Raw genomic sequence first — 144,179 nt, 5'->3', positions numbered from 1 at the left:
CGCGTTTTGAGCTTCTCAAGGCGTATTTTGTGTGCCCTAACAATACCAAAGACACAGGACACGCCCCTAAATCAATCTGTGCAAAGCACAAATGACTGGTGTGCAATAGATTGCTAAAATTGGGCCCTTAAATGCTTAACTTTATCTGTTGGATTTATATTTCTCAGTTGCAACCATGACAATACAGTTTATAAGATATGGGTGGGCATCTTACAACACAATATTATCACAATACATTGCCCATAGTATTGAGGATATTATGATACTGTAATTCTGTGATACTCACAATATATCACATTACTATTCTCTACAATACTTCACAGAATTACTGAAGATGTTACTGAAGATGATAACATACTCCTGAATAAGCAAATACCAGGAAGTATGGATTTATTGGTGTCAGTTTCACAGAATTTGACAACCAGTATTTGCCAGGTTTATCTTATCTATTCATTTGATCAGGGCAACCATGTGAAGTAATGAAGCAGTAACTTCTCAAGTGAGTCAAGTTGGGGAGCGAGTCTTAGTAATAAAATCCTTGTATTTGTCCCCATGTATCTATAAAAGATGAAAAAAGAAAATGATTTGATAAATTGGAATATCTATATTTTATCCCACATTTAATATGTGAGAGAGAGCAAGGTTAAAAGACGTGTATTGTTGAAAGTACAGTGTATTGTGTAATGCATGGGAGCTCGTTCCTGGCCATCTAAAACAAAATTAGGTCTGGACTCTGTGGTGGTCTGTTTATTGTTCTATGAACACAAGCACCTTCTATTCGTCTTTGTTGTCTTTTGTATTTCCTTTTCTCAGTAAGAGCTTCTTGATCAGCTTCACATGCTTTCAGACCGGAAATCCCTGGAACACCTTCTCACAGTGGGTGGAAGGACAGAAGGAGATGTGATTTTTTTTGTCCTTTAGAGATGAAAGCTTTAAGTGCTGTTCATTTTAAATGAAGGAAGTTGTTGTGGTGTATGATGCCCTGTTGAGTTGTTTTTAAGCTATGTAGGATTTTTCTATATAATATTATCTAAGTGTACATCTATTCTCCTCAGAAATAGCTCCTGAGAACTTGCAGTAAATAAATGAATGTTTTGGATGAAATTTAAATCAATAAATTGTGAATGGTCTGTCTTTATCATAGTATTACTGCAAAATAATACTAGTAAATTGAAACTTGCTTATATTGCTTATATTAAAGGAGAACTCCGGTGTAAAAGTGACTTGAAGTGGAATCACACATAACACAGAGTAAGAACTTTTGTTGAAAAACTCAGCATTTAGAAATACAGTGCTTCTAGCCGATGCTCCCATTAGGCTTACAATGCTAGCGATAGGGGCATAGCATTACCCAGGCAAAGAAATCACAAAAGTGAGTACACCCCTCTTATTTCTGCAGCTTTTTAAGTATATCTTTTCATGGAGTGACACTGACAAAATGACACTTTGACACAATAAGAAGTAGTCTGTGTGCAGCTTATATAACAGTGTAAATGTATTCTTTATTCTAACTCAATATACAGCCAATAATGTCTAAACCACCGGTAAAAAAAGTGAGTACACCTCCAAAATGTCATGTGACTCGTTAGTGTTACTAGGTCTCAGGTGTGCATAGTGAGCATGTGTGTTCAATTTTGTAGTACAGCTCTCACACTCTCTTATTTTGGTCACTTTTCAAAGATCGAAGTTCCAACATGGCACCTCATGGCAAAGAACTCTCTGAGGTTCTACATCAGGGTTTCTCAACCGGGGGGCCGCGGGCCACCAGGGGGCCGCGAAGCACCCTCTAGGAGTCCGCAGTCTCATCCTCAGCGGGAGACAGTACTCTGTAGTAAGCACTTTAAATCAGGGGTCTCAAACTCGGGGCCCGCAGAACGATATTTTGTTGCCCGCGATTTTAGTGTTAGTGCGGTGCGCCCGCAAGAAAAACGCACCCTCTCCCCGTCCACCAGCACAGCGCATCTATTCATTTAAATAGAGAAAACCTCACACACACAGAACAGCTGCCGTTCAACCACGGAGGAGAAGCTGAAAACGGATTTATAGAACTATAGATCACAGTGAGGTTGATTTAAAAATCTTAAACTTATGATTAACTACACCTGTTGCTTCATTTGAATAAAAAAAAAGTCACGGATACGCACACACAGCGAGCCAATCATTAGGTGTTCTGTCGAGTTGTGCTACCCTGTCAAACCGTGCTACTCTTATGTGTATATTTAAAGGTAAAAATACAAAAGAAGCACAATATTAGAGCATGTTTCCAGTAAGAAGTTCATGTACTATATTTGGAAAGCCTAAATCACCGTTTCAGGGTAAAGTTATGATAGCTAGAATTTATTATACTCTTTTATTTATTTATTTATTATTATTATTATTATTATTATTATTATTATTATTATTATTACACAGTGGCCAAGATCAACCAGCATTTTAAAAGAGCAGGGTCCAGAGAATTAAGGCAGTTCTGGAAAATAATTTGTGGCCACACAAAATATTAACACTTTGGGAACTTTCACAAAGGGGTGTATTCAGTTTTTCACTGGTGGTTTAGACATTAATGGCTGTATATTGAGTTATTTTAAGGGAAGAATAAATTTACACTGTTATATAAGCAGCACACCAACTTATTTTCATTGTGTCAAAGTGTCATTTTGTCATTGTTGTCCTATGAAAAGATATACTTAAATACCTGCAGAAACGTGAGGGGTGTACTCACTTTTGTGATACACTGTACGTGCCCAGTAAAGTTTGAAGAAACTCAACATAATATGAAGCTTCAAGACCAATCAATGGCTCCCAGAACCATTAATTGCACATTCAAGCCAATAATCTTTCAGGAACCCCTTTTTTTTATATCCTGCATTTGCAGAAGTGAGATTCGCTCAGCAAAGCTCAATTTGACTTTAAAAAAATGTGCACCAATCTGCGGGCGAGTTGTCCCATTAAAAATGGTAATCTCTGAATGAAGTTTAATTAAAGCAGTAATGGTCCACAGCTTAAAGAAAGGCAAATTGGCTAATCTGTTTTAATTACTTAACTTGCAGATTAATAATTAATTGAATATTATACAATTCAGCCATTCACTAAATTATTCAGCAGAGAGACTGACAATTTTTTCAGTGGCGAGTGAGCGAAGGAAAGACGTCGCCCGACTGCTGGGAAAGAGAGAGGAGGGGAAAAAAAGCTAATTTAATTTTTCACCCTTGAATTCACAATCTACCTGAATATACAAACAAAACACACACGGTGTCTCCTGCTCCAGCGAAGCCTCGTCTCTGCGTTTATCACATGGCTGATTCTGGCCATTCAATTTACGCTACATCCTATTTAAAACGCATTACCGTTCACGTGTGTGTGGTCGCGGCAGTGGCGCGGTGAGCCGGTGATTGATTTGATTTAAGGCTGGAGTGAGGAGAGGGGAGGGGAGGGGAACGCAGGATAAGCACGTGTTTTGCTTCACGGATGAAGCTCCGGGTGGCTCCGCCGGCCAAGTCTTCTTTGATTTGGGTGGAAGGGGAGACCCTGGGAGATGACATTTGGAGCGCACCACTGATCTCAGTGAACACAATAGGTCACTTGATCCAGCACAAACTGCTTCCATCATGCTGTCTTACTCTTAGTCTCAGTTTGAATAAAGTGCAGGAGTTGGGGTTCCAACTGAAAATGGACTGTCTCTGCAAAATAGACAGTCACTTGTTTGGATTGTGGAAACTTTATGCTAGGCCTCAAGCAGTTTAGACTGTGTGTCTCTCCACTCTTCCTCCAGACTCTGCTCTCTTGATTTCCAAATAAAAATGTAAAATTTACTGATGGTCAGTGATGGTTTGCTTGGAGAGACATGTCATCTGCTGGTGTTGATCCACTGTGTTCAATTTCAGCAGGATTTGGATTTCCACACTGCACAAACCGCTAAAAGTACCAATTGGTCTAGAATATATTGTAACGTAGAAGGATGCAAATGCAAGTGTTCTTTATTTTCCATTTAACAAAATTGAATTAATGAAATAATTATGAAATAATATAAAGAAAAGGTAACTAAAACAAAACACTATGAAACAAAGGATAAACTAAACAACTGAAACAAACAAGCAAAAATAACAAATAAAGAAACAAACTACATAAAGCAACCCTGGAACACTGAAGACAAAAAACACAGCAGGTCTGAGGCTAAGCAAAACACAGATAAACAAAATCCGGACAGAGTAACAGGACACGGTCAAACAAAAAGCACGACAGAGAACAAAGGAGCACATGGGGTATTTATACACAGGCACACACAAGGGACACCTGTGGAATTAACAAGGGGGCGGGGTTACAACTGAGACAGGAGGTGACAACACTAATGGCTAGGGCAGAGCTAGGGCGGAGACAGGGACCAAAACACAACAGTAGCACATGGCTGGGAACACATGACAGGAGCACAAGGGCCAAATGAGGGGAAAAACACAAGACAGACATGGGCTAAGGTGTGACATATATAATATTAAAATTTTCTGAGATGCTGACTTCTGAGTTTTGGCTGTAAGTCAAACAATAAAAGAAATAAACACTTACAATAGATCACTCTGTGTGCACTGCAAACAATCCATTGGCAAAAACTAGACAAAATATATGCAAATCAAGACAAATGTATGTATATTAAGCAAAAAAAAATCTGCCAATGGGGTAAGCAAAATTTTCTTAGTAAGATTTCTTACAAAAAGCAATGGCAAAGTCTCAAACAAGCAGAAAAGTCACTATTTTTGGACACAAGAATCAGAACAACTTGATTGCAGCTTAATTGTGCTTATTTTGAGTTAAAATAACTTAAAATAAAGTACAAATTCTAGGTAAGAATGATTAAGATGATTATCCCTAAAATAAGCAAAATAATCTAACACTCCAGCTGATCTTTAGCCTGATGTTCCCCAATTGTATGTACACTTGCAATTCCACATTCAGTTACTTGTTCTAGGATTCCAAAAGAAACAGCTCACCTAGCAATGCTAGAATATTCTGTTATAAATGCTCCAAAAAGAGCCACGCTGCATGTTTTTTGTACCTCAGCTGTGGTTCAATATGAGACATTAAGTTAAATCTAGACATAAACCTATCAAGATATTCCTTTGTTGCCTGCTGTCAAGCAATATGGCAGTCCTAATTACCGGCATTCGATTGCACCAGAGGAAGATCATAAAAAGGAGATAAAAACGGCAATAGAAATGCAGCAGTTCTGCTCTTATTACCCTTTTGTGTTTATAGACAACTGGGATTTAGTAGCCTAGGCAATCCATTTAGTTCTGACGTTGGTATGTGAATAGCAAATATCTCCTCAGGAAGTGCATACGTTTCCACAAACCAGCTCTAATGACACATAAACAGGGCTGAATAATTCCCCGGGCAAGAAAATAAGAACTTAATTATGATTAAAAGCCATGATTACGTGTTCATACTTACTCAGAGGTGATTCGTTTCACCATGGCATTTTCCTTTCACATAAAATATATCTTTAATGAATGTTTTTATTGGTTTATAAGCAGGAGGATCACATTTAAAATAATTCAGTGTCCTTCTTGTACATTCAGTATGAGTTAAATATAAATATTTTAAAGCAAAGTCAAATTTTTTATGCAAAGATGCAAAACAGCCACAATTATTCTGACAGTAAATAAATAACATTTGGATTAGTATTACATATTTCGGAAGATGTTATTTTCTATATTATTTTTTAGTCCTATAAAAACCTTTTTTTTCTGATTGGACAGTTGGCTGAACTGGTTTAAATCAGTTAGATGTGAACCAGATGTAAACTCACGGTCATCTTCTGCAACACAGAATAAATGTAACTTGCTGTTACAGCTTAAACTTTGAGATATTGTAGCTACCTAATATACAAAATACAAATGCACACCCTAGAGAATATAGCTTCAGGGAAAATTCAACACACTGACGGTACGTACAGTGGGAGGACACACCCCATATGTTTGTATGGGCTTATAAACACAATGACTTCCCAATGAATATGAGATTATTGTAAATATATTAAAGTGAATTAAAATATAATTATAATTTTTTTGCAACAGGCGTGGCATAAAGTTTTCCAAAAGCAGTGTGTGAGACGTGGTGAAAGGTGCAAGGTGCAAAGGTGCAGGCAGGGAGACGTGGAGGAGGACGTATGTGCAGGTAAGGGAAACAATTCATTAAAAAAATAAACAAATAAATAAACAAAGAACTAAGCTTAACTAACGAGGGGTAACGGTAAACAACAATCAATAAACAAGAAATAAACAAGGAGCAATAAACTAAGAAATAAACAAGGAACAAACGAGAGATAACACTAACATAAACGAACCGGGAGTGATAAACAAAGAAACAAACAAGGAACAGAAATAAAACAAAACTAAACAGGGCAGGGATATATACAAGGAATAAACTAAGAAATAAACAAGGAAATAGACTAAGTATATACAAGGTAAAACACAGAGCAAGGAACTAGGGAACGAGGAAAATAAACTAGAGAAAACGAGGAGCGACAAACAACAGAGGAAGGTGCAAAGACTGACAAATAAAAACAGACAAAAGGGGACTATTTATACACACACCTGGGGAGACAGGTAACGAGGGGCAGAGCCACAAATTACAGACATGTGACGGAAAATTACTGGAGAAAAAAACTGGGAAACGGAGAAACACAGGGAAACAGAGCAAGGGCGTGACAGACTGGTGGAGGAGAACATGCCAAGATGCAACAAAACTGTGATTAAAAACCAGCGTTATTGAACCGAATATTAATTTCTTAATTCTTAAAACTATGCATTTGCATTATTGGAGATCTGAAAGCTCTGCATTTTTTTTTTTTTTGTTATTTCAGCCATTTCTCTTTTTCTGCAAACAAATGCTCTAAATGACAATGTTTTTATTTGGAATTTGGGAAAAACGTAAAAACCAGAGCTGTATACCTTTTTAATTTGCATTATATATTTTGTAGGATGTTGTGTATTTTTGTTTTTTTTTGCGTCTTTCGAATAAGACTCTTCTGACCCTAATTTCTGATTAGATATTTCTACTGAACTAGTTAGATTTGAACTTTGCAGAACTGCAAACATGTATACTTACTTTTAGCCTCTGTTCTTTTAGCCTTTATCATTTTACTTTGGCCTTAAAAAAGCAGAGGCTCAATGAGGCTCTTTGAAAGAATGCTAAGCAGTTTTGGAGCGTAACTGGAATATATTTGAACGAAAATAGCAATCTGACTCCAGTGGCCCAGGGCTTATGAAGGGCACTGTATTTGTCCATGTTTTATATGCAGTTTTGCTGTAAGATAATGGATAATCTCCTGTTAACAGCTGTAGTCTATGGCTCAGAAATGCGTGTGTTAAATAACACTGGACCAGGAGTTCATTTCCAGCAGGAGGTGCAGCAGGAGATTCCTGAGGAGCTGTGAATTGAGTCGGCTGCAGTGCAGAGTTGTCATTCAAAAAGAAGAAACGGTGCGAGAAGCTGCGAGACAAATGCCCATGGCATCAGACATCACAGCTGCTTTATTTGACCAAAGGCTACCAAGAGTGCGTATCTGAACTGAGTGCAAACCAATTTAATTATGAAGGTCTCCCATTGTGCACATCCTTATTGAGGACCATTGAGTTTTCCACAAAGGCTGACCTCCCAGCAGTATCGAGGGATTACAGCGAATGAGAGAGATGATGGAATGAGTTTATTGTGCTTTTTTATAGCGTTTTATGCTAAATTATAAGGGGGAGAAATCACAACAATGCTTGATGTACTATTGTATGTAAAACTGAACTATTTATAATACCACCCAAAAACAAGTTTATTTATCTTAAAGTGGCAGTCCGTATTATTTTGTTGCTAAACTGAAAGCAGAAGCATTTCTAAGTGAAGAAGAGAAAGAAAATATTGTGTTTAATGGTACCAGTGTGCTGAAACGACCCTCCCTTCTAAGCCTAATATAATAATTCTAAAAACTGGGGTGTCGGGTCGCTTTTCGCTGGAGTTCTTCTGGCCATGTTACAAGTCTTTACGTACTTACGCCCCATGTACAGCCTCTTAAACAGGAACCGGCCCAGTTTTACTGAACGCGAGCAGCTGGTGGAGCAACGGAGACTTCAGAAGGGGAAACTTAGAGCTCTCTGACTGAACATAACCTGGAATCGGATTCATCCGCTCTGAAAGGAGACCGCATCACACCCGCCCAGTTTAAAATGATTCTTCCACATGCTCGGTGCAGTTATCCATTCTCACCAGAGAGAGCCCTAAATCCCAAAACTTACAGACATCAGCTTTAACTAAACTTTGCTCACACAACGTTCTTTTCATTTATGCTAAAGTGGAAGAACTATGCACTAAGTCCGCTTAAGACATTAATGCATTTCTCAATTTATTTAGTAAATACAGGCTTAATTACAGATATTATTTAAACTATATTTTTCTTTATTTTTAATCTGTCAAAACTGACAGTATATTGTGTTACCACAAGAGAACACTGTCGCACCAGACCCACACACAGCCACACATAGCTTACGACACTAAGGCTGTACAGCTACCTAATATACAAAATACAAATACACACCCTAGAGAAGATATCTTCACGTAAAAGACAACACACTGCTGGTAAGTTAGGTAGGAGAATACACCCAATATGCAAACATAAGTGGATACAAGCCAATAGGAAAATTTTATTTTTTATGAACCAATACTGATGAGCCTTAGCACATGCGTAGAGTACTAAAAGATAATTGAAAATCTTTTTTTTTTTTTTTTTTTTTTTTTTTTAGCACAACAAACCTTTTAAAATGTTCTGGCTGGTATATAATAAGGCTCACTTAAAATCCTTTACTTTTTCCAAAACGATCAGTGCATTTTATAATCTCATGCCAGTCAGGTTGGAAGTAGCAGTAAAGCCACGCCGCTGAAGTAAAGCATTATACAGGAGTTTCACTTTAGCCCAAGGTACCGATGCTGGAGCAGTATTAGCATTAGCCGCTAACCACGCTAAGCACCAGCTCTTTTGCTGTTCAAAAGTGAGTATTATCAGCTTGTAATCTGCTTCTAAAAACAGCTAGCACTGCTGGAGCAGTATTAGCATTAGCTGTTAACCGCACTAAGTGCTAGCTCTTTCACTGTACCGAGGTGAATATTACCGTGTTTACCATGGTAATACTAAAAAAGCTACGTAGGATAAACTGCCTTAGTGGTTATTTGGAAATCTAAGCTTACTGTTAATAAACAGAAGTGTTTTACTCACCCAAATAAACATTTTCCAGGAAAGAAATCTGTGTAGATTAACATTTATATATAACATATATATATATATATATATATATATATATATATATATATATATATATATATATATATATATATAATTTATTTATTTTTTAAGAATTACAGTTTTGTTTACTCAACTTAGCTTAGCTTTACAGGTCTCATCACAAAGTGGTAAGACCTGCTGAATTACAAAGAAAACATGGCTACACCCCTGTTCCTTACTAGTGTTGCATAATGCGCCTTATAATCCGGTGCGCTTTATTATGCGAAAAGTACGGTAATTTGACTAAAGCACAAAATCACTTTTTAGAGAGCATGAGATTTGATGCCTTTGCATATACTGAATAAACTCTATGGAACAGAGGTGATTTAGATACGTTATAAGGAAATAGTAACAAAACCCATGTTTACAAAATGGTCATTTTCACAAATAACAACTATTTTCAGATCAAATGTACTGTATCTAGCACTGTAATCAAAATTGGCTTAACATTCTTTACACTTTCTACAACAGGAATGTCCTTTCATGGACTGCATTCATACGCTGACCTGCCATAAGTTACGGGATACCAGTATGTAACTTGAAGTGTTACCATAAATGATGGTTTGGGACCATCCACACCTGTATAAGTTGTGAGGTGTCATCGTGTGAGTGAGGTTGATCACTGCCCTGTGTGTTCATGATCATGGCAAGGCAACAGTTAGAGAATTAGAGAAGTACTTTTACCTTACTTTATTTTACTTTGTGTAAGCTCTAACACAGTTTACAGCTTATTACATTTTAAACAATTTTACCTCTTTTAACATATAATGTAATAATGTAGCACTAACACTAACCTGGTTTCACCAGGAAAAATAAAACTGGGGTATAGTGCACTTCTGCAAATTGTTGCATTTATTTGATTGCCTGAAATGAATTCTCTTCTTTACAGTTACGTCTGGCTTTGAACTTAGCTTGAGTCGGGGGCCTTATCACCTTAAAGCCAGAAGTGTGACACCCCTGTGTACGCGCACACAATGCCCCAAAGCAGTGTCCTCAGCTGCCAAAAACAAGATTACCATGCCAACCATTACATTACCATGACTGCAAAATAAATGAGTGTCCACTGTGGGGAATAGCCAACTAGCAATTTAAATAGGAAAACACTCATATGGAACCGGCCCTTTCCAGTCTTTCTAATGGATGGATCAAGTGCTGCTGTGCGGGAGAAGCTAAGCAAATAAGTTCTGTTAAACAAAAGAGATAATGTTTCTCATATTCTCATATTCTGTCCCCTATGAAGAGATTTTATTGACACTGGCATTGAGATGGGGAAGATTTAATTAGGAGATTTTACACTTGAACTATACATCATTACGAAACTCGCACTGCGCTGTATGAATGTCACTGTCAGAATGAGTTTGGAATACCGAATGCTGATGAAAAGTGATCCGTAGGAAAATGCATTATTTGGTTCAGGGGAGGGCTTTGGGTAAACGTGAGTAGAGGATAACCTCTACAGATCTGAGAGACAAAAAAAGGTTGGCAATTCCTCCAAAAAAAACTGCAGAAAACAAACAATTACATTCATGGCTGCCTTTATTTGCTCCATGATTGAGCAGTGCAAGCAGACAGGAGAAGGCAGATTAATTAACTTGCGCCTGAAAACCTTTATTCTTAGAACGCTGTCAGATTGATGGATGGCTGATTAAAGTCAATGAGATGGCTATCGGTACATAACAGCAAAGCAGTGAAAAGAAGGAGCTGGAAATGTACAGCACTGTACGAACAGCACACCGTCCTAATGTGGACAGCATCACCACGGCCCATCTACGCGCTCTGGACAGAGCACACGCTGGTGAACTGAAGAAACATGATGAATTTGACGTGTAGTGAAAGGAGGAGAAGAGCCACAGCTCAAAATTGCCTGTTTCTGCCATCTTTTGATGAGATTTCTCATTAGAGGCCTATACAGAACAGGCTTTGGAAATATTACAGGATTAATTAAAATGATAGGAATGGGGAGATTCAGCTGCCAGTGGAGAGAGAGAGAAACAGAGAGAGAGAGCTGGGCCAGGGTAATCATTGTTCTGATCAGAGGGCCATTGTATTCTTATGAAAGCAAGTATCGTCAGCGGGGCCAGTGGCTTGCATGTGTTTATCTCCCATCCCGAGCCTGTTGCGTGTTTTTTTTTCCTCTACACCCTCCGTTGATTAAGCATTCAGCCTGTTCGCACTAGAGAGGTTCAAAGGCTCCATTTACTTGCCAGCACTTTGAGCGCTCATCAGAGCATGTTTTCAGACATCACTCTATTCCCCCAGTCTTTTCATGGCTCCATCTACAGATTGGTAAGATTCTATTTCTGCAACACACATGTTGGCCTGCTCTCCTAAGATAGTAAGTGTTAATACATGCGGGGTTCTGCTGACAAAGACTGAGCCGACTGTGCTCCAAAGTGTGTGGAAAGATGGAAAGATGGAGAAAATCACAAAAAATAATGCTTTAACTATGACTTGAAAAATACAATTTGAGGTGAAAGTGTAAAACAAAAGGTAAAACAATTAAACAGTGAAAAGCATTGTTCACCAGGCTCCTTTTGTGTGCTGGAAAATCTTATCTAAATCTTGAAAAATGCTTGAAAAAATCTGGAAATATCAGTAAAGCCCCCAGGTGTTTAGTTAATTAATAAGGTTTACCTGGGGAAGCGGGGTAATGTAATTATTATCAGAGTATCTTAGTGATTCAGTTCTGTCTAAATGCACCAGGTCATTATTGCAAACTTTGCACTTCTGCTTCAGCTTTCCAGAGCTATATAAATAACAGCGTGTCTATTTAAATCATGTGACTATAGCACACCAACCTCTGGTGTCATCTTTAATATCTGTGGCCATATTTTAGCGATCAATAGTGCACCATTTAATTGCGGATCACGCAGCTGCATTTAGGGCGTGTCGTTATGTCTTTGGTATCGTGAGGATGCAAAAAAAAAAAATACATTCTGTGTGTGTTTTGGGCGTAACACGGCCTTCATAGGGTGTTTGATAGGGCCCCTGGTGTCAGAATTTCCCCTCTCATACTGAAAGCTACTATTTAGCTGGCAGGATTGGTCAAGTCATATAAAGAAACCACTAGCTTTAAGCTAAGTTAGAAGCTAACTTAGAAGAGCATGCTAAAAGTTACCCCAAAACAGTCAAAGAGACAGCATTGGTAGCTGACTAGCTATATTTAATAATAATAATTAAAAAATCTGTACAATTTGTTATTTATTTATTGTTTGGTTATCAGCTACAACTGAAGAGAAAGGGGCATTATTATGAATTACATACTAATGGCCCAATGCATTTTTAGTATACAAACTACATATATATATATATATATATATATATATATATATATATATATATATATATATATATATATATATATATATATATATATATATATATACACTTTGCGTATATGGCATCTATAAGAATTTTGTGACTCACACTTATTGTAAATAGCAATGTGATACTAGAAACACTTCAGTGTAAATAGCATGGAGTCAATAGCTACACTTAGTGTAAATGGTTTGATGTTACTATATAAATCTACTGTAATTATAATGTACTATAATTATTATATTTTACATTTAGTACAAATAGTACATGCAGGTAGTATTCACACTAAGTATAAATAGTGTCATATATTAGAAAAATGTATATGTAGTTACTATACTCTATGTAGTACATAAAGTATAAGTAATATATAGTAATAACACTATTAACAGGTTATATTAATCCTGAGCCAAACAACATGTGGAAAATTATTTCCAAATATCATGTGGAAAACCTCAAATATTTGTGCCATACATTTTACAGAAAACCTGTAGTAAAATTGCATTTATTCACATTCCTATATACAATTAATCCTGTTCAAAAGTGCTTAAAATAAACCTATGATTTAAATGATGAGGATGAGGATATTGTATTTTAATCTACTGTCAATTAAGCGTTAGATAAAAAAATATATATATGAATAGAAATCAGAGTAAATGTCTTGAAAAAATCCTGGAAAATATTTTTTTGTAAAAAGCGTAGGACTCTGCATGATCTCATCCTACAGCTATAAACGGAACATCTTTTTATTTCGGTCAGGAAAGCAAAGGCCTCCCTCCATCTGTTCAATTACAAGAGAGATTTAGCAGATTATAATTGCATTATCAGTGCCTGCTGCTCTCCGTCACAGGTCCACTCCAGAGACTGGTGTTAATCCTTAATACTGACTCATAAACACATGTCAAATGTGATGACTCCATGTGCAGTGCCCCCATTCTGAATCATAACCATTCATTTCATATAGAGAGATATACACACAACATTTCTATGCAGATATCATCGCAGCAGTGACAGCAACATGATGGTAACCAGTGATGGACAAAGGACACTAATCAAGCTATTTAAAAAAGGTGCTCTATTCATATTATTTGTTGTAAATAAGTTAAAGTACACAAACACTTGCTTTTAAATATTATGTCTATTCTAGACATCATAACAACTGTGAGATTATATTGGATTTATACTACCTGTATGGTTTTACTGTAATGTAATGCATTATCATAAATACAAGCACGTCATAATTGTAAAAGTTATATCAAGTTGAAATGACTTATCATTTAAACAGAATCAAAGCAATTTCATGCAGCACAATCTGCTATGCATTCATCAAAATTTTTTGTTCACTTAGTGTCATGTGGAAGTTATTTTTAGTTTCTGACAAAAAGCCTAAAACATAATTTGTAGTGTTTCCCTTAATCATGCACTTATTTTTTAGGCTTTTTCAGATTTTAACATATACCCCATTTACCCTATTTTTCACACTATAAGGTGCATCATATTATAAGGTGCATTGTCAATGAACGTCTATTTTCTGGTCTGTTCATACATAAGGCGCACTGGATTATAAGGTGCATTTTAAGAGACATTATAAGGAACATCTAATTCAGCAGGTCTCGCCTCTGGGTGGTGTTGGGGGGTAGTTAACTAAGTAAAGTAAAGCTAAGCTAAGTAAACAAAACTGTAATAAAAATAAAATTACTTTCTTTCAGAGAAAGTAATTCAAACGAGTGATGGATGTCAATCTACAGAGATTTCTCTCCTGAAAACTGTTTATTTGGGTGAATAAAGCGCTTCTATTAATTTACAGTAAGCTTAGATTCACAAATGTCTTCAGCACTAGGCTGGAGCATTAGCATTAGCGGCTAACCTGCTCCAGCAGTGCCAGCCAGGGTTAGGAGCAGCTACAGGTCGATAATAATTCCCACTGAATGGGAAAATAGTGAGCATGGTTAGCAGCTAATGTTAATGCAACTCCAGCAGTGTTAGCTTCAGTTAGGAGCAGGCTACAGGCTGTTAATACTCCCCTCTGAACAGGGAAATTGCAAGCAGGGTTAGCGGGTAATGCTAATGCTACTCCAGCAGTGCTAGCCGGCGTTAGGAGCAGGCTACAGGCCAATAATACTCCCTTCTGAACGGGAAAATAGCAATTAATGCTAATGCTACTCCAGCCTGGAGAACTAAACTGAAACTCTTGAATAACACTGCAATTTGGCGAAGTGGCTTTACTGCTCCTTACAACCTGACCGCTAAAATTCATACATAAGACGCACTGGATTATAAGATGCACTGATGATTTTTGGGAAAATTAAAGGATTTTAAGTGTGCGTTATAGTGCGGAAAATATGGTAATTCGAAATAAAGTTTCCCCACTAGTGCCACAATACCACTCCACTCTTAGCATAACTAGCAACTTTATACTCCTGCATGGCTAAAATAGGAATGGGCGGCTGACTGTTGACTGTTGTCAGGGTTTAAATCAGTCAGTGGAGCACCTGTATTTTCCACAGCCATGAAAGAAACACACCAGAAATGTACCTGAATAAGCCTGACTTCCAGGCCACCACGCCCATCAGTGTAGATATATTCATAATTTCTGACAATATTTCAATGGCAAGGGCACAAGGTGTGAAAATAGACTGTTGACTTTAACCCTGCAAAATGTCTGTGCACATCTCTGACTGCCCATAATATTAGCATATTAGCTAATGTGGTGTATTAGAATGTAGTATAACTGGCTCCTGTCAGGTCATGTGATTCTAACCCTGAACCATCCACATGCCAAGGTGAGAGTTTGCTCTACAACTGAGGAAACTGTCCCATAAGACCCAAAGCTGCATGTGCATTCTCCCATGACTCAGCACAGATTCTCCTGAGCCCAGAGGACTTCTCCTTAATCCTCTTGCACTCTGCTGCTCATTCAAATACAGAAGGAGGGAGAGAGAGAGAGAGAGAGAGAGAGAGAGAGAGAGAGAGAGAGAGAGAAGGGGAAGAGTGAGAAAGGGTGAGGAAAGAGAGCGAGAGATTGTTGTGGAAGCTGAAGTAGACCCTGGGGGAAAGCCAAGACTTGCAGAAATCTCTCCCTGTGGGTTTCTCAGCAAGGGTTCTAAACACACAACTAAATGACTTACAGGAAAGTTCAGCGTATCTTTGAGTTTGCTGAACTGTTTATATAACTGCATTTCATTCTTTTATTATACGCGCCAGTCCTGAAAGCCTAAAAGTGCTACATGCAGACTATGGGAAATAGTCATGATCTCAACTGTATTTGGCAAAAGGTTTTCCATTCTATAATTTAGATTTATGCCAACCAATAAAGCTACCGGAGCTATACATGCTCTGGAGATATCAGCGATACCAGTTTCTAGCTTTAGAGAACATTTTAATTAAATCTCACTCAACTGAATGACACAATTTTTGTACATTAGCTAAGATCAGATAAATTTATTGTCATTTTCTATCTTCTTCATGGACTTTAAGACAGTTCATGACTGGGTTGAATCATTATGCATACATATGTTCTTAACCCTTGTATGGTGTTCCTATTTTTGTTACTCAGTCCATGTTCAAGGGTCTGGTGGACCCTCTGCATTTTAATGTGTTAAATTCAGCAAAAGTAAGCAATTCTACATTTAACTACTTAACAGATTTAAAGATTTGAGATTCAAAGAGTTTATTGTCATGTGCACAGTAAGAAACAAGTTTCCTTGTACAATGAAATTTTTTCTTTGCTCCTCGCCAAGTATGCTGCATAAAGATAAAAGTAGAAAATGTACAATAAAGAAAGGAATACAGTAACTAAATATAAATATTAAATTGGTGATAAATTTACATCCAGGATGGAAATATATTCATTTAAACAGTAATGTGTTATGGATATTATTTACAAGTAAGTACATGTTACCTACAGCAGTGGAATATGAAAAAAGTGCAAAAAGTTCAGTAGTGCAATTAAAACATTTTTTCAGTAAAATGAGCATGTGCCTCTGAGAAATGTCCTTGACATGTAAACGTGTAGAGAGTAAAGTGCAGGTTATTTCTGAGGTAGGTTCAAGAGTCTGGTAGCAGTGGGGAAGAAGGAGTTCTTTAGCCTGGTGGTTTTGCATTTCACACTTCTGTACCTCCGGCCTGAAAGCAGAAGAGTGAACAGTCCATGCTGGGGGTGGGTAGAGTCTTTGAGGATGGAGGCAGCTCTCCTGAGGACTCTTTGGTAGTAGATACTCTGCAGAGAGGGCGGTGGATGCTTGCTTCACCTAAATTACAAGACAAATAAACAGCCTTATATTGTTAATATATGCCCTTTACCTTTCCTATGTTTCATTTATTTTAAACAGTGCTACTTTGTGCTAAAGTGCTAATTTTTGTTAGTTTTTTTTATAAAATGTAAAAGAAAACGAATTAAACTAAATATATGAGTTGAAAAGTTGTTAATTTTCAAATTTACAAATTAAGCAATGTTTTTCTTAACAACTAATTTTAATTTATTTGAGCTTCATTAGAAATTTTACCCAAGCTAAATATAAAGTAACCATGTCAGTCTACACAACACACCATACCCACTGAACACATTGCCTTTTCATACCAGACAACACAACACATTAGGAGCAGAGTTTTACTGTGTGTGTGTTGGTTCATTCAGCAAAAGCGATGTGTGAGTGTAAAGAACATTTTTACGAAATGGCCTCTCGTAAGGTTCTACACACTTACACAAGTACCTCTTTTACAAACATTGGTCTTTATTGAACCCTAATTGGCTTTCCTTTGACCCAGGTCTTCAAATTATCTGGACCATGAATCCAGTTTGCAGTGCTGGCTTTTCTTTTGGCTGGAACTGTTGATGGAACCGGGGTCACACGATTTACTGCACAGGTTCATATTTGTTCACAAATTTAGTAACAATACAAATGTGCTCTTAAAGATCCAACTGTGTACCTTAAAAATGGGAGAAAACACTGTACAGAAGTATAATACAAGTATGTACCCTAACTAAAGGTGCTGAAAACATACAAAAACCTTCGATGGTAGCACCTCAGTGACAAGAGGGGTTCTACCCTAGTGACAGTTATGTACCATTTTTTGTGAGTGTAAGCAAAGTGTAATACATTGTGTGCTGTTGGCATGTTTGCCTGTGTTTGTGTGTGTGTGTGTGTGTGTGTGTGTGTGTGTGCATGTGTGTGTGTGTGTGTGTGAAGTGGAAATACTCACTATAGAACAGACAGAGAGTGGCTGTGAGTAATTGTTTTGCTCAGTTGTGGAGGCACATCCTGGCCCTTTGGAGATAAGGTGGAGTAAATCTGCTTGGATGTCCTGGGAGAGGCAGAGGCTGGAGGAGTGTAAACACCAGGCCACTGCAGGCGGCTGTTTGAACTGCCTCTTCAAGATGAGCAAACTTAAAAAGGCCTTCCTTTTTATTAAAGGGGAGAGAGAACCCTATTATCTTGCTCTTGGCTGTGCCATTGGCCTTAACACAGAGCTGTGGCACACATTCATCAGCACTGAAAAGCATGTGTGTAAGAGGGAGAGAGAGAGAGATGGAGAGAGAGAGAGAGAGAGAGAGAGAGAGAGAGAGAGAGAGAGAGAGAGACAGTGATGTTACTGTATTTTTGTGTTATATCAGTAAATCAGCATATCTGTACAGTTCAACCAGTGTTTTAATACAGATATACAGTTATGACAGTATTTCATTACATATGACAGTACAGTATATCAGTACAATAAAATCAGTATATCAGTACAGTTATAACAGAATATCACTACAGTTATATCAGTACAGATATTTTAGTATATCAGTACAGTTATAAGAGTATATCAGTACAGTTATATCAGTATATCCGTACAGTTATATCAGTATATCAGTACAGTTATAACAGAATATCAGTACAGTTATATCAGTATATCAGTACAGATATTTTAGTATATCAGTACAGTTATAAGAGTATATCCGTACAGTTATATCAGTATATCAGTACAGCTATAACAGTATATCAGTACAGTTATAAGAGTATATCCGTACAGTTATATCAGTATATCAGTACAGCTATAACAGTATATCAGTACAGTTATATCAGTATATCCGTACAGTTATATCAGTATATCAGTACAGCTATAACAGTATATCAGTACAGTTATATCAGTATATCAGTACAGCTATAACAGTATATCAGTACAGTTATATCAGTATATCAGTACAGCTATAACAGTATATCAGTACAGTTACATCAGTATATCAGTACAGCTATAACAGTATATCAGTACAGTTATATCAGTATATCCGTACAGTTATATCAGTATATCAGTACAGCTATAACAGTATATCAGTACAGTTATATCAGTATATCAGTACAGTTATATCAGTATATCAGTACAGTTATATCAGTATATCAGTACAGTTATATCAGTATATCAGTACAGCTATAACAGTATATCAGTACAGTTATATCAGTATATCAGTACAGCTATAACAGTATATCAGTACAGTTACATCAGTATATCAGTACAGCTATAACAGTATATCAGTACAGTTACATCAGTATATCAGTACAGCTATAACAGTATATCAGTACAGTTACATCAGTATATCAGTACAGCTATAACAGTATATCAGTACAGTTATAACAGTATATCAGTACAGTTATAAGAGTATATCCGTACAGTTATATCAGTATATCAGTACAGCTATAACAGTATATCAGTACAGTTATATCAGTATATCCGTACAGTTATATCAGTATATCAGTACAGCTATAACAGTATATCAGTACAGTTATATCAGTATATCAGTACAGCTATAACAGTATATCAGTACAGTTATATCAGTATATCAGTACAGTTATATCAGTATATCAGTACAGTTATATCAGTATATCAGTACAGTTACATCAGTATATCAGTACAGTTATATCAGTATATCAGTACAGCTATAACAGTATATCAGTACAGTTACATCAGTATATCAGTACAGCTATAACAGTATATCAGTACAGTTATATCAGTATATCAGTACAGCTATAACAGTATATCAGTACAGTTATAAGAGTATATCAGTACAGTTATATCAGTATATCAGTACAGCTATAACAGTATATCCGTACAGTTATATCAGTATATCAGTACAGCTATAACAGTATATCAGTACAGTTACATCAGTATATCAGTACAGCTATAACAGTATATCAGTACAGTTACATCAGTATATCCGTACAGTTATATCAGTATATCAGTACAGTTACATCAGTATATCCGTACAGTTATATCAGTATATCAGTACAGCTATAACAGTATATCAGTACAGGTATATCAGTACAGCTATAACAGTATATCAGTACAGTTACATCAGTATATCAATAGTTATAACAGAATATTAGTACAGTTATATCAGTATATCAGTACAGTTTTTTAGTATATCAGTACAGGTGTTTCAGTACATCAGTAAAGATGTTTCAGTATATCAGTACAGATATTTAAATAAATCATTACAGTTATTTCAGTATATGAGAACAAATGTTTCTTTTTATCAGTACAGGTATGTCAGTACAGTTGTATTAGTATATTAGTACTGTTGTATTGTAGTGATGTGTTTAAACACTAGTTTATTATCTAGGACACCTATACAGATTTCACCTATATGTACCACAGATTCCAGCCTATAACCTCTATTGCACCAATTACTGCTAGCACACTCAGAACATCACAGTATAGCAGTTTTAAAAGATATACTTTTGGAAATGTTTAGTAGTGAACAACAGAATATATGCTATCATACTCTTCTCTCAGTACAAAAAACAATTGGGAGTAATAGAAAGTGTGTGTGTGTGTGTGTGTGTGTGTGTGTGAGAGAGAGAGAGAGAGAGCGAGAGAGAGAGAGAGAGAGAGAACGAGAACCAGAGAAAGGATGAAAGAAAGAAATAGAAAGAGAGAGCCATGATGAATTATTTCATTTTTCTCCATCGTATCAGACTCTTCTCAACTGCTTGACCCACAGTAAAGATCAGGACCAGCAATGTGGAACAATCTGCTATATGCTATATAGATGCAGACATCCCAGTCTCTATAGGGTTAATATGAATTCATTATTTTTATTACATTATTAGATATTATTACTAATACACAAACTGTAGCACTACCACCATGCGTGTGTCACTGCAGTGCTAAGAATGACCCACCACCCAAATAATTCCTGCTCTGTGGTGGTTCTCTCTGGAGTCCTGACCAATGAAAAACAGGGTAAAAAGAGGATAATAATTTATGCAGAGAAATATTACAGTCTTTAATTAGAAAAAAAAGTGCTCCAGTGCCTACAGCTATGTTTACAGCTTATACAGGCTATTACTTTTTTGAAAAATCATACAATTTTTGCCTTTTTTGTCTCTTTTCAGTGGATCTGAAACAGCAGTGCTGCTGGAGGTTTTAAACAGCATGTCTGCTCACTTTTCATTAAACACAACTGCCTAGCTGATTAAGCTTGTTGGTCATTCCATAGTCCTGCTTCAATGCCCTGTTGGGACAAGAACTCTATCTGACATTCATCAACCACAATCTACAAACAACTGCAAAGCAATGCTACACAAAATATTATTTACACCACAAACAATGCATTACCACATAAAAAACTCAACAACATTCTAAATGTAGTACTGAGAGACAGTCATAACTCTGCAGCCACTGAAACCTCTCACTGCTTTAATGTTCCTGTATCTTCAGATATTGCAGGCCATAATCCGACAAAGGTGAAGAAGAAGAAGAAGGCCAGAGAAGGGTCAGGGAGAGGCATAGAGGTGTCCAGCCCATAAAGCTCCATGGTGTAGACGTGCTTTATGGCCTGGGCCTGGTGCTTGCAGCTGCGCACACCCAGAGAGAACGAGCAGCCCCTGATGGCTGTGAACCATTTTCTCTCGCACTTGCTCATAGCGATACACTTATTTACTGCCCAGCATGAACTGCCTGCAAGACAGGAGGTATCTGCCACCAGCCTGCTGCAAGTGGATGAAAAACGAAGGCTCTGGGAGAGGTCAGACACTGCTGTAGACATGGTCAAGCCCTGCAGTACACATTGTGTGTTTATGTACTGTCCAATAAGGTAATATTTTTCTTAGAAGAACACAGAAGAATGCACTGACCATCAAACTTCATTATTCTGCCAGTATCAAACACTAGACTACTGTATGATGCAATATGATGTATTATATCACCTTTTAAAGCCTGGAAAGTATACAGTGCTGGGAAAAAAATTAACCACTTAAAATGATGATTTTCTTTGATTTTACCAAATTGAAAACCTCTGTAATATAAGAAAGAGAAAGATAGATGATCACAAGCCATCAAACCAAGCTGAACTGCTTGAATATTTGCACCAGGAGTGGCATAAAGTTATCCAAAAGCAGTGTGTAAGACTGGTGGAGGAGAACATGCCAAGATGCATGGAAACTGTGATTAAAAAACAGGGTTATTCTACCAAATATTGATTTCTGAACTCTTAAAACTTTATGAATATGAACTTGTTTTCTTTGCATTATTTGAGGTATGAAAGCTCTGTATCTTTTTTATTATTTTAGCCATTTCTAATTTTCTGCAAATAAATGCTATAAATTAGAATATTTTTATTGAATTTGGGATAAATGTTGTCCGTAGTTTATAGAATAATACCACAATATTTATTTTACTCAAACATATACCTATAAATAGCAAAATCAGAGAAACTGATTCAGAAACTGAAGTGGTCTCTTAATTTTTTCCAGAACTGTATTCACAATCTTGGCTAAATTTGTATAATCAAGTAAGGATGTAAGCAATCTGGGCACGTACTGGGTGCAAATGGAGCACCTATAGGAATGAACTCTTGAAATAAATTGACTGTTGTCTAGGTTAATTTTAGTCAGTGGAGCATGTGTGTTTTCCACTGCTAAAACAGCAACGTGCCAGAAATGTACCTGAACACAAATCATCTTCCAGACCACCACACCATCAATGTAGATTAAAAACTACATATTGTTCACCAATTACTGAAGAGTATTTCGCCAGTAAGAGATCAGAATGGCTCAGCACAATGATCCACAGATCGAGAGATTGAATTCCTGATTGTGTTGCTTCATCATCATCAGCAGCAGCAGCCGGAGTCCGAGAGAGCACAATTGGCCAATCTCCCCTTTTCACTCACATTGTGATGCTGGAGAGCACAAGTGTCTGTCCCCAGCTGAGGTATCAGAGCTGGGGATCCAGTGCTTTCCTCTGAAGTTGCATTGGTGGCAGGTTGAAAAGAGGTAGTGAGTGGCTTTACATGTCTAGAGCTTCACAAACACCTATCCGTCAATCCCATATGGTGCTATGACGTCTTGAATTGCTTGAATTTTTTTTTTTGGCATAATTAGAAAGACGGGGTCAATCCGTGCATTTGCTATGATTATCAATTCATGACTTTGCATACATCTGAGCTGTTTTTTTTTTTTTTATTTCTTCATGACTACCAGTGTATTTCTTTTGACCAAACACAGTAGATCTTGTTCAGCATAAGGAAACAATGACTATAAAAAAAATGACAATGACGGGATAAAATTCTCTCCAGAAATATGAATCACACTGCTCCCACTTAGCAGAGGAGACAGCGCTTCAAGTTTCGTAGGTGAGAGTGGTCGACTGTTGCCAGATATGTTAATACAAGATCATTATTTTTAATTGGCTGTTCTGTTAAACAACTATTATGTTTTATGTTTCATTGTAGTCTTGGGGTCTCGCTCGCAAGCTCCGCCATGGGATCACTCAAGCCTTCTGCCAATTCTCCTGACCTCAGCGTGAACCTGCCCACAGGACACCACAGACACAGTCTTGTGTTTCTAAGAGAAATGCGGTATTTTTTAAAAGCTAAGTGCAACAAATGAAGACAAACCTGGCAGCATATGCAGGCGAGAGGCTGACAAAAGAGCCGCGTGGCTGAATCACTGAATGATCAAGCCTATTTGGCAGCAGGCCTTTTATCCACAATGTGAAAACCTAATCAGCTGGCCTGATTGTCGCGAGTGGCCTTTTGTAATGTCTTTAATCCAGCAAGTGTTTTAAGAAGTACATAATTGAAATTCTGTCCAGGACAGACGCAATTTACAGCTGTGGGGATAATGAGGAGTCATCTGGCCTGCGCGCGGGAGCGTCTTGTGCGTAACATGATGAGTCCTTGATTGGCACAGCACAAAGCGCACTATTTTGACAATATGAGCCTCAGTGAGAGGCGAAGCGCTTTCTTTATTTAGACTCAGCCCTCATTTCCTCGGGCCCTAATTAAACAATCAGCTGGACTGAGTGCCCGTTAATGATGTCATTGTCATGCTAATTGGCCGGCATAAGAGAGACTTATGAAGTACTGTAGGTGCTCTATTTTCTGATCAGCCTCGGCAGCTAATCTTGCCCTGCTCATGCTAGGCCTTTCAATATTTCCACCAGAAGCTGTGATGCTGTGCAGGAGCATAAAATAAAATATCAAAGGCTGAATTAAAAAAAAGGAATAAACTACACAGTGAATCACATAATAAAGTATTTTAACATGTTAAAAAATGCACTTGAACCCTTGGCCAGGGTTAGGTCATATCTATTTTTTTTTTATATACTTATACTTTCTCAAAATATAATGTCTCAACACAGTATACTGTATTACTGGGAGTGGATGTAGCAAGCTGCCCAAAAAGAGCACATGCTTCTAGAGTGCAGGCCTAAAGTTTGGACACACCTTCTCTTTTTCAATGCGTTTTCTTTATTTTCATGATTATTTACATTGTAGATTCTCACTGAAGGCATCAAAACTATGATAGAACACATGTGGAGTTATATACAGTACTTAACAAAAAAAAGTGAAATAATTAAAAAATAAATGTTATATTCTAGTTTCTTCAAAATAGCCACCCTTTGCTCTGATTACTGCTTTGCACTCTCTTGGCATCATTCTCTCAATGAGCTTCAAGAGGTAGAGTCACCTGAAATTATTTTCCAACAGTCTTGAAGGAAGGAGTTCCCAGAGGTGTTTAGCACTTGTTGCCCCTTTGCCTTCTTCACTCTGTGGTCTAGCTCACTCCAAACCATCTGGATTGGGTTCAGGACCGGTGGTGGCTGTGGAGGCCAGCTCATTTTTTGTTAAGTACATAAAACTCCACATGTGTTCATTCATAGTTTTGATTTCTTCAGTGAGAATCTACAATGTAAATAGTCATAAAAATAAAGAAAACGCATTAAATGAGAAGGTGTGTCCAAACTTTTGGCCTGTACTGTACAGTTACAGAGCTTCCATTTTATTGTATCTTGTGTTTTTATGAAACCATAAAAGTATCTCTTATATGATGTGGTGGGCTCGTTCATCTCCCAGCGCTGGGGTCTTTGGTTCAAGTCCTACCTGGGTGGATTTTTCTTCCACAGCACAAAAACATTACATGAGATCAGGTAAATTGGATAGTCTGAATTGCCTATGTAAGTATGACTTCATTCAATAATGAAACACAAAGTTTTTTTCTATTCAGTTTGCTTACAGGGTCACAGATTAAGTAATCACCATGCACACACTAAATTAATAATTTGATAAAGGTTAGAGAAAAAAAACACTTTAAAATAAGACTACCTTTATGAAGAGTTTATGAATGGTTTATAAAGGAGTTTATTAATGGTTATTAATTAGGTTGCAAATACTTTAAAACCCATTAATAAGCAGTTAATATATAACATAAATAGAAATGGCAACATTCCACATGAGTTTGGCACTCATTTCTACTGTCAAACCTCAGATCTTTCTAGATACTAATTTTATTTTGTGTTTTCCATCAATCAGCATTAAACCTGCCATTTAAGCAATAGAACACGAGAGGGAGTGTGTTATCGTGAAATAACATCACGGCTGTGATTTGGTCGCAGGCACGAGCCGAAGGCGAGTACTGTACATCATCACAGCCGTGATGTTATTCGCGATAACACACGACCTCGAGTGGTCTATTGCTTTTATACAACAGTTTCTTTTTTACTAAATAAATAAAGAAAATAAATCAAAGAACTTTAAGAAATTCAGTTTGAATATGCTTTAATATGGACAGTGCCTTCCGCCAAAAAGTAGTTCCACCACAACTTAACTACATACAGTGTATGGTTCAGGCAGACTAACACCATGAAAGTTAGCTTGAAAGCAAAATTAGGAATAGTGAAGATGGTAACATTAGGAGCGTGAAATAATGCTAATACTCTCCTCTCCTGCTCTGTGGAGTCGTCTTCAGGTGAAAGCCACGAATTTTAGCATTTCTGCTTATTTTGCTGGGTGGTGTTGGTTTTAGCTAGCCGGTTGGACTGTGGTTAGGTTAGCGTAGCTTGCTTTAGCTCAGCATTAACTTAGCTTAGCCTAGCCTGGCTGGTTAGCGTTCTGGCTGTAAGACGGCATTAACCGAGCGATTTTCGTTCCCTTTTTTCCACGAAAGACGAGCCAGCGCTGCGGGCGAGCGTGCCGCGGCTGAGCGCTAGTCTGTGCTAAGCTAACGCTGCTGCGGGTGTCCTGTGTATATACGCCGTTACTCTGCAACGCGTCGGCGGAGAGATACAAGTTTAGTGTGAGAAGGCCGTGATGTTATCACGAAATATCATCACGGCTAGATCAAAAAACTGTGAAAAATGTTAATTTTAATTGTTTTAACATGTGAAATATATGGTGAAAAGCTGAAATGGTGACAGCATTGGACAGTCATATTAAAAATAGCACATTACTGTATTATTCACAGTGTACAAACCTTAAATAAAAAACATGCCGTCAATTATATTTTTTACCATTTTAAGATGTGAAATATACACTGTAAAAAAAAAATCTTGTCAAATTTACTGTGAAAAACTGGCAGCTGTGGTTGCCATTTTTTCACCGTAAAAAATACAGTGATCTTGTAAATGGCTTCACGGTAAGGTATATTAACACTTGTAAAAACAACAGTTTGAAAATGATGCCAGTATTTCACAGTAAAATAAACAGTTGCAAATGTATAAGATATTACAGTTTAATTCTTGTCAACAGTAAATTTCATATTGATAAACTGTTTTGTTTACAGTATATTCTTGTGAAAAAAGTATATTACATTGTGAAAAGCAGGGCCTGAATGGGATGTAACACAGCTGTCTATGGGGCGTGGCTATGTTAATTAGATGTTTAGTTCAGAGACATCACCATGATGTAGTTTCATAGCGGTTTTATCCACCTGCCTGGGTTTTACATTATGTGTATATAAGTGATTTCACTCTCCGAGCACATCTCTGTGCTGTAAGTGAGCAGTAGTCCAGTTAATGAAGTGCTTTTGAAAAAGATAATGCTGTTTAAAACTGTATGTTGTTTACAGCGTGACTCAAAGTTATTGGACAACCACAAAAATTTGCCATAAAATTGGACAATAAATGCTGTGGAATGGATCATTTTTCACTTAAAAAGCAACAGGGTTACATTGTGAATTATACAGCTATACCATGAGCCTATATACACTTTCACCATTATTTTAACAGTAACTCCTCTTTATTAGTACATTTTCAAACTGTTGTTTTACAAGTGTTAATATACCTTACCGTGAAGCCATATACAAGATCACTGTATTTTTTACGGTGAAAAAATGGCAACCACAGCTGCCAGTTTTTCACCGTAAATTTGACAAGATTTTTTTTTACAGTGTAATTTACAAACCATTTATAAATCCTTTTTAAAGGTAGTCTTATTTTAAAGTGGTACCAGTTAAAGTATTAGTCAGACAGTTACGCTTGTTTAACTGCTGTGAATCAGGAGAGAGAAGCTGTTCCCATTAGCATAGTTAGCAGGGTAACATACTGTTCAACAAAGAACATGCTCAAAGTCAGATTGAGCAGCTGCAGTTGGAAAAGTAGAAAGCTAAAAAAACATTATTTTTCTGTGCCATGGTTCTGTGACCCAGTTGTTAAATTAGACTTTATTTCTCATCTACTTCTCATCTACAGATCCAGATACAGAGTATCAAACATCTTAGCTACTGATGACTAACTGACAGAAGTATTGACAATAAAAACGTGTGTTTAAGAGGCTCACTTGGAGATATCATATGTTGTTTTATTTTTATTTTTTTTATTTGTAAGACATCCAATTCAGTTACTCCAATGGTGAATAAATATGATGGATTTGAACATTTCCAGGATATTCTTGAATAAACATGAGAATTTGAAGCTTGTAAAATATGTACATGACAGGTGTTTTAATTAAAGCTTGAAATCGATGCTGTAACCTATATTTCTGTATAGCATTTTGAGACAAAGTTCCTGCTACTGTTTTCTATCTCTGACAATTGATTGATTCTTATTTAAATTACTAATTGTATTGATAACCGTTGACATATCTAGAGCTAGATATATGTAATTTCTCTATAACTTTCTCTGCTTCAGTCCCGCTCCTGAAGGCCTAACCAATGTGAATGCTTCATCAGCTGTATCCAAAGTCCAACCTTAATTTTATGTGTATATAATAAATATAATAATATCTTTTTAACATATAAAAATGTACTTACTAACCATATTATGTCAAGATTCTGCATTGGTGCATGAATGTCACTGTAGCATTCAACCAGTAAAGAAAAAGGGTTCTTTACTCACAAACATTAGGCATGTAACTTTGTCACAAAACCATCAGTGGTCAATAAAACTAGTTGTGGGTGTGGTCATGCCAGCTCGTACCTTGGACCCTATTTCAGCAATCCATAGGCGAGCCATCAACCCAGCACTGCAGAGCTTGATTTTGGGGCGTGTCCGTGTGTCTTTGCTATTCGAACAAAGGGAAAAGAACACATTGTGCTGCTAAAAATAAAAGACATGTACCAATTATCTTAATTAATCGTGGCTGTGTTTCGGCCATCCTGTGCAATAAACTAATCAGCAAGTCACTTGCCATTCCCTTTAAGAGCCAGATGCGCTATGACTTTTTCAGGGGTGCAACTACCTGGACGTGTCCAGCAGAGAAAACTGAGCAGCTTGTAAGATAGCAATGAACGTCTAAGTGTTTACTTCTGTCTAGGTTTGTTTTAGTCAGTGGCGTGCCTGAACCCACATCATTTTAAAATTTCGCTATTGAAACGATGCAGGCGGAGGGTGTGAAAATAGACTGTTGAGGGGAGTAAGATGGCAATAAGCATCACAACGTGCCTTGCACAGGGTAAGATAGGGCCCCTTGCGTGCATACATTTAAATGCAAATTAATTATATTGTATCCACTAGAACTAATGAATTATCTTGAAAAAAACTTACTTGTTTGAGGCAAAGTTACACTATGCATTTATGTTTAAACACAAAACATAATTGACCTGTGTCATACCAGCATATTCTCTTTATCTAAAGCAAATAAAGTGTATGAATAACTTGGTAATTGTTTTAATGAAACAAGTAAATAAAGTATGTTCTGTTCTTACAATAAAAACTGACTGCTGGCTTGATGGGTCTATTGTAGCTATGTAAAAACAGCTTATGTCAGTTTTATTAATGCCCCGTAATAGTGCTTAGCAGGCCACACACTTTGTAATGTGAATTACTATATACTGCACTCTATTTCCATCATATGATAACTACCTTGGTGGCAGTTTTTTCTCTTCTATGGAGCGGGATATTCATCTCAGAGTCTGTACGGCTGAGTGTTACTGTGTGGAATGAGAATAGAGCAGACTTAATAGAGTAGACAGGAGTCACCTGTAAGTGAACCTGCACTCGCAGCGAGAAGGTGCTGACTCTGCAGAAGTTTAATCAGGAAAATAGAAGCCTCTTGTGCCAGACACACTGGGACACACTGTAAAGGTGGCTAAGAATGGATTGTGACAGCAATGGGTTACACTGGCGAAGACTGCAGCTTCATATAATGCACTGTACTACATACACTCCTCTATCTTTCAAAATGTTAGGAGAGAAAAATGAAGCTATCTGTCTATATTTCTGTATTTCCACAGCTCTGGAAAAAGAATAAGAATAAGAGACCACTTCCAATGATCAGTTTCTCTGATTTTACTATTCACCGGTATATGTTTGAGTAAAATAAACATTGTTATTTTATTCTATAAACTATAGACAACGTTTCTACCACATTTTAAATAAACATATTATCATTTAAAGCATTTATTTCCAGAAAATGAGAAACAGTCAAAATAGCAAATAATATGCAGAACTTTCAGACCTCAAATAATGCAAAAAAAAAGGTAATTTAAAACATTTTTTTTTTTTTTTAAGTCTGGTATTTGGTAAAATAGCATATTAAAACATTTTTAATGGCAGCTTTCAGGCATTTTGCCTTACACACTGCTTTTGGATGACCTTATTTAATTCCTGGCACAAACATTTAAGCAGTGTTTGATGGCTTGAGACCATCTTTCTTACAGTACAGAGGTTTTCAAAGAATAGCATTGTTGTTTCTAAATGAATATGTATTTGTTATTTTTCCATTATTTGGGGTCTGAAAGCTCAGATTATTTTTTTTTATTTAGACCATTTCTCATTTTATGCAAATAAAATAATTGCTCCAAATGACAATATTTGTATTTGGAATTTTTTTTTTAAATGTACAAATATTGTCAGTACTTTATTAAATAAAACAACGATGTTCATTTTAGTCAAACATATATCAATAAATAGTAATATCAGAAAACAGGTAATTTCTGTATTCATCTATATCAATATCTCTATCTACTGTATATATACCCATATATACAGCTCTGGAAAAAAAAATAGGAGACCACTTCAGTTTCTGAATCAGTTTTATTTAAAGCATTTATTTGCAGAAAATGAGAAATGGCTGAAATAACAAAAAAAGATGCAGAGCTTTCAGTCCTCAAATAATGCAAAGAAACAAGTTCATATTTATAAAGTTTTAAGAGTTCAGAAATAAATATTTGGTGGAATAACCCTTATTTTCAATCACAGTTTTTATGCATCTTGGCATGTTCTCCTCCACCAGTCTTGGTGTGATGGCTTGTGATCATCCATCTTCCTCCTGATTATAATCCAGAGGTTTTCAATTTGATAAAATCAAGGAAACTCATAATTTTTAGGTGGTCTCTTATTTTTCTCCAGAGCTGTATATAGTCATAATATTTGCCATAGGTCCTAGTTTCTACACTCTTTGCCTATTATATCAGCTCCACTGACCATTTAGCATATTTTATTATCTCCCTTTTGCTCTTTTCTTCAATGATCAGGACCCCACAGGACCACCCCGAGCAGGTATAACTGACATGGTGGTGTTTGTGGGTGTTGCGTTGGACACAGGACATTGTTATCTGGATATTTTCAGTCCAGCAGTGACACTGAGGCATTTAAAAACTCCAGCAGCACTGCTGTAACTAATCCATTCATACCAGCACAACAAACACGAACACACTAACCACCATCATGTCAGTTTCACTGCAGAGCTGAGAATAACTCACCACCCAATAAAAACAGTATATGCTCTGGGGTGATCATGTGTGGGCCTGATCTCAGAAGAACATGGAAAAGAGAAAAAAAAAACAAAGAATGCAGAGAACCAGAAATAGTACAGTCCGTGATAAGAATAATTACAGCAGTATTACTAAAATCAACATTAAAATATACAATATAACTCATAACCAGTGGGTGAGCACACAGAACCTATTTCATTACTTTGGATTGCTTCCATTTAGTGGTATAAAGCAGTTGAACACGTTTGAGTATCAGCACAGACTGTTGGAATGCTTGATACCCAGCAAGTGTATGGATGATTTCACTCTTTTGTACCATTAACGGAGAGTGGCTCTGTGGATACTATTGATAGACCAATTTTGCACTGTTTTGCTGAACAGTGCAGTAGTAGAAGCATGCTTCATTTTGAATATGGGAGAAACTGAAAAGAGGTCCCATTAATTTGCAAAGTGATCTTCACTCTACAGACGGTTTCATCTTTAAAACATGTTATGCCATTGACCCAACAAAACCATGCCAAGCTTTAATCAGATTTATGCATTTAATGCTGTGAATAAGCCACAATATTTAAGTTAACAAGTACCATTCGCCTATGGTGCTTTTTCTAGGCACAAGGTTTCTTAGGACATCAGTGATTTTCAAATTCAAACATTGTTGTCAGTCCTGTCACTGTCTGTCTGCCTGCCATGGGCTTTAATGCTCCTAAAAAACAAACTCCATTTCCCATGATACACCTGCACTCAACTCTCCGGACATGACGGATCACGTGACTCATCGCTGTTCAGGTTCGCCCTACTATTAATTGCACACACCTGGAGTCCGTTCTATAAAGATCACTCTTGCTCCTACTCCTTGCGGGGTATTTAACTTAATTTACATAGCTCTTCTGCCTTGCGTTTCTTTTGTGTTTTGACCATTTTGTTGCCAACCCCTTTTACATGTTAGACTACTCTTTAGCTTAGCCTTTTGTTGTTGTTAGCTATTTTTTTTCTATTTACCATTGCCCTTTGGCTCTGTTTTGCATTTCCTGTGTATGATCTCTTTGCCTGCATGTTGTTTATTTACGCTGCAATTTTGTTTCTGACTCTGCCTGTCCCTGACCATTCTTATCTGCCTATCTGCCCTCATTTAATAAATTATCTATATTGTATCCGTTCTTGTCTGTCCCATGTTTGGTTCCTGTGACACCTGTCCTAAAATTTCTTTTTTTTTTGGAGACCAGACATTTGAGCTCACCCCAAAATAAAGTCAAACTCCCGCTCACTTTGAAAACTTTCAAAGAGGCAGCGTATTCTGAAGAAAATCACTCTTGGAAGCAGAAAAAGAGAGCTGGGGGTGTTAATTTCATGGGGTAAGTCTTAAATTGAGCTCTATAATTTTCTCCCCGACTAGATTACAGAAAGGTCTCACTATCCTCAGGTAAGACAGTCTATCCTCCCCCCATGGGTGGACCTATTCAGCCCGAGGACGATACCAATCACATCAGCGGAACACTTTGAAAAATTGGCTCAGTTACAGCTGAGGCTGTTGACCACTCGCCGCTAGAAGCACAAACTGAAGATGAGCCATCCATCCATTCCCCGGGGCAAGAATGCACTTTCTGACAAGCTGGGTGTCTCATATTTTATATCCCAGAGTAAAACTCTGAGATGAAATCTGAAATCTGCAAGGTAGTGGATTAAAACCAGAAAGAAAGCTAAAACCATTCTCTATAATGTAGATATGAATGTAAACACACATGCTATGTGTGAGAGTGGATTAAAACACAAAAGGAAATATATACAATTCTTCATTATTTAAATCCTTGTAAAAGCAAAAAAATGCATTAACTATATTTTGAAAAGTATGCTTAATTAATTAATATATTGTATAAGTATATTTAACATACAGCTCTGGAAAAAAATAAGACCACTTAAAAATTCAGACTTTCTTTGATTTTACCAAAATAAAAACCTATAAAATATAATCAAGAGGAAGATGGATGATCACAAGCCATCAAACCAAGCTGAACTGCTTGATTTTTGCACCAGTGGCCTAAAGTTATCCAAAAGCAGTGTGTAAGACTGGTGGAGGAGAACATGCCAAGATGCATGAAAACTGTGATTAAAAAACAGGAATATTCCACCAAATATTGATTTCTGAACTCTTAAAACTTTATGAATATGAACTTGTTTCCTTTGCATTATATGAGGTCTGAAAGCTCTGCATCTTTTTTGTTATGTCAGCCATTTCTCATTTTCTCCAAATAAATACTCTAAATGACAATATTTTATTTGAAAATTGGGAGAAATGTTTTTTGTAGTTTATAGAATAAAACAACAATGTTCATTTTACTCACATATATATGTATAAATAGCAAAATCAGAGAAACTGATTCAGAAACTAAAGTGGTCTCTTATTTTTTTCCAGAGCTGTACTCATACATACATAATAAAGTGACTATTCAAGCTAAAATAAACCATATTCAGCAGCGCAGCAGATAGTAACTTACTCTTACAACCTTCAACACTGAGGTTAGGCAAGTACATCACAATATGGATTATCAAATAATCACAGAGGCGAGGGTAGCCAGAGGGGAATAACTACACAATGATCATAAGCAAGGGTTAACCCTCCCCCCCCACATGAATTCAAATAGATGGTGCCAGGAACCAATACAAAAGGTGCGAGCTTTACTAATCAAGCTTGCATTGCTCAAACATTAAGCACTTTTTTTTTTATTTTTTTTTATTATTTGCACACATAGGTGAAAGAAGAAAGCAAACAGGGATGTGTATTACATAAGTGAGAAAAAAGAACATGTGCAGGGAAATATATACTGTATATAAGCCCCATGGGGGCTTATATACAGTACTTTCCCTCTAATTTACAAACAGAATCATAAGAAAGAATAATTACATACATACATACATACGCCTACACACACACTTGTTGGAGTGGTGTTGGAGGGCGGATGGTTTGCAGAAGGGGCACCCACTATATTCACTGCAGGCCACTGGAAACAGGTATATGATATATGAAGTACTGTACAGTATATGTATTGTGTTAGTGGAAAGTATGCATGCCTACTGCCAGCTTTAAACTCTACAGACAGTTTGGGTAGACTGCCAACACTTTTGCTCATATAGTGTATAAATGAACTGTGTACTCTGTGAGAATCCTTATTTGTCTTCACTCTATAATGTGTAGGTGTTTGAAATGACAATAAGCTTCATGAATGTTCAAACTCTGGATATCTTGCAGATACAAACAAACATTGCAGGCATCTCACAGGGGCAACAAAATGTGCAGCGAAGTCCTAAAAAAGTAAAGTTAAATAACATCCTCAAACTCTGCGGAGAAGTAAAGTGAAGAGTGGGCAATTTTAGTTGGCTGGAAGTTCCTCAAGGGTTATAATTTCTAATTAAATTTTCTCATCTAAACCTCATTTGAAAAGGTAGAGATGAGTTCTCTGCATTGTAATTGAGTCAGAAATTGCCAACAACATAGTTAGGTTGCCTGCCTCTAAAAAATAATGGTGTCGTTTGTTTCGCGTCCATTAGCACGAATGCTGTTTTTATTATTATTATTATTAATTCCTCATGTTGGTTTCCTGCATCCTAATTAATTTGATTTTGTTTTTCCCGCTACGGAAGCCTCTGGAAATTAATGATGTGGAACCACAATGTTGTGCAGCTGCTGATGGGGCTCGTCTTCATGGGGTGAAATTTCCGTCATTAGACAAAACGCCTGGTGACTTGAAAGTTGGAGCTGGCGGTGTAGGGGTCCGTGCCGGGGGCTGTGTTCTGTCTGCATAATTGATTAGACCACTAGAGAGTTGCAAAAAGTGATAATGATAACAATAAAATGATAACCTTTTATTTGCATTTTTATGATTCATATTGCAGCAGAAGTGTTTTCTGACTCTACCAACATCGTCGGCATCGCTGCAGACATGAAGACGTCTCTCGGAATAAATGTGCGCCGAGTCTGTGACACTCCCAGGAACAGAGTTCAGAGTCCTCAAGTCATCTTTCAGAAATGGTTTGGAGATCTATCTGTGTACTATCACAACTAGTTACTGTTTGTTATCCTTTGCTAATAAGGATGGCTGCACAGATGAGAGTGAATGTGTGTGTGGATATGTGTGTGTGTGTGTATGTGTACTCTACTCCATCACACTCTAGAAATGAGTCCATGAGAGTGTGTCATATATTTGCACTTTAATAAGACACTACAGTATAGTACCATAAGAGGCATTTGCAAGTTAATAAGGGGCTCCAGAGTCTTTTCACAGTCCAATCTCCAGCCCTTTATTCCGCACACAGACGAGGAAGGGATATTGGGAGATTTCCTCACCTCATAACGCGCTTCGCTTGTTTTATTTGATGTGACATCCACTCGTATCCTTCCGGTCACAATTCGATTCCCCCCACTTATATTTATGCATTCCATTTTATATTTCTGCACCGGCACAATATCTTTCTGCTTAATCAACAGCCAGATTTTTATCTCACTGTCTGCCAGGTATATTTTACTTACCAGATTTTGTCCTTCTGCAAATGATTATCTCTGACTGGATGTCGTACTAACGCTGTTAATATTTATGCTTTGTAATGGATTGCAATTCAGATCCCTGATTATCTGATTATCTGATTATCTGTTAAAGATGTGATCTGTATCCTTACTCACAAGTAGACGACTGTGTTAAAGTAATGCAATCTAACAACTTCCATTGTTTCAGTGTTACTGTTGCAGAAATTAAATAAAGTAATTTATTTGTAGACAATCACAAAATGCAATAATTTCACAAATAAATCTACACTAAAACACTGAAAAATAAATCGCCACCTGGATTTAAGTAAGTAAATGATGTGAGGTTGATGCTGCAGTTGTTCAGGTCTAGGTTCAGCAACAGTATGTGCTGAAAGAATGAGTTTAAGCTGACTACCTGAATATATATAGATATATAAATATAGACCAGATTATTCCATCAATGGATTTTTTCTTCCCTGATGACACGGCCATATTCCAAGATAAGAATGTCAGGATTCATTGGGCGAGCATGAGATCATCATTTTCACACATGGATTGTTCACCACAAAGTCCAGACCTTAACCTCATTGAGAATATTTGAGATGTGCTGAAAAAGGCTTTTTTACCATCATCAATGCTGCTGCAAGATCTTGGTAAAAAATTAATGCAACACTCAATTGAAATAAATCTTGCGACATTGCAGAAGCTTGTCAAAACAATTATCAAAACTAAAGGCGGTCCAGCGAAAACATTAGAGTTTTTGACCTTTTTTCTTGGTGGCAACTTTTTTTTCTTGGTCGGGCAGTGTATCATGTTGCTGATTCTCTTAGTTGTGACTGATAAATAAATGCTGACAATTTTACACCTTATAATTACTACATTCTACATTCAATAATTACTTTCCTACAGTATTTGCATCCGGTTTACATACTGCTGTTACGTGAATTCTGTTATTACTCAACCCTGTTATTAATACAGTATCAGCAACACATCAACAATATACCAGTCAATTAACAATAGTGATAAAACTGAATATATTGAGGTAAATATCTTGTGCTAAGATGTCCTATTAATGTTTTATTTATATTAAGTAGCTGTGCTGTTGACCTTAACAAAAACCCTATTCTTAGCTAAACTCTGTGAAGCATGTAGGTGAGCTCTTATCTGTGGAGCTGTAAACTCTGATGAACTTGAAACTGTGCAACAGAGGTAACTCTTGGTCTTCCTTTCCTTGAGAGGTCCTGATGAGTGCCAGTTTCATCATATTGTTTCTGATGGTCTTTTTTTAGCGACTGCGCTTGAGTTTTTTCTTTACTTAGTCAAGTATTTCTTGACATAATAAGGATTAGATCATTACTCAAATAGGACTATTCACTGTATACCTGTAACTCTACCTCTTCACAACTTTACAATGATGCTCTCAAGCACAAACATTAAGAGGCAAGAAATTGAAGTAATTATCTCTTGATAAAATATTGTATTGTACATTATTGTAAGTCGCTTTGGACAAAAGCGTCTGCCAAATGTAATGTAATAAATTCAGCACAGCTGTTAAGTGAAAGCTGAATATTCCAGATGACTCTACCTCATAAAGCTGACTGAGAAAATTAAGCCAAGATTTTCAAAACTGTCATCTAAGCAAGAGGTTCCTGCTGTGAAGAATCTAAAATATTCTAGTTTGTTTAACACTTTTTTGTTTAATAAATAATTCCATATATTTTCTTCATAGTTTGGATTAATTTAATATTATTAACAATACAGAAGCTTTTGTGTCTCTTTCCTCTCTATTTTACCTTTACACGGGTGCAGTGAAAGTAACATATAGGCATTGCTGAAAGTCATGGCCTTAACTTTCACTCCAATCTCCTCTCGCTCACATTCACTCTGCCTCTTCATGCATCAACATGCAGTGATTGACAGTGACTCAGGCGATGAGATGTGTATCGAATTATCCAGTGTGGAGTAAACACACATGGACACTATATTCCCACATGCACAAACACTCATAAACACACACTCCCTCTCACACACACACACATACAGGGACTCACTCTTCAAGAGGAGAGCGGACCACTTGGGTGCCAGTTCCGAACTCTAATAGCCAACAATGACGGATGGCCATCATTTAACAGGATGTATCAGCGTGCAGTCCACGCGGCCCAGCTGTCAGCCACTAAACCAATTAGAGGGGGGTAATTAATCTGGGCCAGGGAGCGCCCGCCACAGTGCAGTTTCATGAGGGAGGGCCCACTAGAAAACTCGATACAGGGCCTCCCACTGGGACCCTGAACTTATTAAGTTACACCAAACATATAGCGATAAGCAGAGGGATAGAGAGTGAAGGAGAGGAAGATGGAGTAAAAAACGTATTCTCGCTCACTTCTTCATTTGTATAGGTTATGTGTACATGCTTATTGTAGAAAATATAATAATGATTTAATTCCAAGAGTTCATAAATTAATATTTGGTGGAATAACCCTGTTTTTAATCACAGTTTTCATGTATCTTGGCATGTTCTCCTCCACCAGTCTTACACACTGCTTTTGAATAAATTTATGCCACTCCCAGTATTAAAATTCAAGCAGTTCAGCTTGGTTTGATGGCTTGTGATCATCCATCTTCCTCTTTATTATATTCCAAATGTTTCAATTTGGTAAAATCAAAGAAACTTTTTTTTCTGGAGCTGGATAAAAGTTATACTGTATGTTGAGATGTTTGTGGTCACACTTTCTAATAAATGCATTCAGATACTGTAAATGTACTACTTCTTATATACTCACTGGCCATCATTTTAAAGATGCTAAAAAATACACTGATTAAATATTTAAACTGTTCTTTGGTGTATAAATAGTAAGATTGCAGCTATAGTTGGGATAGGAAATGCCTAAATGCAGTTTAACATACCTAATTACAACTTTTTTTTTCTTTTTAATTCATATTAACTGGTTTACAGAAGTAACGACCACTTACCAAAGTAACTTATTATCTTTAAAATAACTTTTAGCATTTGCCTCCACAGATTTTGCTTTCAGCTTATCTGTAAATATTGTAGCCCATGTACTATTATTTATCCAGTGATCAGTTTATGTCTGAATGCAGCAGTGGCACTAACACAGTTCAAAGAATCTGGTTTCTGGAAATTGTTCTTTGATGATTTTCAAATCATTAGCTGTGGTCCAATCTGAAGGGAGCTGCCCAACTAGGCAGCATTTTCAGGCAGCATAGGCGCGCTCCCGAGAAAAGGACTGTCCCATTCGGAAGGTGGCATGTGCTGCCTACCTGGGCAGCTGCCTTATTTTACCCCGATTCTGAAGGCAGCGTGAGATGTATCCTTCATGGCGAAGGCAATCCCATGATGCATTTCACCAGCTCAGAGTTCCAGCGCTCAGATTTAAAAACATGGCGGACGGAGCCGGCACTGCGAGGGAGTTTCTGTACAAATGTAAGTCATTCCCTCCTGTATTTCCACTCACCGCTGCGTGGGTTTATCAAACTAGCATATTTTAGACTGTTTTAAGTTGTTTTCCATCGTTGGTTCCCCTGTACTTCATTTAATGTAAGACCTGACCGGCGGAAGCTACCGTTAGCTTATCGCGCTAATTTACCGGGTAAGCTAACACGCATCTAGCCGACTTACAGAGTACCAAACGTGGCTGCAGCGCTGAGGAAACCCCCGCTAGGAAACAAAGACACCCTGGCCGTCCAGTGTAAAAAGTTTTAACTGTTTTAAGTCACTGTTACGTATAACTAAGTGATTTACTGTGTAAATAGTGTAACACTGTAGAATAACCTGTAATTCAGTGATTTAATGTGTAAATAGTTTAATTGTTAGAGGGAATAACTAGAGTTACCTGTAACTGAGTGATTTACTGTGTAAATAGTGTAATTATGAGCGTGTTCTCCATAAACCGCTGTTACTAATTCAGATTTATTTTTTCCACAGGGATGGACGTGGGCCGGGGAAGGTGAACTCTGGTCAGACCGGCTGGAGGCAGCGTTAGCTCCCTTTATGAATATATATATTTTTTCTTTGAATGTAATAAAGTTTTCTCTCTTAACATTATTATTTTTGCTTGCTGTGTGTTTATTGTCACTATGCTTATTGTAGTATCACATCTCAACTAGTGGGTATGGGTAAATAAAAAAAAAATAAAGTTTATGAATCATGTGTTTTATGCAACTAAAAGATAAAGATATAATAAAAATTAGCTGACTGTGTATGAATGTACTATTGTGTGAAACGTAGCTTAGTTTGATAATTTAGCTCTGGCTCATACAAAATATTTATTATATTATGGTTTCATTACTCATGCATTTCTACAAAGCATCTAATCAAAAATAAAATAAATGCATACATAAAACTGACCATACTCTGAGAATGAAGTGAGGAAAAGTGTATAATTAAAGTAAATCATGAATATTTAAATATCTGTAATATTTGGATGAGTAAAAGAGAAATAGCTGCCGCTGCATTGAGATTTATCCCGAGGTAAGTGATCATTAACTTTAGTTATTTATAAACAGCTCACGAGCACAGCGCGCTAGACGTGATGACGTATGCTGACTCCAGAGCGTGTCCCGAACGCGCTGCCTTATAAGATCCCTTATGGGTGAAAATGCTGCCGAACGAGGGAGCTGCCTTTGAAGGCAATGACTACCTAGGCAGCTCCCTTCAGATTGGACCGCAGCTATTGTTTTTTTTTTTTTATTTTACTTACATTTATCAACATTTTATCATAACCTCTATGAAATTGGGGTTACACTTTCTGAACAGCTCATTTGTTTTATCAGGTAAAGGTTGGCTGGCAGTGGGTTACAGTAAAATCTGACCATGTGTGTGTTGTCAAACACTTATAATGACATGAGCTTCGATATTCTTTACAAACCCAGTCTGCTAGCTTCCTTTATTTAAATCCCTATAGATTTATAAATGACTATTAATTTTTGCAAACATTAACTAGTACAATATATCTGTAATAATTGTAAACATTAACTCATACAGTATCCCAATTTATTCATTTATTTACAACCCATAGCACCTACATTAGCACCTAGGAATGACTATATTAATATTTGTCAACATTAACTAGTAAACTATACCAATGTACTTCTTTATTTATGGCAAATAGCACCTACATTAGCATCTATAAATGACTAAATTAATATTTGCAAACATTAACTAGTGCATTATAATAAAATTGCTACTTTATTTATAGCATAGAGCACCTCGATTATTACTTATAAATGACTATATTATTATATGCAAACATTAACTAGTGTATTCCAATAAATTTGCTACTTTATTTATAGCATAGAGCGCCTAGATTATTATTATAAATGACTATATTAATATATATATTAACATTAACTCATGCAATAAACCAATTTATTCAACTATAGCATCTACATTAGTACATGACTATATAAAAATATGTACATAGTATTTAGTACAGTATACTAATTTATATATCAATTTTAGCCTATAACAGCTACATTAACACCAATAAATATAAACTATAATAATATTTGTAAACATTAACTCATAGAATATACCAATTTATTTGTATTTTTTATTTACAATATCACCAATGTATGATTATATTAATGTATGTAAATGTTAGTTAGTACAATTTATCAACTTACTGCTTTATCCATAGCATATAGCATCTGCATTATCACCAATAAATGACCATATTAATCTGTGTAATCATTTAGTAGCACAATTTACCAATTTACCAGCTGAAGCACACACCCTAATGAGACACATTATTAGAAAGGAACATCCAGGCTGTTTATCACAACAGTGTGTGTGTGAATGTGTGTGTGTGTGTGTGTGTGTGTGTGTGTATGGTGCAGCACACATGGGGATATTTGAGAAGGTGATCTTTGCGAGTGTAATATCATTAGTGTCAGAGAGGCACGGGCAGGGATCAGATGTATGGCATGAGTTGTGGTACTGCTGTTCTTTTCCACTGGGTACATTTGTCACTCCTACTACTCTGCAGCACAGTGGATTAGATGTTTGGCTTGGATCATTAAGTTTGGCTCAAATCCTGACAGGGCAGACAGGCGTTTCATCCTTGTCAAACCACACTAGCAGTGCACTGAGAAAGTGAAAGAGAGAGAGAGAGAGAGAGAGAGAGAGAGAGAGAGAGAGAGAGAGAAAGAGAGAGACAAAGCTTCTCTTTCTCACCGAGTTCACATTTCTCCGGCACGAAACGTAAGGAGACAAGGTCTGAGGAGAAGATTACAGAAGAGGAGGAACAGAAGGGAGGGAAGAAGTTACCCTCGGAGGACGTTCATGTTTCTGAGTACGCGGTGCAGGGGAGCATGGAGAGAGAGAGAGAGAGAGAGAGAGAGAGCAGGGGCATCAATGGCAATTAATGCAAGTGGTGTCTCAGACAAGGAGGCTAATGAGTTTTAATATACATGCAGGTGAGGGAGAGGCGAGGCGCTGAAGCCCTTAATGAACCCATGACAGCCTAATTAGCCACAATTTACAATTCCCGGATTCTAATCAGAGGCACTGAAACGCTGCCACAAATCTTTGTATGAATGAGACTTTTTAAACGCTCCAATCTGTTGCCTGATACTTGATTGATAATTGCCTGTTTTTTTTCTTTTTTTCTAACATAGCTGGTATTGTGCAGCCGATTGCCCAGAGCAGACCACATGACGACAGAAGAGAGGAGTCTGAGTTTCTCACATCTAAACCTGTTTGCTTTCTTTCAATGCTAACTAAGACAAGATGTTGTTCTTTTCAGAATATGTCAGCTCTGGTGACAGGTGATCATTACAGTGATGATGGTGATGCTGTATGTGAAGATACGGAATTGCAATTTGTTTTATAGAAGATATTCCTGAATCACAAACTGCACTATGTTTGTGAGTTCTGGAGACAATCTTTAACAATCAAAGAGAAATCTTTAATGATTTCGAGTTTCAATATTTTCTATTCCTTTATTTTTACTTTTCACTTAAATCCTGAAGCTGCGAGTGTTAAAATTCCATAATTTAAATGAGTATAAAGTATTGCAAAAAAAAAAAAAAAATTAGTAAACTTAAATGTAGTTAACAAAATATTAACACAGCAATATATTCTATCTTTCTTGTTTTAGAAGTCCCTTATTGATACATGGTTTAATACAATCAAATATTGCATTTCTTTTTTTTTTGCATTAAAGTGTTTTTGTTTAAGGTCTTTTTTTTCTGTAAGCTTCGAAAAAAGGTTTTAGTGTACCATGGTTTTGCTCTACCAAGACATTTTAACAACATTTTTACAACATTGAAATAATGCCACATTTGGAAGACTTGCACTCAGTGTATGTGTTAACCCTAGAACACTAACGTTAAAATTAGTCACACCATCACTAACGTAATTTTACAGCATACATCACATAAAATAAAAAAGGTACCATCGATGACCCTATAAAAAAAAAGCAGATAAATTATTGGAAAATCAGGTAATCCTTAACAGGTATCTTAACAGGTATCTTAACAGGTATATGTCCTAACATAAAAAAATAATGCTGCTGCGAACTTTGGGTCTTTGGTTCACCCATTCCTGAGACATGTGATCGCCTGATTTAAACACACAAACACACTCACATCAGATAAATTAAACCCAGAAAATATCTTACTTTCTATGTTACTATCACTAACATTGGATGAAATGCATGCCTCTTGAAAAAAACGTTAAAGGAAGGAGGGAATCAACAGTAACAATAATGACATCAATGAGCCCTGAAGCTCCCCAAAGTCCCATACAACTCAGACAGCAGCAACACAATGAAAATCACATGAAAAAATAGTTTGGGTGAAAATCACCCGGAGTTAAAGAGACACAGGCAAGCTAAGCTATTCACTTTGTTCAGCATTGTTATGTATTGGTTGTCAAAATCCAATAAATAGATCATTTCTGGTGTTTGCTTATTTAGGAGCGTTTTATCCTCTTCAGTAAGTGAAAAAAGGCAGAGAATTGTAATAATTTAAGATTTGCAAAATCACAGTAATAATAACAGCAATAATGATATAATATAAAGATAATATTGTATTGTGAAATGCCATGTGATTACCACCCCTAGTATGTACTGCTGTGGTTTTTATATTAAGAGATTGAGGCTTCATTATTCATTAAATTTTTAGACATTCCTTATGTCCTTTAAGGCATTTTTTTTTCATTTTGCTCTGTTTTATTTTAATAGAAAATATTATTATTGTTCATTATTGGCCTTTAAGCAAATAAACGGTAGATAATTAGTAGTTCATTATTAAGTACCCTAAAATATTTTTTTCTGTATAATGTATTTACTAATCATTAAGATTTATTCATTAAGATCCACAAGTTTCCACCCCGTTGTGTTATTTTAATGTGTCTCGAAGGAGTGAAGAGGGATGGACGTAAGTGCAGAATATTATTAATTATATTTATTAAACAAACAAGATAAATAAAAACAGTAAACAAAACACAGGTAACGTAAAAAAAACTTACAAAAAACAAGGCTAGGATAATATTAAACTTGAACAAAACTAAGAAACACAGACTAAGAAACAAAAACCAACCTGACACATACACAGCAAGGTAGCACACAAAATACAAAACTGGCATACCGGAGACAAGGATACAAAAGACTCGACACTGAACACTCAAACAGAGGGGCTTAAATACACGAGGAGAGTGAGGAACACCTGGGCTTGGATAACAAACGGGCAGGGTTACAAACAAGACACAGGTGAGAACACTAATTGCTAGGGCAGGGCTAGGGCGGAGCTAGGGCGGAGACAGGTACAAAAACACAACAGAAGCACATGGCTGGGAACACATGACAGGAAAACAGAGGGGCAGGAGCACAAGAGACCAAATGAGGGAGAAACACAAGACAGACATGGGCTAAGGTGTGACAACATGCTTCTAATTATGTGTGTTATTAGTATGTAGTTGGCAGCACTTTGAATCACGTGAGTTTGAAGTATTGTCATGTTTACCACTTTATTTAACTATATTAAGTAATACAGTATGAGTAAAATAATTCACATCGCTAAAAAAACTATAAATAAATATTAACTATATACAATTATCATTGAAATGTTTGTTAGGATAGTTGTTGTTTTATTTTGCAAAAACAATATCTCAAAAACAATAAAACAATATTGGTTCATCTGTTAAGCTTGTGCTGTGTATTGTGTGATGCAATACAGCATGTGCTATAGGTAATGTCCACCTCTGATTAGAGTCATTTATTAGAAACATTTGTTATTGTTCAGTATTGTTAAGTGTTCAGTATTGTTGATTCACTTTTTTAAAATAAACATCAATTCCAACATTGATTTAACCACAACATCAACATTGATTCAACGTGCCAGCTGGAAATGTTATTAATACATCCATCAGTACATACATAATACAATATAAATACAAACATAAAGAAAGAAAAAAACTAACAAAGAAAGCAAAAAAAGGAAGGAAAGAAAGAAAGAAGGACAGCACAAACGGTTGCAAAACAGCAATACAAAATCAGTCCTATGATAAGCTCAGCTCCTTCACATTCAAAGGCAGGGCATTATTCATGCATGCTGGCATTCAGAGGCAGACAGTGAGGTGTCCTGTGTTGACTCAAGAGTCTGAGAACCGATGTGACTCTGCCGAGGGGCTGAGACCCCCCTCCGCCTCACATACAGCCCAGCCTGAGCAAACCAGTGACCTTACACACTCGCACCACCCTGCCATTTTCCACAGGTACACACAACCCCCTGCAAGCCTGGCTAGCGTCTGCTAATACTGCCTTTAATCGGCATTAATCAGCATTACATTTCTAAACCATTTCCAAACCCAACTTCAAATAGATTTTTATTCTATACTAGTATTTAGAGATATCAAAACAAGAGGACAAAGACGATGCATTTAAATTGATAGTAGGCTTTAATGAATGTTTGCAAATGTGGACTTGCATGTGTATAACAGCCCCTGCCATATGACACTGTCATTTGGAATCTGGTGTGTAATTAATTACTGACAGTTGATTCACACAGTCTTTACACGCTGAAGATGTACCTCTGCTGCTCTCTCTATCTATCTGCTTCTCTCCGAGCGTGAAATTGCTCTTAAGCATGCTCTGTAACTTCCAAAGCAGGCCTGTTGTCCAGCCGGGCAGATTTATTGCTGGCCTCTTTGCCCAGGCCTCACATTCTGCAGGCTGTGGTACATTACATACATGAGTATGAACTCAATAAAGATGAGGAATCTGAGCAGAGCTCAGCCCAGTCCCTCCACTGTCACTCACTGCTTGTTCCTTTTCATATTCATATTAATTTACTGGTCTGTTTTCTTCAAGCTCAAATTGATGCACAGGTACAATTGATATTATTTGAGACTGGCCTTTGAAGAGACGGCAGCATGGCCCCTAACTAACAAGCTATGATCAAAGCCTAGGGGCTCGACTTGCATGAATGACGGCTGACTGGAATTAAAATGTAAGCTATTGGTTTTCACATTGCACTGCTAGAATTACACTCTAACACCACACACTGTAATTGGCCCAAAGCTTTGCAGGAAAATGCCAAAAACCACCAGGTATTTTTTTTTTTTACTGTGGATGTGAAAGGTAGATAATTATGAAAAGGAAGTCCTGGACTCTCAGATCTGTACTGATGTCTTATTACCTACCCAAATATCCAATGAAAGACATTCTTTGATACACTTCTCCATCCAGTGTATCAAACCAAGTGTCAATCAAACAATGATTCTGATATTGGTGCATGATATGAACATTTCAAGTTTTTTATATTGTATAGTTTTTGCTACAGGCCTTTTTAAATTAAGAGATCACTTCAGTTTCAGAATCAGTTTCTCTGTTTTACAATTAACATTGCTTTTTTATTCTATAAACTACGGACAACATTTCTCCCAAATTCCAAATAAAAATATGGTAATATCATTTTTTTCATATTTTTTCATATACAAGTTCATATTCATAAAGTTTTAAGAGTTCAGAATATATACAATTTTTGGTGTTTTTTAATCACAGTTTTTTTAATGCATCTTGGTATGTTCTCCTCCACCAGTCTTACACAATGATTTTGGATAACTTTACGCCACTCCTGGTGCAAAAATTCAAGCAGTTCAGCTTGTTTTGATGGCTTGTGATCGTCCATCTTCCTCTTGAATATATATTTCAGAGGTTTTCAATTTGGTAAAATCAAAGAAACTCATATTTTTAAGTGGTCTCTTATTTATTTCCAGAGCTGTATATATAAAAAAAAACATATTACAAAAAACTATATTTTTTGTGTGCTTTTTATTTCCATCCATAAGTTTTCTGTGAATCATTTGAAAGAGTTTGGTGTCAGGATTTATATGCTTGTTTCGATGAAAAGAACTACCCTGCCTGGCTGAATTTTTGCACCTGGAGTGGCATAAAGTGATCCAAAAGCAGTGTGTAAGACTGGTGGAGGAAAACATGCCAAGATGCGTGAAAACTGTAATTAAAAAACAGGGTTATTCCACCAAATATTGATTTCTGAACTCTTAAAACTCTTTATGAATATGAACTTGTTTTCTTTGCATTATGTGAGGTCTGAAAGCTCTGCATCTTTTTTATTCATTTGACCATTTCTCATTTTTTGCAAATAAATGCTGTAAATTACAATATTTCTATGTGGAATTTGGGAGAAATATTGTGTGTAATTTATAGAATAAAACAGCAATTTTCATTTTATTCAAACATATAATTATAAATAGTAAACCAGCGCATATGTTATGATGTTACCTTAGTGAACCTTTAGCCTTGCATCCTTTGTTCCCCCCATATTCAAACTCTACATAACTTTGAAGATTTCTTGTATCAACAGGTTGTGCAGGTGGTGCGTAGATCCTACTTTTTTTTTAGTCTGTATCTGAGTAAGCCGATTTAGATGAAAAGAATCATTTTTCCAAAAGCTAAAATTGTACTTCCATGTTCCCATCCACTAGATAATTGCTGAGAACTCCAATAGTACAGACATTTAACTTCATTTGATAGGTTTTCATCATTGACCTAGGCTGCCTAAAACCTAATCTCATCAAGGAGATTAAACACAGCTATTAAAATCAAATCCATTCATATATGCTTGAGGATGATCTCAAATTTCATCAAAGTTTATGGGGGTTCCATTGTGATCCAGGTCTCAATGGGATTTTAGATCCTTAATAAGGAGATGAGAGGCTCGCTCCACCTGGTTTAGAAGCGATGAGATTAATGTGAGTCTATTCCATTAGGGTTTTAATAAGTCAATCCTAGCCATATTTACACAAGGAATGAGAAATAAAGGTCAGGGATTAGTGCAGATACATTGTGAAGGTCAAAGCTGGAAGAGTGCCTACTGAAACATGTGAGTTAAACTAGTGCTGCATATCGGCCGCAAACCTGGATTTTCTTTTCCTACACAGTGAAAGTTATGAATAACAATAAAAACGATGCATTTTGTAAAGTAATATGTGTTGAAAAGAAACGCTTAGTTTCTGATATAGTGAGATTTGTACTCTTTTTTTTACATTTCATTTAATGCATCCAATGTGGCTGCCAGTGTTTAAATTAGAATAGTACCAGTCAAAAGTTTGGACACATCTTCTTATTAAATCTTTGTATTTTATTCTAAATTTTCCTTAAAAGTGCTTGAGGGTGCTTTCACACCTGAAAGTCCGGACCGTGGTCCGAACCAAGGTTCATGTGTTTGCTACATTGTATATGCTTGGTCCGCTTATGTTTGTTTTCACACTGCAGTTTAGGGAGCGCATCAAAAAAGACCTTTGTGTAATACTCCTACATCCTTTCATCATCACTTACGTATCGATGTGTTTTCCTTAACTTGGCGCTGATTGGTTTTAGAAGGACATGCGTCTGACGTTGGCGTGTTGACAGTTCAGCGGGTGCTTCATTCGCTGGAAAGCCTTTCCAGGATAAGGATAAGAACAGAATGAACAGATTCATTTTGTCTCCATAGTAGTGCTGCTGCTATTGTGGTTTTTATACCAGCAGTAGCAACTTCAGGCACAGTACTCTAGGTTAGTTTAAATTCACCAAACGAACGTGCTTGTCCTGAAGCAACTGTATCCACGGCTCATTTTTCCTGCTTTTCCGGTTATTTTGAGAGGGTACTGACTGCAGCCTGCAGGAAGGCGGAGTTAGACGTCCAGTGCGTCCAGCTCCGCCCACTTTTTTAGCGTCATGCCTTCCAATTCCGCCCACTTTGTCAGCATCATGTCTTAGCTCCGCCTCTGAACGGAAGTAAAAAATGTACAGGGCAGTTAGCGGACTTTAAATATAATGTGCCGCGTCGTCGGGTTTAAACACTGTGTATACACTACAAGCTTGCGAGACTGACGAGGCGTGGCGTGGACAAAGTGGGTGGGACTGCACGTGCTGGACGTCCAACTCTGCCTTCCCGCAGGAGGAACGCCTGCTCAGCTTCCTGTAATTGGTCTGAAAGTCCGGACCAAACGAGGCAGGTATAAAAGCACCCTAAAAGTGTTAAACAAACTAAAATGCTCTATGAAGCATTTAGAGGAGCTCTTATTTAAGGTGCTGTTAACTTGCAGTTTCTGAGGCTCTTGGCTCTGATGAACTTATCCTGTGCAACAGAGTAACTCTTGCTCTTCCTTTCCTGGAGAGGTCCTGATGAGAGCCTCATAAGTTTGATCATAACGTTTTTGATGGGCTTTGTGACTGTAATTTCACTGTCTTAAGGAGTTGGTATATTCACTGTATACCAACTCTACCTCTTCACAACACAACTAATGATTTTAAACACATTAAAAAGGCAAAAAATTCAAGTTATTAGCTCAACTTGACAAGTTCGGCACAGCTGCTAAATAAAAGCCATTCTAGGTGACTACCTAATGAAGCTGACTGAGAAAATCCAGCCAAGATGTGCAAAACTGTCATCTAAGCAAGAGATGCCTACTGTGAAGAATCTAAAATATAAAACATATTCTGGTCTGATTAACACTTTTTTGTTTACTAATTAATTCCATATGTTTTTTTTCTTCGAAGTTTGGTAGAATTTGATATTATTCTATTTTAAATAAAGAAAAAATACTGAATTTAAGGTGCGTCCAAACTTTTTGTCCATCAATATTGTATGGAATAAGTTCTGGGACTGCTGATAAATCATTGTTTCTTTGGGTTGGAACAACTGTGTCTACTGTCTACCAAATGTTGGAGCCTTGCTGTGAGATTTTGGCTCATTCGATTTTGTTCTGGAACGACCGTTTTTGAGGTCAGGATGTTGGATGATCATCACCCCAACTCATCCCAAACTCCCCTATCTCTCTCCAAAAGGATAAAGCTCCCTTATCCCAAAGAACACAGTTCCACTGCTGTTTGATGGTAAATTACCTATGTTTTATAAGACACCCCTCTGTTAAAACAGCTTCATCATGAGACGTATCCTTTTAGCCATATTAGTTAAGGCACAAACAGACAAAGAGTAAAAATGACAGGCAGAACTTTCATATTCATATTCACTCACTCTGTATGTAAAAAAAAAACAATTAACACAAAAGATCCTACCTGAATATCTTCCAGACAGTGACAGTATTGCTCTGTTTAAACAGAAAGTAGGGTGTAACAAAATGTAGACATTGCCATTTATTATAGTGTTTTTGTTTGCAATGCATCATAAATCTGTGGCATTAAGTATAGATATTTTTATTAAAATATTATTAAAATGATTTATTAATATCCCTTAGAACCATCCTATACTTTGTCACTTAATTTTTTTAATGAAGGCCTAAAACAATTTAACAACACATGAATAAACCTGAAATTCTTATTTTATTTTACAGTTTTCAGACCTCTCAAGTTCATCACCTGTTTTAAAGACCAAAGTGTGGAGCTGAATCTGGTTGCCATAGCAGCGATAACCAAGACAATCATTATTCCAGAATCACGAAACACTCAGAGGAAGTATGCTCAGAAGTGCATCACCACTGCTCTATTATTATTATTATTATTATTATTATTATTATTATTATTATTGTTGTTGTTACATGGTTTGATCACCTTTTCTCTGTATCTCAGTACTATTATCAGAAGAAGCAGTAAATACTGTCTATTACTTGGAGTGGCCCTGTGTAAATGTTTAATGAACCCTTTATTAATTTTAGTATTCATAACAGATCAACAACATATGAGTGCAGCTGTAAAGTAGCTGGAAAGAAAACACTGAGTTAAATATATTGTAGATGTTTCTGAAGATGTTGATGACTTCCTTTTATGAAGTAGATTAGACTTAATATTGATCACTGTCCAATGAATTATTTATTATTTTTTTTTATTTTTAGTAGTTTATAATAATCTTAACAAAACGGTCCCTTTCACTGTGCCAAAAATGCTTGATAAAATTTTTCTCCTAAAAAGTTTTGGAGATACATGTTTTTATTGGACAGCGACAAAATGGTACTTCTACTTAGGTTAGCCTTACCCAACATATAACCCTAACCCTGGCTCAAGTCTTAACCTTCATCAAAACCTAATACGGTCTAAATCGCTGCCACTATGAGCGGGAGTTCGCAGGTTCGAACCCCAGCTCATGCAGCTTTGCCATCAAGCTGCCGGAGCTCAGAGAGAGCACAATTGGCCCTGCTCCCTCCAGGTGGGTAGATGGCGCTCTCTCCCCACATCACTCCAAGGGTGATGTTCGCAGCACAGGACGTCTGTGAGCTGATGTATCAGAACCGAGCCACTGCGTTTTTTTCTCTGAGCGCGCTGGCTACTCGGCATTGCTGCCGAGTTTTTACTAATCTACTGAATCTACTTATTGTTCAGACGCTGCTACTGTATATCATCATGTTGTTGATAAGATACTAAGAGTCTGATAATTGTTTATTTAAAAAGGACCACTCAAAATAAAATATTGAATATTGAATATTATAGCTATAATTAGAAAACATAATCCTTTATTAGTCCCACAGACGGGGGATTTAAAGCATTACAGCAGCCATTTGCAAGCAATGCATACAGAAGCAGAGAAAAGTATTAACAATATAAAATATACACATTCCAGTCCGTGTACATGAACACTTTATATATAAAAAATAAAGTATATATATATATATATTCACACATTTTCTAATATTTGCCTTTTTTGCCATGTTATTTACTATAAACATGGATGCCAGCAGAATGTGCTTAATAAAATTCTGTGCTGCTGAATGATGAAATCTTGCAGAAATCAGCTACATTTGTGTTTTTTATTTAAAAAGCTTTTAATATGTAAAAACTTACGTTGCTGCTTTACTGAGTTTCAGCCTACCCATCAGATCCTTTAATTCTGGCCCTGCTTACAAAATAAAAGTCTAAGAGTTCTACATGTAGCCAACCATTTACTTATTTACTATCTACCATCCATCCCAGAGCATGTTCAGAACTTTTATCAGTGAGTCTGTAGAGGGAAGGCTTGTAAGCCCCAGATGTTGCTGTTATTGTATGTGACTGTGTGTATTGTGTATATCGTGTGTATTATGTGTTTGAGGGAGTGCATGTGTGTGTGTGTGTGTATGTGTGAGAGAGAGAGAAAGAGAGAGAGCAGCTGAATCTCAGGGCTGCCAGCATGTGATTAAGGAGATGAGGCCCAAATTGCCTTTGAACCTGTGCAGTTACCAGCCTGCTCTCCATGAAGGGCACACTGAACACCACGCGTACACACCGCCATGATGTCAGACTTGTAATGTAATTACAAACCCATCTGTCTCTCATCGCTTGACAAGCACAAAATGTCCAATTATGGTTTCATTTAAATTCTAATTAGTTCGGCCCAATTTCACAGGCTCTGGAGTGGGCGGGGGTTGGGAGGGGGTTGGGAGGGGGGGGGGGGGGGGGTGAAGCTAGTTGTGGGGAGACGCATACAATGCAGCGCCGGAGAACCGGCACAACTTCGCTGATGGATCATCTTTTGGGTTGGCTTGAAGTGATCAGACTTTGGAGTGATTAGATTAATCAAGAAACAAGTGTGACTGACAATGGAGAGAGGAGGTTCATCACACGCTTATAGGTGCAGCTGCTAAAAAACACAGTTTAGAGTTTGAGCTCCCGTCATTTACCCAAAAGTACGTATGGAACTTTCACCATACTTGGGAAAACATGGCAACACTTTTTTTTTTGAGAATGCTTGTAGATGCTGTCGTTTTTGATACTCAATTTGCCTTTATCTGACATTTTTACCACACTTTTCTATAATGCTAAGCTTGGCCCTCATGTAAACTCTCTAAACACTAAAAACCTGATTGTATTCTCAACTATAACCCTAATCTGAACCTGAGACCGAGATGAGCCCAATCTGTCTGTGTTAATCTGTAGGAGTGTTAATATTCTGTAATAGAAGGAGTCTGGAGGAGAAACCTGAAAATGAAAGAGGTATTAATTGTGTATTCACAGAAGGCCTGAAATTCATCTGATGTAAATTAGTCACTTTTTACCTTAATCGGGTAGCACACCTGTAGAAAAATTAAAATGGCATGTTCCATGTAAAAGGGGGGGGGGGGGGGGTGGGGGGTTCTAGGGGGGATCTCTGGGGACTCACCTTGTCACGCTTGCCGTTAAAAGCACACCCGTCGTTCTGTCTGCGATTCACGACCACAGGACTACACTACCCAGAGTACACCACTCTCTGACTCTGGCGATCATGTGAAGCCTTCAGGAAGTCATTCCCACAATTACTAACACCTGTTGGGTCGGGTATAAAAGCCGGTTTAGAACTTTGCCTCATTGCTAAGTATTGTTTGGTTCATTCTACTTTACAATGCGTTTTCTTGGTTTCTTGTTTGTTTTTCTGTGTATTACCATTTTTCCGTGTACTCCGACCCCGATTTTTGCACTTCCTGTATTACTGCTCTGCCTGTGCTCTGATCCTTAGACTGTGCACTCCACTCTGGTATGTGTTGCCCTGTATGCCCCAGTCTATCGGTATTGACTCTGCTTTGTTTGACTATCTATTGCCTCTTTATTTATTAAATAAATAGTTTTCTACGTCTGCATTTGTACACTATGTCACACCTGCAGTCTGGACTCTTAATGCTTAGCTGTTCTGCTGTTAGTCAGGCGGTATTCCTTTTAATGCATTTTATTTTCTTCATTCAGTCTTGTGTTTGTGTTTTTTTTTAACTGCATGTAAATGACTTTCAAGTGACTTTTCAGCATTAGCGTGGTATCTCCATCCACTGACACACCACACCCATACCTACCCGGTGACTCTGTGTCTCCCTGCACAGGGGTTCTGCCAAGTTTCAACACAGACACCCAACCCAATCGATGGCAACCTGTTCATTGTTTTCACTTATTCATACCTTTAATATAACCAGCACATTAGCTTAATCTAAAACTAACTCAAAACTAACCAGAACTATAAAACTCATTTTTACCTTTATCTTATAATTCCTGCATTATAATTTATGTCTGAATGTCTAGTTTAGTCCCTGTGGAGGAGTACTGCCAATTGAACTGGACTCTCTCAAGCAGATAAACATAAATGCTTAATGTCAGATATGTCAGATACACTGTGTTCCCTGGAATGTTGGTGCTTCATCCAGAACTTTGGGGATGAGCTAGGGAGCTGAGAATGATGTAGGAATATAGAGATTATCTAACACCCTCACTAAATGCTGTTACAGAATGCAGTGCACGTTCAGTAGAGATAAAAAAAAGCAAGATAAAATCTTTTTTCTAATATCTTTGACATTTATTCATATAGTGTTTTTGGATGTCTAATTTTATAGTGTCTAATTTTATAGTAATTACAGTATTTTGATTGGAATTTTGTGGCTTTTTGGGAGGATATTTTTTTTTCTGCACTGAACTCGTATTAAACTGCAAGGTTTAAACCATGGTGTGAATCGACCTTTGTCATCTGTGTCTCGTTACACCCCTATATTGTAAAGATTCTAAATGAATGAATCTTTGAGTGAGGATTCCTCCTTTTTGACATTTTTAGTTGTTAAACACCAGCGTGATTTTTATTTATTTATGTTTTTGTTTTTTTTGTGTCAGAAATGGGTCTACTAGGTGCTGGAGTAAATAAAGGTGCACGAGTAAAAGTGTACAGTATATTGGATATTCTTTTCATTAACTCAATAAAACAGTATCTGCTTGATTCTTTCCATGCAATAATACAACCTGTTCCCCTCTGGGCTTTTATTAATATGAATGAAAGTACTCTTTTTTGTTCTTTTGTTTTGTTTTTGTTTGTTTACCCTTGCTTTCCTGCACGTGTGCGTTCAAATGCAAATTAGAACTCATAATCGGGTAAATATTGTCACCCTTGGAACACCAGGGAAGCTTCTTAATAGATCATAGCTGTTGATTTCTCTCTCTCTCTCTTGCTGTATTTCTCTCTCTCTCTCTCTTTCTCCTTCTCTCACGTGATTTACCAGCTTCACAAAAGAGAGAGAGAGAGCGAGAGACACAGAAGTGGAAGTGCTGAGTGTATGCAGGAGGTGGTGGGAGTCTCGCTCACTGTTTGGTCCATGATTAGCCCCTAATCAGCCAAGAACAAACTGATTATTAGCTCGACGCCACTTGACAGTCTTCAGGGAATCTGTTCTCTCTCTCTCTCTCTCTCTCTCTCTCTCTCCCTTTCTCTCTTTCTCGCTCTCTCTCCCCATCCCTCTCCCTTTCTTCTCTGTCTTCCTCTCTGTCTCTAGTCTGCCCTGATTAGAGGACCCGGCCGCGGCTCGTATTTCTATACGTGAGCGTTGCTCCTGTCGGAACGTTGGAGCCTCTCTCAGGGCCAACGTGGCTCTTCTCCTGTCACCTCCTCTTAATCATTGGAGCAACATCTCCCCTGATTGCACCCCGAGTCTGATTGCTGCTTTCTGCCATCTGGGCTGACTCACAAATGTCACTCTGAACATGCTCTCCCCACATTCATCTGATTTCTCACTGCTAACTACAGTTTTTGACATATTTGATTTTTCACAGAAATATGAAAAAGAACTGTAGTTAGAAACAATAAGACTTTGGTGTACTGTATAGTGTTAATAATGTTTTAATTACAATTTGTGAACATTTAACCTTTTTTTTACCAACTAGTGCACTACTGCATGTACTATATGCATGCAATCCTGGGCGTACTTTGTTGTGATAATCCTTATCCGGATGGGATTAGTTTTTCAGGGGGTGTCTGTGAAAAATATTTCACACTTCTACTCAGTAATAAAACTCCAATTGTAAAAAAAACTCAAAATTGTTTTTTTGGTTTTCACGGTCACTTGCCATCGTGTTCAGTAGCTTCTCCATTTCCACTCTGGAAACTGTTGTGTTTATCTGGAACTCTATGGAAATGCGCACCTAAAATGTAATTACAGTGCTTGGCAATGGAGAAATAGCTATTTTATTAAACACAAGGTGTCAAAACACAGAGATGTGGATCCGGACAGGACTTAAAACAACCAGAGGACCACCGAGTTTAGAGAAAAATTTCAGCCTGTAATTTTCTAAGGAAAACACATACATAGTCATTCCGGACGGGAATAAAATCACAGAGAATTACCCCAGCACCCCCTGAGAAACTAATCCCATCCGGATAGACACTGGCTACAGGTAACCAGTGTTGACGGTGTTCCAAGTGAGTTGACATACAGAAAATACAGACCATTGATTGCCAAAAGTTGCCAGGACCCACGATTCTGGACTGAGATTCAGTACTGCACTGTACTGTTCTTCTCAATGCAATAGCTTCAGTTAGATTTGTGGTTTGCATCACACATAGAGGATCGCTCTTACCAGGTTACATGGCAGAGGCAACATCTGCTACTTGCAGACTCGCCACTGGGGTTCCACAGGGCTTGGTGCTTGGTCCTTGGTCATAGTTATTGATGACCAGTTATCATTCTCAAACCATGTTGCAAATCTGACTCGGTCATGCAGAATTCTACTTTATAAAACTCAAAGGATTTTATAGCTGCAACTGTTTCAGAACGTGAAAGCACATCTCATCTTTAATCTTCAGAAGTTCAGTCATGTGACTCCTTTGCTGAGTTCCCTCCACTGGCTTCCTGTTATGACCTGTAACCAAACCCTGATACTGGCCAAAATCAGACCAGCTTCTTCATTTTTGAAGGCAATACACTCGAATGACCAAAAAAATAATGGTGGGAATCCCAGTCTTAGGTTTCTACAGCCAGTCCAGACAAAAACATGGGCCAGGTAAAAAAAAAATCTAACTAGTTTATTACTTACTGTAAAAGGCAAATAATTTTTTTTTTCATATGTCGCCCATATGAGGACATTGTTTTTTGTTTTTTGTTTCGTTTTTATGCTTGTTAGATCCTACTAATCCCAAATAGCTAGAAGAAATTAGAAATGCACACCAAGCAAACACCCATTTACATCCAGTAAATACTTGCCAAATAATTGAATTGATAATTGTTTTAGCACTAGGAGTAGTAAGTGAATAATATACTAAAGGTTCAAAGTGCTAATAGATTATGGTAATCTATAGTAGTTGTAGTAGTAGAACGTAAATGTGTTAAAGAGATGGTAGAGAAGATGGATCAGCAGCCATTGATCCTCTCCACATCAGGGCCGTATTTTGCTGAGAGCCTTGCAGTGTGGCTACATGTCTAACACACCGTCAAGTGATTTATCAAGCCTTCGCAGGCTGCTAGCTGGTAGCGGTCCAAAGGAACACGGTTGCTGTGGTGATTGATTAGATGCTCGGAGTGGCCATGTAGTGCATATGAAAGCGCATGGTATGACATGTGCAGTCAATACACACACAAAGGAGAATACAATGAGGATGAATGCAAGCTGGTCTCTTAAAGCATCGTCTCAGTTGAATGTTTACTTAGGTTTTTATGCAAGTGTTGTTTGGGCAGATGCACAAAGCTCATTTAACTCTTGGTTCTGCTGAAAAATGAGAAAGCCAAGCTGTTCTGTGCATTTACATGTGCTTTACCTCATGGCACAATGCAAACGTTGTTTATCCTCGTTGGAAGTCATTTGAATATTTAATTAAGTTGAGATATTTGACTATTTACACAGAAAAAAAAAGAGTCTGGAGAGGGAATTCAAGCTCTAAACCCAGATCATTAAATTTGCCCCCAAGAAGGAGGTTCAACACACACCTTTTCTAATTAGACAGGTGGATCAAGAAAATGAAATCTCAATCTTGTAAAGGTTAAATTTTATTCTCTGTTTGGCGGCAGGATGAGCGACGAGAGCGGATCCCAATGTGCTCTTTCATTACCAAGCAGCCTGATCCACACATGAGACTCGAGTCGCAAAGTTTAATCAGAATGATTTCCCCCAAGCTAATATTCTCTCACTCAGAATGTATTCCTACCTCAATTACCATCCAACCAGCAATGCCTATCTGAGCTCTGATACGACTGCGCTCTAGCTATTAAATTTCATTAATTCTAATCATTTACATTTCAGAAGTATGAAATGTGATTCTAGTCTTATTAAAGTTCTACACCAAAATGAATGAGACTGGTGATAACTCAATGAAAAAGCTTTGGAGACTGCCTGGAAAGTTAGAGAAGCTCCTTTTTTTGAGTCTGTCAAGAGGCAGGAATTCTGTGAAAAGGAAAAATGGCACGTTTTGTTTTAATCAATGCTTCTCTTTATGTTTTGGAAAATTGTTCTCTGTATTGCATATTCAGTAGATTACAAATCGCACATTTTCACACGTACATTTTTACAGCACAAAATTATGTTAATAAGGTCCTGCAATGAATGGCATTCTCAAATGCGCACTCTGCTGTGCTATTCCAACATGACAATGCTCGTCCACACACTGCTGACATCTCAGGAAGTTTCCTTAAAGACACAGTTACACTGCCTGGACAAAAAATCAGCTGTCACCTGGATTTAACTGAGTAAATGATTTGGGGTTGATACTGCAGTTGTTCAGGTGTAGATTCAGCAACAGTATGTGCTGAAAGAATGAGGTCAGCTGACTACCTGAATATACTGAATATAGACCAGGTTATTCCATCAATGGATTTTTTTCTTCCCTGATGACACGGGCATATTCCATGATGACAATGCCAGGATTCATGGGGCTGGAATTGTGAAAGATTGATTCAGGGAGCATGAGATCATCATTTCCACACATGGATTGTTCACCACAGAGTCCAGACCTTAACCTCATTGAGAATCTTTGGGATGTGCTGGAGAAGACTTTGTGCAGTGGTCAGACTCTACCATCATCAATGCTGCTGCAAGATCTTGGTGAAAAATGAATGCAACATTGGACTGAAATAAATCTTGTGACACTGCAGAAGCATATTGAAACAAAGACACAGCGAATTTGTGTCACAATCAAATCTAAAGTTGGTCCTATCTCTGATTCTGATTTAAATGTGTGGGATGCTATTGGATGCACTCTCAGCACTTCATCCCTTCAGGAAATCTGAAAGATCTGCTTAAAAATTGAAGCTGCATGCATGGGCAGATTATCATTGACACCATTGGGAACCTCTACAACTCCACTCCAAGATATTTGGCATGTTGCGTTACACATATACATTACACACTACTTATCTATGTGTAGCTCAGTAAATATTACCAAGACTTGTTCATGTTTGTCTAAAACTTTAAATGATAATATATTATTTTAATGGAAACTTTATTTACCTGCCATAGTTAAATACTAAGAGTTCAGTACCTGGACGTGGCACACTATGAACCCTAAACCCTGCTGTAATAATCTTGCCATTAAAACAGGTCTGGAAAACAGTCAAGTTCATAACAATCATTTTGTTTATGCCTTCTCTGCATCATATTACCTAATTTACATAAACCTTGCGAACAAGTGAAATCATTTCAAATCTAAATGCAACAGATACCATAAAAACATAGAAGGTTGAAGGTTAAACACTAACCCCAGCCAAACAAAGCAAAAACAGATGCTCTTATCCAATGTGAAGGCACCTCTGATGCTAGACTGACTGAAGCAAGCTAAGGTTAAAAGGAAAACAGCATGTTTCAAAATAACAGCGTGAGACAAAATAACAGGGTTGTAAATAGGCTTATAAATTCGCACCTGAGCATTACTGACCCCAAACACATACAGTACATGCACTTCCTGTTTATACATTAAAAACAACATTATTTGTCACCTTTACATAAGTGTTGTAAAAAATAAATCTGTACATTTTTTAAATGGTGTAAATAGTTATAATGGTACCAATATGTTTGATCACAGTATCAGTGCAATGTAGTTTATCAAAGATAATTTAAAGCATTATTTAAAAATCAAAACTAGGACATTTGTTCTGTCTTAGACTATGTTTCTATGACTGCAGGCAAATCAGATTTGTTTCTCAAATCAGATCTGTTGAGATGCCTGTCCACATCATTATTTGCAAGTGATCAAATTGGATTTGCCTTCACAAATGTATCTGCATGGGTCACTGTGATAATGAGCTTAATTCCAGGAACTACTGTAACTTTTTTTTTATCTATTCCTGGACCCCCACACTTGTGCCACTCTAAATTGCTGATCTGTTTGGCTTGTAAGCACTGCATCGTTGCTAGGTTACCTGTATGTGGTGGAGTAATACAGGGAGAGCTTCAGTTACAGCGCATTACCGGCTGATAATGTCACTCATAAAACACCTCTCAGCCAATCACATTGCAGGGTCGAAACTAACTGTGATATAATCAGAAATAATTACACTAATATGTGTTTAGAACACTTTAAATGCAAACATCATCATCTTAGTAATGCCATGACAACACAATTGGGGATAAAACTGTTTTTTTTTTTTGTTTCAATGCCAACATGTCAATATGCACAATAGACAGACTGAGTTATATTTAAATTAGTATCATCAAGTTATTTAGCTTTTAATTCTTTATTTGTGAATAATTTATTTCTTTGTTTATTCATTCATTCGTGGGTGCTAGAAAAAGTGTGTTTGTGGTCATACCCCAGATTTTAGAGCTTTAATCATTTCATTTTGGAACAAAATGATTGAAAAAAAAAAAGAAGAACAGAGTTTTACACACTTCAGTTCCTGTGCTGTGCAGATGCTGGATGTGCTGCAGAGTTCTACTGCAGTTCTATAGTGAAGTCACTTAAACCTCACTTAGTTTTGAGCTGCTACTAAAATACTTCAGTTAACTCTTCTGGAGTACACTACCATGAATATGGGTTTGGACCTCTAGTCTGCAGTCTGCAGTGAACACAGCACACTATAATGCAGAAGCACAGAGGGATTTTTTAAGCAGCCTGTTGTTTTAGAGGATAAGAGTGGGATTTGCTGTGTTTGGGTCATGCTTTGTCACATCGTAATAAGTGAAGAGCTCCTTATTACTGCACTGCTTGCACCCCTGACTCCTCATGATCAGAGGACCAGAGAGAAATAGAAAGAGAGAGAGTGAGAGAGAGAAAGACAGAAAGAAAAAGAGAGATTCCTGAGGACGCCCACCCAGCGCGTGGTCTCTGAGGATAACCTGATTATCAACACATACACTGATACTAATAATTTGAGACATTTGCATCTTGAAAACAGACGGCTAGGCACAGCCGCCTCCTGCTGGGTGCATTGTGTGTTCTCTGCATATTATTATTATTATTCGTCTCTGTACGTCTTTCTCTCTCTCTCTCTCATTTTGTTTCCTTTATTCTATTTCTCTTTCTTTCTTCCTCTGTCAATCTTTCACTCAGTCAACAGTGCATTATATGCTTCTCTGAGGTTGACATATAGTCAGTATGTTGGTCAGATATTGGTAATCTGGCAAAACAATCTTTATAATAAACTTTTGTTGCTTTATAACAACAATAGATTCCTTCTTTCTGACTGTTAACAATACTAGTGCATCTTAAAAAATAGAAAATCACTGAAAAATTACTAAATAAATTTCAGTAATTCAGTTCAAAATGTGAAACTCTTATATTATATAGATGTATTACACGCAGAGTGATCTATTTTAAGTATTTATTTCTTTTATTGTTGATGATTATGGCTTTCAGTGTCTCAGAAACTTTGAATATTATATAATGACCAATTGGTACTTTTGGCAGTATGTTTAGTGTCCCAAGTCCTGCTGGAAAATGAAATGCGCACCTCCATGCTGTAAGATTTTCCAGGTAAACACTACACTTTTGGACTTTACACAGTGGATCAACATCAGCAGATGACATGTCTCTCCAAACCATCACTGATTGTGGAAACTTCACGCTACACCTCAAGCAGTTTGAAATGTGTGTCTCTCCACTCTTCCTCCAGACTCTGCTTCCTTGATTTCAACATGAAATGTTTTAAATGAATCTGATGTAGTACATAAAGACATTGCTATTAAGCTCATGTCTGAGGGCACTTAAAACATATTTGTAAAAGTCTCCTTCGTGTGTCTTTAATTTAGTAAAAGAAGACATTAAATACATAAGACATTTATAAATGCAATCTACATGTCTGGACTTTTTTTAACATTACAATTTGTATTAGGTGTCCTTGGACAAGTGTCAGGTATAGTTTGTTACATAACATTTTTTGGGAACTGGCTTTGTCAATAGTGGGGATGTATTGCATGTTACTGTGATGCTGGCACACTAATCCTGTGACCAAACATCCCAAAGTCCATCCAATACTGTAGAAATAACAGAAACATATTAAATTAACCCACAGGATAAACTCTCTAATAATTACAAAATTCTCCAAATTGATCCAGCAGACTCAACCCAGTGTTCAGACATATTAAATATGTGTTTAGAATTCTTTAGGATGCAAACATCATCATATTGCGTATGGTCTTTCACGCCACAGTTATTGGGCGTTAAATAATGTTTAATACAGTAGATGTTCAAAAGACAGACTAGCATTTAATTATTCACAGCAGCTTCTAATTCCTTATTTAGATCAAAATGCTAAAAAACCTACTAGGCCACAGTCAGGATCCTTTGTAGAGCTAAGTAAAGTGTCTACAAATATAAACTAGGCAGTTGACAAGGTTCTCAAGCTGAGGCGCTCCCCAGTGACATATAACGAAGGGGTTCATCCTTTTTTTGTTTTCTTAAACCAGAAACATGACATAGGAAATGCAACAATATCACTTTAAATAAACTAAGATCTATTTCAAGCTTACATAATCCTTTAAAGTGACACATCAGATTCAACCCAGTGTTCACAATTCACCTCCAAAATCAGTGTAATATTTTTAAAACCCTTTTACATAAACAGTAACATTCAAAATTGTAGACATTAATACTATGTGTTTAGAATAATTTAGGATGCAAACATGCAAACAATGCATATGGCCATTCACATAATCACAGTTATTAGGCATACAATAACAAAATAGACTAGCATCTAACTATATACAGTAGCTTCTAATTCCTTATTTATGATTTTGTTTTATTTCTGTTACCCTGGTGACATCATGTGCAAAATGTGAGATTGATCATATCTGTGTACTTCACAGCCAGTATCGCTTCATTTTAGACCAATAAAGGACAAGAAAACAGATTTCTGACACACTTCTGTTCTCATGCTACTGGATACTGCACTTTTAATGTACTTTAAACTTTAAACTCTCTATAACATACAGTGGATTTACAGTAATCCTCCAAACTGATTTATCAGCTAACCTAACAGCTTTCAGTGCAAAAGTAACAGAAACGCAGCATATGGCTCCTCTAAAACTCTAAATGAGATAAATAGGATGGTGTTGTAGGTAGTCCAGTCACATGCAATAACAACTGTGCACTAGTTGGGCTGAGATTAAATCTATGGCACTATTGTCTCTTACTCGTTACTCAGAGATTAAGTCATTGAATCATCAATGTCAGCCTATTAATGGAGAAGCATTTACTTTGGCTCAAAAGGCACGACAGGAAATGAAAAATCCCCATCGTCTGATTAATTGTATTTGTGCTTGCCAAAAGACGTGGCTGCTCAGGGAGGAAATGAGGCACAGGAAGTGGGCTTGTGGAGGGAGGGTCCCAGAGCATGCTGGGCTCTTAGCGCTTGCTGGCGACCCCAGGCAGAGGAGGATCAGCCTGGAGTGTTCATTTAAGGCACGCGAGAGATTAAAACGCATTAGGCTCTAAGAAGTCATTGATTTCTGGCTGCAGGCAGCTCTTTTTCCATTTTTTTCATAATCAACACATATTGAAAAAGCCCACACTGTAATGTGATGCCTGAGAACAAAGCAAATAAAGCTCGCTTTGTGTAAATAGATTATAATTGCATTCTGTCATGGCATGATGTTTTAAAAAAAGTTTGACCGTGGACTTTTGGAAAGCCCTTGAACATATGGAAATGAGGATGACAGTGAACAACGGTGAGAAAACGTAAGCTAAAGGTTTAAAATGCTAAAAAAAGATCAATTTGATCTACCAGGCCACAGTCAGAATGCCCTGTAGAGCTAAATTAATTGTCTATAAAGATAAACTAAGCAGTTGACAAGGTTCTCAAAGTGGGGACCTGGAACTTCTAGGAGTCTGTGACATATAGCCAAGGGGTTCATCACTTTTATTTTCTTACAGTATGCCACAAAATCACTCTACATTACCTAAAATATAGCATATAATAAGCTATAGTTTGCGAAGTTCGCAAAGTTAAAGAATTACAAACCGGTTTAAATAGACGTGGTATAGTTAAATAGAGGTGAATGACAAACAGGTGAAACTGATTAGCACTCAAGAGATGATGAGCAGGAGAGCAGATGCTGATAAAACTGCTGGCTAAATGGTGGATGTAAAGCCAGAGATGATCTGGGAAATGTAAAGGTGTAGAAAAACATGAAAGGACCATTTTTTTTGTTTAGTGGAAGAACATTAGCTGAAAGCTACACTTCACCTGCAAAGCCTCATGCTGCCATCAAATCAAAATGATGGCACATATTTGGATAAAATGGCTAAAACAGTTTGATTATTGGTACTAGCAATGTCTCAATCAATTCTGAAAGTGATAGATACAAATTCGATCCAGCCGCACAACTCTAGATATGATGCGCTGCTACTACTAGTAATTTTTTTAATTAAATAAATATGTACACAATATAACTGCTGGACTAGTTAAAGTGGAATAGAGAGTTTAAATTAGAAGCCAAATGCAGCTTTGATTTGGCTGCTAACTGTTAATGTCACTGTAATAATCAGTTAAAATACAGCATGTTTTTGTTATTTTTTTTTTCCCAATAGTCTCAGAATGAGGTACACTTCATGGTTTCCAATAAGGATAAATAGTATAGAAATAGAACAGAAATAGTAAAAATCTAAGTCTATTTATTAATTTTAACACATTACCAAGAAAAGCTGAGAAAAATCACATGGCATATGAGTAAGTTAAGCTTCCAGAGTCTTTATTTGTTAAATTACTGGACTGAATTTGTGATAAAACAAATATTAAGCTACGTTTAAAAGGTAAAGGAAGGTTGAGGAACAGAAGGTAAGATCCACTGCATGATTACTGCAATCTACAGACCCATGATATAAACACACAATATCACAAAGCTTCAGAAATGGAGAGTAGTGGGTACAGCGACAGTGACAGTCTGATCAATGTTTGCTAATGAGCTTAGCTAACACTGAAAGCATTTAATGCCACGCTATAATATGCATGAAATGCTCCATATCCGTCGAAAAGGGTCAGTTCAGATAAACAGTGAGAGAGTTTTTTTGCAGGGTTAATCAGATTTGCTATAAAGTGCTATTTATGGTATAAAGTGTTATTTATTTGACTTATTATAAAAGAGAGATTATTTTGGAGGGTTATTCGTGTACTGAAGAAATATTACAGGGCTAAATCTTGAGCCTGTAAGCCTGTTCAACAAGTGCTGTGTGACAATGTGTGAGTGCACTATAGCACATTTAATTGGTCTTTATGGATAACGCATTAGCTTGTGTGTGTTGTTCCATACTGGTTTTGATGTTGCAAATTTGCCTGAGGCGGCCCAACGGTGTTTTGCCAAAGACAGCACAATGGCACACACCAACCTTAGAGATCAGAACATTTCCAGAACAGCTCATTTGCATTCATTTAAATATACTTTTTTTGTATTTGTATTTTTTATGTTTGTGCGTAATTTTATCGCAGACCTCTGGTTTGAATAGATACTTCATATGTTATGCCTCTCCCACACTCAGCTCCCCCTGCGATCTTCAGTCTCAGGACTACGATACCCAGAATGCACCTATTGGCATTATCATTCCCTCACCCAGTCAAAAGGCACTGCACACGCCACTACCAGGAAATCAATCACCTGAATATTGCATTAACCTGTTTACACCAGTATATATATATATATATACACCCTCACTCCACAAACACCTTGATGAGTATTGCCTGGTTTATCCACTTTACATAGTGTTACCCTTGCCTGTGTTGTCTCTCTCTAATTTTCAGGCCTTATTGATATTATCCAATGATATTAGCCAAAAGCTAAACATCAAATAAACATGAAGTTACATACAGTATTTGCCTAAAATAAAGAGCACACCAAATAAAGAGAGACTCCAAAAATTCAAACAGTGTCATCAGCAAACAAAAAATACCATTTATCAGAGTACAATATTTCAAAAGTTGGCAATAGTTTGCAAAGTTAAAGAATTACAAAGATGTTTGAATAGACAGAGGCTAATGACAAACAAGTTATTCATATTCAAGAAAGTCAATCCCCCGAATATTGAGTTCACCTGTTCACACCAGTATATATATACACCCTCACTCCACACACACCTTGCTGAGTATTGCCTGGTTTATCCACTTTACATAGTGTTACACTTGCCTATGTTCTCTCTCTCTCATTTTCAGACTTTGTTTTGTCTTTTTGACCCTGATTCTTAACTTACCAAGTTTAGACTCCTTGATTGTCTCTTATTTTTGAAATGTTTAACCTCTGCTACTGCAATTTACCGAAATTGACCCTGCTTGCTCTGACTACTCTCTGTATTTCACCTTTTTACAACAAGTCTGTTTATTGCATCTGTGCATGTCTGTGTTCTGACATGACATTATATATAACTGTTCAGAGCTTTTAGGGAGCTTAGTACATTATTTAAAGCCAGTTATCTTAGCAATAACAGTGTTTTTGCTTGTTGAAATAAACACAGCAAAAAATAAGACTACTTACTTTTTTGAAGAAAAAAAATTCCTGGACTCTCTTCTATACTGCATAAATTTGTTCAATTCAATATTTAACACCATACAGCACAGATTTATCCAGATTTAATCAGCTGTTTGATGATATCTATAAATAATATTAGACTCCCATTAGGAGAACTTTGGAACTTTGGAAATGTTGTAAAATAATGCACACAAATGTAAAACCAAACAAAACCATATAGTATTAATGTTATTTCCATTTGTCTTAATATGTGTAAGGGTTTATTGACTAAAAAAAAAAAAGACAGGTGCATATAAGAACGCATACAATTTTCCAGTTTATATTTACAACAGAATGCATTGTAGATTAATAGTAAGGTCATCCAAACTATAAAGAAAAGCATATGGACTTATTTAGTAAACAAACAAAGTGTTAAACAAACCAGATTAAGTTGCTTTTGCTTAGATGACAGATTTGCACATTTTGACTGGATTTTCTCAGTCAGCTTTATGAGGTAGAGTCACCTGGAATTCAGGCTTTCAGTTAACAGCTGTGCTGAACTGTCAAGTACTGTCAAGAGTTAACTACTTGAATTACTTGTCTCTAAATGTGTTTGAGAGCATCAGTTCTAAAGTTGTGAAGAGGTAGAGTTGATATACAGCCCTATTTGAGTCATGTTCTAATACATATTAATGCAAGAACTGCTTAATTAAGTAAAGGAAAAAAAAACTTTAAGAAATGAAGATCAGTCAATCCAAAACATTTTAAGATGTTTAAGATACTGGTTGTCGAACAAACCAGCCACTCACAGATAAAAAAAAAAACAAAACAAACAAACAATGAAATAGGTTTAAAAGGAAAATTTTATTTAACAAAATCTACATTGTGCACATGTAAAGAGTGTGCACATTCAATTCAACAGTACAACACGGAGAAAACCACAGAAAAAGACAAAGTCTACATCAGATAATAAGATAATCAAAGATAACCAGGCAACCAAAAGAAAAAGGCAATTAAAAAAAGCACAATAGCATCAGCAAACAGAAAATAGCACTCTATATGGAACTAGGAAAGTGTTGGCAATACTTTGCAAAGTCAAAAATGCGGAGCATAAAAAAAACAGTTCCTGATTGGTTGCTTTAGAAGTGGTGACTTTAATGCTTGTAGGATTCTAGTTGAGAGAATTGATAAAGCCAGAGAAAGAGGAATCTGGCAATCTGACAGTACAGTACTACAGTTTGTACATATAGTAACATCAGAGAATGAGAGAAAACATGCATTTCACCATCGTTTTAAAGTTAATAAGGGTTGCAGTATGTATTTGTTTTTTTCTTATGTTTTTTTTTTCTTCTTCTTCCAGTTTATTATAACATGTGTAGACAACATCAATTGAAAAACTGAATGTGAAAAGTTTATAATGAAAAAATATGCAAAAAATGAATGCGTTCATTTGATTTTCAATAAAAAAAATGTGTCCAACACACAGTAGTGGCAGTCATAGACATTTTTGCCTACCCACACATCCCTTCAAACATGTTAGTGGTCAAAAATGAATGGTATTTTGCTTTTGCTTTCCTTGCTGCTCCAATCATTCCCTCTAATCAGACCCTGTTCATCCTCCAGTCTGGTGAAATGCTGCGATATCCTTCTTAGCCCTGTTTCTGGCTCTTTAGTCCTTTCTGCTCTAGTAGCACACACTCTGCCTCGCCTTCACAGCCGCCTGCTCTAAAACCTCCCTCCACAATCACTTGGCCTTCGTAAGATCCAGTTAACCACAGCAGGCTCGGGAGAAAGAAGCTGCTCAGTCCACATTTTCAGGCAAAACGGCATGAAGTGTACAGGCCTGTGATAATTGAATTTTCTCTCGAACGTTTAGAAGCAGCAGGCTGCAGTCCCTCCATCCTGTGTGTGTGTGTGAGCGCTTGTGTGTGTGTGTGTATTGCTGCCTGCATAGATGTGTGTGTGTGTGTGTCCACAGGCTGCTTTCCTCTGTTGTCTAAGCCAGCCGCCCACACCGCCTGTTCTGAAGCACTCCAGAGTTCACTACTGCTTCCCGATGATGAGACGGCAGCCGCGATAAAGTCTGCTATAATGTCATCTATTAACTTTCAAAGACACACCACTTTTCCGAAACACTTCTTGCTTATCTTTGCAAATTATTAACACACATATACTCACTCACAGCGCTCCTCTGCGAGATAAGCACTATCCCGATGTGCTTTATAGATTCCACCCTTTTTTAATCCATATGCCAATTTTGCTTCAGCTTGCTATCAGAATTCAGAGAGATGGCATCAAAGATTACTGTGGTTTATCAACTCCAGTTTAAACGGAAGCCCTTAACACTAATTAATATTAATTAACACAATGGTGACTTATAATGGTGTAAGATCTAGCCTTGTCTATCCAGTTTTCTATCATATTAGTCCTTTATATGGCTGTTATTGCTAGAATAACAGTATGCTGTCTAACATTCTAAGGTACTCTAAGGTAAATTAATAGAAATTCACTATGATTTATTGTAAAACTGTAGAAGATATTGCATCTTGGGATGCCCTATGAAAACAGCTGTCATCTGTATCTAAAACAGTAATATTTTAGGGGAAAACGATTGGTTATATTTCAGACCATTCCTAGAAATGCTCTGCTTTTGTTGTGAGACTTAACATCAGGCTTCCAACATTTTACTGGTTCTTTATGGCAACTAAATTCCGCAAATATTTAAAGTACATATGGTTACTGTAAAGTATAATTATAGTATTATAATGTATTCACTCTATAAAAAAAACTCTACAATCTGTAATACTCTGTGATTTGTTTACAGTAAATTGCTATTTCTAAATTACTGTACAGTACTATGCTGTACTCTTTTTCCACAGTAAATAACTGCAATTTTACAATCCTTTATTGGCATCTTTTTTCTTCATTAACTTACAGTAACATCTTACAGTAAGAATCGTTTTACAGTGTAGGTAGCTAGACTTCTAGATATTCAATTTATCAAGTGCCTTCTAAAAAAAGAAACAGCACATCCTTTATCACAGCCAAAAGCTGTTGTCCATTTTGTCCATGTTACCCCAGCAACCAATGCAGATACATTTGCCATATTAACAGATCAGATTTGAGAAACATGTCATAATGCAGACCTTTTAGCAATGCAAAACTATATAATATACAGCACTGGTCAATTTCCTGGGCAGGGATTAAGCCTAATCTTGAACTGTGTTTACCAGCATTGAGCTGAGAAGCAGTGGAAATGTGTTCTTTGGAATGAAAGTGCTCCATCAAGTACTTCTGGGATTGGATCATTGAGTTGGGGAGTTGTAGATGAGGTGTTGGGGTGGTGATCATCCAAAATCCAGACCTCACTAAAACACTCTTCAATAAATGCAATCAGATCCTCACAGCAATGCTGTAGCAGAACTTTTTGTACATATTTGTCCTTGTACACTGTAGTGCATATACATACTATAGCTCTAGAAAAAATAAGAGACCAGAAAATGAGAAATGACTGCAATTAACAAAAAGGATGCAGAGCTTTGGGACTTTAAACAATGCAATGAAAACAATATTTGGTGGACTAACCCTGGTTTTTAATCACAGTTTTCATGCTTCTACTCCACCAGTCTTACGCTTTTGGATAACTTTATGCCTTTACTCCTGGTGCAAATATTCGAGCAGTTCAGCTTGATTTGATGGCTTGTGATCATCCAGCATCCTCTTGATTATATTCCAGAGATTTTCAATTTGGTAAAATCTAAGAAACCCATAATTTTTAAATTATCTCTTTTTTTCCCAGAGCTCTGTAAGTACTGCCTGCTTCTTTTTTATATCTGGAAGTTCTTTTAAGTATTTAAATCTGAGTTACATGCACTGTATATAAAAAAACATTGTCTATCAAGAACTTAACCTTCCTTATATGTCTGCCTTTTTAATGTTTTTGGTTTCTTTAGTATTCATTCTTCAGAAATGTAAATTTCCAGCCACCCTTCCTATAACTGGAGCCTCCAAGGAAAGTTAATGAACCCGTGTAATTACAACTGCTATAACCACAAAGCTGACTTGCCGCACTGATATTACGCACAAGCGTCTATTTCCAATGAGGCTGTGTTGAGAAAAGCAAAGCAGATAAAATGTTTTCATTATGCAAAAGTGTCTCCTTTGGGCACAAATAGGTAGAAAGGCATTATATCGTTATCCGCTGAAAAATGAAGCACTAATGTCATTAGGATGCTGCGAATGGAGAAACATTTTAATAGACTAATGTTCTCACTCCTGCATCTCATTGGATTTTAATGTCCACCAGCAGCTGCAATAATGCAATCTGCCCCCGAAGTAAAATCAGTGCGCTTTCGAACATCAAAACAGAAATAAATGTCATAACATTAGGTCATAACCACACGAGAACATCCATTTTTAGTTTAGTAATTTTGGAAACCTTTAAAATGGTAGGCCCCGTTGTAATATTCATCTAAATGATCCCACAAGCTGACGGCGGAATCGGCTGAATATAAACCATCGCAAGCCACCACGGCCTGGTAAGAGTAGCCAAAATGAGACTTGTTCTGCATGTGGATAAGTTAGATAAATGATGGCGGCCTTGTGGTGCTCTCCGTGAGTCACAGATGCTGTAACTTGACTCTAGAGAGAACGCTGGGGGAATCTTCAGCTACGATCATAATCTCATTTCTCCAAGTCCCTGATTACGGCGGATCAATCTCTGTCATAATTACAGGTCATAATCCAGAGTGTGTGTTTCTAGATGAAGGGATCAATCACAGCTCAAATCTAAATCGAAAGCTGTTCCCTTTTCCTCTTACTGTTCCACTGATAAGTATCTCTAGAACATCTCCTTTGTTTGCTGTCTCGTTTAGAAAGCGTGTGAAGATCAGATCTAAGAATGCTCCCTATGGAGGAATGTATGCAGTATAGCCATGTGGATGTGCAGTGTGGATGGAAGAGCTTGATGTTTTTTTTGTTTGTAACAAAGATAAAAGAAAAACTTTTCCAATTTGGTTCCAAGTGCTTACATTAAGTTCACTGACTGATTACTTCCTGTTTCCTTCCTTGCCATTTGCTGCTGTCGCAACAATAGCACCAGGTAGTGTACAATAGTAAGACAGTTGCTGTTGTTGGATGTGTCCAGTCTCACATTCTTGCTTTGATTCCACAGAGTTAGCAAGTTAGCATTCTACCTTGTGAAAAGAAACATACTAACTTGATGCAAAATAGATAAAAGTACATTTATATGGTCATTTTCTGTGGAGAATGGCCTTGGATCTTGAGGCACAAAAGTGAAGCAATCTGTGAGTCTTTGTGTCATTTCGTCTCAAGTACAGTTTACTACATTTGTGTTGAGAAAACCCAACTTAGTCTGGTTTGGAAGCATTACATGCCAAACCATATTCATGTGGAAAAGCCACCACAATTTTACCCTCCATGCTCAAAAAAAAAAAAAAAATGGGGCCCTTTCTTACACACTGTGCAAAGCGTGTCACGTTGCTCATTTATATTTTACATCATTATGCCTTGCACCTGTGTCGTTGAAAAAGCAATTGTGCTTGTAAATATACAGTATCTATGCAGGTGGTTGTGGTGGTCTTGAAGTGAAGTGTGTTCAGCTAAATTTCTGGCCTATTGCTATCTTGGCAATGGAAAACACAGATGCGCCACTGACTCAAAAACCACCTAGGCAGACATTGAGAGTCAAATGTTGTCTTGTCGTTGCTGTCTTGGTTATCTAGTACATTTCATGTATTTTAAGAGGTGCAAGGCATACTTTTCCCATGGTTGCAATAGCAAAGACACAGAATTGCACTAAATCAAGCCGCAGGGTGTGCAGTACACAGTGCATAGTTGATAAGATCACTAAAATAGGGCCCTTGACCTTAAAAAAAAAACAAAGAGATCAGTCAATAGTAATAGTGTTATCCATATTGCAAACAATGAAATGCAAGAAATAATCTGAAAGTATTAAAAATAAATACAAGAACTTCAAATGGTTCTTATAGGGATGGTATAAAAACAATTTTGGTGTCAAAAAGAGCCATGATTGTTTGGTTTATAAAGATGAAAGATTGTTTGGTTATTGTGTGAAAAAAAAATGAAAAACATTTGTTGACTCTTGACCAAGTATAAAATGGTGCATGTTCCCTACCTAACCCTTTCAGATCTGAATTATGTTCTATTATTTTCTGTCTGTAATGCATACAAAATAAGACACTACTATCCTAATATAAAATCTATATTAAAATAAATTAAATTAACTTTTTTTATTTCTGAACATGATAAAAACATGCCCTAGTGTCTGAGTTTGAGTGTCTGAGATTTATTTTTTTGTCCAGTGCAGTGGGCGGGGCTAAGCTATTGTTTCATTGGCTGGTTTATGATCAATTCTGATGGAAACAGGTCTCAATTAGTGTTCTGTGCAACAAAACATTTAAAAAAGAAACTACATGATGTCCATTGTAATTGACGCAGGGTCTGAAAGGGTTATTGAATGTTGTATTAAAAGTTATATAAACTGTTCCTAAATGTAAATGGCTTAAAAGCTGACACACTTTGCACTACTTTAGTGGAGGTATGTTGGTGAATATACATATTTGGCAGCTGATGGAGGAACTACTGTAAGTGTTTTCACTTTAGAGTTACTGTGATTGTAATGGGCTGGTCTAGATATACTGTAGGTTCATTGCTGAATTGAATTCCCAGTCCAGCCCAGGGCAGTACTGACATGCGACACATGGTACACTTAAATCATACCTTTTAAAACATTAGATTAAAATTCCTGCTCCATTACATTTCTTTACACACTCTGTAGCTGCAGCACACATGGCAGTTTCCAGCAGTTTCTGGTGGGTGTGACGGATTGTGGGTCAGTGAAGGTCTCGTCTCAAAGGATACACCAGTCACGTCTTTCAGTTTCTCAGAAAAAAAGACACATTTCTCACTGTATTCAAAGGATCCTACAAAATCAGAACAGCCTTCTGTGATACAGCGGCCAAGAAACTCTGCAGCTGAGGATTTGGGACGCAGCTGAAGACAAAGCGAATATAATGGAAAGAATGAGCAAGACACACCCAAGGATATTTACTCAGCTGGGTTACACTCAAGACAGAGGTGAACAGGATAACAAGGGGGCGGAGCTGCTGGGAACAGAAGACATACCTGTAGAGTAGGAGAGGATAGAAAGTATGAAAGGTTATTGTTGTTGTCCAATAAAAAACAAGTATCTCCATTTTTGCAGATGTTTAGATTACTACATTATTTTTTTAATAAATCAACAGTCCCTTATACTCTTAATTTCTTGATGAATGGACCAATATAATTTATCCAAAATGACCTGAAATAAACAGTTTTTACATTGGCTTCTATTGAAAGTTAAGAAGGTTTTATCTCTCTCCTGTTAAGTTGCTGCTTTGGAGATACTTGTTTTTCATTGGACAGTGATGAAATTCACCTAAAATGATTTGATTGAACAAGAATCTTGTTACAAAAATTTGGAGGCGCCGCGCTTTCCTCCAAACGTGCTGGCTAATCGGTAATGCTGCATCAGCAGCAGTTGGAAAAGAGGTGGTTGATGACTTCACATGTAATGGAGGAGGCATGTGCTAGTCTTCACCCTCCTGGTGTTGGGGCATCACTAGTGATAGGGGGAGTCCCAAGGAATAATTCGGGTAATTAGTCTTGTTAATTGGGGAGAAAATAAATTAAAAAATAAAAAATAAATAAAATTAGCCCAAAGAATCAATATATACTGCCAAACTCCACAAAAGTTTAATTAAACATTGTGCACATACTTGATTTCTTTGGTTGGAGTCAATACAAGACTTTAAAACCATCCTGTTATTAGATTATAAACAAAAATATTTATATAAAGTCCACTCAATTCAATTGAAGCAACAATTTGCCCTCACTTTGCTTAGGTAGAGTTCATCCCATATTAGCAGTAAATATTAGCTAAATTGAACAAAAGTAGTTTAGGCTATGAGAACAAGTTACCATTTCTGTGCTGCACAGTGTGAACAAGTGCTGGCAATACAATGAGAGCTGCAATGCAGTGAAACTGTACTGGATTATAATTCAGTATTAAAAACCAAAAACACAAGCTAACCTTTCCTGAATAAGCAATTGTTAGTCATATTGATTGACATATATATATATTTCTATATATATATATATATATATATATATATTTTTTTTTTTTTAATTCATTTTTAAGTCATTTTTTCTTAGTGGTAGCTTAGCAATTTGGGGAATAAAGCAAACACTACTGTCAGGGTGCGGGGTGCAGGGAAGACGAGGAGGCGGACGCAAATGCAAACAACAGGGGATTTATTAACAAAAACAGATACAAAATACAACTGGGATAAACTGAACACAAGACTGAGGAAACTGGGGAAAACATGGAACACTGACAGACGATAAACGTACAAGGATCGACACCGGGGAAATGGAACACGGACCTTAAATAGAGGTGCACACACACAGGAAACATGAAACACCTGGGACGAAGGGGCGGAGTACAAAAGAACACAGGTGAGTGGAAAAACACAGGCAGAACACAGGGGCACGGGTCACGTGGGACAACACAGGCACGAGGACAGACAGGAAACAGGGCCAGGACCTTACATAACCCCCCCCTTAACGCGCCACTCCCGGGGCGCGAAAAAAAACGAAACCCCAGGAGCGGGTCAGGAGAGGGCGGAAAACAAAGAACAAGACAAGACAGAACTAGGACGGAGACCGGACAGAGAACTGGACAGGAGACCGGACACGAAACGGGGGCAGGACCGGGAACGGACACTGGACAGTAGACTGGACAGGAGACAGAGACTGGACGGGGAACTGGACAGGTGACGGAGACTGGACATGAGACGGAGACTGGACGGGGAACTGGACAGGTGACAGAGACTGGACATGAGACGGAGACTGGACGGGGAACTGGACAGGTGACGGAGACTGGACATGAGACGGGGACGGACACTGGAACAGGGACCGGACAGGGGACACAAAGGGAGACGGAGACTGGACAGGTGACAGAGACTGGACATAGGGCTGTACTGGGGACAGAGACGTAGACTGGACAGGGGTCTGGACATTGGACAGGACAAAAGACTGGAGAGGGGACAAGGACTGGACAAAAGACTGGACAGGGGGCTGGACAGGGGGCTGAGACTGGACAGAGGAGCGGACAGGGGACAAGTATGGGAGAGTAGACAGGACAGGACTGGACAGGGGAACAGGGACCATAACAGTGACGGGGACAGAAACAAATACAGTGACTGGGACGGGAACAGAAAAACCACCGGGGACAGGAACTGGAACTGACACAGATACTGGGACCAGGACAGGGAGAGACAGGGGTACAAACATTGGTAAGTGCCCAGGACTGGCTAAAGTCTGTGTGGAAGTCCAGGGAGCCAGCCTGGGCATGGTACTGGGATTAAAGTCCGGGGGCCTCGGGGCAGGCCTGGAAACCCGGGGCCTGGGCCCAAACAATGTTCTGGGAGCCGTGGGCAGCGCTGATCCAGAGGCGGCGGGAGCCGCGGGCAGCGCTGGTACAGAGGCGGCGGGAGCCGCGGGCAGCGCTGATACAGAGGCGGTGGGTCCTGCTGCGGTGGAGGCGGCTGCCACCGCGGGCTTGGAAGCGGCTGGCACAGCTGGCGAAGACGCCGATTCAGCGGGAGCTGAGAGTGCGGCTGCCGCCAAGATCCGGACTGGAACCGCAGATTCAGCAGTGGGCGAGGCTGTAGAAACCGGACCGGAGCTTGTTACTGGAGCAGGAGTCGCAGAACTGGAATCCGGCCGGGCTGGAGAGCTGGGTGGAGCTAGCAGGCTAGCTAGCTTAGCTGGAGCTTCAGAGAGCGGCGCTGCCGCTGTAGTCTCGGGGAGCGGCGCGGCCGCCGCTGAAGTCTCGGGGAGCGGCTGAGCCACGGGAGTCACGGGGCGTGGAGCCTCAGCCGCGTGCTTCTTGGAGCGCGGTGAAGCCAGCAGGCTAGCTAGCTTAGCTGGAGCTTCAGAGAGCGGCGCTGCCGCTGCCGCTGTAGTCTCGGGGAGCGGCGCGGCCACCGAAGTCTCGGGGAGCGGCTGAGCCACGGGAGTCACGGGGCGTGGAGCCTCAGCCGCGTGCTTTTCGGAACGTGGTGTCTCGGTCGCGGGATTCTCGGAGCGCGGCATCTCGGCCGGGAAAGTCACCGAGCGCGGGTAGAGTACAGCCCCTGGGGGAAACGGCAATGGAGTACGGGCTGGTGCGGGGTAGAGCTCCTCTTCCTCCTCGGAGCTGCTGGGAGCGCAACCGAGGAAGTCCCACGGCTTCCGCTCCACGAGCCTCGGGTACTCGTAGGTTTCACCCAACCTGAGACGAGTCCCGAGGCTCCCCGCACACACCCACAGCGCCCCCCCAAGCAAATCCTCCCCGGAAAAGGGATCCTCCTTCGGCTGGCGGGACCCCTTAGAACGTCTACCCCGAGGCCTGTGGCGTCCTTTAGGCCTCGGGGATTCCAACGCCGGGGTCCCGCATGCTGCATGGCGGATCGCCAACCTGGAGCCGGTCCACTTGTTTACTGCGTCCATTATGAGGTCGATCCTTCTGTCAGGGTGCGGGGTGCAGGGAAGACGAGGAGGCGGACGCAAATGCAAACAACAGGGGATTTATTAACAAAAACAGATACAAAATACAACTGGGATAAACTGAACACAAGACTGAGGAAACTGGGGAAAACATGGAACACTGACAGACGATAAACGTACAAGGATCGACACCGGGGAAATGGAACACGGACCTTAAATAGAGGTGCACACACACAGGAAACATGAAACACCTGGGACGAAGGGGCGGAGTACAAAAGAACACAGGTGAGTGGAAAAACACAGGCAGAACACAGGGGCACGGGTCACGTGGGACAACACAGGCACGAGGACAGACAGGAAACAGGGCCAGGACCTTACAACTACTGTGAGTTAAAAAGGGTCTCTGGCAGGATGTTAAATGTTCAGCTATTTTAAAAATGTTGATTTAACTTCAAACAGTGTGAAGCTATAAAAACCCTGGAAAGGAGCTGAAATCAACTCTGTGGGAGTTAATTCAGCTCTTGACTTTGTATTTGCTGTGTAGTTATTATGTGTAGCACATATAACATTATGTGCACTGTTTTGCTCCTAATGCCACCGGTCTTCTACAGGAACGAATGGGTATATATATGGGTATATATAACTACTTTTACTTTACTGTAGTTATGTTTCACCATGGTTTGCATACTTTGTCTACCACTGCAGTTGTGTCAGGTAAATTCAATGCACTGCTTCTTTCAGAGTACATTTCAGAGTAAAAAAAAAAATTGCTTACATAGTGGATTCAGAGTCTATTTTTAAAGCTTGTGACTTGCTTCCTGAGAGCTGGTCTTTCTCTTTCCCCAAATTCTCTCTTTCGCTCAATATTGACTTTCCTTTGGTGAACAACAGAGGGAGTCACAGAGAAAGTGAAAGAGAGGGAGAGAGAGAGAGAGAGAAAAGCTTTGACAAGATGTCATAGTACAGTGTGTCAGCTCGGCGGCTGCTCTCCATTGATGCTAATTACAGGTGACAGGGCTAAGTACAAGGCTTTACACACGATAACGATGACTCTAGAGGAAGTTCTTCACGGTCCCCCTTTCAGCCATGCTGACAGCAGCCATTATGCATGCTGGGATTATGTCAGGAGTTCGCTGATGAAGCTGGCCACCCGGAGAAAGACGCAGACAGAGGAATGTCCACACTTAAGGCAAAACTGCGGCCAGGAGGGAGAAAAGGAGAAGAAAGCATGCGCTTCTGCACGAGGGTACACAAAACAGCGAGAGGCATCTTATTAGTGTAATACAGGATGGAGACAAAGAGGGTGAGAACAGGCGAAGCATTTTGGCACCAAAAGGAAACCGCGGGTCACGCCAAACCCCTGGTCACGTAAAAAACGGCACGCGGAAATTTGATTTACGATTCGATTTACCACATGCATATCTGAAGCGCTTTTTGACAGCATGGAGCTTCCATGAAGATGATTCATGACTCCATCTCCTGGGTGGGATGAATGAGAGCGTGTGGAGGCTGGCCTGCTGCTGACACCAGCACATGATGAGGAGTAGCTGGCACCGGCTCTGCGATGAGCCTGTCATGGCAGGAAAGAGCGAAGAGACTGCCTATTAATTCAGCATCTGATAAATATCAGTCCACACGGTCACGCTATGCTACATCCACTCGCTCCCATCACGCTGCGGAACTACACTGATGGATGAAGACCTCCTTCCAGATTGGCTTTCGAGCTGAGCTTTCAGTAGATCCGTCTCATTCTCACTGTAGTAAATTTCACCCCGGATGTTCAATTTTACTGTATCTCTATGTCCCCCGGTCTACTTGCTCTCAAGCCACTTAGGCTAAGCTAGGCTTCCATCTCTCTGTTATCCCTCCATTTGTTCTCCAAGCTGCATGAATATTGAGACACTGCCAGTATGACGCATAGAAACAGCTTTGATGAAACATTTTTCAGTCCTCAATGAAAAAAATGTTGCTCTACTTTACATCTATATATTTTTAACTTTTGCAAAGTGTATGTGTTTAAAGCAGGATGTTGCTAAATAAGTTTGAAAAAAAAAATTAAATGGAGTAACAACAATAAAAAAAAAACAATAAGAATGTAGAGCCAAGTGTAAAGAGTTGTGAAGAGCATTGATTTTTGTTAAGTGTCATTTGGTTTCTTGAAAAATGCCCTATACATGGGTTGGACAATGAAACTGAAACACCTTATCATTTTAGTGTGGGAGGTTTCATGGCTAAATTGGAGCAGCCTGGTGGCCAATCTTCATTAATTGCACATTATTGCACCAGTAAGAGCAGAGTGTGAAGGTTCAATTAGCAGGGTAAGAGCACAGTTCTGCTCAAAATATTGCAATGCACACAACATTATGGGTGACATACCAGAGTTCAAAAGAGGACAAATTGTTGGTGCACGTCTTGCTGGCGCATCTGTGACCAAGACAGAAAGTCTTTGTGATGTATCAAGAGCCACGGTATCCAGGGTAATGTCAGCATACCACCAAGAAGGACCAACCACATCCAACAGGATTAACTGTGGACGCTGTAAGAGGAAGCTGTCTGAAAAGAATACCTGGATTGTATACAAAAAACATAAAACCATGACTGCCCAAATTACGACAGAATTCAATGTGCACCTCAACTCTCCTGTTTCCACCAGAACTGTCCGCTGAGACAATAAATTACTGTGGTCTAAAACCAGGTGTTTCAGTTTATTTGTCCAACCCCTGTAGGTGTAACTCATGAATTCATTCACTTGCCAGTTTTTACTCAAGTATTTTATTTTTCTTTCTATAAATTTATTTACATTTTTTTCCCATTTTCTCCCAACTTATCTGGCCAATTGTTCCACCCATACTTAGCTGTATATCCCCTTTCACTTGTGATGCAACAACACAAGGACGGTGAAGACTAGCACATGCCTCCTCCAACACGTGAAGTCAGCCCTTCTTTTTGAACTGCTGCTGATGCGGCATTGCTGCATCACAGCTCTAAGAGGAAAGCTCAGCAACTCAGTTCTGATACATCAGCTCACAGACGCCTTGTGCTGACAAACATCACCCTTTGGAGTGATGTGGGGAAAGAGCGCCATCTACCCGCCTAGAGAGAGCAAGGCAAATTGTGCTCTCACAGGGCTCCAGTCGCTGATGGCAGGCTGCATGACCTGGAGTCGAACCAGCAATCTCCCAATCATAGTGGCAGCACTTATCCTGCATTTTAAAGGTGCACTAGGGACAATTCACACATAGTTATGAATGCCATAAACCCACAAAAAACAATGTGCTTTAAATAGTTAAGAACTATATTTGTAAGACCAAATCTTCAAATGGTTATCGAGACTTTACAAAAAGAGCCTGAGTATTAACTTAATACCTAGGTTATTTTTTATTAGCCCCTAAATATGATTAACTATTGCTTATTAAAGAAAGATCAGCTCATGTTTTTGTTTATTAATATAGGATGAAATGAGTCTGCTGGCTTTTTGCGAGATTATTTTCACATTACATGGCAACATAACTTCTGCTCTGAGTTCTTTCACTGCAGTTCTTATCAAGCATGAAGTCACAATTTACAGTAACCCTCAGATTATAGATAACTGAAAGATTAAGGGAAAGTAACCTGATGGGCAATATCACACACTGAATGTGAGTAAGTGGTGGGAGATACGCCCATTATGCAATTAAATGATGACGCAATCCAGTAGAGATGATGCTTTGGTTAATATGGTGCTACATCATTTAAGTAAGAACTTGAAAGGGCTGAGCAGGTGCATTAAGTCATACATGTCTTTCATGCGAAATTTTAACTTTACTAACATGGCATGAATTAAATAATTAGGAAATTATGAAAAAATTAAGTTTGATAAAGAAGTGTAGTGACAGCAGCTTGGTCTACCAGATTACTCAGAGCCCCAACTTTTGGCGCAGTGTCAGGGACAGTTTGTCTGTTCAAATTATGTAGTAAACTAAAAATCAACAAAAATGGAGATAACTCTTTTTCATTGAACAGCAACGATATGTATATATAAGGTTTCTACCTGTGACTCCTGTTCCTAACACAGTATAGAGAACTGCACCACAGTCCTGTTGCAGCAACCTGGAGAAAGGACTGCATCCATAAGCAGCAGGCTGAGGGAACAGGGAACAGCCAGAGCTATTTGCATTTATAGGGTTTGCACAACACCTGGCTCTAATAAGCCACTTATGCAGTTCCATTCTTTTGTTTTTATTTGCGTATGATGGAGAAATTAGTTCCTGTCCATCAAACGCAATGGAGCTGTCACAACCAATGAAGTACTCCATTTGTTTGTGGACATACTTGCACGCCGCATTCTACACCAATACGAAAACAGGGGCAAGGTGGACCACAAATCAATATACATTGGACACAGTCCAGTTCCTGCCCCACTACTTCGGTTTGAGCGGTGTTTGCAGAATTCACAGGTGATAAAAAAAAAAGAAAAAATCAAACCAGAAAAAAAAGTTTTCTTGTTCTGTGAAGCAGCCCATAATTTCACAGAGCGTGAAAGATCGAACGTTCTCCTGTCCTACAGCTTTCCAACATCCTGTCTAGGTGTCAAGAGGGGCAGTAGTGCTGTACAGTGATTATGATGTAGGTTTTAAAATAAAACATATTGATATATACAGGGGGAGTCAAGAGTCTCAGGACATCCTTTTAGTTGAGGAACTAAATAGGGCGGCTTTCAAGATGGCATCCATGGTCTGAACATTGCCTAAAACATAGGCCTTCTTACCCATTACTTGGTTGGGTATTCAGTCATGTAATTTTCCTTTTTTTTAAATTAAATTTCCCTTTCATTTCAGGAATAATGAATGAATGATTGAATAAATGAAGGAATAGGGTTACACCAATATAGGGCCTTTCAAGACAAACAAAACATTGCTTTACAATCAAGATTTACACACAAACTGACCCATAATCTGGACAAACAGTCATACTTCATTTACACAACTTACCTGATCTCCACCTTTTTGAACTATGGAAGAAAACCAGAGTCCCCAGTGGAAACCCACATGGATACGAGGACAACATGGAAACTCCACCCAGATGTGGGCTTGAACCCAAGACCCCAGTGCTGGGAGGCGAATGTGCTACCCAAAAGGGTGATGTATTTTGATGTATTTATGTAATGTAATGTAATGTAATGCAAGTAAATAAGGACCCTATTTTTTGGCTATGTTTAAAACACAAAACACAAAATATAAACACGTGTCCTACACCTTTTGACTCACCCTGTATGTATTTAAATCTTACCTTCAATTTTTTAAATACATAAATTTAATTTAATTCTCTTTCGATTCACGTCTGTCACTACAGTTCTTTAGCTACTTGCGTAACCTGCTTCACCTTCCAGTAATATAATGTGACATTAAACTAGATTCATTCTTATTGAAGGGCACTGCATGTGTGGCACTCTCACACATAGTTAAGTGTTTGAAAACAGTAGCCCCCCATTTTATTTTTATGTATTATCTCCTTCTCATATAACTACTGCTAAGATTCCTATTGTTATATAACAGGGTAATATAAGTTTCGCCAGTAGAGGGCGCTCGGTGACAGGCGCCAGGGTCTAATACTCTAACCAGCAGAGAAAGTTAGTCAGTACCTGGTGGAGCAGTTAGCAGATAACACACCGAGTAGCTCCTGTAACCTGCTGTTTCTGTGTTTTGCAGGTAAGCTGGTTGATAAATTGTACATAAAGTGAGAGTTAACAGTATTAGTGACTCATTAGAGCTTTTTGTTGTGAAAATGTCGAACTTGTGGTCAAAGGAGTCGTTTTAATGAGTTTCAGAGCTGTTTTGGATTTGAAAGCTAATCGGTAGAAGCTAAAGCTAAATGTAGATCAGACTGAGCCTCGTGCTAAGCTATGAAGCACGTGTGGTCTTATACTTGAACTAGTCTAGTTATTCGGCTAGAATTTAAGTCTGTATTTTCCATTTTTGCTATTTTTGAGCTAGTTTTGGTTTAAAGCTGCACTATATATGTTCTGTTTACCAGATTCGGTGTAAATGCTTTCTGTTAATTAATTAATATGGAATATAGGAGATACAAGCTAAAAAGATCTTCATTTAAAATGGATTTTGTTTAAAATACAATTCATAGGAGCAATTGAGTTAAAAAGGGATTAAAAACTGATTAAAATTGTTGTTAAAAACACTATAAAAACTGGAAGCAGAGTAATAAGAGTTCATAATGATACTTGTTTACACAGTAAATGCATTCTGATGACTTAGTGAGTTTATAACAGTGATGTATGTGGAAATAAAACTGTAAATGTGCAGAGACATTAATGTAATTAGCTATAATAAGAATTATACTGTAATACTGTTTCTATTTGAGTTTACTATACAAGTGTATGTCACTGTTTCTGTAATGCAGAGAAAATTGGTCAGTACCTGGTGGAGCAGTTAGCAGATAACACACCGAGTAGCTCCTGTAACCTGCTGTTTCTGTGTTTTGCAGTGCATACACAAAAAATAAATATGTTGCACCGGAGATGAGTTGGCCCATCATTTTCAGCAGTGTAACACATGTCTCTCCGAGAACTGTCTGGTGTGTTTGCACTCTCAGACGTGTGCTGAATGTTGTGGAGATTTTAGGGGCCTGTTTCTTCAAATAGCTGGTGATAAAAACATGGCTTTTTTAGTTTAATAATTAGAAGTGATTTAAACATAATGATACAACAGATATTTTTTTTTCTTTTGTAAAGCTTTTAATTGGAAACCAGGCTTGTATAACTTTCTTTGATTGTTTCAGATTCTTTCTTTTTTTTCCCCTCACTCCTCTTCCCACTTTCTCTCTGAATATTCTCTCTCTGAGTTTTTTTTTCTTTCTCTTTCTCTCTCTTTAGTCTGAGCCACAGTTTCTTGTTCTTCTTCTATACCTTCTTTTCTACCTCTGAACTGCTGACTTTAAGCACAGAGCTTCCTTCACCTCATTGAGAGCCTCTTTTTTTTTTTTTTTCTTCCCCCAGTCAAAAGACATCTAATTGCTAATCTATAATCCTTTTAATATGCTCTTGCCTTTTTTCGATTGATCCTCTGCCAGGCGGAATAGCATGGCTGGGGGCTACATTAATCCTATTACGGGTGGGTTTGGGATGGCACTGTGCAAATCCAAACAGCTCTTTTACCCTTGCTATGCTGCATCCGCTCTATATATTGTACATCTCAGTGGCAGGCCTACGTCGTCTGTGTTAAAATTGATAACCCTGACAAAAAGCCTGCTTTTTTAACACATAATGCATTTACACATCTCTGATAGCAAAGAAAACAGTTGATCTTTCTCTCTCTCGCTCTCTCTTTCTGTCTCTCTCTCTTTAAAATCTGTTTGAAATATGGGAGGCTCAGAATGGGTAGAGTGAGGTGGGTGGGGTGGGGGTGTATTTTATGAACCATGAACTGACCTCTCCTCTTGTGAAATGGAGTAAATAAATAAAGAGGTCAGGTCACATTTAAGGTTACATTGCCCTGAGTGATGTTCTATTAAAAATGAAATTGTAAATTAAATTTCCTTCATGTGCTGTGCTCCAATCAATATGGCTTTTATTTTCATTTTAAGAGGTCAGATGTAAGGCTGTATCAATATTCTCTAATATACTGTAATAAATAAAGGCACTTAAAAGGCTTTTTTTAGAGCTGTGTTTTATGATCCATTTATGGATTCCTCTCAGGGAGCAGGTTTAGGATGTAAACCTAAAATCTACCCAGGTCACTTGTAACAATCGTTTGAGGCTTTAGGAGAATATGGATAGCTAAAAGCCAAAGCTAGGTTGTTCAGAGGTAGAAAAAAGGCAAAGGGAAGTAAACTAGAGCGAGTATTTACAAGGTGTTTACAAGGGGACAGTGGCTAAGCATGCAGCAGCTGAAAGATTAGCTAAAGGCTAAAAACATCAGCTGCCGGAGCCCCAAGAGAGCACAGTTGGGCTTGATGTGATGGGTGATGTCACTCAGCACAAAGAATCTGTGAGCTGAAGTATTAGAACTGAGTCGCTGCGCTGTCCTCCAAACACGCTGTGATGCTACTCAGCAATGCTACATTAACAGCAATTTAAAAAGAGGCATTAGCTGACTTCACATGTATCAGAGGAGGCATGTGCTAGTCCTTTCCCCTTCTGGTGTTGGGGTATCACTAGTGATGGGGGGAGTCCTAATGAGTGGGTTGAGTACTTAGCCTTGTAAATTGGGGAGAAAATGGGATACAAATTTGAAATAAATTAAAAATAAAAATTAAAAGGCTAAAAACTAGCACTAAGCCAACCAATAAGAGAGAAAAGCTGATCAGGAGCTGTTTTATGAAAATATTATTCTGTCTAACATGTAGGCAACCAAGTACTGGAGAAGCAGGCTTGTGAAAAATCATCATAATAGTAATCATACTAATACTTTAATATACTTTTAAATTATGTAAAGTATGTTTATAGATAAAAGCAATACAAAAGCACCCAAATGGCCAGCACCAACCCTGGGGCCCACAAGTGAGTCCTCAATAAATGGGGGTAAATGTAACTAAAGGTCTAAAACTCAAAGATAAAATAGTGTTAAACTATCTGTCCATGATATTTATTTTATTTTGGAAAGCAGAATGATGTATTTGACCAGAAAATCACAGAATTGTACCTGTGGTTTTCAGGTATTCTACAGAAAACAGGATTTGGGTAATAGAGATGTTAGCATTACTGCTATTGTGTGCTGCCTGGTTGGTGAGCTGATGCTGAAGTAACAGTCAGCGCTTGTTTAAAAGGTGTAAACAGTAACTGGGATTGTTTTTAAAATGATGTCTGTGGTGCGAACATGTTAAATGTTCTGGGTTGATAAAAAAATATATACATATTTTTCAGTTTGGATTTTTCAGTTTGAAAAGTATCACATTTAAAAAATGATTTTGCTCAAATGCTCCATACCAATACATTCATTTTAGATTCATTTTCATTCATTTTAAATTTAGGGAGTACTCTCCTGGAACACATTCTTAAGTGGAAAATCTCCTCTTTATAAGTTTTTTTGGTACAATCTCTTTAGGTGGTCTGGGTCTGGATCAACTAAACAATGTCTTGGTTTGTTTCCAGTGTGAAAACTTTTTTTTTTTTTTACAGTTTACAGGAAGTTGAGGTAGGCTATTGTTTATTCAGCAACAGAAGAAGAAAAAGAATCAATGTTGTGCCAAAAGCCGACTCCCCTTTACATACCCGTGCATCACACAGCAGTATGGATGAAAGAGATGGTGTAGGCTAGTGGTTTCTGTATCTACTGTAACTGTAGATTAATCCAGATACAGAAACAGAAAAAAATAATCTGAGGGTAACCTATAACACTCATTCTTCTGTGTGATGCTTGTATATGCTAAGGGGAGTCAGGTTCTCACAGGGAGTCAACATTCAGCACAACACCTAGAAAAGTAATTTGCAAAACTGAAACATTCTACAAACCAATCAGTGTATCAGGTATAGAGAGACACAGCCTATATAGTTGATAATGACAGGAGGCAGCATAGTTCTTTATTCCACTCACTAAACTGCAGTGTGAAACCAAAAATAACTGAACCAAATACATACTGCGTAGCAAACACATAAACACTGTTGTTAGATCTAGACAGTTATATGTTTTAAATATATTTTAAAGTGTTTTAAAGGTTTATCCTTTTTACACCCTGTGACTTTTATTACACCCCAACAAATACTAACCAGTAACTACATGCAAAGCAATGAATTTGAGAGGTTTAAGAGGTTAAAGACCCTCAACACAATGTTCTATACCAATTAAAGGGACATCTTCGTGAGTAAGCACACGACTATCCTAAATATAATTAAAATGCAATATGTTCTAGCCGACATTTCACCACGCCGTGCACCATAATGTGCACATTCACACACAATCTGCATTAATTAAAAAGCACTTTCAAAGTTTTAATAAGGATAACAAACACCTTTATGAGGAGCATGTAGTTTAGAGACAGGCCCCCAGGTCTCCCCAGGGAAATTTAGGTTATTAAATGTGAGGGTAACCTTTACCGCGCAGTCTTTTCTCTGTTCTCAAGTAATTTAGTTTAAATAGATTTTTGGAGGGTGTTGGGGAGAGGGGGTGGTCCTGAGCTGTTTAAAAGTTTAATTGTTTAAAACAAGAACAATAGCCTTTTAGGCAGAATTCATAATGTGCATTCAAGCAAAACAGCCACTAATGGTTGAATCCTCTGTCATGGAATGGGATTGTAATTGACCTATCTTTGCTCCGCCCACAGATGCACTCCCCTCTTAGCGCCTTCAGCTAGACTCAGTTTTAGACTGAAGTTTTACCAAGGACTGAACGAAAATCTTATTCAGGCAAATGAGAAACTGCTGGTGTTTGTTTAGATTTGTTAAAACTTTATTTTTAATTACATTACGTGGTTATAGCTAATCAGAACTAGGAAGGTTTAAAGTAATGGAAAAAATGCCTCCATGTTAACCCAAGCTTGATTACAATACAAAAAAGACCATCCTTTATCATGTGTGACCTCGCACACATAGGAAACAAACTGCATTTGAAATAATTCTGTGCATCTGGGCATTTTTTTCTCATTTTCTCATGTTAGAATTGTCTAAATAGGAAGGTGCAGGCTTCTGTTATTTAATAAAAAGCATGGTTGTCAATGTTACCATGTTAATGTGTGTAAGTAGGCTGTTAATTCCTCAGGCAAATTATCATTTTTACTTGATTTGGCCCAAACTCCCTTATTTTATTACAGATCCCAGTGACATATTAGTGGTTTTTATTAAGTTATGTAAACACAGCATTGCTACTGTTAAGCTCAGAGGGTAGATTACTTCTTAATGTGTAAATTTGGATTACATTACATAACTAACTGTCAGTCTATTATGTGGTCGTGTTTAGTGTTGATTTCCTCCATCAAAGCTTTGTTGTGTTTAATGATAAAGCTCTCCCTGAAAGCTTTACTCAGCAGATTTTTAAAAAATAATTCAAACTACTCTGAGATATTATAATGAAATGTCCAAAAAATAGAAGAATGAGTGTTCTAAGATGAATAATGATTAATCATAGTATATTGATGTAAATCATGTCTGCACAGTGGTAACTCCACCTCAGAAACCAGTTCAGAAAAGACATTTGACCCTGCAGATAATACATTTAATTGATTAATGGTTTGTAATATGTCCATATCAGTAAACCAGTTTTCGGTGCATTCCTGCAAGGCTTAATATTGTAACATAATCCAGAGGAATATTTAATGTTGTAAGTGGAGTGTTGGTCTGTCAATTATATATATTTTTTTTAAAATATCTAGCGAAACAGATATCGAAATACGAGCAAATGAACTTAAAGTTGGGTGAGGAGCCTGAATGTGCTGCAGAGAAAATGTCGCACTGTGCCTGAAATGAGATGCCGAGGCGATGTTGCGTGCTCACCTGCTCAGTGGAGGAGAAGGAGCTGGATCTAGAGCACAGGGAGAAAATGATAATGGAGGTAAAGGTTACTGTTCCTCTACAGAGCACCCTCTCAGCCTCCCTGGCAGAAATCAAAGGAAATGTTACATCTGAATAAGCTGCTCACAGTTCATACTAATGACCTTCAGTGTGCCTTCAGCCATACATGCAGGCGTCGAACAGGCAGCAGGTAAGGAGTCTGATTGATTAAGGTATGCAGAAACGGTGCTTCGCAACGGGAGGAAGCGGGAATGCCGAGTCTCAGCGGGCTGAGAAATGTCAGTCGTCATGGCTGGAAATAAAGGAATCGTCACATGTGGAGTGAAGTCCACTACAGGTTCTTTCTCCCTTTTTATATTTTTGGAAAAATCTGACTTTCTCATTCTGTCTTGTGCAGAAAGTGCACCACCTCAGCCACTTAAAATTCTGAGGGGAGACTCGGCCGACGCGGTGGAAAACTTTCAGGAAGGGATGAGCAGCCGTTCCGAGGGAAGCCGTAATGGCGCGCTCGCTAAGATTCAGGAGTGATTAATGAAAACTAATTTTTCATGGCAATTAAAATGATTAAAGCCGAAGGGCCTTTTCGCTGTTGCTCTGAATTGCTCCAGGAACAAGGCGGCAACAAAGCTGAGAACCAAAATTGCATTAGTAGTGGAGGAGAACTGTATTAAAATGCAAATGTACAGCTGTTAATAGTTCTTCAAAAACCAATAATCCCCCACAGTCAGTCATGTGTCAGAATGGTTAATGGAAAAATATCCCAGAGGCATGCAGGGTCCTTTTTCCATTCCGCTTTTGATTAAAACAGAATTTCTGCCGAGGTAAAAGCAAGGGCTAAGAGAGGGATAGGATTGGCAGGGATGGTTTAATGTTGGGCAAGGCACAAAATCCCATTGTTCAGAAGACTCCTGATTTTCAAGATATGCCCTCTCTCTCTCTCTCTCTCTCTTTCACTCTCTTCCTCCCGGGATAGGCGTGCGATGCTAACAAGGGGAAGCCGACTGCTAAATCTGATCTAGAGGTATTAAAGACATTCATCATAGAGGTGTTTAGCAGGTAATCGGTATTGAGTAACGTTTGAATTAAATGCACATGATAGTCAGGCCCATAAATGAAGAGGAGACCGGCTCGGGTGAGGGAAGTGTCAGGCAGCCACGTAATTGAATAAATAGTCTACTCGCTTATTCTGTCACTTAATTATGATTCCGCCGCCGGGTATGTTTCAGAGATCGAAATGTTCTGACCCAGCAGAGGGGAGAAATGCAGTTTTCTCTGACTCTTGCACAGGAGGAGGGGGCTGTTGATGGACCGAGCAAATGTACTGAATGCATCATCATTTCATGCTTTCTGTGAGTCTGTTGACAATAAACACACACACACACACACACACAGATTCTTGATCTTTGCATTAAGCGCCTGCGTGTGTGACCAGAGAGATTATTCTTTTTGATCACATTTCATGGAAAATCTTAATGAATCAAGCATGTCATCAATTGGCTACAAACAGGGCCAATGAAGTCAACAGCTGAACCTCCAAGCAATTGAGTGCTTGAGTCTTACCCTTAAGGCATCCAAAGAGGATTGAAGAAAAGGTGTTTGAACTCAGTATGAATGCAATTAGATAAGATATGGTTCAGGACAAAAAAATATTAAAAATGACTTACAACTTACAGCTGTTGTTTCCAATAAGAATAACTAGCATACTAGCATTTTCTGAAGTATGGATTAAAAAAAAAACTGTTTAAGAAAGCACCAATGGCATTTTAGTTATGCAGTATACACTGCCATGCCAAAAGTCATGGGACAGAAACCAGTATCATGACCCATAACTTTTGTCATGCTCCATGAAAGCTATATATATTTAATGTAACACACAAGATAACAACTCAAAGGTGTGGAAAGTTAACTAAAAAAAAACATCATTGTTGATCTTTTTACACTACCAGACATTAATTTAGTCTAGATATAGACTATATTTTCCTTTTTAAAGAATATCACCATTTACAATGCTGTGTAGTTTTGTAGTCAACTTAATTCAAGACTTGGCTTCAATCCTTGTTGGGAAACTGCCCCATAACCCCCTTTTATTGAAAAATAGGCAGTTAGAAAGTTGCACCACTCTAAAACAGTGACAAATTGTGATAGGAGTTTTACTAACCTACAAGTGGGAATATACAGTAAATGAATTAATGGGGAGAAAAATAAACTAAGTGAGTTATGAGAACTACTGCCCAAAAGTGTATGGTTTAGTGTATGGCTTATTTTTGGGAAACTGCCTCATACTATTCCTTCTTTTGACACATAGGCAGTTAGACAGTTTAGCCACTCTAAAACAGTGAAAAAAAACATTGTGCTAGGAAAGGTTCTAACCTACAAATGGGAATATAAAGTAAATCAGTTGATGTGGAAAAAGATAAACTAAACATTTTAAATATATTTAAACAAGTCCAGCTGTAACTCATTTACTAACATTTTAGGAGTTGCTTAACTTAGTATGTATTATTGACCAAAATGAGATGCAGAACTTAAAATGTAAGTTATGAGAAATTTTGACAAAAATATAAGTAATGCTCAAAATAGTATGGTTTAATGCAGCCAGTGCAGATTAAGCCTGGTCATAAACATTATTTTACTTATACTGTGTAAAATACTGTGTATTCCAAAACTAGGCCTAATCCCTTTTTAGGAAACTGTCCAAACATGTATTAGTAGTTTTACGTTTAAGGTTGGTCATGACCACCTCTTTGTTTCTGCACCAACTGCCTATTTCTGTTCAGCTCCACTGAGCATATAGGAGCAATTTGTATTTCTATAATTACAGAATACATACTTTATTGTTCTCCTGTCACCCTGTTCATCAGTGGTCAGGGCCCCACAGTACACCATCACAGTATTATGTGAGTGGGAGGTCATTCTCAGCACTGACATGGTGGTGATTAGTGTGTTATTGTGTATTATGCTGGTGCAAGTGGACCAGACAGAGCAGTGTAGCTGGAAATATATATGTACAGCTCTGGAAAAAAAAAAGAGACCACAATTTTAGAGATTTTATGTAATTGAAAACCTCTAGAATATAATCAAGAGGAAGATGGATGATCACAAGCCATCAAACCAAGCTGAACTGCTTGATTTTTTGCACGAGTAGTGGAATAAAGCTATCCAGAAGCAGTGTGTAAGACTGGTGGAGTAGAACATGCCAAGATGCATGAAAACTGTGATTAAAAACCACAAGGTTATTTCACCAAATGTTGACTTTATAAATATGTTTGTTTTAACTTGTTTGCTTTGCTGATACAACATGTTTATTTGAAATTTGGAAAAAAAATGTTGCCTGTAGTTTATAGAATAAAACAAGAATGTCCATTTTACTCAACCATATACCTATAAATAGCAAAATCAGTGAAACTGATTCAAAAACTGAAGTGGTTTTCACTTCCACATTTTTTTTTTTTCCAGAGCTGTATGAATTTAGTTTATCTGATGAAATGAATAGTATGTGTAGAACATAGAGATGGTCCTAATATTCTGATATAATTGTGTATTTGTATTAATCCATAACAACATCTAATGTCTTTTATTCCATTTTCTCAATATCTAAAGACATCATTACTCTCTGCCTTCTTTACACACTTATATCAAGACCACCACAACAAGATTTTGGAGGCTGAAGACAAACACTCCCGTAATTGCACGAAACTCTAAATCCTTGAGCGTTTGAGGAGAACTTTCAGAAAGAGCTCTAGACTGAGAAATCCTATAGAAGCCCCCCACAGGCAGCTAACGAACACAGAAACCTGGCGTCCTCTTTAATTACTGATAAGTTGTGAGCCAGCTAAACACAGTGGCTTTCACCCACCGGAGGCTCTAATCACTTTAAAAGGGACTGCTGATCCTAACTGCCGAGTCAGAGGATTGTATGGCAGGTGCCACTGTGAGCTCCCAGAACAGACGCTATTGGCCTGCTACTCTCAATCCTCCCCCCTCCCTTTTTGTCTGGCACAGAAACGCATGCCATCTGAAAAAAAGGGGGAGAGAGAGAGAGACAACCCTCCATGGACTTCTACAAAAATTGTTCAGCTGTTCTTGCAGGAAGAAGAAGAGTTTTCTGGAAAGCAAATGAAGGAAATGTGATGGGAATCTTTTTAAAAGCTGTTTTTCTTTATAATGTAATCAATACAGTGTGCCCATTGACTGTTAAACAGGGATGAACACAAGACAAGACAACTATACTAAACTAAACATACTTGTGCTGGGAGCACAGATGGAATTTAGAGTCTGCTTTTAAATAAATCATGCTGTGCAGTGAAAACACTCCTATACATTAGTGAAAACACACATACATTTAGTGACACACTAAAGTGAGACAGTGAGCACATATGCCCAAAGCTGTGGGCAACCATCGCAACCATTGCTAAACCCTCTTAAATGTCACAACGTTGTTATTACTGGCCTGGTGCTCTAACCCTAAACCACCACTGTCCCAGTGATTGTGTATTACAGTTTCGGTATGTTCACAAATATTCATAATGGCACACTTTTCTGCTGCAATAATTTATTGCAAGCAAAGGTGTCAGGAGTGTTCACATTCATTATTCAGGTAGAAGTATAGATACTTGGGTTAAAAATACTTTTGTAGATGTTGAATTAATAAATCAAGCTTAAATTGTAAAAGTATTTTATATATATATATATATATATATATATATATATATATATATATATATATATATATATATTAGATAAAAAATATATATATATATCAACCATACTAGGCTACATATGTCTGCTATATTCTTACTGGAGTATGGTGTTATGTGCAGGTGTGATGGATTGGGTATATAAGCCAATAGGTGTCATCCTTCTTATCCAACCACAATCAAATTCACTTCATCTGGATGGAGAGATTTATATGGAAAAGGATTTTCTTTTTTAATGGTGAAAAGCCAGATTGAAAACAAGCTTAAAATAAAATTGTGGTATCAGGGCTATTTTTAAAATGTAAGGAGTAGAAAGTTTGGATAATTGGATAAGCAGAACTAAAAAGTCAACTGAAAAATAATTACTTCAGTAAAGTATAGATAACCAAGTGACGCTTTTTAACTATGAAGGCACCGGGAAAAAGGGGCAGCTTCCCCCCTTGCCCCCTTCTCCCACTTGAGTCCTCCAGTGGATGATGATCTAAATCTTTGTCTAAACAGTGCATTCATATCAAAGCAGCTCAAGAAAATCAACTGATAAAACTTTCAGTGTTTTATTCATATGTACATCTCCATCCCCAGTTTTTGCCCTGAAAGTAATTGTGATCATACAGATGGTAAGTACTTATAATATTTTTTTTTTGACAACTTTTACAGCCTCTGTACAAGAGCATAGGTTTCATGGAGTTCACATCTACATCAGCAACATCGTTTTTCTTTGTCAGAGAAACCAAGAACAAGCATATATGGGATGGGGGGTGGGGGTGGTGGGGAGATGGGGGAGGGGCAGAGGGAGAAGAAGGATCAACAGACAGTGGATGAGGGCATATACAGAAGCAGCTCCATCAGGATCGACTATGTACAATACAAACCATTCATACAAATTAAGCTCTAAGATATAGAATTCAATACATTACTGTGTGTTATAATGGCAATGAGCGAGCCCTCTAACCACTGCTGGATCTTTTTAAACACTACAGGAGACAGTGTGGGCTGAACCATCCAAGATTATTACAGTACTAGAACATAGCTGGAACAGCTGAGGAACAACTGTGTGGTTTATCGGGTTCTTACATTTCTTTTCTTTTTATTTCTTGATTATTTTATATTTTTTAAAGGTAGAAAACATGCCCTTAGTCAAGGCGTGTTCATTTCCCGTAGAAGCCACTTCCTCGTCCACAAAGGCGCCAACGCAAGTTTAGGGTTGTCCTTAGTTTGTAGGCGGGAGTCTGGCTCCGGAGGAGAGAATTCAGCAAAGCTTGGGGGTTTTTGAGGATTTTAGACAGAGGGGAGGATGACAGCCATTTCTTTTGGATATGGTACAATATTCCAATCCCTTTCAGACTTCAAACGTCCAGAATACACCACTGTTGGCAGAAAGTGTATTGTCTTCGCTTCCATGTATTGTCAGTGGGGTTAATAAACAATAAACTAATAAATGTTCAGATGGCTAAACAAATAATATTAATAAATGCGTATTTAAGAAATAAACACTTAATAAACACAATAAATAAGTTTAGAAACAAAAGAAAGATAAACATTGAAACACACTAAATTTTCAATCATTTGAAAAAAATAATACTACTAATAATACTAATAATAATAATAAGAAGAAGAAGAATGAACAAACAGCTGGCAGATGCCATGATTTACTATCCCCTACAACTGTGATCAGAAGACAGTAATCTAGTAATCAACATTTTATTAATAAAACCACCTAAAACAGTAACGAGTACAAATAAACTAATCTAAAATAAAAACCAGACTGACACGTTTAACTGAAGAACACGGCAGCAATAATAATAATCATAATCTTGCTCTCAGATGACATTTCTGTATAATGATATTTGCACAAAAAATTGAAATCCTTTGAGACATTTCGTTAGATCTGGGTCACTTTAGGTAGGCATGTTTGGGACAGTACGAGAAACACATATTTGTTGTGCTCGGGGAGAGATTTTTCCCCGACTTTGCCTCTGTTGTCCTTCAAACAGGGGGGCTTCGGTGGCAGGGCTTCAGCCAGAGGGGAAGTAGGGGGTGTCGCTGTGGTAATTATAGTCCGGGCAGACTTTCTGCACCAGCTTGTAGTCGGTGCTGTAGAAGGAGATGTAGATGCAGATGACTTTGAAGGGCTTTGAGCAGAGCCAGGAGACGTGGCTCTGCGTCTGCTCCTGGAAGCATGTCTTGGACGGGTCGAAGTTGCAGAGCGTGTTCTTTGAGCCCTTCTCCACTTTTTCGTACTCGATGCGGCAGTTGAAGGACTTGGAGTCCTTGGCGTCGATAACAGACTGCTGGGCCGTCAAGTCGAACTCCACGATCTTGGTCGGTGGGACCAGGCTGACGGACACGTTCCCCTGGCCCGTGGAATTGTGTCGAAAGTAGACGCTGAAGGTGCCGTTGCCATGGTCGACGATCTTGCCGGTGATGAGAAGGTTGAGCTTGACCGTCTTTATGTTGGAGTGGAAGTCTCCCCAGCCGAACATTTTCTTGAACTTGCCCGTCTTGACCATGGGCCGTCGCTTGGCCCTGGGTCGGGAGTCCTGCAGGTCGGTGGAATTCCTCAGCCAGTCCCACAGGTCCTGCTCTGAGTAGGGCTCCGGCGTGTCATAGCGCAGGTCCAGGGCTGTGGCGTTCTCCTTCCCGTGCAGAGTCTGTGACAGCAGCCGACTGATCGACAAGTCCTTGCTGCTTTCTGTCCATATGTGCTTTAACGTTGATTTGGGGCTTCCTGACTTGAGCAGCTCTGATTTCCCTGGGATGGAACCGTGAACACTTGAAACCTGAAGGGACACAGAGAAAATATTGTTTATTGAGCCACCTTGACTTTGAGAAACACCTTGACAAAAAACAGTCACCACAATAAACAAGTGAGCAATTAATTTAGCATCACACAGATTATTAATCTTCCATTCCAAAGATATTGACCTCCGCCTCCTTACTGGAGCATGTAGCATCCCGTAAGAAAGGAAAAAAAGACAGATCTAAGATATTCGGAGGGAAAAAGAGATAATCGATCCTAGCTGCAAGCTTCAATTTGGGAGAGTATTAGCTGACAGAAGCCATCTGGGAAATGGAACAGAGCGTGGCGAATGAGAAAAAGAACACAGCCATCAAAGTTCCAACAGCATTGTTCTACGCCTCCATCCCACACCTTTCCTCATCCACCACTAAGAACGGGGCGGTAAAGGGATCTCCAGCAGCCTGGCCTGATAACGGTGGCAGCCATTCAGTGAGTAAAGAGCAGACTATTAACCAGCAAGTGCTCCTTGAATTGATGATTGATGAACCCCTGGGTTCTCTCCATTTAGTGCCAATGAGTGGTATTAGGTTCATACAGAGCACGGTGGAGTGCTGTGACATTGATTGCCTGATTTCTACTGTAAGACGTGACAGCAGATCCGTCTTGCTGTGGTTTTTGCATCTCGTAGGCTGCCCCCAGGATCGATAGTTAGAAAATAAGGTTTCGCTACCAATCAGGCTGACCCTTCGGACGGAATTGCCTCACAGCGTGTCAGCATAAGGGCGATACAGGCTAGTTTTAAACACCGCGTCGGGTAGAAAGGGCGGGCCGGGGCGGCTCACCTAAGAAATTCACAGCGAAAAATAGAAGCAATCAATACCTGACCTCCCGATTGCTTTGAATTGCAAATCGCGAGTTACATACTATCAAGAAATCTGCAAATCTAAGGGTTGCCGGAGAAAGGTCCGGTTCAAGTGCTTAACTCAAGTGTTTGAGCAATGCATTACGGCCGTACGTGCAGCCGATCAATCTTAGCTCTGGAATACTGATCATCTGAATGGTTCTTCTAAGCTACCCTTTATAAGAAGCCATACTTCATTAAGCTCGTTGCCCACAGCTCTTATTGATTAAGAGCTCTAGGAAATGAGTTGAATGTTTTTGGGTTTTTTTGGGGGGAAGAAAAGAGTATTAAAAAAAAGCTAATGAAGATCAATTACTCTTCATCTCACCTGGGATAATGGGCCAGTCAGCCCTTGCCCTGTGTTGAAACAGTGTAATGATGTGTGTTTTATGGTCAGTGACTACATGCTTGGGAAGCATGATTAAAGACTTGAGTCAATTATTTATGGCTAATAACTGGAGGGAAAATACACATTCGCAGAGTGTAGTGAGCAACTTTGAAAGAGCAATTTTGCGTACACTTCATTGCAGCCTGGTGAAGGGTGAGCGAGTGCGAATTGATGAATAGACCTTTACAAACGCAGGGTGGCAAGTGGACACCTGAGCTTGCTTTATAATAAATGTCAAGACAGCAGAAAAGTAATTCTCCACAGTCTGATTCAGCCATATTGGCTGTGTTTTTTTTTTTACACTTCATGCCCGATTAGGTATAAACCAAATTCATTATCTTTATAGGTAGCCTGAAAAATATCTATGTCGTACAAAAAAAACTTTTTTTAACATCAACAACAATCCCCAAAACAAGTTGTGCAGAAATAGCCTGTTAAAAATGGCCGTTTTTAGAGAAACCCTTGTTTCTGAATGATTGCACTAGGCCATAAAGCAGTTATGTGAATGCAGGCCTCAGTGTGCCCATTGTCCTGCCCGTGTTGGGCTGAGAGCCAGTCTGTCTGCTGGAGCTTCATCAAGCCAGCTGCAGTGTTCACCTGAGGGGACAGTGCATCTGGTAAACATGGGCAGGGGAAAGCCACGGCCAAGCCCTGCACCTCCACCACTGACAGGCAGACAGACGCAAACAGCTGGGCTCCCTCAGGCGCTGCGCTGCGCCGGGTCAGCTAGTGCAGCATGTGGACATACCTTATGTGTCTTAACAGCGCCGCTTACTTTCAGCGCTCAAAGGCTGCCTTCAGGTCAGTGTGAAAAAAACATAAATGAATAAATGCAAATGTTAGCACACTACATTTATCAAAGCTACCATATTTATTTGTGAATTGTTTGGGGAAGTTTTGACCACTGCCATCTTCATCAAATGTTCTTGAGGCAAATCTTATCTTAAAATAAATGCACTTTGAGCTAGTGATAAGAAAATTGAATATTAAAAAACTGAATTAATTTTCACAGGTTCATTTAAACAATCTGGAAAACTCATTTCAAGTTTTTTAAAGATATTTTACTCATAATGTGAAAAAGACAAGTTATACACACAGTTTTAGTGGCATAAAGTACCATTTTAGTGGATGAAACTTTGATAAAACCAATCTAATCTAAATAATGGTAACAGATCTAAATTATGTAAAAAAAAATGCTCAAAGATTACTTTGTAGCACATTTATTACACTATAACATATAATATAAAATATATATAAAATATTCTTATTCTTCTAATTATTATGGCTGTTTGTCTTACAGTTTTTAAGATACTGAAACCAGTCCAACTAAATATTATTCATTCTAGCTGTTAAGATGTATAGTTTACACATTTTAACCAATGCTAAACCAATAGGAATAATAGGATCTATCTATCTATCAGCAACACTGCAACCAGTTGGCAACACCATATAAAACAATTAGGGAAAATGGTCTCGCAACTGCGGAGAAGTGTAAACCACTTAACTTTCACTACTATTCTGTTTTCTTCACTATTCTAACACTCTAACATTCACTTCTAGTGTTTTAGACAATTTTTACAGTTTTTGGTTTTGCCTCACTTCAGAACAAACAGAGGAAAAATACAAACTTCAGCCATCAAATTTCTCCAGATTTTGCTGCCACAACAGATAACCAGAAGTTTGGCAATACAAATGAGCATAATTACTGGAGCATTTCTCATTCATAACTATCGACTGCATGTTGCGAGGCCTTTAATGTCCTCTTCATTCAAATTCAGACAGAAAAGGGTTCTCCTATATTCAGTCTTCCATAGAGGCTTTGAACTTGTTTTTCGATCTGAGCTTCATAGCTATTTGCATCAGTGGTCTTGACACCACCAGGGAGGCCGTCAGCTCACAAAATAAATAGAAGCGCAGTCGCCCTCACACAGCCTGACATATTGATATGTCAAACAAATTTCAGGAGCAAAAGTCTAATCAAAAACACTGTAAATACTGCACATCTGCTGAGATAGAGAAGAGCGGGAGTGTTGTGTTTTTTTTTTTCTGGAAGAGACTGAAATACAACTAACAGCATGACATTCATATTTTACACAACAGCACTAAATCTGCATTTCCTCCAATTAAAACCATTAAGACAAACCAATTAGAATGCTACACTGAATGTGTTTTGTATAAACAAAGCCATACACTGAATAGTCATACAGCATGGATTAATGTACCTAATTACATAATAAATAAGGGATCCTTTGGCACCGACAACACTTTTTCTCACCCTAACACTACAGCTGTTGAGATCACATTGATCTCATTTAACAATGTCAGTCCTCTCTTTTTGCTGTTGCTAAAGCACGGTTCGGATCAGGCTGTGTATTGAGTGTCATTGGAAAACAGGCCTTTTGACTTGTGCAACAGACCGTTCTAAAAGCAGGAATTAGAAGATACTTGTTTAGCGCTGAAGCAGCGCCAGATTCCAGTAGTAATTAAAGTTAGTGGATTAAATGGAATAATTACGCAAGCTAATTTAGAAAAAGCAATTATGCTATTGCCACACATTTGTGTTTCCATCTAAGTGTTAATTTGCACTAATCAAGGTATTAATATGCATCAATAAGTCAATTAGAGCACTAGCTGGCATTTAAGCTGTGTCACGTATTAGTTATTGACATTTATTTGTCTTTGAGAGCATAAATGTTCCCACTCAGATATTTAGATTTCCCCCAAAGCTCTTTCTCCACAGTGGCTGTGAGATGTTCACTATAAAACATGCCTTTTTAATATACTGATACATCAAAAACAGTTCATGTGTTGAGAAAATTATTCTAGAAGGCTTAAATGTTTAATAATGGAAATCATACTGTATATGACTTTTATATGAATAAAATGAGATAAACCATAAGAAACTAATGATAAACATCAGTAAAAACTATAAAAAAAAAGCAATAGCTCACAGATGTGGCAGAATTATGATATGCAGTGTTTTCAGATGCCTAATTGTACAATGTGGTTACAGTGTGCTTTGCGGTTGCATCTCCAGCAAGGATAATATGTTCAATAGCCAAAAGTTGCTTAGGTTTAAAGGTTTTCAATAAAATAATTAGGAATCAAATCATAAAAGACTCATTTAAATGAGATGAATAATAAAAAGAATAATAATAATAAGAAGAAAAAAACTTGGGAACACTTTCTATGAATGGTGTGTCTATTACACTCTATAAACATACTCACGTATTACACATTATAATGCATTTATAGCACATTACAAACATGATTATAAGTATATATATAAAAATGTATAACACACTCTAGCCATGTTTATTATGCATTATGAATTGTGACCATAATGCATCATAAGCTGTTCTTGTAATATGTTACACATCTGAAGTAAAATATCATATATCTGTTACTATTATAACCCCATGATGGACATCTGTCACTACTTTACTGTAAAATAACACATTATAATATATTATAAAATAATATAAGCTATTCATGAGTGGTTAAAATTAACTACAGCAAGCTTTGTTTAGGCAGCAGCTCTCCTAATATTAATTAAGTATTAGTTCTTGGTATTAATGACAAACACATCATGCATTATAAACATATATATATTTCTTTTTAATATAATACATTTAAATGTACTATAGTGAGTTATGAGTATGAGTATGAATACAATAGACATGACATTCATAGAAAGTGTTACCAAAAACTCAACAACAGGAAGGAACTATAAGAAAACAGTGACTCACAGTTGTGTCAGAATGATGCTATGAAGTGTTTATAGCAGTCCTGCTCACTGTGGTTACAATGCGCTTTGTGTTAAATCTTTAACAGCATTATTAGTGGAATAGCCAGTAAACTATAATTTAGCTGAGGGTCAAGCAACAATAAGCATTGTGCATAGAGTAAAATAATGAATGAATGAGATATATTTTTTTTGTGTGTACAGGGTTTGTGGCCCTGAGCACAATCAATATGTTCAATTCAAATAAGAGTACAACAAATAATAAGCAAAAAGAGAATGGCATAGAAAAAAAAGCATATTCTTTTTCCCTGTACTACGGCTGGGCATTTAATCAAAAATGAATCAAGACTAGCCTTCAACAACTCTGCAACCAACTTAAAGTTGCTAATATTGACAATATACAGCTCTGGAAAAAAATAACAGACCACTTCATTTTTTGAATCAGTTTCTCTAATTTTGCTCTATACAGGTATATGTTTGAGTAAAATGAACATTGTTTTTTTATTCTATAAACTACTGACAACATTTCTCCTGAATTCCAAATAATAAAATATTGTCATTTAGAGCATTTATTTGCAGAACATAAGAAATGGCTGAAATAACAAAAAAGATGCAGAGCTTTCAGACATAACAAAAACAAGTTTATATTCACAAAGTTTTAAGAGTTCAGAAATCAATATTTGTTGGAATAACCCTGTTTTTTAATCACAGTTTTCATGCATCTTGGCATGTTCTCCTCCACCAGTCTTACACACTGCTTTTGGATAACTTTATGTCACTCCTGGTGCAGAAATTCAAGCAGTTCAGCTTGGTTTGATGGATTGTAATCATCCATCTTTCTCTTGATTATATTCCAGAGGTTTTCTATTTGGTAAAATCAAAAGAACTCATGGTCTCTTATTTTTTCCATAGCTGTATATGAAGCTGTATAACTGAAAATGAAGGAAAGCTCAAACCAACTGACAATTAATCAACTCAAACAGTGTAGACCAAAGTAAAATGCAGTATCTGTCAAAATATCTGTTAAAATAAGAATCCATTAATCGTAATTGAGGTAAAATGTTCAATTAAACATAAGTGCAGATCTGAAAAGGATGGTTGTAGATTTACACACGTCAGGGACGTCTTTTGGAGCCATTTCTAAACAACTGCAGACTCCAAGATCACTTCAAACAACTACTTGTAATAATGGTTATTGCCAAAATGTGAAAGAAGACCAAAACCGCAAACCCAGTAATATTTTAGATGGTTAACACAAGAATCAACAAGGCACAGACCTGCCATGAACTACAATCACATTTGCCATTGTCTACAGACAGTGGAGAGTAATATATAATTGCCACAGACTAAGAGGCTCCAGAAACAACACCTTTTAGGTCAACTAAAGTTTAAGCTGATCACAAGAAAAAAGAGAAAATGTCCTCTAAAGAAATTCTTATGGTCTGATGAGACAAAGATATTTCGAGGAGTAAAGGTAAGGTGGACACTGTACCAACTGTTAAACACGGTGGTGGTAGCATCATGCCCTGAGCTGTTTTGAACGAAGGTAGATGGAACAATGAATGAGGAATAATTAAGTTCTCTCAGAATTCTTCAACATAAAATTACTGAACGTCCAATATGGCCATTATATTCATATATATTTATGTTTAGTATGAGCGTATATAAACGTCTGACCACATTTGTACGTGGTATATATGTAGGTATGTATCAAGGCATGTATATGTACTATATTTCGTTTTAGCTAACTGAAACTTGGGACCCTGAAAACCAAAAAAGTACAAAGAAATGCATAGAATAATTAGTTATTACATTAGTAATCCACTCTAAATTACAGGTGTGCAATACAACAATATGTATATGCCAAAATATGTCATGAATTTTAGTATTTTAAACACATTGTGGTGTTTAAAGATGCTTAGAGAACACCTACTATCTCCACATTTAAATACAAAGAATGTGATTACGATTTCTATTGTGCCCTGTGTCTCAAAGTACTCGTCACCTGCTCCACACTAGCCAATCATGAAACAGCTTTCCTGCTCAGCTTCTCCTGAGTATTGATTTACTTCACCTGTGACTCATTACTCTCCTAGGTATATAAACCCTGTCTGTACCATTGTAACTCTGCAAAGTATTCCCAACCCTGTTGCTGCATTGTGAGCAGTCATGTACATGTTTAGTTTGTTTGATTGCCTGGTTTTGACTGTGGATTTGATTGTATTGAAAGAATCTTGCAATGATCTTTTAATCTGATAATCTGTAGGAATATTCTTAAGTGACCAATCTGACTGAGAACTATTGCTCTACATCTTTAAAAAAAATCAATTAACTGTCTAAATCAACCACATCCCTTTAAACTCAGAGAGAGGAGACAGAACAGCATGTGCGTCCACTTCTCAGGATATGCACTTCTTTCCAATCGGCTGATTCCTAAACCAGGCTCGCCATGCCATGTCCAGACTGAGAGAAATGAAAAAGGAAAGGCTAAAATGAAGATGGATTCCAGCTAAATCCACTCCTGCTAACAAAGCATTGTGCCGGCTCTTCCCCCTGCCTCCCTCCAATGTGCGTTGGTTAGGGGGAGCGCAGAAGCATGGAGCAGGAGCCCATTAGCTCCATGACGAGGCGCTGAGCTTTGGGATAAGCTGCTGGGGCAGGGATGCATGAGGCCCGGCGGAGGAGCTGGACAGCTGCTAAGCAGCACTGTAATATCACACTGTGTCCATGCACTAGAACTGCCTAATGGCGTTGTAAGAAGGCTGTTAGATGCACCATTAAAGCAGCCTCTTTCTCCAAAGAATGTGTGTATGTGGGTGTGAGTGTGTCTGCATCTGACTGTGTGAGATTGGGTGTGTATCTGTATGCATATTAAAAAAGGCCATAGGATGCTCTGTTAAAATAAAAAAAACTGGCCATACCAGCAACAAAGCTTATTTAAAGTCAAACCATATAGAATGCATATTTTATCAAGTATAGCTTAAATACATGCAAAACTGTAGGTGATATATTTGAGAAAAAATAACATTGTTGTTTTATTCTATAAACTACGGACAACATTTCTCCCAAATTCCAAATAAAAATATTGTCATTTAAAGCATTTATTTGCAGAAAATGAGAAATGGCTGAAATAACAAAAAAGATGCAGAGCTTTCAGACCTCAAATAATTCATGAAGTTTTAAGAGTTCAGAAATCAGTATTTGGTGGAATAACCCTGTTTTTTAGTCACAGTTTTCATGCATCTTGGCCTGTTCTCCTCCACCAGTCTTACACACTGATTTTGGATAACTTTATGCCACTCCTGGTGCAAACATTCAAGCAGTTTAGCTTGGTTTGATGGCTTGTGATCATTCATCTTTTTCTTGATTATATTTCAGAGGTTTTAAATTTGGTAAAATCCCCCATATGAATGACTGGCTACTAACAGAAAAAAGTAATTTATTAATGAGTAGACTGCTAAATCCCTATTGTGATTTTTCCAAATGAGGTATTAATTAAGTTAAGTATGCAAAAAAAAATGGCCACCAAAAAAAAAAATTCACACACAAACAATATTTCATTAAACCATCTTTAGCTTTGATTGCAGCACATATTCTCTGTGGCATAGTTTTGATAAGCTTCTGCAGCATCACAAGATTTATTTCAATCCAGTGCTGCATTATTTTTTACCAAGATCTTGCAGCAGCATTGATGATGGTAGAGTCTGACCACTGCACAATGTCTTCTCCAGCACATCCCAAAGATTCTCAATGAGGTTAAGGTCTGGACTCTGTGGTGAACAATCCATGTGTGAAAATGATGATCTCATGTTCCCTGAATCACTCTTTCACAATTCCAGCTCGAATAATCCTGGCATTATTATATTGGAATATTCCCGTGTCATCAGGGAAGAAAAAATCCATTGATGGAATAACCTGGTCTATATTCAGTATATTCAGGTAGTCAGCTGATCTCATTCTTTCAGCACATAGTGTTGTTGAATCTAGACCTGAACAACTGCAGTAACACCAGATACTTAGTAAAATCCAGTTGGAGACTGTTATTGGCCAGGCAGTACTAAATAAATTGTCCAAAAATCAGTATCATTTTTTTAAATTAATTGTTTGTATATAAAGATTGGTGTTTTTTTTTTTTTTTTTTTAAGAAATAACCATAAATCCACTCTAAAATTGTCTCTAAGAAATTGCTCCAGAGGAATCTTTGTGGCGTTAAGAATGTATGCATTTCATTATATTTACATCAATATTTTGTTTACTACTTGCTATGTTTGCTGTCTGTTTCTTAATATTCCAAGACAGATTATTACTAATTTCTCTTTCTCTTTTAGTATAATTCCCTTAGCCAGGCTTTGGTTTCATAATTAGTCATTGTAAGTGAAACACATTCAAATACCAATTTCACTTTTAAGTAATTTGAGCAAAAAACCCTTTAAATGTATATAAAAAAAAAGCTCTACGGGTGAAAACAGTTTATCTGCATTCATATGAATGCAGTGGTAGTCTGTAGTGCGGTGAAATGGTGAAGTCAGGCTCAGCAGAGATACCGGCGAAATCTCGAGACTAATGTGTCCTGAGGCCCCATAAATCAAAGCAGGCTTTCCTTTGTCAGCATCGCAGATGGCCCCGCCGCCCAATCACCCCAATTAAGAGGCGAGGAGGCAAACAAGAGGATTGCGTATGCAGCGAGAGACAGCAGAGAGAGAGAGGGGAAAAGAGAGTAAGAGAGAGAAAGAGAGAGAGGGCACCTGTTCAGCTGTCATATCCGGGCCTCTTCTGATCAGTGACTCTGGGCCTTCCTCTAAGCCACTCCAGGCTTGAATTAATGATGGCAAACAAAGCCAGTGCGAGGCTCCTCTCAGCTATTTGTGGTTGCCTTTCTCTCCACTCCTCTCCCTCTGAACTAATCTTCAATGTCACACTTAATGAGATTTTGGGATGGAATAATAAACTGAAGCTGCACTGCTCTTCTCTAAATGAATTCTTTCTCTTTTTTTTTTTATTCCTCCAGACCTGGATCCCCTCATGTATCATTACACGTCTACAGTGGCTACATATGCAACGTGCTCAGAGACGGACAGCGTGCAGACACCTGGCTTGTCTGGAACATGGCTTGTCTGTCTTTTCCAGCACATTCCTGTCATTCATACATTCCCTCAAACTCAATTATGATAGACGTGTTTTAATTACAAAGCCTATAATGTGAACTGATAAATGCCATAGTGGGAGCTGACAAAGTCGCAGGACATTAAGCCACAACGACACAAATGACTTGATTAGGAAAGACGGTGACTCGCACAGGAAAAGGCTTATAGGTTAATAAACTATCATTTCTTTAACTAACTACATGCATTGCTTGCAAATTAGAACGCATCAAAGTGCTGAGCTAATGTTAACACGTGTAATACTGAGACAGATCAGGATGCAGAACGTTGAATATGTGCAGTCGTTTGCAGTCACAATGCAACTGTTCTGTGATCAGTGTAGCACTAATAAAAATAATAATACTATGATAAGCAAATGGATCATGCTATAGGATTGTCTTGCCATTAATTTTTTAGGGTAAATTTTGATCAGTTTGGGGCGCTAAGCCACATTTTGTTTAGGGGAACTGAATGCAAAACCCAATTAAGGTTTGTATGCAAGAATGACATAGCAATATTTTTTATTTATACCGGGTATGAAAAGAATATGGGTAAAGACAAGGAGTAAAGAAAATAATCATCAATTACTACATGATATAAATAAATGAATACATGACAAACTTAAAAAACATAATCTACCTAAAGATTCTATTTTGGTGGAGTCCCCTGGTGGCATGGAGTCTCAATAATAAAAAAAAAAACTTGTATGTATTGTATAATGTATAATGTATAGTTTAATGTAAAAATGTTTTTTTTTTATTCTATTGGTCAATTTCTATTGGCCATTCTTAGCAGTGTAGACAGCTAGTGTTTAGATGTGTTTTTTTTTTTTAGCAAATAAATAAATAAATAAACATAATGCAAGGTTTTGTTCCTGAAAAGATTTCACAACTCATCACATTTATTTTATTTGTTTAGGTTTTTTTATTATTAGTACAAATATCCAACAATCAATCAAATAATATAATATAGTATAATTTAATATAATATCATAAAATAATATCCAATCAAATAATTAAGCAACAAGAGAGAGCTTTTTAAATGTTGAGCCAAGGCTACTATACAATACAGTCCATTATTAATTACACCTGCAATGAAATTTAGGTAAGTTTTATTTTAGATCTTTTTTTATGTCATGTTGCTTGTTTGGAGGAATAAAATTTTACATACAGTATGTTACAGAAATTACCTCACTACCTGTATACTTTAGATGTGTTTTGAATTAGCATTCTCAGTGTGTGTCAGCACAGGATTAGCCTTTTTTTAAAATAAAGAATCAAAAGTCAAAATGTTGAATCCTTGTCTATAGCATAGTAATAGAAAGGCACTGAGCCTTCCATGCGTCACACAACACACATAACACACGGGAAAAAAAAAAAAAACAAACATGTAAAACCTGCAGGAAGGCTTTGTTTTGCATGCTAAACCCAGAAACCTTCAGCCTGTAGATAGCGTGCATCTTTTCTTATGGGATAGCTGTGCTGTGTGTGTTTTTTTTTTCTTTTAGAGGTGTTGGAAAAGGTTCAAGAGTCAGGTGAAGAGCGGCGCTCTCCGGGGAGGCGCGCATTATAATGCACGATCCTCGTTCCAAATCAAATTAAGCCTGTAATCCAATAAACTGCCATTTCTGCTGCGAGTGACCCCACAGGACCTCATTTCAAATCCATGACAAGCTTTAATCAATATGATTTAGTGGTTGAGGACACAAATAACTTGGGCAGGCAGAGAGACGGAGCGACGTAGCAGCAGTAGCGGTACTAGCGGCACACTCTGCGGCTGCGGGTTTTACAGACGGCCTGTGGTTTGTTACAGTCCTGCATTGATCTGTGGGTATAATGTGATGGCAGTGGAGAGGAGATGCTGGAGGTGGGAGTGAGAGTGAATCTAGAGAATAGATAGAGACTGCTATCATGATAACCCCCTGGAGGGGCATTTAACTGAACACCAGTGATCAATATGCTTGTGTCCATTTGGGCAGGCCATCGACAAGGCCATTTACAGTTTACAGAGTCTGACAGAGTGACTCTGACCTGCCGGGAGGGCTCAGTCTCGGCACTAACCGCATTCCAGATTCATTTCGTTCTCATTTCCTCATTTGACAGCTAAACCAGCGGCAATCAAATCTGCAGCTGATATGCAGCTACACTGATAGTGGCCCGATCCCTTATTTGTTCATGTAAACACAAGCAAAACAATGCAATCATCAGTGTTTGTGCACGATTCGTACATTATTTTTTTTTCTTTGTACTGCAGGATTAAACCTGAAATGAAGAGCAAATATCAGGCTGCTTTTTCAGGCCCGGCGTGATTCCCCTTCTATTTCAGCTGCAAGCCATTCAGACGTGTGTATGTGCGTGAATATGTGTGTGTGTATGTGTATGTGTGTGTAAGGCTGATAAGGAGTGGGAGAGCGTGTAACAAGTGCAACAACTGCGTTCTGTAGTGCAGAGAACATTTCTTTTACCCTTTAAAAAGAAAATGGAACAAGAAAACACATTAATAGGGACTCATAAGAAAAAAGTACACTCCAAAAACAATTGCATAATCTACAAAGGCACTCGAGATGAATATTACAGCAATTGCACAGGAGTCACACTGGGAGAGCCTTTACACCCCCCCCCCAAAAAAAAAAGAAGGAAAAGGGGAAAAAAACCTAAACCTAATGAAATTTAAGCAGTGAAACCTGAGACAGTCAACCTTATCACTTCCCTCCAATTACATTTTGCTAAATTGCTTTCCATTCAAGGCATGTGGCGTGCCTCAACACACCACAGACCGAGGTTCATGTTCAGCACAATGAAGCCCTGCTCCGGCGTACCTGGCCACCTCGCTCCGCCGGCTCAGGCTGCTGAAGGCCCGAGAGATTTAATATATCGCCGCTGTATCGGATATACGGGCCGCTTCACCGCAATAAGAACTAAACCCCGCCGCCATATTCATAAAGAAGCCTGGTATAAGCGAGGCCTGAGACGGACCCTGAAGCCAGTAAACTAATGCAATTTCCTGCTGAAAGGCTGTTGAGTCCAGCTGAGCCAGACATACCCCAGCGAGGTTTACTGCAGAGATAAACCGGCCCATATTTGTGCTGTTCAAAGTGGACCCACTAAATCCATCCAAATTCCCAAGGTCTACCAGCCACCAGCTCTACTTACAGCTTGTCCGGCCCAATATGTCCACAGGAAGTCACAGCACAAGCTAAACACATTATTGCCAAAACAGAACAGTGCATTGTTGCTGCCACACAAAACCTTGCAACTCCAAAATGACAATTTTACAGGAGAAGGAACAGATATTTTAAGGTCAGTAAAAAAAAAAATTAAGGATTTGACAACAAATCATTTTAAAGCAGTTCTATTGGTCTATTCACCAACATTTTTGACACAAATAAAAAAAAATGCAAGATTTACATTATTCCAAAAAGAAAAGTTTTTAGCCTGACTGTGATTATATACTATGACAGAAAAACACATTAAAAAAAACATTAGTTTATGCATCATGGTAGTCTGACTGTAAAATGGTAGTCAGACTGTAAAAGCAGCCTTGGTGATAGCATTACTGTGCTTTTCCATATCGACGCTGTCCAATGAAAAACACTTATCTCCAAAACAGCAACTTTACAGAAGAGAGAAAAAACCTTGTAAACTTTCAATTGATGTCAATGTAAATAGAGTTTATTTCAGATCATTTTGAAGAGTTTCTATGGGTCTGTTTATCAATAAATTTTGGCACAGTGTAAGGGACAGTTTATCTGTTCAAATTATGTAGTAAACTAAAATTCGACAAAAATGGAGACAAGTGTTTTTCATTGGACAGCGACGATATGCAGGTAGTGTGATTTTAACCTCTAATTACTAGGGTTTTACACAAAATGTGTAAAAATGTGCTATGAACACCTTTGAATCCTAATTATGCTCTAACAGTGTGGATACATTGAAATCTAACATTGATTAGCTAAGCGCTAAACACAACTAGCACTGACACTGATGTGTGTACAAGCCTCTGAAACACTGATGTTCACGATACACTGATATCAGAACCACACCACTATCATGACACTACTTCATCAGGGGCTTTTCAGTCTGTGCTGGTTCACCACTGAAGGTGGGGAGCTGTGCATCAAACTGTGCATTAATGTGCAACTAGAAAGTTGATCTAAGGTATGTGGAGCTTATAAAGCATCTACAAATTACAAGGCAAGTGAAGGGTATGTTTATATATTTTCAACAAAAACGTTGTATTACAAAAAACAAGTGAAAAAAAGTGAAAAAAACAAAACAAAAACCCAAATATCTCCAAAGCTACAACATTAGCTGTGAAGCAATAAATATGCTTCACTTTTTAGTTTTTTCTATAATATCTTTGTATATTTTATACTTTTATTATGTTAGAATACATTTTATCATCCAAAGTTTGATATTAAGATTACAGTATAACAAACTTTTGCACTGTAAAAAAAAATGTAAAGGCAATCTAACTTGCCTTTAAGAGTGGTTGGTGTGGCGCAGTAGATAACACCACTACCTGCCAGCTACCAGCCACCACATTGTGTTGGAGACTGGGGTTCAATTCCCTGTCTGGGTGACTATGACGCATTACATCAATAAGAGTCCTTGGGAAAGACTCCTATAACACTACACTGGCCCAACTCTGTAATAGGAATAACCTTGTAAATTGTTCTAGATAAATTCGTCAGCTAAAATGCTGTGAATGTTTAGTGATAAAATAACTTAATACAGGGTCTTTTTGAGTAAATTAGTTTATTCAAAAGTGCTCCTTATATTTTTACTTCTATTTTTAATTGTGCATCTCAGTTTAGTTAAAAATACATTAGTAACATTAGCAAACTTAACACTAGTACATGAGCCACAACTGGAACTGACTTCAGTCATTTGAATCCCAGCCAGCACTGCAGATAGGATTACACAGTAAATATACTGAGACAAAAGGACATTGTTACACAAACAATTTCTGCTGTGTTTCATTTACAACTAAATGTGGGATAAAAAACAATTTGACTAAACAAAATGAATCTAATTAAAGCAGCTCGCTCCTGTATTCAGCTACTTTATCATTTTTGGTAGGCCTAACTTCGTATAAACACTTGTGTTGAGTTAAACTTAAGATCACTCTTATCACAGAAGGTCTGATCCTGCTCAATAAACTCCAGCGATAAACCCTCAGACAGAGACGCCAAATATGTGGAGTTGTAATACTAACAGAGGGACATACCGAGCTGCTGATGCAGCTCCAGGCTAAACCGAGAAGAAGAGACCTGTATCTGATGGACCAATAGGGGTCAAATCCTGAGAAAGCAGCCTGAGGGAGGTTGAAAGCAGGTCAGACAACCCTGTTGCTGATCCATGTGTTGTTTTCCACAACTGAAGCTGGTGTATTTAATCACTGAGCGCAGCCTCAGAGATACAGCAGCTTTAGTGCTGGATGAAGCTCCACAACACTGAGCTCTTTTATTACGCTAACATAATTATAATCTTGTTTCCCCTTTTCATTCCAGCAAAAGACTATTTGCACTCATGAGTGCCAGCAACTGAATGAACCTCAAAAAAAAAAACAAGAAAGAAAAACACAGGGGTATAAATAAGCATGAGAGAGCCTGTGTGTAGAGAAAAAAAAATATATAAAATGCTCTGTGTAGCTTTAGAATGTGGGGAATATTAATTCATTAACAATATATATTTTTTTGCTTGCTGTCCAGATACAAAGAACTTATCTGTTAAAAAAAAAACTCTTTAAAACATACTTTTTACCACAATTATTTATTTTATCACTAAGGATATCAATTTATTCATAATTTCAAAATGGCATATCCAAGTAAATTTACCTTTCTATATTACAAACTACGAAAAGGATGAAATGATGATAAATTAATCAGATATATGGAGTCATATTAAGGAGCATATATCATATACTATAGCTTCTAGGCATACCATTACTAGTATAACTAAATCTTGCATCTATTTAATGGTAAATGTACACGTAAAACTTTATATATTAACTGTTATAATGAACATTAAAGAGTTCATATGAGTTTTTCTTTTTTTTCCTCAAGCAGAATTACAATATTACAAATAAATAAATACATAACAACAACAAAAATACATTTAAAAAAATGCTGTTTTTTGCACCAATGTCCGATTTGTCACATACAGTCTAAAGTCTAAGTTTAGATATCCTTGGTTAGATTGTTGACGTATTGTTGTATTGATGATGTAATGATGTAATGAGTAATAAGTTAATAAGTGTGAACACATTTACATCCTCTACTGAGAACTAAATTATATATAATTATATTAATACATCACAAACATTAAATGGTATGTGTGCAAAAGCATGTTAAATATGTTAAATGCAGAAATTGCATTGCATTAAAGTTACATATATAAAATTCAATGAAATCTGATCATTGGTGGGACTGTATTGGATGTACTACTGTGTTGGATGTAATAGCATTTATAATTAATTTTACACTAATTTACATTTTATAATACGTTTTTCCAACCTATATTAATTTAAAATGTAACCAGAATATTAGACATCAGTTCTGTTTAGTTTTATTTAGATGACCTCTGCTGTGATTGGCTGCCTAACCCTAATGTATAAAGCAACCTGAACTGAAACACTCTTCAGTATGAATGGGCGGAGCTAAACTGCTGTAGGCTGCACTGATTTTTTTGCAGATTAGTTTCTAGGAAAGATAAGGCTCACACAATGTAAAGACCACCAGATGGTATGATCAAATTGTGGATTGCATGATTGAATAAATACATAAACAAGTAAATAAATATATATATAAATATATATATATATATTTTTTTAAATAAAAAATGCATGCATGTGCAATATGAATGCAGTGAATTGAGTCAAGCTAGCTTAGTCAGTAAGCACAGTATGTTTTGCTGAACACTGTACGCAGAATAATCCTGACGCACCTCTAGGCCTCCTTAATGTAAGAAGAGGTGTGTGAAAGCCTATAATTCACTGCTGCTGCTTCACGGATTCTTGACAAGGTGGTGCGTAGGATTCCCAAGATGCATCTGGGCGCTTGACTCTCAGCTGGCTGGCTGAGAACGTTCAGAGCTGCTTATGTTCTTGTGAGTCAGATTCACGCACACAGCGACTGTGTGTGTGTGTGTGTGTGTGCAGTCACAAGGCAGTGAAAGAAACAAAGACTCTGGGAAAGAAAGAGAGAGGGGGGAGCGAGATAGAGAGAAAAAGAGAGAGAGAGAGAGAGAGAGCAGCAGAATGAAGTAGGGAAAGAGGCAGAAAAGATTCATTCAAAATGATTTTGCATTTACGGCGGTGCAGGAAAGCAGCAGCATTACAAATGAAAGTGGATTTTGTATGCTAGATTTAACCTTAAATGGTTTCGCCATGCACTGCTATCATCTCTCGCAATTGTGCAGGGAGGGTCACCTCCCAGTCTCCATTCTGCTGATAGGAAATACCATTCTCCATGCAGATATACACTTACAGACGACACCACTTTAAAAGAACTTAACAGGTAACCCCTATTCTTCATCCTCTGTAAGGGGAACAATGGGGATTTCTGGCTCTTGGCTGCTGCTTTACGGCGGCATTTGATTTCCCTCCGAGTGGGTGTGCGCTTAAAAACGCGCTTTCAGGAAAAGAAAATCAATTTGAATTCATAAATAAAAGCTATTTGTAAGCTGGTTTAGAACAATAACAGCAATCGTTAGCGTTTTTTTGTTCGGTGTGATTTTGGTAAGTACCTAATTAGAGATGGTGTATCAACATTAATGAGTATCAATCAGTACAATACTGGCACCAGCAGAACCTGCAGGAAGGAGAGGAATGAATTCATTTTAACCCATTTAACCCTTTAACAAACACAGCCTGAAATAATACACACACACACTAATGGGATGTTGTAAGATGAAGGTGAATGTGATGTTGTTAGCTCTCTCTCTCTCTCTCTCTGTGGGGTAGTTGAGTGTTTGAGTACTGTAAGTATGGTGGCCTACTTTGAGATGTTTACTGTGGATGAAGTGCTGCCATTAAACATCCAGTAGTTCCAGTAGTTTTAACCCTTTGAGACCTGAATTATGACCCAGTGATGGTCATTGGTCAATGGTTTATCCTCGCTCACAAGATAACACCTTACAACTTGTACAGGTGTGGGCATTCCCTGTTCCTTTATCCTGAGGTGACACTTTGTGATCAGTATACATGTTGCTGTATTGTTGTCTCATTTCTTGTCATGTTAATATACAGTATAAAATCTCACTTTATAGTATAAAGTGGGAGTAAAATATACAATTTAACTAATAGAAGGGATTTTATCCAGTTAATTTGGATCATATATTTTGTTAATAAATTGTAAAGGATAGGTGCTGTGTTAAAATGTTGCAAAATGTTACAATAAAATTATATAATAAGGGAGGGTAACACTCTACTTGGATGGTTCATTTCATAGCTTCCTTGATGCTGAACTGATATTGACCTAAAATTCAACTGCATGTCTCTTACATGCAATTAAACAGAAAGGTGAAGGTAACCCTACATACAACTCTAACCCAAACTCTAATCTTTACATTTTAGGACTGGGTTTAGGGTTAGAAATGTTGGGGTTAGATGTAGGGTTTAGATTTTAGGGTTGATTATGGTTAGGGTTAGAGTTTAGGGTTGATTTAGGGTTAGGATTAGATTTTAGGGTTAAGGATAGGTGTATATTTTAGGGTTGATTAATGGTTAAGGTTAGGGTTAGGTGTAGGGTTTAATTTTATGGTTGGTTAATGGTTAAGGTTAGGGTTAAGTGTAGGGTTATATTTTAGGGTTGATTAATGGTTATGGTTAGGGTTAAGTGTAGGGTTATATTTTAGGGTTGATTAATGGTTATGGTTAGGGTTAAGTGTAGGGTTATATTTTAGGGTTGATTAATGGTTATGGTTAGGGTTAAGTGTAGGGTTATTTTTTAGGGTTGATTAATGGTTATGGTTAGGGTTAAGTGTAGGGTTAGATGTCAGGGTTGATTAATGGTTAGGGTTAAGTTTAGGTTTAGATTTATTATGTAGCATCATCAGGTAGTGCTGTGCACAACAGTTTATTTTCATATTTTTAACACAGTTTAACAATTTATTGACTTAAATCAGCCAACAGTATTTAATTAATGGTACAGCAGGTCTAAGATTAGCTACTCTTTACCTTTTTTAATCTGAGTATCATTTATGAAGATGTGAATTTAAGAGACTATGAAGCATCAGCAGGAGTTTTGAACACTTTATAAACAAGTCGCAGGAATGACATCTACTCTAAATTCTAAACAGCTTATTGAAGTTAGGTTGCTGTCCGCTCTGTTCAGTCCGACATTAAGGGAAACCATATCATGTCTCTCAAATTGCCGACACGTTATTGCGATGGCGTCCGAGTATAAAATCTTCCTTATCTGCGTTTTTCTGTGGGGCTACGGCGATGCCGCTGCTCCATCTCCCAACACGCTCGCAGTGTGTTACTTAAAAGGGAGTGGATATATTTGTGTCAAGTGGAGATTATAAAACTAATTTCAAAAAGCCCCCCTTCTGGGTTATCCAGCGCTCTGATTACTAAGTATTACTTGGTGAGACACACACTGTCCCATTGGTCTAATGCACTTTCACAGACTAATAGCACATCAAAGCGAGCCCTGGAGTAGCAGAGGCAGCCGCACAAGCACCGCTTCCCCTTCCTCCTCACGCACACTCAGCTCAACCAATAATCAAATTCTGCATGACGCTAATGAAATTAATAAGCAGCAGAATGTAATGCTTAGTCTTTACTGATAAAATCAACTGCATTCCAGCCATAATTAGCTCACACACACACACACACACCTGCACAGATTATTTGACATTTGTTTAGTCCCTATAAACTTATTAACCATATTACTTTTAGCAACTTGCTAAAAATATATATATTTAATGACTTTTAACACATAAAAATATACAAATAAAATATAATGTATTAATACAAACGTGAATGCTCTCATATACAAACATTTTCATGTTGCCTGTTTTATCACTTAATACTAATTAGCCCTTATGTAGATCACATCTTGTTAAAAAATTTAATCTAATGGCTTAACTTAAAATCTTTTCTTTTGTCTGTAATTTCTCAAATAAAATATACTTTCATTGTTTTGTCCCTATAAACCAATTAACCATATTAATTCTATTAAATATATTATCTTGCAAAGGATACATTAATTACTTTGGAATATTTTCTCTCATCTGCAATTTTACAAATGAAACTGAATTCTACTCCAAATTAATTTATACAAATGTGAATGCACTCACATGAAAACATTTTGTTATGGTCTATGTTGCTGTGTTTTTGCAAATGGAGCTGGTTTTTAGGTTATACAAATGTGAATGCCCTCACATACAAACATTTTAACACACACAAATAAAAACAGAAATCGTTTCTTTACCAAATCAGTGTTAACTGTGTATATAAAATAGGTATCAATAGCAGCAAATAGCAGACGCTTTGAATGAAAATGTGTGACATATATCAATCAATTAATAAATATTAATACAGTTTTGATACAGCTGCTCTTTTTCATCTATTTAACACATATTGATTAAACCAGCTAGCATTATCTAGTTAATGGGACATAAGAAGTAAGATATGAACTTATCAAGATACGAATTCAAGAGACTATAAAGTGTCAAATCATTGTAAATAGTGTGTTTGAATTTTCAATGGCAACAAATACAGATTCTATTTGGACAAATCAATCAATCCCTCAATCAATCAATATTAATTAATTATTAGATGGTGTCTATCTGTATTCTAAATTACACTGTTCATTTTAGACTGTCTTAACTGCAAATAATTACAGTAGTACAGGCAGTAAATTTAATTCTCATTCATATCCTGTGATAGAAATGAGTGATAGCATCAGTGGTGCATCAGTGGTGCAGTGCTGTGGCTTCACCCAATAGAGCTGACTGAACTGATTTTTCTCAAAAATACTTGTTAAACTTTAAATATTACATTTTATAAACCTTTTTTTTCAGGACATAACATGCTGATAAACGCTTTGGTAAAGTTTAGTTTGATGTCCAATGACTTCCACATGTTGAAACAGCCAGGTTAAATATTTATATATATATTTGTTTCAAGTTAATTTACTTTTTTATGTGTGGCCACATCATCTGCGTACTTATCAGTCAAATTCACATTGTCATTAATGCTGGTTTGCTTACTATACAATACATAGAATACAACACACATATCTTTACTGCACTCACACTACACACTAACATTTACCCACACACACACACTCACACACATCACTGCCTCACAGCACCCGTTCCTATCTTAAGGAGAAAATAAGTGACTGATTTGTGCTGACTCTAAAAAAACATCCCGGCCATAAACCCGTTCAATTAATACTGCGGCTGTTTGGCAACAGCTTTACTGCCTGAGCCATTCACTGCGTACTACAGTCAATAGTTCACAGATTCCTGCTGCAGATTTGTGAATGCTTGTGTGTGAGGCAAAGAGAGAGAGAGAGAGAGAGAGAGAGAGAGAGAGAGAGGATAGATTTCATCAGTAAACATTTCTCAGTGCTGATATCTGAAAACAGCAGAATAATACGGAAATTCAGGAAATAAATCAAGAGGCATCATCTTTTTAGACACGTAAACCAGAGATTTCCTTAAAAAGAAAATGTATGCATTTAAAAGCACGCTGTACGCATTATGGGACCTGTCAGTAATAATTTCCAACACAGCCAGATACTCTTAGCCGGTATGAAAATGCTGCTTTCAGTGAGAAATTGAAAACTGTCACGTTAAATCATCAGATCAGTAAATTTGCATGTCTGGCTGTGAACGAGCTGCCAGCAAGGAAAGCTGTGGACAGTCCGGCCCAGAGGAAACAACATCAGCAGTCAACATCAAGTGAGCTCTGCTGCTCTGAGGGCAGCATTATGACAGATATGTTACATAGGCTGATCCTGAACCCGTCCACACAGTTCTACACAGGTGATGAGGAGATAAACACCAGATTTATTTCAATACAGTACTGCATTAATTTTTCACCAAGATCTTGCAGCATTGATGATGGTAGAGTCTGACCACTGCACAAAACCCATGGCCAGCTGGCCACCAACATCAGCAGATGTTTTTTTTTTTTTTTTTTTTTATCTGGTTAAAATGTAGATTGTGACATCAGAACAACATCTAATGTCAACATCATCTTGACACAGGGTAGAACAATGACAAAACTTAAGTGTCTGGTAATGTCCGTAATGTTAACGTCCAGGCAACATGAAGTTCTAACGTTCTTAAACTTGTTGTTGGTTTTAAACAATGTCTTAAGTAATCAGAATTCTTGAACATTGAAGCTTGTTTCACCAATCAACCCAATTTTCATCTAAAATTCAATGTCTGACTGATCATAATCAGCAAGAATACATTATATAATTAACACAGAATACACTGCCTAGCACTCTCAGTAAGGGATGCAATGTTACACAAACGTTACTGTTCAGTCTACACCACAATTTAGCATAGCATTTTGCTAACAGCTTACAGCTTAAGGCAGGGGTTCCCAAAAAAATGTATTACAAGAGCCACCAATATCCACTTTTTTTTTTTAACAATTTCTCATGTAATAATAAAATAATGACTTTTATTTGCTTTGCTTGTTTTGTATGCACCTTTAGTATAAACACACTAATACCCCTGGATTTAACTAAATAAATGATCTGGGGTTTCTGCAGTTGGTCAGGTCTAGGTTCAGTAACAGTATGTGCTGAAAGAATGAGGTCAGCTGACTACCTGAATATACTGAGTATAGACCAGATTATTCCATCAATGGATTTTTTCTTCCCTAATGACATGTTGGCATATTCCAAGATGATAATGTCAGGATTCATGAGGCTGGAATTGTGAAAGAGTGATTCAGGGAGCATGAGATCATCATTTACACACATGGATTGTTCACCACCAGTCCAGACCTTAACCTCATTGAGAATCTATGGGATGTGCTGGAGAAGACTTTTTCTACCATCATAAATGCAAGATCTTGGCGAAATTAATGCAACACTGGATTGAAAGAAATCTTGTGACATTGCAGAAGTTTATCGAAACAATGTGATAGTGAATGCGTGCCGCAATCAAAGCTAAAGCTAAAGCTTTTTTATGGTCGGGCAGTGTATGTATTTTTAATTCACATTAAATATTGTTGTTAACAGGTAAAGTGAGCAAAACATTAAATACTGTACCATATAGGATGATTTTAATAATGTGTAGCTGTAGAAAAACTGGTCAGGTGACCATTAGGCCTAAAACATTATCCCACGAAAAACACAAACTCAGATGCTTTAACATAGAGACTATGCCGAATGGGTTTCATATGAAGTTGCACTCAACAATACGTCACAACACATTTCACAATAAAGCGTTTTGCCACAAGCTCTACAAGGCTCTACAGAAGCAGTCAAGTTGTCATATACTGGCATTACATGATTTTTTTGCAGGCAACTCTAATGATGGTCACCTTTTCCTGTTTAAGGACACTGTGAAATGTCCTCTATCGCCCCCCTGAGGACTGACTGTTTTAACTGCTGCAATATCGTAAAAATATACATTGTATTTGTTTATTTGACTGTGCATATTTTTATACAATGTTAAGACAAAGGGTCAAATGTACAATTCTTCTTTTACTTTGGTCATTTTTAACCTATTTTTAAATAATACATAACTCCTTATGCTCCATGACTTATCACATCTTATTATCACTATTTAGTAAGCACACACACAGCAGTGTAAACCACCACCAGTGATTCTACAGTGTTTAAGAATAAATAAATTCTAAAATAAATCAGCAAATCCTGTTAAACAATACAAATACAATATTACATTTTCTCTTGGTTCGTCTCTTACTGTGTCGAGCACACACACACACATGCACACACACACACACACAATCAGACACACACACAGTTACACACAGACCTAGTCCCATTTTGCCGGGCTCTCCCAGTGGAGGCATTGTGAGCGCTCATGGTTAGCTGTCTGGAGCTGAGAGGCTGCTGCCAAGGGGCAGACTAATGTTTTAAGTAATAGCTTTTGAGAGGTGACAGATTGGCAGTGCTCAGGCTGCAGTGGGAGAACAGAGCGCATCTATCACAATGCCACACCGCTCCCACCCCTCACTACTCCCATCATCCGCAATCGATCTGATAAATACTCCGCAATACACACACACAGGAAAGCACAGCCTCCCTAATTAAAAGAGGCACTTCAGGGAGTTTCTGAGGGAATAGCAGGAGAACTTCATTCCTTCAACCTTGTATTAAAGGTGCCAAGGTTAGAAAAAAAAATCATTGAAATGGCATGTAGATGTAAATCCCACCACAATTTTACTCATTTTATTAATTAAAATAGGCAGGACTTGCATAATCTGAACTCACAACTGTGGTATCAAAAGACCATTGCATTAAAAATTAAATCATGTTATTAGATTTATATATATATTTGTTTTCTGTATTTATGATTATGTTTTAAATCCAGACTTTTAATTCTCACACAAAGCTGCTTTAAAACGCTTTTCATTGTCAAGTTATATTTTAAAAGAGGATGAGGGAGGATTGAAAGAGAGTGAGAAGAGAATGACAAAGAAAGAGAGAAAGAGAGAGAGAGAGAGAGATTGAGAGGGGGAGAAAAGCACGATGTTTTAGAAGAAGGCAGTCTAAAGATCTAAAGAAGGGAATTTTGTGGGTAATAAGACAATTCATTAATTAATCAAATGCACAAAAACATTATAAAACCTATTAAATTGTAATAAATGTGATTCAAAAATGTCTCCTAATAATGCATACATTTAGTTAACTATAAAAATGTAACCAGTTTGGTTCAAAATAAACACAAAACAGGATAAATAAACAAACAGAGTAACTAGGAGAAACGCTGAATTCACAAAGACTGAAAACAAAAAAAAAAACTACAACCTAACCGACGTGACAACATACAAGAACCAACAAACTAACACATAGGGGTTTCAATACACATGGAGGGAACAGGAAACAGGAAATAACTGGGGACAGGTAATGAGGGGGCGGAGCTTCAAATTAACACAGTTGGGACAAGGAGAACACAAAGAGGGCCATGTGCTTAAGAAAGGTAAATAAACAGTAGAGCAGGAAAAACAGACAGACAGACAGGAGAGACACGGAACAGAGCGAGAATGAGACACTGTAAAGATATTTTTTTCTTTCCATAAAGAACAAAAACACTTTATTTACACTTTAGGAGCCCCCAACAAGATCCCATTAAATTGGTGCATCCCAAGAAATGTTACATCTCCACAATATTTGCAAGACATAATAAAGTGCCAGATGTCATGGGATAGGGGTATATGTGTTAAATCAGGGGACAGCTTGGGAAGTTGTCTCAGGTAAATGTGAAATAGATTTTTTCCACAGCAAATTATTAAAGGTTTTTCCTTTACCAGTTATATAAAATGTACAGTTATATCACATCTTATAGAGCCAATTTTATAACATAATACAAAACATAAAAGTTTAACAAGTTTAAAGTAGAAAGTTTAAAGCAATTTTAAATATCTGCATCTTTCTTAGTTTATTGGTCATGCTGTATATTATGGGTAATAATGTGGGGTTGGTTTCCCCACTGAGAAGATTCTTAGATGGTCCAGCGAGCATCACACTGAGCTCCCTCTCTCTTTCTCTTAATGTTAAAATCTTTTAATGCTAAGATGCTTTTGGGAAACTGGACCCTGACTCTTAACTCACTGACAAACCTAGGACCATGGGTTTAAAAAAAAAAAAAAATGGTAATAAGCATAATTATATGGAAGTGATTTTCTAACCTAATAGAATTTAATGTATATACTGAAGTATAGTGTTGGGAACACAAAAGCATTTAGCCTTGACTTGCACTCCTTTACTAAAGGCAGACAATTAAAGGCAATTAGAGAAACGAGCCTAATTAACCTGCTGTAAACGTGTGAATGGCGGTTGAAGTGCATTGGAACCATATGTTACTACAGTAAAACAATACTTAATACTTAATATATCTTTCCTTTGTTGTTGTAAGAAGAACATTATCTTTACAAGACAATGCAAACACCAGCTGGTATCTTAATCTTAATGAAATCAAACTGTATAAATATATTTAAAATAAATATGAAATGTGCCACATGCCTGCCTTCAACCAATCAAGGACAGTTTTCATGTTTGCCATCATCTGAGTTTTAGTATCTGTTTGTTATAAAGCCTTTGTATAAATCCTTCTATGTACATTTTCTCACTTTGCGAAGTATTGCCAACCTTTCTCATTGCACATTGCACAGAATTATCTCCCTTTTTTGTCACTCTGTTATGAATCTCATTTACTTATCAATATTATTTATCCTTGCTGTTTTTTTTATTTATAGTGAAGTATATCCTGTTAGCTCTCATTTTGTCACTTGATGTAACTTCTGATTACTGTTACAAACCAAATTTAAGCCTGTTTAAACGTCTTCCTACTTTAAAATCTGTAAGCCTCTGACCAGCTTTCTCAGTATTTTGTGATAGTGTTATTCTATTGGCATGGGTATTAATTGACTTTTCATATTTTGCATGTAAAAGTACCCACCCGTTTTATAACTCAATATCCCCACATAAATAAGTATAAAAATATAAGGAAATCAATTATTTGAAAGTAATATGAATCTGCAAATGAGAAATGTAACACATATCAATTCAAAAAACAGCTTCAAAGATATTTTAATGCTACACTGATGAGTACACAGACCTGGACACTACTAGCAGCACTATGTAACTTTGGTGGAGCCTCAAGAAACCTCTCGCGAGAACTGAGTAATGCTGCATAACCCTTTACACTGCATAGTTGCAAAATCCTGTAAAGTAATTGAACTATGTCATCTGTCCACAGGGGGAGCACATAGTGTGATTTGTATTTATAGAAGTGAGTGAAGTGAGTGAATTAACTAGGTGGATCACAGTAGCTAAAATGCTGGTTCTCATATGATAGTGTTTTAAAAATAATTTTATTTATCAAAAAATATTTTTGACAACACAGTGAGGGGAGGAATAGGAAAAGAGAGAAAAAAAAGAGAGAAAGGGAGAGAGAAGGAATGAATGAAAGGGTGAGAGACAGGGCTCGTCACTTGATTGTTCAGAATTCTTATTCAATATCAGTCTTCACCACTTTTACGACTCCAGTCAACAGGATGAATCTTATCTTGACTATGATTGGCAGCTGTCAGTCAAACTGTCTGAGCTTTTAAATCCTCTGTCCTGCCTCTCTTCTCTCCTCCTCCTCTCCTTTTTTCTCTCAAAGACTTGTCTCAGCGTCCTGTCTGGCTGTGCGCTCTCGCACGGGCCAAGAAAAAAAAAATTCAATTCTGGAAATCAATAAGGCTGAAGTCTCCTGGACCGGCCATGAAATGCAATACTGTCATCCAATGAATGAGGAGTCATAAGCAGTCTGATTGGTCTGTTCTTCTTTTATCCTTTATTCTATAAACCACAGACAATATTTCACAATATCTCACAAATTCTAAATTAAAATATTGTCATTTAGAGCATTTATTTGCAGAAAATGAGAAATGGCTGAAACAACAAAAAAAGATGCAGAGGTTTTAGACCTCAAATAATGTAAAGAAAACAAATTAATATTCATAACGTTTTAAGAGTTCAGAAATCAACCCTGGTTCTCAATCACAGTTTTCATGCATCTTGGCATGTTCTCCTCCACCAGTCTTACACACTGCTTTTGGATAACTTTATGCCACTCCTGGTACAAAAAATCAAGCAGTTCTGCTTGGTTTGATGGATAGTGATCATCCATCTTCCTTTCAGTTTGGTAAAATCATCATTTTTAAGTTGTCTTATTTTTTTGTCCAGAGCTTTATGTTAATAATTCTTATAATATTACTATAATAGTCTCAAATTGAGAAATATTAGATAGTGGCATGCATATTGGTGTGGATCTTATTTCCCTTTGCTATTTTCATTTAAAAGTACCCACCAGTTTAATATCTCACCATCCCCGCATAAATAAGTATATAAAAAATGTAGAAATAAATTGTTTTACAATAATATCAATCTGCAAATAGGAAATTACACATATCAATTATTGGAAACACTTTATTGAAGGGCAGCATTTGTAAGACTACATGAACCTGCATAAGGATTTCATGACAACTGGTATAAGCCTATATAAACATTTATATTATTATGGACTTAATTTCATCTTGTAACAAGCTATTATACCTGCTAAAACAAGTTTAATAAGGTCACTCGACAGCTATCTTTGTAGTTATTTCCAGTCACACTTCGGTCTCTATAAATTGAGAGAGGCAAAATATTCAAGAATGTGCAAAAAGAAGTAATTTTTGTGCATTTCTGTCAGTCCATTTATTATAAAGTTTGAAAAAGTTGAACAACAAAAAATGTAATTTTTTTAATGTTTGTAGTGTGACAGTAACTTAATGCATGTATGACACATTACATACCGTGCTTGTACTATATTGTGATATTAAAGTCATATTTAATCAGATATTAAAATGCATTTTATTACCTAAAGTAGTAATCACTTGACGTTGTGCAGACAGAAAATCTTTGTGTTGGCATGATGTCATTTTATCACATTAGGATATAAATAATGTTGAAAAAACACAGAAGACGTTTCCAATCTGGAAGCTCATCTGCAGTTAACGCTCATATTCACACTGGATAAAGAAACCAAATACTGCAGGGAGTATAAAGATAGTAAGGTAAAGAGAGGGACTTGCTTAATAAAATACGATTACATTTTACTATGAAACACATTATGGAATTACAAATAAATAATGATAAAACCATAATTCTAAAGTAGTGAAGGATTAATCATTATATTGCACTGAAATATATTGGAGTTTCTCACATATTCCACCCCCTAAAACAGCAGAAAGTCAGAAGGTTATCACTCTGTAGTTAGGAGAAGGTGAGCGGTGCAGGGTGAGGGAGTGCAGAAGGCTCTGTGCTGCTGAGTACGACACAGAAAGAGAGAGAGAGAGAGAAGTGCACCAGAACTCTCTGCCTCAAACTGACAGGAATATTTCTCTGCAGAAATACCTGCAGCACTGCCGGTATATTTGGCACTAACTGGAACATTGTGACATTTCCTGAAGGGATAATTCTATGAGTTTAACAGTTCTGATGAGAAAATTGGCTTCATTATGCAGCAGGATTTTTTTAAGAAACTGAAAAAGTAAAAAATCTCTTGAGCAAGACAGACCAAAGGAGCTGTGAAGTCAATTAATCTTCTCTTCTGCAGACGTGAATACATACTCACTGCCATACATTAGCACAGCTAAGAGAGACTGTATATTAAGGTACAAAACCTAATAACGAACTCATAACTGTTCACTTTTAATCAGTAAATTCTGCTTAATACTTTATAGTATAAGTATAACCACGAGAGAAAAGCAGTGCCAGTAGAAGCTACTTGAAATTACATTTCTAGATAAAATGTCTCATATTTCTTATATTTGCATATAGTTACAAGAATATTATGAGATTATTTAACTTTTTACTACCTTTATTTTTACTTGTTTTAAGTAATGAAATTGTCTCATTTCAATGGCAGAGGTTTGTGTGTTTTTCAAGCTGTATATCTTGATAGAAAAATCTAAATAAATAAAAAATATGTGTTAATAATTCCTATATTACTATAATAGTCTCAAATTGAGAAATATTGAGATATTGGGATGCGTTGTGTCCTGGAGCTTATTTTCCTTTGCATGTAAGATACTAACATACTCACTGAGTGTGTATTCAGTAGAAGCAACAGCACAGTCTGGAGCAGGATGGATGATGGACAGGACAGGACAGCGACCCAAAACATAGAAGTAAATCAACAACTGAATGGCTTTAGCAACAAAAATACGCCTTCTGGAGAGTCCTGACCTCAACCCAATTGAGATGCTGTGGCATTATGACCTCAGGGAGTGATTCACACCAGATATCCCAAGAATATTGCTGAACTGAAACAATTTTATAAAGAGAAATGATCCAAAATTCCTCCTGACTGATTTACAGGTCTGATCTGCAACTACAGGAAGCATTTGGTTGAGGTTTTTGCTGCCAAAGGAGGGTCAACCAGTTATTAAAACCAAAGGTTCACATTCGTTTTCCCCCTCACTGTGAATATTAACCAAACACATTTAATGACCAATTTATGCAGAAATCCAAGTAATCCCAAAGGGTTCACATACTTTTTCTTGAAAGTGTATATGGTTGTCTTGTCTTGTTTTGTCTATTGTTTAAATTACTACTAGAACAAGCGACAGAGTGTAATGAAGGTGGCAAAAAATTCTCTATTAAAACCTATAAGTAAGTAAGTTACATCTACACAAGGGTTCACCTAGACTGAAACTGTTTTTTTGTGACTGTTCTCCACCAAGTTGAAACAGAACATAACATTTCTATATTTTAGGGATGCACTGTATGTTGTGGGAAAACTAAGAGCCCTACTTTAGCGATCTATAGCGCACCGGTCAATTACACAATTTTGGAACAGCTTGATTTACGGCAAGTCGGTGTGTCTTTGGTATCACAAGGATGCAAAAAACATGCCTTGCGAGGTTCGAAGAGTGTAAGTCATGAAATAATTCTCTTAATTAATCATTGTTGTGTAACATGAAATATAAACCAATCAGTGTGGCAGTTGTCATTCCCTTTAGGAGCCAGATGTGCTCTGACTTTGGTGCATTGATATCTTAACAGTGCAGTGCTTTTGCACATTCTATTTTAATTCTGATTATTGTTGATGTAAAAACTTGTGTTCGAATGGTGTATAATGGTCTACTGCAAACTTCAGCAGTTAAAGCAACAGTAAAGCACCTTTAAGGCTGCTGTTTCTATCATTGCCAAGACATTTTCTGTAATACACAACTTTGGTGGACCTTTACTAGAATATCAATGAAAACTGCATAACGCACAATGCTATATCACCTCATGTTACAGAAGTAATATTTGTGAAAAATCTTCATTCACTTCAGTTGATATGGGAAGAGTCTACCTCATTACAAAAGCTCAGAATGTTTGTGAAACAGTCTTTAACCTTAAAGCTTAACCGTAAACCAACTGTAAGTAGGAACTGTCAGTTTAATCAATTGACCAAGCTTTATGAAATCTCTTCATACACTTTACTAATACTCAGCAACCATGGCTGGATAAACACTAAGCAAAATAAAAATAACCAATGACTACTGTACAGTGGAAGCTGAAACACGTTGAAGAGTGTTCAGCTTGTGGTTTCTAGACTGTGGCATGCTCTTAAGCAATTACAGTTTAATGGGACCATGGAAGTCAAGGTGAAACCGAAAGACCAATAAAACTAAGAGTAAACTTAAAAACAGCAAATCAAGAGTATCATATGACTGGCAAGGACATGCAAGCAGTGGTTGTTCACCTTTCCACTGTGCATAGTTGTTTGCACTTCAATAATCTTCATTGAAGGTTGACCTTTTCACAAAACATTTGAACATTTGAAATTTTGCACAAACCATACAGAGAAGCCAAATGACTCCTGAAAGCCAAAAGGTAAAAATATAACTTTCTGAGAGAGAAAAAGCAAACCGAATTTAATGTTAAGTATAGGGGTACAGCCAGCATGCTCTTGGGTTGTCCTGCTGCCAATGGAACTAAAAATATTGTACAGGTTGAGGGAAGAATATATTCCACAAAAGTCCACCAAATCCTGAAAGCAATGTTAAACTGCCTGTTACAAGGCAGCTGAAGCTGAAAAGAAAACAAGACGACAATACAAATTATCTCGAAACACACAATGAACCACTTAAAGAGGCCCTATATGTGCCCTAACCTGTACATTTTAGAAAATGTGTGCATAGACAATTCAAGATATCTCAGAAGAACTGCTAAACAATTTCAGCTACAGTTCAGTTACTGTATGATTTTTTTTGCTGCTGACTCAGTAAGATGTTCAAACATTCGGCACAACAATGCTTTTGATTTTAGTATGTTTTTAAATAATTATATTTTGAAAGAAAAGAAATGTATGTATTATGTATGCTGATTGCCACAGAGCCTGTGTTAATTGCTTTTCTGTTTAATAAAAAAAAGCACAACATGTATGTCCAACTAATTGCATGCAACTCTAAGTGAAATTCTTGGTTATTTAGTGTAATGGATGCATTTGAATCCAAAATACAACAAATGATTGCTTAGCGTTTGTTGGGCTCCCAGGTGGGGCTACAGGCTACGATGATGATAAATATGTTGATGATGATTTGATGATGATTTGATGTGTTTAACATTTTAAAAGTTGTATATTTGTAAAGATATTTTAAGAAAAATAGATCAAACTCATCACTGTTTCTAATCAGGTCAGTTTAGGTCAGGGTTAAACGTAGTGTTAAGTTCAGGGTTAAGGTTATAGATTAAGATTGATTTATTGATCAAAGTGATGTAGATTCATATTTATTCTAACATTAATGTCTGAATATGCAAAAACACATAGTGCCCAGATTAGATATTATTCATTATTCACATCTGCATTTTATGGATTTTTTGTACCAGATTAAAAAGATTGTACCCGAAAAAAATCAAGGACATAAGCACACTGCTTGATTGAATTTCTGAAGGAGGAAAAAGTTTATATATATTATATATATATATATATATAATGAATGCTGATTGTCACACTAGAACAAAGAGGTTCCTCAGCAGTCATAGAGAAACACTCGAGACCCGAAGTCCACCGCTAAACTACTCTGATGTATTGCTTTCAAAGTGGACTAGACAAGACAGTTGTACTGCAGACTGTGATGTCATCATAAAAATAAAGACATCTTGGTCATTTGAACCCTTTGATGCGGCTTTCCGAAATTTCCAAATGTCCTTTAATCTACTTTTCTCCTTTAATAATTAAGATTTAAGAATAATCAATTTATAAGATTTCTGTTTTGTCACAAACAGCCATTTAAAACAAATAAAAAATATGAATATGCTTTACATTTTAGAAAAGTGTTGTTATTCTGATGAAGAATAAGGATTTCATTAAGATGTGTATACATGCTCCAGTTACACATGCCAATCAATTGTACTATTCATCAGTAATAGAGTTTGAATGCATTCAATAGCTTAAATTGGATTTCCACTGTTGTCTGATTATCAAAGTGGTTATGTGAACAGTATAATTTGATTTCTTAGATTCTATTAAGGCCTACAAATATAATTAAACATTGCATGTATATGCTTACTCTGATTTCTTTTGTTGTTCTCAGGCTCAAATGTAAAAGGACAGTTGCTAATTTAAAAATTAGCTAATCTCCAACTTATTCTCTATAGTAATATAGAGAATGCTATATGAAGAACAGTATTGGGTGCTTTTGGAACCATAAATAGATAAAGCTTCATATTTGCAGGTAAAGTGGGTCCATGTCCAGATAACATGCCCATTTGGACCTGTACAGGGTTGTACACCGCATGTGAGGCCTAGATGGGACCCGTGTTAGTTTAAGGTGGGCTGTAATGAAAAGGTCCATTTAGGGCGTTTTCACACCAGCACTATTTGGTCTGGTTCGTTTGTACCCTTCGATTAGGCAGGTGTGAAAACAGTAATCGTACTCGCTTATGTTAAGAACGTGATTCAGTCTCGATCCAAACCCAGCTATTAAATACACTAATTTTATTTAAGCTAAACTGCTGATAAGGCACAGTTTAATCTTATACATTAGCCAGATAACGCAATTTACTGCAATTTTCTGCACTGCACTCCCTACTGAAAACACTGTGAAAGCGCAGGGTTTCAGCGTTTAGTGTTAAAGCAGCTTTTCACGGCACATTTATTCTCACTGGAACACACAATCTTCTCGCTATATTTTGTCTGGCTCCCGTGCCAGACAGCTCTGACCAATCAGAGCAGAGAACATGCTCGCATGGTTTATTTGTGTGCATTTTGAGTGTGTTAAGGTTCATGCCTGTGTGAAACCAAACCAAACAGAGAGAGAAAACGCTCCAAGTTAATAAACTCATCAACTAATTCAGACCAGAGAAAAGAAACTACAGATGTGAAAAAGCCCTTAGAAAGGTCCACCTGGAACCCACTTTTGGTGTTTACCAAAAACTATGTCAGGATGTTTCAAGTTTAAGGCACATGTTTGTGAGTTTATTGGCTGGTTAGAAAGTAGAAATCTGATTATGGATTATGGTCTGTGTCATGAAAGTGAGGTGTGTAAAAGGGGAATTCTGAGCACAGACATGCCAGAAGTAACATCTGTTAAATGTTCTTGCTGTTTGAAATACCTGAATTTGTTTGTTAAATGTTGTTAGAACCCTTTTTTTCCCTTACCAAACACATACTCTATTTTATCTTATATTTGCGTTAACCTGTTCTGCATATTAAAACACTACTAGCATTTATTTAGTTTTCACTTGGAAACTGAGTATTGCAAAGACTTACATGTAGCAGCAATGGAGTCTTTCAAACAGAGGCAGTTGTATCAATGAGCCCTTATATAGGGGAGTTTCCCGCCTTTGGAGTGGGACATACCACTCTTAAAGCTAGAGCAGGGGGGTATTATAGTGGTGTCTTGTTTTTTTCCACAGTGATTTTGTTAGGTCAATATTTTGTTTATGATATGTATATTGTGTGTCAGTGTTTCTATATTATTTGGTCTATAGCCTATAAGTTGATTATAATTGGGAATTGAGTTAATTGGTCTTGTTTAGTTGGGGCTAATGCTTAATAAGGAGGAAGCTCCTAGAGCTGGATTGAGTGATTAGTATCCTGTAAAAGAGGAGGGTGGAAAAGCAAGAATGAAGTCGCTGTTTCTAGATTGAGACTTGGCCACATTTATCATAATAGTACTCTCTTCCATGTAGGAAAACATCAAGATGGACTATGTCCAGATTGCTGTCAGCCTGAGACAGTGGACCATGTTTTAATTGCCTGTGATAAATATAGTAGAGAAAGGTTAGAACTTATCTCAGAACTTAGAAATGTGGCCAACCAATCAGAACTACTGAATCAGACTTAGCCTGGACACTTCTAATTCAAACACTACAGTAAATGACATAATAATACACTCACACATACATACATGCACAAACACACACACACACACCAAATAAAAAGAAACGTGGATATGGCAGACGTGTCAATTAAATCTATTTTAGACATAGGCTCATTTGGGAAGGGAAAATGTTGTTTTTTTATATATATTTGACAGACACTGGGCTAATTAAGAGGATTTAGTGTGATGCTTTAGTGAAACTGCAGGTGGCAGTAATGCAACAAATTGGATGCCAGCTGCCATAAAACACCAGAGAAGAAGAAGAAGCTGGATTGAGTTTTTGTTTTTTGTAACCCAGAGGCTGGTAGAAGCAGGGGGCACTGATTTTTAGCTTGTTTCTCTAGCAGGCCTATAAAAGGAATTTAGTTTCTTTTCTGTTCTTGTTTGCTTCTACGCACTGTAAATATCTGCATCTCTAAAAAGAAAAATGCTGCGCTGGATTCTGCTTCTTGAAAACCTGTAAGTGAACTTCCTCTCAGTGCTGCCCTCTGTCAATATAAAACAGTCTGATTATGGTTTTCCCATTGTCTAATTACCCAAGTGCATGTATGTAGATTAATTGGATTACATTCAAAATATAAATTTCTACATTTAAATGGACTGGATATTTTTATTAATATAGTTAAATAAACCTTTTATACCCAGTGCCAATTTTTGCAATTATCATAGAGTGAGACTAAGTTTGGTTCAGGTAGTAATAGAAGCTATCTATCTATCATACAGTTCACTGTCTAGTGAGATGAGAACTGGTTGGTGCTCTCTTTAACTCCTTTTATAAGGTTTAAGGATTGAAAGCAGGGGCAGCAGCTGTAGTCAGCTTCATCCAGAGGTAGTTTAACAGGGGAGTGTAGGCTTGTTAAAAAATGGCAAGTGTGTGTGTGGTGTGAGACCGTCAGATAAGAGGCAATTGCACAAATCTCATGGCCGAGGCACGAGAGCTGGCAGCCCAGCCGTGACTGTGTTAGTAGATTAACGAGGAAAGGGCTGGCTGTCTGCGTGTGAAATGTTGTGACTCTATGTTGAGCTGCTAGTGAGTAATGAGGGGTGAAAGGGAAGGAGTGAGAACCCCCTGCTGTGAAAACAATTCACACTTCTCCATAAAGACAACCGTGCTGAGATAGTAACGGACGGCACAACTGTAGCTTTCCCGATACCAAAAGATTGTGTAAAAAGTAAAACACTTTGCTGAAATGCTGACCAGCAGTAGATGTTCTCCTACAGAAAATAAAGCATTTTGCTTCTGGATTTGGAATTTATTTACATTTCTAGGGATTTCCCAATCCATTTTTTTGCGCCCTGATTAGAAAAACTGCACCTTGGTCCAGTTCATTTGTAGTACACTTTTTGGGATTGTTGAAACTCTGTTACACTACACTATTAGCAGAAAGGTAATCATTACAGGCTATCATCACTCATTAAACAATAGAAGAAGAAAAAGAAGAAGAAAAAGAAGAAGAAAGAACCAGTATTGTGCTGAAATCCTACTGCACCCTTTGTGTGCATACATGTAACTTAACACACACTGAGCTTGGATTAAATTAAGTTAAATGTACTTAAATAATTCAATATTATTTGTTGTATATACTTCTTTTCTTTTTAATTTAAGAACATTTAGATTTTGAGTACTCAAAAATGCAAAAAAAAATGCAATAGAGTGAGCAGTGTAGCAAAGCTTAGCAACTTTGAAAATGATGCTTGCTCCTACAGCCTACAACATAAAGGCCAGGCAGTTACAGTAATTATAATACATGATCTACCTAGTTTACCTAAGGTAAAGCAACTGGTGGACACACCCAGTATGCAAATAAAGTGTAATAAAGGCTAATAGAAAATAAATAAATACATTTCTGTACCAGAAATGTTTGATAATACCACATTTCATGTAAAACAGCTTTTATGTATTTAAGTTCAAACTAACTGGGTTTAAAATATAGTTCCTGTATCTACTGTAAATTGAGACATACCGTTCTACAAACCAATCAAAGTCAGGAATAGGGAGACACAGCCTGCATACTGTATGTAGGTGGTGATGATATGATGAGCATTTCAGAAGTTCTTTAGGGTACAAAAGATAAAGTTTCCACAATAGTTTCGTTTCTACAATCACACAATCTCACTTTTATTTTATTGTTTTGTAGATTTTCATGCAATTCTATGACATAATTTCACACTGTAGTCTGCAAACTGCTCTGAATAATGTACACTAGTGCCACAGCGTGGATGCCAGAGCGAACTCTACTAAAACAAAACAAAACAAAAAGGCTAATTTCATTATAATACTGTATGTCTGATTGGGAGATCCTACACATTTCATTTAAGCATGCAAGATAATAAAAACAAATAGGAAAATTAGTGGACAAAGCACCAAGTCTAGCAGAAATTGCATGTATATAAAGGAAGTTTATAAATAATAAAAAGAATACATGTTAAATGAAATAAGATTAATTCATAAAGTGTCTTTAGTTTCTTACACACCTGCTCTGTGAGACAAGAACATGAATCCATTACTCTGTGTGTGTATAATGACAGCAGCAGTTTGTCCAAACACAGTCAATCCATTCTTGTGGAGTAATCCATCACCATCACCATTGCCGTCTGACTGATGTTTATGGCTCTAATATTTTGCTTTCATCTCTGCCGTTCCAGCCTTTTAAGCCCATGATGGCCAGAGTCCCGGCAGCACCTCTGGAAAGCGAGAGAGGTTATCTGCTCTTTTCTGCTCTTCCACAAGCTTTGCATGGAGACTTTGAAGGAGTTTCTACCAAGTGGTGACGTGAGGAAAAGGATTGGGTGGAACGCTGCTATATATAGTGCAGATGGAAAAATTGCCCACTGAGAGCAGGTTCAGGTCAGTCTGGAGTGAGATTTTTTTCCACATCCGCTGCCCTTCTGTGCTTCTGGTGAGCTTTGAACTTTGGCCTGCCAGTCTGATTGAAATTCGGGAGCAGTTTGTGAAGGGGAGAGTGGAGTCTGTGGCCATTAATCAAACCAACCTTGTACTGTCTCCACCCCATGATGCACCCTGAACCTGCCTCTATCTTTTTCACTCTCCCTCTCTCTGTCTGTTTGTTTCTCTCTTTCTCTCTTTTCTGTGTGTGTGTGTGTGTTAATGTGTGGTGTGAAAAGGTTGGGCATGGGAGGTTGAGGATAAAAGGCCAGTAAAAAACTTTATTTAAAAGTAAATACAAGGTCCGAAGTCCTACTGTTCAAAAGTTCAATAGAATCACTGCTTTATTTTTTTTATTATTATTAAAATGTGTTTTATTTCAGCTTATACTCCCTTATATATGAAGTTAAAAGTAAAAATAATCTAAAATAGTAATCAGAATAAATGATTTATCTTTAAAATGGGAAATGGATGATATACAGCTCTGGAAAAAAAAGTGACCGCTTAAAAATTATAAGTTTTTTTGTATTTATTTTATTAAACAATCAAGATAAAGATGGATAATAACAAGCCATCAAACCAAGCTGAACTGCTTGATTTTTTGCACCAGGAGTGGCATAAAGTTATCCAAAAGCAGTGTGCAAGACTAGTGGAGGAAAACATGCCAAGATGCATGAAAACTGTGATTAAAAACCGGGGTTATTCCACAAAATATTGTTTTCTGAACTCTTAAAACTTTATGAATATGAACTTGTTTTCTTTGCATTACTTTAGTCTAAAAGCTCTGCATCTTTATCTAAAGTTCAATAAAAGTTTTTAGTTGGAAAAGCACTTCCAACTATATATCAATCATTTCTCCCTTTTGAACGAAATTGTTTATTCTCTCACTTTTATAGTAAAAACTATAAAAACTTTATTTATTTTAGACTCATATTGTTTTTATATACTTAATGTTTCATACCTAACAAAAATAACGTAACATTAGCAAACATAGTTGATTTCTTCCGAAAGGGAGAAATGGATGATATGTGGTTACTCACTGAAAGGAGTTAAATCAACTCAAATAAAGCAACCAGTAGAGATGGGTGATATGTCATATACTAAAATATTATTTTTAATACATACGTCACAAAATGTCATTTTTGTCCTGATATGTGATACATTAAAATTATAAATGAAAATGTTGTTTAGGCAAGGCATCTTTCAGTCCTGATTATCATTATATAATCTTAAAAAGGGATATTGTGATGTCATTTATTAAATTAACAATAAAGGCCATCCTAATGCTCATCCTGATCATTCTTTGGTTTTATATTAGGGGTGGGCGATATGGAACTAAAATAATATTGGGATAATTAATGGTATTTTCACAATAACGATACTCATGGCGATATGACAAAACACTGAATTAAAACATATATTTCAAAAATACACTACTGCAACAAAATGAAAATTACATTATACTATTGCATACGATATGATATGACACACCCCTAACTGAGATATATTAAAAATACAAGAATTTTATCAGATATGTAGCAGAATGCAATGATGTTGACAGAATGTTATGATGCTAATAATAATGCACTCCAAATATATTTTTATATTCAGGATTTAAGTAAAATGAATGATACTGGACATTATATAATCTGTCTCTAGTCGATATATAATAGGAAATGAGAACAGTGTGAATTTTTCTTTTGTTTAAAACAGGGGTAGGCGATATGGCACGATATTTCACGGTATAATATGATTCACAATATTCAAAAATGTTGGGGCTTTTATTGTGTACGATACGATATGGCACACCGCTGTTTCCTATAATAATGTTTAAATTAGGACATGCTGCATGCTGAAAACACCCCCATATCATTGCTGTCATTCTAATACTTTTTAAATCTAGCAGTTGTTTCCAAATGTCATAATGAATGGACCAATAGAAATGCTTTAAATCGGTTAATGATAAAACCACTAACGCATCTAAAGTTAGAAAGTTGTTTTTTTAACTCCTGTATCAATTAGTCAATTCTATTTATTTATATAGTAGTGTTGCAAAGCAGCTTTAGATAAATCATGTGGAAGGACAAAGGATGAAACAAATCGAAAAAACTTAAAACTTCCACTTTAAAGTTGTGGATTTTGGAGATGGAAAGATTTCGTGTGACAATGACGATACACTGTAAATTACCCACAATACACGGCTACAATAATCAACAATGCTCCAGTCCAGGATGTGTGTATGCGCTCGCAGTGTGTTCTAGTGCTGCTGCTACCGCTGATGATGCCATTACCTGCACTGGAGTTTCATTAACATAATGCAAATGTCCTCAACCGCAATACACGAGCCCTTCACCAGCGCAAGTGAGCTGAGATAAATGGACTGTGAAATGAATATGAACACATGTCTGTTAAATAGAAGGAGTGTGAGTGTGTGTGTGTCTGTGTGCATCCAAGCACTTCTGTGTGTGTGTATGTGTGTTAGTGTGTGTTCACATGTTTGTAGAGAGCTTATGCTGTTCTGCAAAGAGAGTAAACACGCCTCTCCTCCTCATTTCTTTCATTTTTTCTCCATCTCTCGCTTAAACACTCTCCTCCTGCCTCTCTGCATCTCTTCAGAGCTTAACATCACTCAGGCTTAACACACTCGCCTGCCACAAACAGCCCCAACGCAGCCTGCTGTTTCCATACTGCACACACTAACACACACATACACACATAAACATACACGCATCCAAAGCCTTGACTCGTTTTAGTCTTTTACTCTGAATATCTTCAGAGTCCGCTATCGCTTTTTTTCTTTATTTACCCAAATCTTTCCAACATTGCATTTATTCTGCTCAAGGTTAAGAACTGCCTTCTAAAAACTTAGTGCTCACAATAGCCTATACACCCATAAAAAATAAATGGAAAAAAATAATTCAATACGTTTGTTGAATTTAGAATTTCTTTCTATAATTTAGCAAATAATGAGGAATTCTGAATCACAATGTAATAAATGTACAACCTTTAACTAGAGGCACCTCATATCTGCATGCAACTGTACATCCACCACCAGCAGATGAACACTGGTCAGTTGCTGACAATCCCACAGTTAATATTGTAGCTTTAAATAGTATGTCCTTCTTTTGTAATGTAAAAATGTCTGCTTGTAATTTTTCACATTGATTTCTTAACAGCATTTACTACTACAGTAGCCACACATTATCTGTGTAAAATGTTACAGCTGTTAGAGCTAAGTCCTGTCTGCTGATCTCTACTGTTGATATACAGCTCTAGAAAAAGAATAAGAGACCACTTAAAAATGATGAGTTTCTTTGATTTGAGCCATCAAACCAAGCTCAACTTCTTGAATTTTTGCACCAGGAGTGGCATAAAGTTATCCAAAAGCAGTGTGTAAGACTGGTGGAGGAGAACATGCCAAGATGCATGAAAACTGTGATTAAAATTTGAAATTTTTCAGTTCATTTGATCATTTCTCTTTTTGTGCAAAAAAATGCTCTAAATGACGATATTTTTATTTTGAATTTGGGAGAAATGTTGTCTGTAGTTTATGGAATTAAACAATGTTTATTTTACTCAAACATAAACCTATTAATAGCAAAATCTGTATAACTGATTAAGAAACTGAAGTGGTCTCTTCATTTTTTTTTTATCTACATCAGCCATTGGTCAAACTATTTTCCATGACCACAGCCTAATAATGCCTAAAATACAAATTAAATTCAAACAAACAGCTTGTTTTTACCTGTTTTTTATTGGTGAATAGATTTTTGTAGATTTTACATTTATATCAGCATAACAATACAAAAACATGCTGTATGTTGGTCATTATATTAGTCTTGGTAAAATATGGTACCATTCATAAGTTCGGACAGACCTTTTTATTTTTTTTTTTTACTTTATTTAATGTATTTTCTATTATTCTATTATTGTTCAAAACAAAAAAAACTATTAAGTGACACATATGGAATTACGTAGTAAACGAGAAAAGTGTTTGTCCTCCAAAATCCCCTGACCTAAACCTGATTAACTAAGATGGTGATATGTTTATGGAACAAGCTAAAGTACACTATACTAACCATCACGATATGCCTGTGGGTCTCCTGCATTGAATAATTAAATATGATTTCTGCTATTATCTTCTCTGTTTGCGTGGACAGTTCTGGCCAGACACCACCGGTCACGATCATAACTACCCACTGTGCTGTCTTCTGTGAGTAATAATACCTTTTATGGCATATTCTTGATACTCCTACTATCTGCCACCCACTATCAGGCTTTGTTTCTGATAGTGGATCAATAACATACAGCTATCCCATGACTTTTGGCATGGCAGTGTATGTCCACCCACCAGGCCACTTATGCCACTTATAACTTTTTAAGTTTTAAAAAGGAAACAAAAAGTAGCCAATCAGAATTGAGCATATTACTTAATGCTGTTAGAAACACATACATTAGTATCTAAGTACAAATTCCCACACAGATCTCATAAGTGATTCTGAAAAAAGTCCAACATAAGAAAAATGCAGTATGTCAGCCTTTAAAGTAACTATTATGGACCTTTTTAAAAATAACTGTATGTTCCTGTGATTGTACCGCTGATCTAGTGCTTAATATATACACTTCCCTCGAGAGTGATTTGAGGCCGAGGCTTGTCATTTCTACTTAACCCCATTACTGTCATTGTCTGCGTGAAGGTGCGTGCGCTGATGCCTCCCCAGGTGATGGAGAGCCGTGCTTGTGCTTTCTGAAGCACGGATGAAGCTTAATGGACAAAAGGCTGAGGGGTTTTACTCGAACAAGTCATTTCACACCTGCTTGGCCTTGCATTAGGCTCAAGTGGGTTAGCACGGACCTTGGCCACAGATTTCCAGTGGAGTTTTAAGTGGAGTGGAACTAGTCAGCTAGAGCAGCACCTCCAAACAGCCGGAGTGTGTGTGAAAAAGCTTGCGGAGAGGCAGGGATTTCACTTTTTTATGGCATAAATGATGTGAAGCGTTTGTACGGCTCAGTAGGTTTAACTTCATGTGTCTCTGTGAATTTTTACGATGCTGTTTATGAAAACGCAGACATGACAGCGGCGAGGAACCTGGTGATCAGTGTTTTTTTTTCTTTTTTTTTTTTCTTGTTAAGTTAATTTGGCATTGTTGTTGTTTTTTTTTTTTTTTTTTTTTTTTACTTTATTTATTTATTTAGTTAGTTAGTTAGTTAGTTAGTTTCTTTCAAGTGCAGTAGTACAAAACATGTGTGCTTACAAGACAATACAAGTATTATGTCTCACTCAACAGTCCATGCATCTTTGCATCCCCTCCAAGTCCTTATACAATTCCTCAAGGAAGAAAAGAAAGAAGAAAAAAAATGCAACTTTATATAAGATTACCAAAAACAAACCAAAAAATGCAAAAAAAAGAAAAGAAGAAATCCAAAATGTGTGCATTTTTAATTGTAGGTTTGCAGTTATATTTTTCATTAAATACACATCCTTAACCCTTTCCTTCCATTGTTGTATTGAGGGGGTTGGGGGTTAATTTAATCTTGGGTTAAAGTAAAATCTGGAAAATATATCCGGAAAATACAAACCTCTTATTCATTATCTAAATTTAATTTCAATTTGTGTGTGTGTGTGTGTGTGTGTGTGTGTGTGTGTGTGTGTGTGCGTGTGAACGCATCAGCTGGCTGATAATATGGGCCGATATTGAGGTCCTACAGGTCTATCAGTAGGTGCTCATTAGTGGCCACTCATTACCAGCTCCATTCAATTACAGCATGTTATAAAACAGGCTCCAGCTTCATTAACACAAACCAACAAAACCACTAAGAGGACTGGAAACTCCAGCTCCCTGCGGTACAATAATTAAGACAATTGTAATTTCTGCTGCTGATTGGAGTTTAAGACATGTGTTAGGAAGTTAGGAAATGGCAATAGTAACAATCAGTAATACACAGGGTAGGGAAACACCTATAAAAAAATTTGGTTGGCAGGCAGAGGTCTAATTTTAAACACTTGGAAACATGGCCAAGCAGGTTTCCCCCATTAGCTACAGCCTGTGTCTAAAATTGGATCACCACCTGGCAAAGCATTTTCATATTTTGTGTGGGTATTTCCTTACTTTAGAGACTCCCTTCTTTTGGAAGTCCATTTATCAGTGGTTGGTGGTAATGCCAAAAATTTGGTAGAGCTATAGAAAGTCCTTTTTTGTGTTTGTCGGCTCTTTGTGGGGACAACATATTTCCAAAATGATTGCTTTAGTTGTTTCATTGTGTTATTAAATTATGTGTTGTTTAATTCTTATATTATTCGTTTGTTTTGTGTAGGAATTTGCTTCTTTTAAAATAGTGGCTTATCTATTTGTTTATTTATTTTATTATTTATTTTTTAAGTTGGTTTGTGCAGTTTAATGGAAGAAGTTTAGCTACAATTTTAGTCTCACAATCACAATATCCCACAAAAACTGAAAAAAGTAATTGTGTGTTAGCGAAAGAGAGAAAGAGTGAGAGTGATATATAGAGAGAGAGTGATAGAGAGCGAGAGAGAGAGAGAGAGAGAGAGAGAGATTAGTCTCAGAGTCTCAGTGCTATAGTCTACCAGCCTCGTGTTTAACAGTTGTGTAAAAGCCGGAGCTGCTCGCGCTGCAGCGTCTCCGCGTTATCAGGGTCAGTGCGAGCCGCCGCGGACAAGAGGCTTAAACAGATACAAGAGACTTAAACACGAAATAAAACCATCCAGGTTCAACCCCTAATCCTCACAGGGTCCACAGGAGCTGCAGTTTCACTCACCGGGTCGAATCTGTTAAGGGGAATTTAAGCTCGTGTGTTCTGAGGGTCCTGCGCTAAATCTGGAATAATTAAGCCTTTCCATTAATTAGAAAACAAAATCTGTTTTTCGACTAAAGTACCTGTTCCACTGTAGATATAGTGGCTCCAGTATTTTAATTTATTTTTATTTTTTCAGAACACTGATGAAACTGTTTCTACTACATAAACTGGGGTGAAGTGAAAACTGTCACAACGCATAAGTCGACTTTTTTCTAAGAGGTCGAAGTGTGATGTAGATTGAAAGTCATTTACATAAAAAGAGAAGAAGAAAAGAATGAAAAAGACAGAAAGACAGAAAAGCTGAGTGTTTGGCTCAGTTAAAAAGTTAATGGGATCAGACGGTCTCTGTCCGGGGTTCTGAAATCCGTATGAGAAAGGTCAGCACCAAGGACAGCGGCTCAGCTCCAAAAACCCGCGCCGACCCGCCCAGCTCCTCTCTCTGGCCTCCTCTGGATTATTTACTTATTCATATATATAAACAGCATCATTAAATATATTGTTTTCGCTTTTTGTCCAGTTTCAAAGACCAGCCGTATTTAATTATTCCTCTAATCATAAACCATTCAAACGTCCCAGTCGGCAATACCACGGCGAGACTAACGCTAAAAAAAAAAAATAAAAGACAGAGCAAACCTCCTTTAAACTAGTGAAAATGGGTGAAATATATTTAATGGAATTAATTTTTCAGTGTCTGTTTAAGTTAAAGTTCTGTTTTAGCTGTAATCTGTCTATCCTTTTCGTTTCATTTGTAAATTTATCATTTTCCTGAAATACAAAGTAAAAATCGAAATGGTAAAAAACATCATGTCTGATATATATTTTAATATTTTTGCTTGTTTATTTTATATAAAAAAACAATTTGTACTTTTCGAAATTAAAAAAAAAAATCCTCAAAGTCTGACATTATTAAGTTCATCTGAACAAGTGATAAGAGATGGCTCCCCAGACAGAGGGATTATTTCACATCTCCTTTCACATCTTGTTCTGATAACAGGCTTTGAAATGTTTAAAACTCTCTAACTGCGATGAGCGCGAGGGGCTTTCTAAGCCCCCAGAATGAGGGAACACCAAAGACCCCACGACCACCACCAAAGACAGACTGCTGCTGAGTTGGAATAATGCGGACTTGTTGTTACTTGTTTCTTAAATCACATTAAAAAAATTAAGTCAGAATTCTTTATTTATAAACTGACCCGCGTTTCATGTTTCATAAATCAGAACATCGGCGTTAAACAGCTGATACATTTTAAATGTATATGTTTAAATTAAATAATTTAAATTTAAAGAACCAGGAAACCGATTAGACTAGCATTAATAAATAAAAACTCAATCTGCTAATAACTGTTTTTGCTGTTGTTGTTGTTGCTGCTGTTGTCGGGCTGCTGCCAAAGGCCTTGAACTGTGCCTATAACAATCATTATGCAAATTAAATTTAAAATGAGATGAATTTCGGGGTAAACAAATAACGGAGAAATACGTTTTTAATTTGCGTTTAAACGGGTTTTAAGACAGACTAAATAGTTTTGGGCAACTAAACACTCTCACATTTGCAATATTGAAAAAAACAATTATATATATTTGCATTTACTTTACCGCATTTACTAACAAATAACTGCCAAATGAACGCAAACATCTAACTCTACAAAATAATCAAATAAAAACACTGACGAATAAAATATAAAAATCTAATCTAATTTTGCCAAAGCTCTAAACTCGTCTGAAATAAACCAAATAAACCAATTTACAGACTAAACTGCTTACCACAAATTTTACCATTTAATCACTTTTAAACACATTTCCACTGGTTCCCGGTTGGTTGTAATCGTGAGTATGAACTGCTTTTATTGTGTGTCCAAAATAAATAAATAAATAAACAATCCACTTCGAGACACGTTGTTTAATTCCCACCTGTTTTCTGGTAAACACGCCCACCTGCCATAGGATTGGCTAATAGTTCACACTCGCAGTCGGTGCGCCCAATGAAAAGACTGCTGAGAAATGGCTCAAGTGAGCGGGACTTCTAGAGCCTATTGCTGAGCAGGAGGGCGTGTCTTTCCTGAAAGCGGGCAGGAAAAATCTCATGTATTCCACTTGTATTTTCATTTTATTGTGGCGCCCCCATGAGTTTCAACAGCAGAATAACACTTTGAATTTTGGTGGAATTTTCACGCGGCGGAACGCGATTAAAAAAACGAGGTGTACCTTTGAAACTAATATACACACATTGTTATTAATGAATGGGGTGTAAAGACTGATTTTAAAAGTTATCTGTTTTTTTAGCAGCATTTTATTTTTCATGTGGCATGGAAACAACAAGAAACAACCCAAAGTTTTTTATTATTTATCTCCCATAATTTCAAACACTTCAGAACAGATTTTCTGCATTCTATTTTTTTTTTCAACTGGCGCAATTACAGAAACGTGTAAAAAACGCAAAATACAGTAACGTTGAGCGTAATCAGGCATAATGGACTTTGTATTTGAGTGTGTGTGAGTGTGTGCACGTGAAGAAAAGTGTAAGTGTGAAGCGTAAAACTGCTCACCAGACAGAGCGCTGGTGTGAGGAGAAACACGGCGCACCAGCCCGCAGCCCGCATCCTCCCTCTGCTCTCAAACTTCCTCTCGTTTCCCTCCTGCTTTAAGGACCATAGATCCCACCTGGTATCCGCTTTACAGTGCGAGTAGGAGCCTCGGCGTGGAGAACAACCAGCCTGCGGAGCCCATGACCACCAGAGAACGAATGAAGGGGGAAAAAGCGCGCGGTTTTTACGCAGGGCGCAGCGCCGTCATGGTCTCACTGTGGCCAAGCTTCTTCAGTCTGCAGCTGAGAGCCGTTAGTTCCCTCTCGGAGAAAATAAAAAGAGGAAAAAGAGCAACATACAGGACTGGATATTTCTTTCTTTCCTTCTCTCTCTCTTTCTCTCTATGTGGGTCTTTATATCCCGCGCTCCTCTGAAGCGCACGGAGAGAGAAACCCGGCGCAGCCAACGGGGAGGCGTTGTGGGTTTTTTGTTTTTCCCTCCCACCCGTATTACGACAAACCACGCCCACGTGAGCTTGGATTGGCTAGAAAGCCTTGGGCGTTTGAGCTATTACGTTATCTTAGCCTGGAAAGTTGAAAGGTACTAGCCTATCAAGCACTGGAACCTGCACCACAAGGTAATCCCAGCGAAGGAAGCGATACTATTGG

The 144,179-nt window shown here is 37.4% G+C and overlaps 1 protein-coding gene across 1 annotated transcript; it reads right to left on the bottom strand.

The window, feature by feature from the left end:
• Window positions 1-93,831: 93,831 nt before the first annotated feature.
• Window positions 93,832-143,974, bottom strand: nxph1 (neurexophilin 1). Its single transcript, XM_022683145.2, has 2 exons — window positions 143,533-143,974; window positions 93,832-96,071 (listed from the first exon to the last, which is right to left on the bottom strand). Exons 1-2 carry the CDS (start codon window positions 143,584-143,586, stop codon window positions 95,307-95,309), a joined length of 819 nt encoding a protein of 272 aa, XP_022538866.1. The 5' UTR covers window positions 143,587-143,974; the 3' UTR covers window positions 93,832-95,306.
• Window positions 143,975-144,179: the final 205 nt, after the last annotated feature.

Source organism: Astyanax mexicanus, chromosome 3, assembly GCF_023375975.1.
Source record: "Astyanax mexicanus isolate ESR-SI-001 chromosome 3, AstMex3_surface, whole genome shotgun sequence".
Classification (NCBI taxonomy): Eukaryota; Metazoa; Chordata; class Actinopteri; order Characiformes; family Acestrorhamphidae; genus Astyanax; species Astyanax mexicanus.
This window is presented reverse-complemented; position numbering and strand designations above follow the sequence as displayed.

What these genes read in the sequence shown, in the direction of transcription:
- nxph1 (XM_022683145.2), bottom strand. Translation starts at nt 143,586, where the DNA reads ATGCGGGCTGCGGGCTGGTGCGCCGTGTTTCTCCTCACACCAGCGCTC. An exon ending in TCACACCAGCGCTCTGTCTG is followed by an intron (nt 96,072 to 143,532) that starts GTGAGCAGTTTT and finishes GTGTCCCTTCAG; the next exon opens with GTTTCAAGTGTTCACGGTTC.